At 36.7% G+C, this 144,179-nt stretch overlaps 4 protein-coding genes across 9 annotated transcripts in view; 2 read left to right on the plus strand and 2 right to left on the minus strand.

Annotated features, from left to right (window-relative positions):
- The first annotated feature begins 14,226 nt into the window (after nucleotides 1–14,226).
- ccdc146 (coiled-coil domain containing 146) lies at nucleotides 14,227–71,642 on the plus strand. Its single transcript, XM_041257479.1, has 20 exons — nucleotides 14,227–14,343; nucleotides 18,556–18,717; nucleotides 29,104–29,186; nucleotides 30,026–30,235; nucleotides 38,778–38,835; nucleotides 39,521–39,697; nucleotides 42,778–42,842; nucleotides 43,840–43,848; nucleotides 44,360–44,587; nucleotides 45,406–45,592; nucleotides 49,131–49,226; nucleotides 56,874–57,044; nucleotides 57,850–57,938; nucleotides 59,098–59,262; nucleotides 60,762–60,986; nucleotides 61,346–61,574; nucleotides 67,365–67,493; nucleotides 69,093–69,230; nucleotides 69,632–69,880; nucleotides 71,336–71,642. The coding sequence occupies exons 1-20, from the start codon at nucleotides 14,251–14,253 to the stop codon at nucleotides 71,537–71,539; spliced, it is 2,967 nt and encodes a 988-aa protein (XP_041113413.1). The 5' UTR covers nucleotides 14,227–14,250; the 3' UTR covers nucleotides 71,540–71,642.
- Nucleotides 19,329–24,546, minus strand: fgl2a (fibrinogen-like 2a). Its single transcript, XM_041257482.1, has 2 exons — nucleotides 23,824–24,546; nucleotides 19,329–21,576 (listed from the first exon to the last, which is right to left on the minus strand). Exons 1-2 carry the CDS (start codon nucleotides 24,431–24,433, stop codon nucleotides 20,870–20,872), a joined length of 1,317 nt encoding a protein of 438 aa, XP_041113416.1. The 5' UTR covers nucleotides 24,434–24,546; the 3' UTR covers nucleotides 19,329–20,869.
- A 373-nt stretch (nucleotides 71,643–72,015) lies between the features above and the next one.
- On the minus strand, nucleotides 72,016–102,692 carry LOC121319736 (gamma-secretase activating protein). 3 transcript variants are annotated; one of them, XM_041257480.1, is made up of 32 exons: nucleotides 102,338–102,692; nucleotides 101,826–101,908; nucleotides 101,404–101,460; nucleotides 101,254–101,323; nucleotides 100,839–100,895; nucleotides 100,232–100,320; nucleotides 99,800–99,869; nucleotides 98,638–98,687; nucleotides 97,678–97,782; nucleotides 97,460–97,516; nucleotides 97,219–97,265; nucleotides 96,323–96,408; nucleotides 94,207–94,209; nucleotides 93,849–93,926; nucleotides 92,771–92,848; nucleotides 91,433–91,525; nucleotides 90,683–90,903; nucleotides 89,812–89,881; nucleotides 89,613–89,695; nucleotides 89,141–89,200; nucleotides 88,720–88,854; nucleotides 88,555–88,613; nucleotides 87,960–87,991; nucleotides 86,707–86,768; nucleotides 85,118–85,213; nucleotides 82,482–82,552; nucleotides 82,051–82,145; nucleotides 75,923–76,042; nucleotides 74,285–74,346; nucleotides 74,065–74,169; nucleotides 73,185–73,281; nucleotides 72,016–72,931 (listed from the first exon to the last, which is right to left on the minus strand). In XM_041257480.1, exons 1-32 carry the CDS (start codon nucleotides 102,417–102,419, stop codon nucleotides 72,831–72,833), a joined length of 2,574 nt encoding a protein of 857 aa, XP_041113414.1. In that variant the 5' UTR covers nucleotides 102,420–102,692; the 3' UTR covers nucleotides 72,016–72,830. The 3 variants fall into 3 exon arrangements, 2 of the variants coding, with proteins under 2 accessions (XP_041113414.1, XP_041113415.1); XM_041257481.1 differs by lacking the exon at nucleotides 94,207–94,209; XR_005950746.1 differs by lacking the exons at nucleotides 72,016–72,931; nucleotides 73,185–73,281 and having other exon boundaries at nucleotides 74,133–74,169; nucleotides 74,285–74,965.
- A 22,828-nt stretch (nucleotides 102,693–125,520) lies between these two features.
- LOC121319738 (tyrosine-protein phosphatase non-receptor type 12-like) overlaps nucleotides 125,521–144,179 on the plus strand; it is a 51,239-nt gene continuing 32,580 nt past the window's right edge. For all 4 annotated transcript variants that reach the window (XM_041257483.1, XM_041257484.1, XM_041257485.1 and 1 more), the window contains exon 1: nucleotides 125,521–125,896. In XM_041257483.1, the coding sequence (XP_041113417.1) occupies nucleotides 125,798–125,896 (99 nt within the window). In that variant the 5' untranslated portion in view covers nucleotides 125,521–125,797. The remainder of the gene's footprint in view (nucleotides 125,897–144,179) is intronic.

The raw sequence follows: 144,179 nt of genomic DNA on the forward strand, positions 1-144,179 counted from the left end.
TGTAGTATGTATTGTGTGTAGGGCTTCTGGTTTTCAGTTTAACAGATAAACACTGATTAAAGCACAATACAAAAAAATATAAATCGTTGTATAGCCAATAAACCGTGGAAATGGTGATCTAATTCACGCTGACTTCACCCCTTTCCCAATGGAAAAAAAAAAAACTACGAAAAAAAACGTTCCCATTGCAGTTAGGAAATGTCCCTCCTTCCTGACTTGTATCTAGCATGGTTTTGTTCTGAATATTGGCGACTCCGCAGACAGGGAGAATTGTGCACGCAGGCAAGATTTAAAACGAGATTCCAATTAGAAACTGAGGATTGTTCTTGCTTGCAGGATTTAAAGCTATATTACAGTTACATAGGGACGATTGACAGTACACGCTCGTGGGATTTAAAACAGAATTGCAAATTGTAGCAAAATGTAAACAAATGCCTAGATATACAAAAAACCCAGAAGAATATGTCCATGACCATAAGGATTTAATTGTGGAAGACAGCAAAGGAAAGAAGGTACAAGTGTGCAAGTACTGTCGAGTTACTGTACATGTTGTGAAAGAAAAAAAAACAAACAGAAGCCCTAACTATGTGTTACTAGTTAAAAAAAAAAAAAAAGTACGAGTTTCTGTGTGAAAACTAAAGCATAAACTGACCAGTAACAGTTGTGTGACCATCTTCAGAAAATGTATCATTTCTGGGCTGATATCTACCACAGCTTTGATTGAGGCTGGAACCCTTACTGACATGGCATAGAAAGAACAATACATTGATACAATACAACACATATGATGCAAACAGAATATAAACAAAAAGAAGGATAACAGAACTTAAAACCTGCTGGCTCTGAAACCCAACACTAAAGATTTTCTATGACAGTTCAGTTGAATTTCACCTTGCTGACCATAAAGCTCTGCAGTTCCAAACTGGCTGATGTAAGCATCTATATCCACTTCATTTGTGGAAGCTTTTAGACAACCATCAGACCCATCTGTAAATAAATAAAAAGCATAAATAAATAACTGGTGAAGCAACCTAAACCGATTCCACGTAATGTACTGTTACCTGCTTATTAGAAATGTTTTTTTTTTTTTTTTTTTAACAACGGGTATACATTCATTTTGTGCATGCTTGTAGAATGTTGAAACAAATGCAACACAGACAATGTTCATCCACATATAGTATGTTGTATATTTGACTACATATTTGTTAAACCTAAGCAATTATTTAGTTAAACTAAATGTAGATAAACTTTAGAGACACATGCCAGAGGAGGCTTGTTTAAAGTGAGTCAAATGCAGCTGTGGTAAAATTGGTCCAAAAATCTTGCTTGCACAAGTTTTTGATTTGGTGTTAGAATTTATTTTATTTTTTTTAAAAAACATGCCTGTGGTCTAAGTGTTCAAATGTTAGACTTCCAACAGCCAGAATACTGTGGATCCTTATGGAAAACAAAGGACACATATGCTCTTCTCTGCATGGGAAATATCATGGTTTCATTCCAGTAAACTGCCTCAAGGGGCCGAACATAACTCACAAATATGATCAACTGGGGCAGCAGTAAGACGAGACCATGTGCAGCTTAGACTGCTGAGCTCTTTGACTCCCACTCATTTAATGTGTTAGCTGCCATAGGGTTTAAGGAATAGCAGCTATTAAAGTGCTGAGTCTGCATGTTATTTTGACTTAATTGATCTGTCAGAACATGCAGCTGCATATTTATTTACAGTAGACATTTTTAAAAGTGGTCATTTTAGTTGATGCCTTATAAAATGTAGACTGTTAAATGTAATTGCTATCTAGTGGTCAATGGTGATAATGCATAAATAATATTAATATAATGATGTATACACATTAATTTAATAATACTGAAGATATTTGTTTAGGCAATACTATTGTCTTAAGATCAGCACAATACTTCAGGATAATGCAGGTTGCTACAATAATTCATCACTCCAATGTGTCATGAACTTCATTCTAGTACTTAACTAACAGTTTGTCAATAACTGACCGACAAACATCAATAACCCTGAATTGTGTCACAGTGTTATATATTAGGGCTTCTAATATTCAGTTTTAACCAATAAAAACGGATTAAAAAACCCTGATACACAAAAATGAAATCGGTGTATAGACAATAAACATCAGTGTAAATGGTTACTCAATTCACGTGGACCATTCCTTTCCCATTAAAAAAAAAAAACTACTATGTCCCTCCTTCCTGACTTGTATCTATCACTGATTTGTTCTGAATACTTCAAACCCATCCCAACTACTGAGTGGCAGCACTTTCCTATACTTACAAGATTTCAAACAAGACTACAATTAGTAATGGAGGCTTGTTTGTTGAATTTAAAGATGTATGACAGTTAAGATACGGAGGACTTAAAACAGAATTGCAAATTGTGCCGAAATGTAAAAAAAAAGCCTACAAACAAAAACCCCAGAAGAATGTGCCTGTGACCATAAGGATTTTGTTGTGAAAAACAGCAAAGGAAAGAAGGTACAACTTAAGTGTGCAAGTACTGTCGAGTTATATATATATATATATATATATATATATATATATATATATATATATATATATATATATATATATATATATATATATATATTAATTTAGTCATTGCCAATTATTTTTATTATTTTCTTGTCCAATTATTTTTAGGCTCAGCTCACGGCTACCACCTCTGTGCTGACTCTGGAGGGGTGAAGACGAACACACAGTGTCCTCCGAAGCATGTGCCGTCAGCCGCCTGCTTCTTTACACACTGCAGGCTCACCATGCAGCCACCTCGCCAGAGGACAACGCAGCTCTGGGCAGCTTACAGGCAAGCCCGCAGGCCCGCCCGCAGGCGCCCGGCCAGGCCACAGGGGTCGCTGGTGCGCGGTGAGCCGAGGACACCCTGGCTGACCAAATACCATGAATATCCAGAGCCAAGAGAAAGCTCCAAGTCTCACCAATACCGTTGCCAACAGTTTCTCATACACTCACATCTAGACTTATATCCCTAGTTATTTTTAAAAACAAATAAAATCCAGGTGTTTTTGCTCCACAGAAACCTTAGAAACCGTGACAAACAAACACAGGAACTATATTTATAAGACATGTTTAATCTCTCTGGCACTAATTTCATTTGGGATTCCTGTTATTCTGTGTAACAAGATGACACTGCACAGTTTCAATTTAAACAAAAACAAAACAAACATCACAGACTGCCATTGAAAGCACAGCACAGCAGCCATAAAAGCTGCTTGATCTCAAAACTGTGAAGTTGGGTATTCCCAATGACTCAGCATCAACACCATGGTAACCCATTGCATACCCTCACTCCTCTCCGGATAAAGAAGTGTCTCCTAGCCTCTGTCTATTTCCACTTAATTTACAACTGTGTTTTCTGGTCCTGGTTTCTGTGCTGCACTTAATGTACTGGTTAGGATTAACATTGCCTCATAAGGTAGTTTTTTGTCAGTTTTTCCTACCCTGGAGGATTTTTTTTGCCCCCATAACACTATTTCCCCATGAAATTGTAAAGCTGAGCAGATTTCTGTGGTTGTATTGAAATGAGACCCACTTGGAGTCGTCCCCCCCCCCCCCTTCTTTTCAGTGTGTACTGTACATATATAAGATCCTTTATTTAAAAGCAGTCTCTGTTCAATAGTTTAAATATTCTGCCTCTGGTTCTGGCACACAGACAATAATACCAAAGCTAATTGTTTCCAGTCCCTTTTGCAGACACAGTGTCCAGTGGCGGTTTCTGTTTCAGTTTAAGATTCACCAAATAGTCATTCTGTGGCCTGTTTTAACATCCAGAAATCTTCAAGCCATTTTCTTTAAGTCAAATTATCTATCTTTGCTTCCATGGCCGTTCTGAAGACGTCCACCCTTTAGTGGATCAATAGTGCTGCCTGTTTTTATGTAAAAGGAGGGTCATGCTGCCCTACCTGTCATGCTTGACAAGGTCACATAATAATTGATTTTCATTAGACACATACTCAAGACACAGTTTTGAATGAGCTGACTCACACTGATGTCCCAATTTTCCAGAATGTATTCCTAAAATATATACTGTACACCATGTTTGACTAATTTTGGGGGGCAAAAAACAATAAAAGCCAATTTCTAAGGATTTTGTTCCCTTAGATGAGCCTTTGAATTAGAATAAAATTGTAATTGTGTTTTCATTGTTGACTTAATGCATCAGTGATGGTTATTGTTGGTGTTATAGAAATACTCAACCAGTCTGACCTGTGACTTCTTTCAAAAGAAACAGCCAACTCATCCGTGTCTAAATTTGACAAGGTAGTTTCTATCACACAAGACTTACCGTGTACATTCCCAAGCTCAATTCAACCAGATGTGGAAGAGACAGACGAAAACTTTGCATAAATGTATTTGGCTTTCAGTGGCCTGTGCTCAGTTGAAATGTTCATCCTGGTCCCCTGCAGCTTAGTGATTTGCAGAAGCTTTAAAAATAAATCAGAGTGGAATTGGTAAAGCAGATTGATTCGGTGGGTTTCACCACTAACTTACTTCCTGATTTCTTCATTATTTTCTAAAATGCCCTTCTTTGTTCTCTATGTATTGTCAATGATACATGAGGTGTGGTAACCATGCCAAGCACAGCTATGTTTCAAGTGAATCCTAACATACTGTACTTGTATTTTTTTTAAATCAGACAATGTCACAATAGCTATGTATAGTATTTGAACAAAACAGTAATGGAATGTGAGATCTACAGAGAGAGTCCAGTTCCAAAGTGAAAATGAAATAAGACACAACTGGGGTTACTTGTGTTCCTTTTGACTGCCCGTTTCTATTGATATCAAAATGCTGTTTTTCATGTTCGAGTGCCCAGTACAGTTCAGAACCATTGAGCTGACATTCCAACATTGAGAATAGATGTGAAAATACCCTTCAGTTGGCCAAAACATTAGGTCCTGCATATAGTCTCAGTATTTATTCTCCAAACTTTATTCTAACTGCGATGACTCTTAATTGAACCAAGGATACAGTACAGTACAGTACCCCCCCCCCCCCCCCCAACTGGAAGACTGCCTTCCAACATTTTTCAACGGTAAGACAACTTTCCATTATCTTAACACTGGCAAATCTAGACCTTTTCTGTGTCACTGGAAGAGTTCTGCTGTACATGATAGGGCTACTACGATGAAAACAAAAATCGATTTTTCGATCGATTCCATTCCTCATTATATACATGGATACAAATACTGGAAAATCGATTCAATAATTACATTTTTGTAATGTGCATCGTTAGTAACATTATTTAAGTTTATCAATGAAACTGCACCGAACACCCTGCCTTGCTATTTACAGTATTTCTGACAGACAAGCAGTGGCCATGCCCTTTTGTAATAAAAATTAAAAAATTAAAAAACCCATACAATTGCAGTGCTTCATACAGTTTTAAAAACAGCCTCCTACGACGGTTGTTAACTTTTAAGTCTACTGTGGATTTCCTATGCTCCAGTAAAAACATATTTATAAACAGTCATTTGAAGAAAAAAAGAAAACACCTTTCTGAATTATTTTCTTTGTTATTCACAACCCCTTTACACAGATAATAGCAGTAACATTCCTATGAGGTTCATAGCGATCTCGTGGCAAGCAGGCTTGTATCTCTATAACTAAACTTACCTTTGGGGCATGTAAATAAAGACAGACATGGAATAATACCATACATCATACACAAAAGAGTTATATTTAAGTGTCAAAGTGAACATGATTGGGGAACATATATTCTTACTTAATCTTAACTCTAGATAGTGTTTTTTTTTTTAATTACCATTTTCCTTTTTATCATTAAAAAAGTTTATCAAACAGTCAGAAAACTGAATAGAATGGAAAGGACCCGTGCTCCAGATAGCTGTGTACTGGGTGTTTCATGCATTGAAGAAATATGAATTACATATGTATTTCAATTTAATGTGTAATGAGTTTGCATAGCAATTTTGATGCACAGATAGAGTTTGTATGTTATCAATCTACAGGTAATCAGATTCAGAGGCAGATAGCTTTTATCCATCTAGTTAGTATAATAGACAGCTAGCCTACTTGTGCACCAGCACGAAGCGCCAGCCAACCAAAGAGCCTCTCTACCAAAGAGCCAGGAGTCTAGCTATGGGAGTCTAGCTATGGGAGTCCAGCGAGGAGAGACCTGCGATGAGAGGTTGTTGGAGAAATTCCAAACCTAGCAGTGCTCTGGAAGACGCCAACTATTAGACAGGTCTGTACCCTCACCTCACTACTACTGTACTTATCTGTCTCACCTGTCCTGCTATGACTGTCTCTCACATCCCTGTTACTCTTTCCTCTCACTCCCGTCCTTTGTCCTCTCTCCACTGCTACTCCCCTAACCCCTCTAACCTCATCCCTCTGCCTCTCCCCCCTCCCACTCTCTCCCCTCCCACACTCTCTCCGGTGCCCTCTGGAACTGTCACTTTTCTGCCTTTGCCTCCCACCTCACTCTCAATTTCCTTACTCTCACTGAAACCTGGCTCTCTCCTGATAACACTGTAACTGCTGGCCTGACCTTTCTCTACGTTCTGTCCCATACTTCACGTCTCACTGGACAGGGAGGTGGGAAGGGTCTTCTCTCTCCCTCCTTACTCTTTTGTGTACTCTTTTCAACCTCTTCTCACTCTCTGTTAACACCTTTGAATTTCACGCTGTCCAACTAACCTCTCCCTGTTAACTCCTGCTAGTTGTACTGTACCGTCCCCCTGGACCTCTCACTCACTTTCTCGATGAACTCGACTATCTCCTCTCCTCCCTCCTCTCTCTGTCTACTACAACTGTCCTGTTTCAATATCCATCTCTCCAACCCCACCAACTCTTCCAGATTCCTTCTTCTCCTTCACTAGTTCAACTTCTCTCTTTCCATCCCCTCCTACCCACAAAGCTGGCCGTCAACTGGACCTCACCTTCTCCAGGGCCTGTTGCCCCTCCACCCTCTCTGTCACCCCTCTGATCACTATTTCAACTTTTTTTCTCTGTCCCTACTCAACCTACCCCCACTGTCACCTCCTGCCATAACCTCCGGTCTCTCTCCCCCCCTCTGTCCTTGCCTCCACAGCTCTCTCACCTCCCTCCTATCGACTCCTTCTCACAACTCTCTATAGACTCTGCTACCTCCACCCTCTTTTCCTCCTTCACCTTCTCTCTCGACTCCCTCTGTCCTCTAACCCCCCAACTACCGTCCTGACTCCCTCTTACCCTTGAGTGGGCAGTACACCACCAGCTTTCCTGTCTAACCACACTCTGCTTGACCCTCTCCAATCAGGTTTCCACTCTGCTCAATTCACTGAAAGCGCTCCCCTGTCTGTCACCTACTTGCAAAACTGCCCGTGCTACCTCTGTCTCCTCTGTCCTAATTCTCCTCAAGTTCTCTGCTGCCTTTGACACTGTCGATCACTTTATTCTCCTATCCTCTCTCGCTGACCTGGGAATCTCCAGCACTGCTCTGGCCTGGTTCTCCTCCTACCTCTCCGACCGCACCTACCAGGTAAACTGATGCAGCTCAACCTCCACACCTCAACCTCTCTCAACAGGAGTCCCAAAAGAATCAGTCTATGGTTTCTCATACCATTTCTATGCTGATGATGCTGAGATCTTCCTCTCCTTCCCCCCCTCTGGCCGCACCATCCCCTCCCATATCTCCACCTGTCTGTCTGCTATCTCCTCCTGGATGCAGTCGTATCACCTCAAACTCAACCTCTCTATATCTGGCCACCTTTACTTCCCCTTCTCATCTTCCCCCCAAGTTGCTGGGGGGTAAGACTGAGTTGAGTCTTTGACATGCCAAGTTTGAGTCGAGTCACCTATCTGGCTCGAATAATTGGAGTCGTTAGTTCTGACAGTTCAAGACAGTTTGATTTAATCAGATTCATTTTACAGGAGATTAGCAATATACAAGTAAAAAGAAAAAGAACATTTCAATTAAATACAAAATTGAGATGCACAATAATGTGGTCATGCTTGCCCCACTGATGTTCACCATTAAAGGACCACGGTTTCTGTCTTGTGTTTTGTCTCCATTTCAGTGAATTCACGATTCATTGGCCTATTTATAAGCAAGTTTTGTCATTGGCCATACAGAGGCCCTTTTACCTGTGCTCAGTTGGGTTGGATATACAGTAATGGATACCACAAAACAAAATAATTCATGTAACCATTTATTTACAATTTTACTGATGGCAGCCTGAGCGTTTTTCACCTTTTCTCAATAGCAAAACTCCATGATAGTTTTTATTTCAGATACCTAAACCATATGAAAGGAAATTTTGTGGCATTTAATTTGATATTTGATATAGAAAAAACATAGCAGCTACAAAGGAAAACAGCCCAAGTAATGCAACTGAGGCGAAATCAGAGTTTTACAAACATTGCATACTCGTACATATATAAACTCAACCTAATTTGCTTAATATAAACAGAAAGAAGTGTATATTGAAAGGTTAAGAGTTTAGCATAATAATGCATGTTTCAAAATAACAGTATGTAATTTTTCTTACCAGATAAAAAAGGGTTGTTCACTAATGCGTTTGAAAAAAATAGTGAAAGCATTTCACAAAGAACACAATGCACCATAAGCCCTTTAACTACCTATACTTAGCACAATGAAATCATCAGTGTAGTTAAAATGAGCAAATGCACAGTAATACTAAGAGGTCAATTGTATTTTGAATAACCCTACTAACATAAATACTAAGGTATTGTAGCTGCTGTTTCAGAAACACATTCAGAATACCCCAGCACCGCAAACAAACACTTTTTATTTATTTTTTTACTGGTGTAATAATTGATCTGTCACTCACCCACTATGGCAGAATCCACAGATCATTTCTTAAAAATGCATTGAAAACAATACAGTCCCATCCACAACCTCCCTTCATCTGGCAATGCTGACTGTGCCTACTCCCAAAAGCATGCTGCTGTGGTCTGGTCTGCCCATTTGAATTAATTAAAAAAGCAGAAAGTTTTAAACCAAGCTAACCCTAAACATCTATCCAGGATGCAAACCCTGATGTATTACATTAATCAAACACGTCTAGAGCTGATTAACTCAATTCGGGAATTCTGGAAAACAAAGATGACCGTGCAACAGCTTCATTGATCATCTATAGTGGCTGTAGGTTACGGGAATGTAAAAAAAATAAATTTAACTATTAAAGCTTGAGAGGGTTGTTTGTGTGTTCATTTCTTGTACGGTGCATTATTACTTTAAAGTCTGTGTACAAAACTTTTTTTTTTTTTAAGTTTATAAGCTTGTACATGAGTTCGAATTCGTGGTAGTCTGGATTTTAAAAACAATTTTTGCAAAATATGTTATTTTTTTGACAATTTTTTTTTTCTAAAACATTTTTTTAAAACATTAGTATAACATTATTTCAATATACATTAAACCAGACAACAAACACTAAACCCCTTTTCTACTGCATTTAACTTTAAGCTTATGTAAATAAAAATCTATAGATTGACCCACCAAATAAGTATTGATTGGTAAGAAACAATAAAAAAAGACCAAAAATGATTTCAGTTATTTTAGACAGAGTTTATTTTAGTTTGGCATTTCTCAGTGCTGGCAGGATGCAGACTACTTATTTCTCCCTGTCTGCTCCATAGTTTTTGTGAACTCGACAAGTGCAGGTACTCTTGATTTACCTTCCATGATGCTGACGCTCTTCTCTGTCTCTGTATTGTCACGTGTTCCTCTCACTCATAACAAGGGCTTGTACGCATCAGAAGAAGGGCTGCGGTTATTTCAAAAGAAACTGATTGTGTAATTTATTTTATAAGACTATGACTCAAGTCAAGTGGAGACTTTTGGGCTGGTACTCGAGTCGAGTCTTTTGAGCAGAGGCTCGAGTTGAGTCAAGTCTTTTCTTGCAGGGACTCAAGTCGAGTCATATGATGACAATGACTCGAGTCGAATCACTGATAATCGTGACTTGAGTCGAGTCACTGACTTGAGTCATTGCAACTATGGCCTCCTGACCACAGTTGGAATGTCTGGAGGGATAGCCCAATACACCTTTTCCAGTGCTAGAAAAATGTCTGGTGGTCATGCTGAAAAGGGCAGGCTAATACATATAATTTCCTAAGGATACTAGCATAACTGATGTTGGCTGAGGCTTTTTGCAAACAACTGTTTCATGCAAAGTAACCTCAGCTGTAAGGACTCTCAGCTCCTTCTCAGAAAACCTTTCTTTTCTTTTCCATGCGCCAAGAGGACTTTCCTGCCCTTATTCTGACACCTTTTGTTTTTGTTTGTATTTTCATGCTCCACAAATGCCATACAGCGACTATTGCTCACCGCACTCCTAACAAGAAGTGCAGCCACTAAATATTCCGATGTGCTCATTGAGACCCTCATTATCATAATTACAGATCATTATTTGTGCGTGTTGAGTAACTTGCATTGCTCTTAAGCTTAATAATTGCCTGGCCGCAAAAGCAATTTGAATTTGAAGCTTGCCCCCATTGTGTCTACATTGGAGAGTAAATTATTAAATGACCCAAAACCTTATCTGGAGTGCCAAGAAGGACACAAGGAAATATCATTTTTAACTACAGTATGATTTTAAATCCTTTTGCAACGATTGCTCTCACTATATGAAAGATTCTTCAAAACAAGCCAATATTATATTTTCTTAAAAAGAAATTTCTTAAAAACAAATTGCAGAACTGTATCCTACATCATTACAGTTCAATACTGTACAAAAACGTGAAACAGCTGTTTGGGTGTGAACTTTGCAACAATGGCCCTCCTACATTTAAAATAGATGTGTCCTGGATTATCCCCCAAAAATGATCTTACCTGTACATATAGGGTCACAATAGTTTGTGTCTTAAGATACAAAGTGATATTACCCGTTTTCATTACAGGTCAGACTGAAATTAAAGTTGTTACACTCTTAGGCAGTGCATCAGACTCAATGAAAATAAAACCTTTTGTTTGCCCCAGCAATGCCAAGGTCCCTGGGCCATTTGCCACTACAATGCTTTTGTAGGCCTATTTGCTTCTAATTAAACCAACCATGAATGCACTAATGGTGTCTTACATAAATATATTCTGACTCCCATGTCATACAGTTCCTTTGGTGATTTGACTACAAAGCCAAATTGCAGACAATCCTGCAGGCTAAATTGCTAGTGAAGTCAGGCTCCCTACAGGTTTCAATAAAGCAAAACCATGTTGAACAAGTTAGTGTTGAACAATTATGGCACTAAAACCCTCCCTGGGTGTCTGTCTGCATAACAAAGAGGAAATAAACATTACTTAATAGGAAAGGCTATTAAAGAAAACATTCTACACATGCATAAACCATGCAGCAGTATTTTAACTATTTTAAAAACAAGTAGAAATAAATGAACTATTTCACCCTTAAGTTCCTAAATTAGTTAGTTTAATTTAATAAGGGTGAAATAACTAATTTAGGACTTCACTGGGCTGGGCTGGAATTGATCCCTGGTTTAAATAAACAACTACAGCTCTGCTGGTTGCCTAGATAAAGTTACAGTTATTTAATGCTTTTAAGTAATTACATTTCTTTTATCACAATGCAGGTAAATCAAACCAAATCAAGGTGCATTTTAGTCTTCATGGAGTACCTTTATAGACTGCAGAACGCTATGTCCTCTTTCTGTTAGCACGCTGCTGTTGTCACATTCCAGATCTGAGGGAAAACATAATGAGTTTTTCAGTCTGCTGTGTTTAATTCTGTTGCTTTAAAAACAATTCAATTATTGTGTTCTATCGAAATAGGGGACACATTTTGAAGTTTATATAGAAGGAAATACTGCCCCCTGCTGTTCATAGAATTCATAGAACATAGAAGCAGAAAGAACAACTGGCCATGCCAATGACACAGGTGTCATTATACTCTAGCTCTGTTATGCCAACAAGTAAACAAGCATTAAAGAGCTATGTATAAGAACTGAGCCCATCTCCTTGTAAAAAGCCTTTCTAAAGAAGAATATAGACTTGCCTTTTACCTGTGCTCTAAGTGGAAAAGCTGACACATCCTTTATCTATGAAATAGGGAAAAAACAAGTGGAATGCTCAGCTCTAGCACAGTTTTTCAGAACAATACACAACCATGACCACAGAGGTTACAAACAGGCTTAAAACTCAAGTCTTAAACTGAGAATGCTTTCATCAATCACATGAAACAAGTTGTTCCAGCCATGATTGTAGTGAAGTCTCCTCACATCCCTGAACATAATTTAATACCACTGGAGGACTATGGATGGGCAATTGAGAAGACTGGATCCCTAAAACCCATATTCTTAATTAAAAAAAAACAAAACACCCATGGCCTGACAACTTGGATACTGTTGCCTAAGCCTAACTCTAACCTTCACAACCTATTCTGGAATATAACAGTTTTACATACAGTTTTCGGGATAAATATTATTAGAAATCGCTTTAATTTCGTTAGATTTAGCTGGAAATTGTACAGCATGTGATTGGGACATGAAAGTGAAAATAGTTTTTGTATTGGTTTAATTTAAATATGTTAGAAATGTACTTTAGCTAGGTGTTGTATTGTTATATGATTGGTTAAGATGCTATGTTTGACCTGGTGTCAGAGCATGTTTTAATCTTGCAAACCACCAGGTTTTTGTTTCCAGTTTATTAAAGAAAGGCTTGGGAAGCTGAGAGGGGCTGCAGTATGTTTGACTTCATTATAGAAAATGAAAAACGTAAGTACATATGTCCATATTTTTTTGTATTATTATTTTTCATATAAGCCAAGTATTTTTAGGAAACAATAGCAATGCGGCCACCAGCAAGTGTTCAGGCACAGGACATTAGCAGAATTAACCGAGCCTGTCAGAGCTTCTATTTGGCTTAAAAAAAACCTGTTTGGCAAAACCACCTGGAAATTGCTTACTTATTCCCGGTTCCTTATTCGCGGTGTAGCTGACAAAGCAGCGTGTCCTTTTTTGTGTGTTTGAACTAATTTACACATCTTGCTAAATTAATATATTGCTATTATTTAAAAAATAATCGCTCCTTTAAAAAAAACGAAAATATTAATTACAAATTTGTATCAGCAGCATAGCGGTACCCTATATTACCCGCTTGTTTTGCCCATTTACACCATTTGCAAAGAGGAGACGATAACCTATCTTGGGATATTTAATGAGCAAGGCGTCTAAGGGGGGGGGGTACATGGGGCATCCAAAGATATGAACGCGGGACCTCTCGCACTAGAACATAGCGCCGATACCGCTGTACAAAAGAGCCAGCTCCTTTGCAAGGCGCGTATATCAGGCTTATGTCTTCGGATGTGATTATGTCACTTACAGCCCTACTGCTGCTGCCTCCGTACACGCTGTATGATTCGACAGTCAGTTTTTCATGACCACTTAAGTAACCCCCCACCAGCCTGCAACTGTAAATATTTATAAATATATTAATGGATACACTTTGAAATACAGTTCACCTACTTTTCGCAACTTTGTAACATATTTATTTGAAGTATAAAAGGACAAATAACATACACGATAAAAAAAAAAAAATCTGTTCTCTATGGAATTCTTGTACGTCACCAACTCAGGCAGCTACTCTGAAAGTTGGTAAATGTGGTATTGTTTATCAATATGTTTATTAGCGCTATTATATATGCATTAAACAATACACAATTCCATACCCATTTTCAAAAGATTTAGCGTCTCTGAATCTACAATAACATTGATACTAGTATCTCCCTACATGACAAACTTCCAGTGGGAGCGGCCATTTCGGTTTTGCTGCAGTTCACCGACTCTCAACCCTGGTGAATCAGCTGCTTCAGCGGGGACGCACCGTTGAATTTAACAACAGTTCGCTGATCAACTCCTGGTGAATCTACAACGATCTGGCGAATCCACTTTACATCGGTGCATGCAGCGGTGAATTTAACAACGCACCCTACCATTCTTATCTTTAAGAAGCCGGACTACGTTTACCAGAATGCGCTGTGGCTTGTGAGTGAGTTGAAAAACCAGAACTATCCCAAACTGTCCCGCTGAACACAGAGCCGTGTGGTCACCTTAGTTATAAGTTGTAAAACAAATCATGGCACGAAATGTTGACACAGTCCTTAAATACTGTTTACATGTTTTAATCCACAGTCAAGGAAATAAAATCCAACTTGGGGCTAGCTTTACAAAAAAAAAAAAAAGGGGGACAAATATCGAGTGTCATACTAAGGACTACATTAACCACACTGCGACAATATTATGCGTCCGTTACCAATAGCAACTTCAATATACGGTGAACAGAACTGTTGCTGGTTTTGTGTTAGTCTTGTGACGGAGACGGGAGGTGATAGGGTATTGTGACATTTCATAAATATTTAAAATACTGTTGTTTGTAAAAAATATTATATATATATATATATATATATATATATATATATATATATATATATATATATATATATATATATATATATAATTCATTAGATTTATGTACTGCTTAATTTTTTTTTGATATGGAATAAATACTAAATTGTTAGATAGCTTTTGTGAAGGTGGAATTGAGCCACTGAGAGTATTAAATATAGTGTACTTTCCCAAACAAATCGCACGATTACAATTCCAGAATATATTTCTGTATGTTTATTACAAAAATAAAATGTTACATTTTATATTTATGTTTTGCTAAATAGTTTTGAGAGGATTATTTATAATATAGGACTACAAAAGTACCTCAAAGTATGGTTATTAATGATTCATTTCTGTGTCAGTGCTCGCTTGTGGCTTGTATAAAATGGTTGTTTTTTTTTACTGACGAAGGTAACACAGATTTAACACATATGTATTACAAAAGAGCATATCTAATTTAATACCTGTTTACCAAAAATGTTTGAGTGCATAAAACAAATCTCAAACTATGTGGTGTAAAAAAATAGAAATCAGAATCACGGGGAGGCTGTGATTGTTGGTTGTCATGGGAATGTTTTTACAGCTGGCAACAAAACCTACAAACAGCAGCAAAAGCTGGTTGTTCAGAAGACAACTCCAAAAGCGATATTTTAATAATAACAATATAGCTATTTAGGAGTTTGTTTCACCAGGTTACACTTTTCAGAAGTTTTTCGAGGTAAGGCCTGCAAAGAACATTTTGCGGGTATTTATTTTCTCAGCGTAACACGTCGTTGGTTATTCTTTCATAATTTGCAAGTTTGTTATGCTGTTTATATGCTGTTCATTTGTTGGCGGTTAAATGCGTTCGATAAGTCTCAAACTCTCACATTGCAATTCGTCTTTAGTTCAACTACGATTAGTCAAGTACACACATTGTTCTTATATATATATATATATATATATATATATATTATATATATATATATATATATATATATATATTCTATATATAATTACTGTATAATTATCGAAGCACATTACTGTAGGCTTTATTGATTACCGATATTACTATAATTGCAGTGCATTGTTTTTTGTTTGTTTGTAATGTGTTCGTATTTATAATTCGTCTCAGTTTGCACTGAGGTTCACATCCGTTCTTATAGTTTTATTTGTGTATTCTCTGACATCACGTCGAACTTGCTACAAGTGTTTTACCAGGTACAGCGTTGGCTCTATATGACTGATTCTGTTTTATTCAGTGATTATTGGAAATTTTTGCTACAACATTTACTAATGACCTTTATTTTCCAGAGGGTTCCATTGAGATTACAGTAAAATATACAATTGTAATTTAAAACCCACCAAACAACTAAAAAAACAGCATGTACTCATCGATTATACACTTGAAGTTATGCAAACGAATGCTTTAAAATCCACTTTTTAAAAATGTATTAATAGTTTGAGATTTTATTTATATGTATATAAATATGCAAACATTCAAATATATGTATAAAATAAACTTGCATCCTGGTACCTATCTGATTGCAGATAGACCATTGCAGTGCATTTTAATTTTAACACATTAAGGAAGAAGGAACAGAAACCTTTAATCTATAGCGTTACGGATATTTATTTATTCATTTTTTTAAAGATATCATCAATACAAATCTATCTATAGTAAATTGTGTCAACAATGATCGCCTCCCATTAATCTGTCAGCAACAGTACTATTACCAAGAAGTAGTAACTGTAAAACCTCTTGCATAGGGAATCTAAAATATAGGTATCATGAACATCTTCTTGTTGTAGTTTAGGATGACTTTGTCCATTTGGAAAACAATCGTTGGATTGAGAACTGGAAGTTGGAGCACATCAATGTTGGCAGTTTTAATTGTTACATCCTCTCAAAAAGAAATGTTCAGATTAGTATTAGTAATTATTTTTCTCACCGTAAGATGGCAGCAAATACCAATTTTTCCCTTAACACTGTACTGTAAAATCTACTGTATTGGGAACTTAAAAATTTTATTGGCATGACTCTTCTGCGATGAGACACATATTTTCACAGTAGGTGAGATCATTCTGACCTTGAGTTTATCATAATTTTTTAAACCTAAATTCCAGTGTTACAGATTATATTAAAGTAATATTTGAACAACTGCTTACTTTAGAGCAAGTCATGTTGTTTATATCTTGCATGATGGAAAACCTATCATAAAATGGTAGAAAAAGTTCAATAATATATTTTGTTGGGCACTCTTTACTGTAACAACTTGCAACTTTTAAGTTTAAAAATTCACTTGCAAAAATGCCTAAGATTAAATTGCAAAAAACTTGATTACTGTTCATTACTGGCTCACTGCACCTGGAATAACATGATTATGCATCTAAAATTGCTGCATACAGTACTGTATTGCTATAGCCTAAATAATCAACTGCAATGAGCTTCAGTTAAATTTAGGATCTTTTTTTTTCCAAGCAGAACTGAAGAATGGTCATCTATTGTATTTTTTGTATATAAAAACAAAACAAAACAAAACAAAAAAAACCTTTATTTTAAAGTTGTGAGCTTGCACACGTGAATAAGCCTGGGTGTAGTATAGTTAGTTTTTGTTACATTAAAAACAATGGCAATAACTTTTGGATGATGATAGTGTATAGAATGAATCATTTTCTTCATCTATAATCTGTTACATACCAAATGACCCACCTCAGAAATTTGATGGATTTGCATTAAGGTTATCTCTGTAAAATATAGGTGTCGGTCTAACTACTGTAGAAGTTTAAAAAATGTAATCTACTGCTACAGAAACCCAACCAGATATGCATGAGTTATTTCTGTGTGGCCTTACAGACCTCTGATATGCAGCCCTGTTGTTATCCACTTGCCACAACCTGGGCAGCCAGCTGTTCAGAAATGTAATTGCATGTAACAAGACTTGAAGCACAGTATTTGAAATCATTAGTAATATACCAAGGGACACAAGACTTCCTCCTCAAAGCAAGATCATTAGCCTTTGGCAGTTTATCAACATTAGCAGTCAGAGCTTGCCAGATCCTGAATTATTTCAACAGCATCTGTGTTATCCTGAGTTACTCTCACACTATATCTTTTTTCTTATTATGTTACGTTATTTTATAAGCATAGTTTTGATACAGTGACACCATGTGACAAAGTGACATAGAACAACTCCCAGGCTTGCCAAATGAATTAATTCTGTACTTAATGTACCATATCATAACTGTGCCCTTTAGGAACTTGTTACATTATTAATGTCTCCCTCTGGATTATTCCTCTATATGCTTGGTTTAGCCACCTGTTAGATGTGTAAGATACTGAAGAAAACATTTGCAAAAGAGTTCTTCAACTTCTGTTGAAAAGACTTGTACGGACATTAATTGCTACAACACTTAATTATGTATTGACATAGATCGTTTTTAAGATATTTCTTAAGAATACAATATATAGCTTTATTAAGAATACAATAGATATCTTTCCAAATGGAGCATCTTTCTTCAAATCAGTAAGATAAGATTTTCAGCAACCCGCTGTATAGGATTATATGAGTTTGTGTGTGAAGTTATCATGATTTGGAAACTATTTCTAGCATGCTTGTTGTACTTTTGAATATTAGCAGTGTTCCATGAAGCCTCAGATACTTTGAAAAGTTAAGTTCTCTAATTAGCTATGCTGTCTTAAGACTATGCAGCCATGAGTAATTTCTAATTGAACCTGGCCACCTGCCAGAAGTCAATATTTGTGGTGGTGGTCCACTATGAAAGTCGCTATATAAAATAAAGATTGATTGAGTATTGTCCTTCCAGCCGGTGACCAACTGGGCACTGCTTATATATTCCAGTTAATTAATGTCTCCTTCTTGAAGTCCAAAACTGTTGTTCTTGCAAAAGTGCTGTAGTTTCAGTCTGGAGACCTTTTACACTAAGTTTGCCTTTAAACTTTTCTAAAGCCCGAGACCTCTCATGTGTAATGTACTGCACTAGTGCCACGTGGAGAAATCCACAAAGAATGTCAGCTCTGCTTCACTCCACATTCTCACAAGTTCTTTTGCTTAAACTGTATGGAGCAGAGGAGCAAACAATGTTATAAAGGAAAACAACCCCAGTGTTTAAGTCATTGATTGTATCATTTATAATCTGTTAATTTTTGCATTCTAGAATTCACTGGTCATGAGTACCAATGATGAAAGCTGTCATCACAGTGATGATGAAGAGGAAAGCCAGGAAAAGCCAATTTCTGCACTTGCTCCTCAAGTGAACCTGCAAGAAGAAGTGCCAGCAGATGTCTCTGCAAGCCCTGCATTTCAGTGTCTAGATGAGGTAAAGTAGGGATTTTTTCACACTGTTGTTCAGGTTTAGGGTTATTTAGTGTATTGGATCTGATGTTTGTTGCTACATACATCCACATTCACTTTCCTTTGGTGCCTGTTTCTGAGCTCTGCTCTCTTTTTCTCGAAAAGAACCCATCATATTGCTCTTCTTATCTGTCTCTTATTTTAGTAGCATTCATTTTTTGGTGCACAGGCATCCGCTTGTAAATGTCTTTAACTCAATGAACATGAACTGAGCATATAGCTACTCAATGTTAAGAAAAAACAAGGGAGGCTAGTACATAACTATGCTATAATGTTTATTCTGTCACCTCAAATAACAGTTATAATGTTGTTGATTTTTTTTTATAACAATCAGCAGTATTTGTAGGCAGTATAAAAGCTCTGTACAAAATATAACCATCCACAGCATTTTTTCTAGTATCCAAAATATTCCTCACCTTTACTTATGTACAGTATACCCAACTCTACTCGGTTGAAATTTCGTTTACTTCTACAAAGTATATATATATATATATATATATATATATATATATATATATATATATATATATATATATATATATATATATATATATATATATAAGCATCCATTATAACTTTTTGCCAAATACTGTCCTACAGTATTTTTATGAATCTGTCCAGGTGTTATTTTGTGGGTCAATTAACCTGTTATGACACTCTTCGAGAAACACATTGGGCTCTTAAATGTAATTATGGTGCAGGTATTTTTTTTTATAGCAAATTAAAGGATAATGTAATAACCAAAAAAAAGAATAATTGCAACATAATTTTGCTGAAACTGCCTTATGGCCCAAAAACATCACTTACAGTATCATTATAATAGTTTTTTTATTTGCATGAATTAAGGATCACGGCATCATAATTATGTAATACTAGCCTATCAGGCATACAAAAAGTGGATTTTCATCTATAGTGATTTCCTGTTTGTTGCCAAAGCTTTTCAACCCAAGTAACACATCATATTTAGTACTTTATATATAATGTTATATCTGAGTCCTCCATCTAAAATAAATACTCTACATTTCTTTAATCTTAATTTCAACCCATCATTTTCAAAACATAATTTTAATCAAAAATTTAAACTGCACAATCAAAATAGTAATAAAAGACATGTTTAGCAAAATATATTGTTAGTTAATATCAGCATCATCTAATATACATAATTTTGCACATTTAATTTTTTCTAGAAATATAGTAATACACATGAATATATTGGGCTGTGTTATATAGCAGTGGTCTTTTGCTTTAAAATACTTATTTACATTTTCTGCCCTTTCAATTTTTCTTCCAAATGCAGACTTTGTTTCAAATGTACAATGATATTACACAAACCTGGGCTATTCTTTTTGACTTTCTTAATGACCACTTAATGATCACTGTACAACCTTGCTATCATATATGTAGTCATGGTGTCCTATATATAACCTTAGGTCAGTTTCCTATTTGTTGGTTTTGCTATAAATGTTATATTTATGGCCTGTGTCTGACCTATGCTAATCTAGGAATACATCAAAAAAGCTATTATGGTTTAAAAAAAATAAAATAAAAAAAGATAATTTAATTTACATTAAACCAGCAGGAGTGTAGTTGCTTCATTTTAATCATAATTGAGTTATTATAACTTTTAATGATAATTTTAGATATCTAGTGGGCTTCAAAGCATGCACTTTTGGCCTGTACATCCCTTGTATTTGTTCTCTGAAAGACTGTGGCATTCCAATAGCATTCATCAGCATGCTAATGCTTTCTTAAAATATTTGAAAACTAGTTGATGACTGCAAGCTATTGTAAGTTAATAACAAGATATTATTATTATCTTTATTTATCTTTAAACTGTTTTTCTCATAACCATTAAATTAAAACTTTGCAGATGTTTGAGAAAAATCCAAGTCTAAATGCCAGATAAACAAACAAAAACTTTTGCAATTTTCTTTTCCTAACAGACATTCTTTGTTTCCACAACAGCCTATCAACAAAGCCCAAAACAAAGCTGTTTCTGAACTCTAGTGAAACAAATGTGTATCAAAAAGGGGTATATTGCTAAAGTGTTTATCAAGGAAAGGCATTTTGTGTTGCACTAGTACTCCCTATATTTTGAGCTCTTGAGCGGATTGATTCTATGGTGCATAATTTTTGGGTCGGATCATCATTTTCACAGTTTTGAAAGCTTGTCGGTAGCTAGATGGGTGTTGATTAGACAGACTGTGCCAGGTGCCCCAGAAGATCCCATTCCGAACCCCCTTGTAGTTTTTGTAATAGTATTTTCCATTGAGATTTGAAGACATGCAAGCATCAAACCACCAGCCTGAACTGTAGTAGGCCCCACAGTTCCCTGAAGGGTACATGTCATTGTCCTTGTCTGGGGTGGTGAAGAATTTTTGATCGTGGTTGTAATGCTTATTGAAATGCAAGGCATCTCCAGCCGTACCGGAATAGCCACTCACAGTCAGGCGGTACTTGAGATACTCATTTGAAACATAAAACTCTTCATACTTGGCATACTCCCGTATACCTTCAAAGTCCTCCAGCTCAATTCTGAGGATCATATCTTTGGTTTTGGTCAGCAGGTGAATCTTGTCGTTCCCCAGCCAGAACTCTCCCTTGAAGCTCCCAAAGCCGTTCTTGTACTCTTTCCAGGTGCGGTTGAAGCTAACACTGCCGTTGTGACGATGCTGCAGCACAGTCCACCCTCCTCCATAGGATTCCATGTCACAATAAACTTCAAAGGTGCTATTTCGGGGGTCAGGTGTGACTCTGTAGACGCCGTTCTTCTGCTCTCCCAACAAGAAATAATCAGAGCAATCTCGTGGTGCTATTATTGCAGCTGGGCAAACAGAAATACAAAAAAAAAAGTTTATTATAGTCAATATAGTATAGTTAGACCACTCTAATGAATACCTTTCTCTATTATCTATAGGGTGTGCCTTATTATATAAGAGATATCATCTTGTGCAGTTTGGCTATTCACACCATTTCACACATTTTATCTTATACAATGTATTATACTTATTGTAATTCACCCACATGAAGATTGTACTCGGGAATAGTTTTCAAAAGAAAAATCTTTTTCAGGTTAGATCATGATACTGTCGATGCAGCAGTGTATTTATATTACTATGGTCCCCCTTGCTGAAACATTTTTCTGTGACTATTGGCAGGCATCACAAAGTTAAAATTAGGTCTTTACAAATTTAACCTATGTTATTAGATTAAGTGTACTACTATTGGTAAAGATCCGGTCTATACTATCTACTCCAGTTGTTAACATTTAGGGAATACTTCATTCAGTATTTTAAGTTTCAAAGCATTGATTTATCTAAAAAATGCCCAGAAAAGCTAAGATGCTGCATCAGTATTTGCTTCCAAAGGTGGCTAAGATTATTATCAGACCCAGCTCAAATTACATACAAGTATAAGGTAAGATCTGGAGATCATCTTATGAGCATGGATCGTAGTTTTCCACAAAATAAAAAAAAAATCCTCTGATTAAAGAAAATAAAAATCAGTGTTACTCCGCAGTTAAAATGGAATTGTCGCCCCCTCACAAATTCTAAGAATACACAAACCGTATTATTGAATAACAGCTAACACAGGAAATATTTATTGGCACACTTTTAAACTCTTAAGGAAGTTACAAGCTCACTAGTGCCAACAATCAATACTAAACAAACTTATCATTTTACTTTAAACATTACATATACTTCTGTGTAGTAGCAATAAAACCCAAAAAATAGTATTTATATTAGTTAACACCAAGTTAGTCTTTGTCACCTGGGTGGCTATTGCCAAACTCATTGACCCGATCTTTAGGGGTGATTTCTATCATTTTCGACATCTTTAATGAAACAGTTTGTTCAGTAGCAACAACACACTGGATACTGAGGTAAACAGCAGCTAAGTTTCAACATGAATGATGTTCAAACTTGACCTCTGTACTTCATAAGCAGTTTTATTGAACAAGACTATTTAAGGCAATTTAAAACAAAAATTGCCTGTGTTGGTGATTATATATGATAGTTGTATTGATTTGGTTAATAAACAAATAAAAAAAAAATGCTTATGCCCCACCTCAAGTGTAAAACTAAAACTTCTCTGACACCATAGACAATCCATGATTTCCCGTGTTATTCTGCAGCAAACGGATTCCTAGGATCCCTTCTTATGAGTGATGAATATGCCAGGTGATAGTGAAGGTGCCTGTTCGCTGTACTGTATGTATATGTATATTGTCACAATAACACTAAGATATAAAAACTGATCATCAAACTGAGATTACATTTAATGGGGAGATTCTTAATTGCATTATGATGTTCCACAATTTAACTCTCTTGGGAACCACTTTCCTGATTTATATTAAACTTTGGACATTTGCTGAGTTGTTTTTCTGCATTCTTTGGACAAAATGATTGTGTTTACTGACCTAATAAGTATTATTTACTTTGGTCTCAACATTTCTTTATTGCTATCAAGTAAACTTTTTTTTTATATATAGTTTGTTACTGTTAAAGTACGTTGTTATTAAATCAGACAGATTTGTCATGGATATCTGTATACCAAATACTTGATAAGTTTAATTACTGTGTAATATAAATATATTGCATGTTTCCTGGGTGGCTTCCTTTTTACTACTTCAAAACATTTACCAGTCTGCTATTATCAATTTATTTGAAAAAGAGCATTATCTGGTGTACAGATTATAAGATTATGGTTGAAACTGGATTATATTGAAGCTCCCAAAGCCGTTACTAATAAATAGAATTCATATTCAGTTTTTTTCTGACAAGATATTCCTTCTAAATTTATTTTCTGATGTTTTTGCAATGTCTCAAACTTCAGAAAAACATTTGCTCTCACACTTAAACTCAAATGAGAAATTCCTACACTGTTGCAGCATTAACAAATTAATCAATTTTCCTTACAGACCCTTTGAGACATCAGATACCAACCTGTTATTATATTATCTACTATATATGACTTTATTTTATTTTTTTTTGGTCTAAAAATAATTAACAGGTGATATTTTTATGTTTAGCTCTGAAACATTATTAGAAAAATAAATAAATAAACTTACATGGTTTTGGGGTCTCTACCGCACACTGGCTGGAACACTTGTTGTTTAATTTGTTCACAACCCCTGTTAGATTTTCCACCTTACCATCTACCATAGCCTCCACATTCTTTATGTTCAGGAGGCTCATCTCTTCCATGCGACCCTGCAATGTGATAATCTGGTTCCTTGCGTTCTTTAAACTATTAGACATCTTGTACATTTTGTTTTGCAGCTCATGGATGTTAGGGTCATGCTTTTGCCCATGTCCCCCTGTGCTTGATGTTTCATGTCCTGGCACTTCACCGCTGTCCTTTTGCAGGCTCTCATCGGCTTGCTGCTTGCACTCCAGGCAGGAGCTCTTGAGCTTGTTCACAACTTCTTTAAGATTCTGCAGCTCTTTCATTGTTTTCTCTAGCATTTTAAACTGTTTAGGTAGCTCTATGGTCAGAGGTGGCAAGGTCACCTGGTATGGGCATTCTTCCCCCTCCCCACACTGACCACTGGGTCTGAGTTTAATGGGACAAAATGCATTCCCTTTTGTTTCCTTGTTATGTTGTTCTTGTGAACTTGCAGAGTACTCTGTACTGACTAGCAATGTAGTCTCAAACAGAAACAGCAGGGCAATCTTCATGTTTGCAGATATAGTATCTGATGTAAGGCTTTCTTTCTGGAGAAATGTAAGAGCTGCTCATACTTCTGCAGATATCTCATTAACATCAGGCAGGGAGCAGTCACTGTTTAGGAAAGGGTGGGTGGGAACTTGTTGCGTAAGTGTTTACGAGACAGATATAATACCACAGAAAAAGAGTAGGCAGGACTTGGCTGAATTTCAACATCTGTCATCCAAACTTTTACTCAGTAAAATGCCTGTTTTATAGTAATTGTTCACTTGAGGTAATCACAGAATTTAGTGAGTTCATTCTTTTAAATTACTTTTTAAGCTTAGGTTTTTTTTATTTATTTTTTTAAATAAAAATAGTTGTCTCCAGTTTTTTACTCTGGTTTTTATCTCCAATGTGGTATGCCCAATTATTATCTGTATCCTTGGCTCACTGCTTGCAACCCCACCAACTTGGGAAACAGAGGCTGCCAATCTGTCATTTTTCTTGCTGTGGATCCACAGCAAGGCCACCAGACCTATAGTGCTGGAGGACAACACAGATCTGGAAGCTCCACTGTAGAACCACAGGGGCTGCTGATGCATGGTAAGCTGTGGATTCCCCTGCTGACCTAAGCCTTCCCTACCTGGCAGCGCTCAGCCAATTGTGTGCTGCCCCCTAGGAACTCCCTGTCACAGTTGGCTGTGACATAGCCTGGATTTGAACTTGCGATCCCCAAGCTATAGGGCACATCCATGTAGAGTGCCTTTGCTGGATGTGCCACATGGGAGCTCCCTTTCTGTTTTTTTTTTTTTTTTTAATAGATACATCACAGTATATTAAATACAATATATGAGAATGATCTTTTACCACTCATGTCTTTGAGAACTTAAAGAATTATCTACCTAATAAAAGACAAGGAGAACTCACTCATCCTTGGACTTCTTGCTAAATCTATGGGTTTTTCTGGAAATTGATTTCATGTACTGATACTTATTAAAATTAAGGGGTAGATGTACCAAGGTGGGCCAGTAACAGCACAAACATACCGCAATTTGCATTTTGGTTATGACACTTCGCAAAGTGCACATTTTGTCATATGTACTAAGAAAAAATATGTTAACGGAGAGAACCGCAATATACTAATTTAAATATTATTTGCATCATCTTAGCGAGATCTCTAGCTATTTTCAAATAAAATAGGGGCAGTTGAGTTGTGCCCTAAGGATAACGTCTATACATGCAAGGGTGCAATAATCAAAATAACATTGTTTTTGATAAATGTAAACAATGTCATCTGTACAACGCATTCTGTTCCGTCTTCATTTTACCTATTTTTATACTGTTGTATATATAAAAAATGAAAGCCAGTTTAATCCCATCAGATTTTATAGTGGGGCACCAACCTTCCCCAACAAGCTTTTCATAATCATACAGTAGACCCTCGCTAAACCAGACATAAGGAGGTGTCGGATTTAAAAACAATACAGTAAAACACATACAGCACACACATACATTTACTGTTCTCGATGTATTTTAAATATAAATCATTGCGCTGAAATAACACTAATGTGTTTTGGATATGCTACACATTACACTATGTAAAAATATAAATCTCTACAATAGGCCAATACAGTATACAGTACAGTAATAAAATCAAATGAATACCCAGCACACTTTTTTTTGTACTTTAGCCTACTGATAACACAAAATAAATAAATAAATATTATTTATAAGTTGGTCTAGTAGCCTAGACAATTAACACACAGTAGGTCACTATACAGATGCTCACAATGATCTGGAGGGGTTAGTGGCACCTGTATGCAGTCTATTGCTCCCAACACGCTGGGAAAACCAGAAATGTCATAGAAATTTGTTTTCGAGGCTTGTAAGTACACCCTGACTTTAGTGAAAATGAGGTACTTGGGTGTTTGTCTCAAAAATACATTGAGCACAACTGGCAACACACAAGACAAAGTGGACTGGGAAATGCCAACAACAGTTGTGATTGTTTAAAAACATGCTTTCAAAAGTTCTTAACAAATTGATGCAATTGAAAGTGTTGCAATTGCCTGCAGTTTTAGTACATCTCATTACAATATTTTGATCCCTCATTTGCAGTCTCATCTCCACCCTGTTTTTGCGAATTTCTGCAGGAATGCCCAGAATTACATATTCATTTAATGCTAAAGCGCAAATAAGAACTGCATGTTTTGTACATTTCATTCTGCACTTCTGACTAGTTTGTGTGTGATTTGCAACGACTGTGACAGACGCAAAACTTTAATACATCTACTCCTAAGTGTAAGGAATATACAGACAGGGTTTCCCAGTCTAATTATTGTAGCCAGATATGGGCTTCTTTAGATGTTGCATTGTTTGGGGGGGCTTGTTTTTACATGGCTCCATTATTTGTACGCATATCCAAAAATCCCCCCTGAAACCAATATTCTTGATATAATGTTGTTCCAATCATAACTTTTCTCATGGTCCACTGTCCCTTTCCATAACTTAGAAAGACAAAACCGAAATGTCACCTTCTTGCCCTGCGCCACTGACTGTAGTAACTTTGTGCCAACTGAAGCGAATGGAATTATTAATTGTCGCATATAAATGCTTGTTTTTGAGAGAAACCTGACACTACCCTACACTCATGCTGCACATACAAATAGACAGCCCCGCCTTTAATAATACAACTTTTGTGAAGATCCAACTATTATGATGCTATGAAAAATCTTTGAATCTGCATGTCATTGTTCTGCTTTTCCGTATTGCACAATGCACTCAAGATTGATAAAAAAAAAAAAAAAAAAAAAAAAAAAAAACTGGTTCGGATAGTCAGCCATAAACACTTTTAATAGGAATAAGAACTTTGTAGGATTAATTTGGGGATAACCAGGGATTTATGTTTAATGTAGTTGGGTGTACCTGGAACTGTAAAAGCATGATATAAATTATGAAAAATGCGGCTATTATGGCAGAGAGTAACGTGGAAGTTTACAAACATTTATGCAAAATAAATGTATTTAAAAAATAGTATAAATCGAAAAATATATGTATTGCCTTATACTCAGGAAACAATGTGGTCTGGTGGTTAAAGTCCAGGGCTTGTAACCTGAAGGCCATCAGTTCAAATCCCACCTCTTTGTGCTCCATCCTGTGGATAAGATGTTAAATCAATGTCCTGTTGTAAGTGACTCTGCATATAATGCACAGTTCACAGCCTACCTCTGTAAAGCACTTTGTGATGGTGGTCCACTATGAAAGGTGCTGTATGAAAATAAATAAAGATATTATACATAAGCAACAAAATGCATAGTCACTATCAATTGAAAATATAGTGTCACATCTCACAATGGCCTGTGGTTGAATGACCTATGAATGAGTATACTTCTTTCAAAATTGGAACATCCTACAATATTTTCTGTTTGCCTTCTATCCCATCAAAAAGACTAACCTTAAATAAATTGGTGACAACTTAAATTAATTTATAAAATGCCAAACGTATCATTTTAATTTGTCAGCTGGTTAGAGCTGGCAAAGCATTTGAACATGTCAGTTGCAGCAGTTTAAATGACTGCTAGTTCCAGTCTAACTATGACATCTCCCGGAGACCAAAAGCCAAAAGCTTTGATTTGGCCAGCAGATCAGTCAGTGTCTAGAATAGCTAAATCAAGTTGTATTATGGGGAAGTTTTGAACAGTTATTTTTCTCCAAACTTTGTAAAAGCAATTTGAAACAGCAATAAAGCCAAATGAACCCCAGTTTTTTGTACATTTTGTCCAATGTCTGCACTCCTTCTTTGTGACAGTGGTGGTGTAGTTGTTGGATAAGTTTGTGGTTCCCACAGTGCTTCAAAAGATGATGGGCTCATTTAATGAATATGCTATAGAATTTCCTTGGTAAACAACAATAAAAGGAAACCGCATGCAATGAAACTATTTTCAATTCTAAGGATATTAAAGCAGCATAATTGACTAGCTGTTACTCAACAGAAAATAAATATCATCCTGTTGTTTCTTAGTTAGGTCGGTGAACACGTCAAGCTATTTTGTAACCATTAGCATAACAAATCTTAAACAGATTTAAACTTGTTTGTGGCCATGCACAAAATGCTGCTGTTGTGGGGTTTTTTTCTCCAATAAATGAAGATTGTCCCTCTCTGTGTTTTTTTCTCACATATACTGGAGTTGATGCTGGTCTCTGTTGAACTGTTTCACACAATTTTCCTAACAAGAACAGCTGTACTTTCACAATAGCCACAAACCACTGACATTCACTTCAGATGACCCTGAACTTAAACTTTAAAGGAAGTAAACTTCTGTATCTGGTAAAAGTCACAAGGAGGTAAAAAGAGTAAACAATGTTATATTATATAGTTTGCTTCTAGATTGGTAGATTATATTAACATTAGCTCTGTTGCAGCCTATTCAGTTATCATTTCTGTAAATAAGCTGTACACAAACATTGGATCAAATTATATTTGTGTTTCAGTATATTTTTTAACATTTTAATCTAGGGAACTTAACTTTTTCGTTAAATGTATCTAATGTAGTTTTACATTTGCATAAAGTTATGTGATAAATTTAGGTATTTAACTTGTAATATTGTATATATATATATATATATATATATATATATATATATATATATATATATCAGTAAAATTAATCAAACGAACATATTTGCTTTTAATCTTTAGCTATTTTCCATTGGAAAAATAAGAGGAACCAGAGTTGCTGAGCTGAAAGCCAGTTACACCTTGCTGCATGAGACTTTAAAGAGGTACGTAAGATGCGCTACAATAAATGATGTAGGACTCTGTAAAAGCAATGATATTGATAAGTTATTTTTCCAAAACTACAGTAGAACCTCAGAGTTAGGAACATCTTGAGAATGGAGGTTGTTCGTAAGTCTGAAATGTTTGTAACTGAAAACGGAATTGCCAATGGTTTTATTAAATGTGGACACCTGCTGTCTACACCCTCAATCTGGTGACTAAACAAGGATACAGTACGGTAATACAACACTCATATTGTTTTGGTTCTAAAGTTTTTAAAACAGTACTACAAATTGAAAAAAAGGCTACATTTAAGTTAATATTGAAGTCATAACTAGCAAAAACACAGATTTAAACATCTAGGAAAACCTGGGTTAACGTAGTGCTTGTTTTAAACAAAATGCATTCATGCAGCTCCTTAGGCTTTAAAAAAAAAAAAAAGACTGTGCTTTGTTTAAAACTAAAATGTTTCTAGTAAAATTGCCTGTGCTTGCTTTGAAATCTGCCTCACCTTTCTGGATACATTTGTTGGTACAGTAATTTTGCCTTCTCCATGACCAGCATGCCACTTCTAGGAGCAGCTATGTGGTTACATTTCAGTCATTGTTGAGTGATTGCATACTTCTGGTTGAAAGTGGGGTGTTTGGTAGACTGGTCAATCTAATGTAACTTTGGTGTTCATAACTCTGGGGTTCTACTGTACATTTACTTTGTGACAAAATGACAGAAATAGTCAATAGCTGATTGTTGGACAGAAACTCATTCATTGATAGGAATTAATACTTAATAAGGTTATGGAATTTATGAAATTTCAATACAATACTGTGACCTCTCCAACAAATAGTACACAGCAGTCAGAGATCCGGATGCTGCAGGATGCTAAACACTTTACAGCAGAAATTGAGAGACAGAAACAGGAGTTGGAGCGGGCTGACCACTTTCCTGAAGGATTTGACACTGAAGTCAGTAAGATGAGACAGCAGCTCTTGAAGTTTCAGAATGACCTTAATGAGGCAGAGGAGATCGACTATAACCTGCAGTATAAGCTTGAGAGGTAAGTTGCCTCTTTTGACAATTTACCCGGAGCAGCGAGCAAGTGTCTTTCAGGCCATCCCCACCATCTTAGCATCATGATTCCTCTTCAATGGTACCAATTGTTATAGCAAACAGTATCTTCCTTAAACTGTTGACATCCCAGTTTTTCACTACAGCCGGTTGAGATCATAGTATTCCTGATTCCGCACAGCTGCATATAAAGGCTCCTTTGGGTAGTTTTAGTCATGCTGTTTTTGTGTTATTTTTTTTGTTTCAGTTTCAGTTAAGAGTTTAAATACAGACCACAGCACCACTATCAAGACACACTGTAGCTGACAAGCAGACAAGCGTTTTGATGAGAAGTCTTCGTTTTGTTTTGTGTGGGTTGGTGTTTTGATTTGTTTCAGGGTTGATATTGGCTCTAACGCTGTTGATTTATAGTTTGTGTTAAATAGAGAATAATGCATGGGGTAATGTGTGATATGAGAATTGAATGCCCACCCAAGGGGTGGGATGCTACATAAACGTTAAAGGTGGTTATACACAACCATAACCTCTAAGCATTCCACCATTAAATTCTCGTTTATCACACACTACCTCGTGCAGTATTTCATATAATCTGAGCAATTTTTTTTCCTGCCAAAAAGTTCTGTGTTGTTTATTTATAGGAAATGTCAATCAGATAAGCCCATTGAAAAAATTGCTCACCAGTTATTATTTCAGTATTAATGTCTGATGAGGCAGTCATTAACTGCTAGATACTTGACTATGATTGTATTTTTTTAATTTTTTTTTTTTTTTAAATCGCTGCAGTAAAAATATTGTTCACAAATGTGGATTTGCCCTATATGGTGTCGCAGACGGTTCTGGCATGTCCCTTTTGTGCTCTAAGTTATTAGATCCTTTTGCATGGAAAGCCTTGGTTGCAAGGGTGTGCGGTTTTTTGATGGATCCAGATTCAATTAAAATGTGTTTGCCCACTCATGATGGGAATGAGAATGTAGAGATGGGAGTCCTGCTAACAAGATTTAAGTTTTTGCTGGTATCAGGCTTTTAAAGACTGTCACCCACATGTGTGAGCAGAAACTGACTCACTGAGAGCAGAAACTGACCCAAGGTTGGAGTTGAAGCAGGTTGATCTTTGGAATACAAATTGAAGGTTTGTGAAACTGTAACAAATATTGTAATGACTATAATGTATTTTTAAAGAATGTACAACCAGAACATATTATTATCAGAACTTCTCACTGGCCTTACACAGCAGTTCATTGCACTGAAGGTCAGACTGGCCTGCTGAAAGTTCCAAACCTCCCTTATCAGGCAAAAGCATCTTTTTTAATTCTACTCAGAGCCTCAAAACATTCTGATCCAGCGAGAGCAGAATGGCAGAATCTGTGGAGCACAGTTAATATGCTAGAAGCAATCAAACTAGGTTTGATTATAGTAATAAAAAACAAAAGTATTTAAATAAATAAGAAACCTAATATAATAACATTAAGTAAATGTATGAGCAGTACTAAGTTTTAATATTCAAGGTTGTATTTGCTGCTAAGCAGGTGCCTAATTAAAAATTAGCCTCTTGTATAAACTTTACATATAAAGTGAACCGATTTGTAACCTTGTCCTTACCTGCCTGTAGTAAAGCAGAGTTGAAAATGACTCATTGGTTTTGGCCAGTGTAACTGGGATTTTTTGATGGTCAGCGATTTAAAAGCCAACATCCTCTCTATATGAGCGCTCGCATTAATATTAACAAACAAAATACCTTTCGGATAACAGAAGATAGGGGTTTATATTATATATATACATATAATATATATATATATATATATATATATATATATATATAGTATTTATATATATATATTATATTTAATTAATCTTGGACAGTCATGTTAAGTTAGATATTGGTTTGAAATAATGAGTATTGGAAAATGCTTACGATAGTGTTTCATATTATCAACACTAAAATTGGCAAAAAGCAGTGGTTGTCTTAAAACCTGGTTTAACTGGATTTTGTATGAACAGTGAAGAAGGTCAGATTTAGTTCAGTCACTATAACACGATGGCATTATAATATATTAGTGATTTATTTATATATAAGTAACTGGACATTCCATTAAAAGCTTAAAAGATTTATCAGTGGAGTAAAATAATATGACAATTTCTAGCAGCAACTGTTATACTGAAGCAACTTAATTAGAAATACATCTTATAATATCATTTCAAGTTAAAGTTAAAGAACATATTACAAGTTTATTATAACGGAATAATGGCATTGGCAATATTGCAAACATATTGTTAAGACACATTTGCAATAATGTTCATTTAATTTAATCAATTTAAGAATTGGTTCAGTTTCTCCAACTAAACAAAAAGTATTTTAGACATTACAACATCAATTGAAGTAAAGAATGTACATGTTTAGGTTTTATAAAGGTTTTACTGCAGTAATAAATAGAGGTATTTATTTACAGGAAAACTGTAGAGGTTAAAAGTGAAAGAATTAAATGTTTATCTCAGACACAGTATAATTCTAGAAGGGCATTAGACCTTCAAAAAATAAAGCATAGTCTTTGGCATCTCAAAATAGGATTCAGTGTTGGCTCTTAAAAGTGGGATTTGCCAACCTTGAATGATAACCAACTGAAGGTGCTTTAAGAAAGTCAGGAGTATATATCTCAGTATATTATAAGAAAATAATGAGAGCTAAGTTATAAAAATTAGGATGTAAGCTTTTTTTATTATCTGAAAAGATACGGGTCCAGGCGTCTCTTGAATCGCCCAAAAAATGACTTCATGCAGTGAATTTGGAAAAGTGCTTACAGTGGAGTTTCATATTAATTAAAACACTAGCCTTGGCAAGTAAACAGGGTGTCTGAAACCTGCTTGTGCAGGTGTTTTTTTGAAACAGAGAGAGAGAGAGGTCAGGCTTGGTCCAAGCATGGTACAAGTTAGTATAAGGCTATTGTATTTAACATGTTTATTATAGCCTGTATTTTAAATAAAAATAACTGGACATGCCACTGTATGCTTAGTGGTCTTATTCAAAGGCTTATGATAAACCCCTACACTCTTTGTCAAATACTCTGTTAACATACATTTGTATATGAAGTTAAACTGACCCATTGACAACACACTGAAAAGGTAACATAATGTGCGGCTAAGAGGGCATCTTTTTTTTTGACCCAGGTTAATATAAGTAAATAGATCTGGTGTTACATATTAAAGACATCTCTCATATATACAATAATACTTGTATTGTATTTGGTAGCAAGAACCCTGTGAACTCTAGTTCACCTAATTTTAGGGAAGGAGGGGTGGAAGATAGTGAACCATGAGCTCACATTCAATTAGTCTTAAAAAAAAGTTGACCGGATCCTTCTAGAATGTATCATTACCTCAAAGATAAGAACTATCAAGGCAGATTGATGATCAGATTTAATTGGGACCCCTGATGCATTCAATGGAGGGAAAATCCTATAAAAACCAAGGTAAAACCTCAGTCAAGTATCACGCAACTTTTATAACTACAAGTTGTGTGATCCATGCTCTAGAGATCTCTGAGAAACTGATTGCTGTTTGGGCATTCAATTCTCATATCACACATTACCCCATGCATTATTTTCTGCCTTTTGGAGACAGTTCTTATTTTTCAATGTATCCTATACAACACTTCCATATACTGGAAGGTAAGCATATATTTGAATTGAATATCTCTTTTATATTGATCCATTGCTATAAGGTACAGGATTTATATTTTAGCTTTTGAGAGTGATATATTGAATGTTCTAGAACGTAGCGATGGACACTTAGCTTTTTGCATTTTATAGCCTAAAGGCTAAGCATATGATAACCATTGTATTACTGTATTGAAGTACTAATGCTGTTAAACCTGTAAAGGCACTGGAAACGCCCAGGCTGCCTATTAGCAGGGATCCAAAGTGGTCTGCAACCACTTGGTCAATTTTTAAAGCATTTAATAAACCACAAAGAGCTCTACTACTGCTCTGATTTGTTAAAACTTCAAATTAAATGAGTCTGTGTCATTTTCTTGAACATTAAAAAGTTGTCTGGACGTATAGCACGCCCAGTACATAAACAAAACCACTCACAGGAGTTTAAAACATCTCTGTCCTCCTTAAACGTCTCCCTTGAGTTTAAGAGTGTGCTCGGAGCACATACAAATAAAAAGAGCATGTGAGAAATCTGACAATGAGAACAATAACATGGGGTAATGTCAAAATACTGAGTATAAACAAATATTGGGAAGCAGGTAATTCTTGTAAACCCACAATTATAAATAACAGGTGCTTGTGTAACGCCCAGCTAATAAATACTAGTTCAACTTGGGGGCTTCCTGACACAACACCAAGTGCCGCAAAAGGTTGTTACACTAAGCTGTGTTCACTTAAATGTTGTACTGTATTTTCCTGTTGGGTTGTTGATCAAATGACTTAATAATGTAACTTATGAAAATAAGTTACAATGAGTTAAATGCTTCCTGTTCTTATAAAATGCCTCTTCTGCAAACCTGTTTCAGTACAATAGGCAGAATGCTTATTTAGCAGTAAAACAGAAATAATATTATGTTGAAACTTCCTTTTTATTTCTGGGAAATTCCATTAAAAACTGAAAATTTCTTTTGCTTAGGCACAAGTGTTTGACCTTACTGTACCTGCTTGCAGCCCAGTATTCATACTGCTGTTAACACTGCCACAGACACAGGTGTACATAAAGCACTTTATTTAATATACAATGGGAAAAAGAAGCACTGTATTTAACACCTGGTTATGCTACAATTAGGGCATTTGTATTTTACACCTTGAAGCGGTTTTAAAAAATAAATCGTTTGCTTTTGGACCCACATTGGAAAAAGTAAAGTGCAAAATAATGGGAATAATGGAAAATGTATTACTATAATTCAAATAACGGTTGCTGTGCCACTTTGTATATGTTGTTTTAATACTTCAAGTGCTAGCTGAACATTTTGACTCTGTTGGATTTTTTATTTAATCACAGTTCCATATAATAATAAATACACTCTATAAAGCACAATGCTTATTAATATAAGGAAACACTGCAGTTACATGTGCCAAAATTGAATATAAATATTTCTAAATACATTGAAGCACCATGTTGCAAGACATTTAGCCATTCTCCGTCTTCACCAAGAAAGACTGGGCCGTCTTGATAATCTTGAGATAAGCAGCAGAATTCATATAAACCCTAGTACCTGCAGTGCTGTAATTGGAACATTTTGACTTTACTGTGAAGGTATATAATACTAGCACAAAAAAAGATAAGACGGCATGGTTCAGCTGTAGAAATGTCAATGTTCCTGTATTCAAATTGAACTGTTCAGTTTTTTTAATTCAAATTTTGTCCTACTTGTCAGGATTCTAGCACCATAAAAAGTATTATGAGTTTCATGACCATTTTGAAATGTTGTTTTTTTAAATATATAATAGTAAATGTTTTATTGAGGACATTCATTTACAGAATGTTACTTTGATATTTGTCCTCCCACAGTAGACTGGGAGAGCACATAGTCCTATGAAAAATGGCCATACATATTTTCAACACACAGGACTTGATTCATGTCTCACCCTCAAAAAAAAAAAAAAAAAAAAAAAAAAAAAAAATTTTAGCCTGTAACCAATGAAATCATTTTAATTAAGAACATATACATGACATACCCTACTGATGTTGTAATCCATGACTCTTACATGAAATATTTAAAGTGTTGGAATTTGAAAGTTATTTTTTTTCTTTGAATTGTATAGCCATGTGATAGACAGATGTGCCAGTTGCAAGACTTCCAAGATAGATGTAGTGATGCTTTTTTATTACTAATTTGTATCCTGTTTTAAAATTGAAAAAATACAGTATATACCTAAATAATAGAGCTGCACATGGTATTTAGTGGTCAACCTACAAACAGGCTTGAGTTTTACCTCAAAAGCTATATCCCATTGTAAACTGGCTCTTTTTGAGCTCAATGGGGATTCGGGTTTAAAAACAGAAAATAAACACCCCTCATTCCGCTGCAGTGGTTTAAACCATGTGGGGTTGGATAATTTAAGGAATTGATTGCAGCACCTCTGAGTCCACACCACACTGATTACTTTTCTCACTGTATACCATAAAAATGGACCACTATCACTTCCCGTCTCAATATCACAAACTGTTTCTTCTCCATTACATTGCTCAGGCAAACACAAGTGAATTTTAGTTTGACTACTTAAATACAAAGCTTTTGATTTACTCACCAAATAAGCCACTTATTATTTACACTTCGTAATAAGGAATAACAAAAAATAAAAAAAACCTGGAGAAATTACTGCAGACATCTTGGCCTCTTTTCTGTAATACAATGTCACGGTGTCCATTGTAGAATATAGAGCAGAATATGATAGAAGTAGCATTTCTATATAAAGTTGATCCCAGTATTTTCTCGTATTACCTGTCATATTCCACCGACACCTATACCCCTTTTTCACTGGCACATCCAAGCCATGAGTGCCCCGGCGTCTTCCACTGGATAATGTATTCAGTAATTTATGAAGAACAAAAACAAAGAAAAACACAACCATAACTTCTGGATCCACTGTCAAGCTGAAATCTGCCCCTTCCTCACATTATGTATCTTTAAAACAGACAAAATGACATTTTTATTTTGATATTTGACACAAAATACGAATACATTAGTAATAACACATAGTTAAGTAATCATCTGTTTAATCTATATAGTTTATTCATCACTGAGGTTTGCTGTTAACTTTCAGTATTGCATTTTATACACATACATACATCATTTTCTACACAGCAGAAGGGCTTTTGTCCAAAACGTCTTGAAATATATATTTTAACCAGTTAAATCATTTAAACATTATGTGTACATCCAAAAAAAGGAAATACATGTGTACATTTTTGTACATTGCAGTTATATCTCCTTCATTTATATATACCTCCTTCAAAAAAATTATATATATATATATATATATACATATAATATATATATATATATATATATAGCTCAAAGAGACAGCTGCTCTGTTTTCGATATGTTGTACATATCTTTCCAGGGAAATATATTATATATATATATAAAAGATTCCCTCATTGAAACGATATATATGATATATATATAATATATATACTAATATATGGACGCAATTGGCTCTACCGATTATCATATATATATATATATATATATATATATATATAAATATTAATATATATATGGATATATATATATATATATATATATATATATATATATATTCATATACAGTAGTATTTAGCTGATGCCTTTATCCAACTATATGTAGCTTTCATTACTATATTTACTATGCTAAACCTGTACTTTGCTCTATTGTATAATTCTTGCTTACGTTTTGGTTTACTGAAAATGGCATTAAGCATTTAATAGTATGCTAGCATTATTTGGATTATGTATCAGACTTTTCATACTGCTATTCACAATTCAGTTACTGGGGTGCAATATTTCACTGCTAATAAAGACTATATGGAAAATGTATGGAAAAGGGCAAATTAGTTATACGTTTAGATGATTTTAAATGCGTCTGCCTTTTAATTTTAGTCTCTAAACACATATTTCAAAGTAGTGCAGAATCCAGCAAGGGGCAGAATTCGGTACGACATCACCACTCACAAAAAATATAGCGCCTCTTAATATCATATCATCTAAATGCGACTCAACACGTATGCACTCATAAACATGTCTAGCAAATGTAGCAAAAAAAATGCTGGTAGAATCACGCATGCTTGTGATTTCTGGGTTAAAATCACATCGGAGTCTTATGGCAGCATGAGAGCCCTGCTTGTAAATAAAATTCAGTGTTTTGGTGGTGGGTGGTAGGGATGGGAGCAGCCACATGCTATAAAATGAGAGCGTGAGCGAGAGAGTGAAATAGAGAGAGAGACTCCCCCTGTATTTTTATGTAAAACCTCACTGTGATAGTGACAGACTTGGGTGAGGGATTTTCTGTTTCATTTGTGTTTGCACGACTTGTTTTTGTTTATTCTTTTTATTTTGGTTTGTTGAGCTGTGTTTTTGTCTTTACTTTTGATTTATTAAAATAAACCTGAAGTTCTGAGTCTCTTTTCTGCCTCCTGACTACCTTAGACACCCGGCCACTCTACCACAAGTCTATTTTAACGAGCTAAAGAGTGACGGAGCTAAATGGCACAGCCTTTTAACTGTAAATAAATTATCACACTTGTTTTCCAACATCATTTATTGCAGTAAAAATATGATTGAAATGAATGAAGTTACATAAATTACAATAAATAAACAATTGATTATTGATGATGATTACATGGCACACAATGTGTCAAATGTTTGCCCTAATGCCAAGGTCCTTGGTCATTTTAAATGTTAGAAATGGATGAAGTGCAACTTTTACAAATGTTTATTTTTTTTGTTCACAGCAACAGTACAAAGTTGTCAACTGACATTAATTATATGTGTATAGCAGACTGATTCATATGTATTGAATTGACATACTGTATATTTTTGTTTTTATTAACTTTAGCTTACATGAGGAAAAGAAAATCCTGGAAAGAGAATATGGAAAGATGCCAAAACCAGGTGTAAGTAATTAAATGTATACCTGATGCCTTTCTTACTTTACGGTATAAAGCCAAGTAACTTCTATTCAAGGATTCCTAACAAAGGTTCCCTTTCAAGTACGTAACGTAAACATTACTGAATGGGTATTTACCTCGTAAAGACAGAATATTTTATACCAAAGCTGCTCTTTGAGTCTGTGATGCAGTTGTGAGCCCACACCAGAGAAATCAAAAAGACTGCTGTCACAGATCTCAGCGCCGTTTACATTGTTGCTTATATCTGTATATATTTAGAGTTTTATATGATAATTAAATGAATCACTATAAAAGTTTATTTTATTTTATTTTATTTATAAAGCCTGTTGCTAGTTACGTCCTGCTGCGACTCAATACCCTAATGTTGAGAACGCCTTGCTTTTGTGGTTTAAAAATCCCAGTGATCAGAATGATACATGCAGATTTCAAGCTGCAATGTATGCTTTTTAGAAGTTCACTTACATCCATATTTTACATAACATTTGTAATACTTTTCATTGTTATGTAATTTAAATGTGATTTCAGTGTTACTGTAACTTAATTAAAAACTGAAAGTATGTGTTTGGCTTAGACTCCTGATAATAAGAATGACTGATGATAAACATTTTTTTGCTGGTCCCTTGAAATTCGTATTAACGAGAAAGGACTGTACATGTTTTCCCTATTCTAGGAATTAGAGAAGAAAACTAAGGCTTTAAAAGATAACTGTGAAGAGCTGCGTAAAGAGATTGCTCAAAGGAAACTGGAAATTAAAGCATTGAAAGAAGATATGGAGGTCAAGCAGAGACAAATCCAACGTGAGCAAAAAGAGGTGGATGAGAGAAAAGGTACCCAGGAAGATTTGAAGGTAAATAATACTGTAATATTTCCTAAGAACAGACTTTCAGCAACTGACTATTCAGATCTTCCTGTATTATCCTTTACACTATTATGATTTATGCAGCATAAATGCACCAGAACACAAATATGTGCCAGTGATCTGCACAAAATATTTTCATAGCTAAGAAAAATTGTAGTCAGTGGGCTGTGGAAATCTGCATTCATGCTCAATGATTAAAAATAATAATAATAAAAATTTAAAAAAAATAAATTAAAAGAAAAAAATATATATATACAGATCTTCAACCAAAATCTAATCTTAGATAAAATGGACCATGAGTGAACAAATGACACAAAATTTGGATTCTTAATTCATTTATTTATTAAAGAAAGTTATGCAACACCCAATGCCCCCATGTGAAAAAGTAATCGCCCCCTTAGACTCAATAACTGGTTATGCCACCTTTAGCAGCAATAACTGCAACAAACACCTCATGTAGTTATTGATCAGTCTCTCACAGTGCCGTGGAGGAATAACTGCTCCAAGTCAGTGACATTTTGTTGGTTTTCGAGCATAAACTGCTCATTTCAGGTCTTTCCACAACATCTCAATGGGGTTTAGGTCTGGGCTTTGACTAGGCCATTCCAAAACTTTAAATTTCTTGTTCTTCAACCATTCTGATGTAGACTTGCTTGTTTGTTTTGGATCATTGTCTTACTGCATGACCCAGCTGCGCTTCAGCTTCAGCTCATGGACAGATGGTCTGACATTCTCCTGTAGAATTCTCTGATACAGAACAGAATTCATGGTTCCTTCAATGATGGCAAGTCGTCCAGGTCCTGATGCAGCAAAGCATCCCCAATTCATGACACTAACAGGGCCATATGCCAAAAAGTTCCACTTTTGAGTCATCTGTCCATAGAACATTGTTCCAGAACTCTTGAGGATCATCCAGGTGCTTTTTGGCAAACTTGAGACAAGCATTCATGTTCTTCTTAGTGAGCAGTGGTTTCCGCCTTGTTACTCTGCCATGAATCCCATTTATGCCCAGTGTCTTTCTGATGGTGGAGTCATGAACACTGACCTTAGCCGAGGCAAGAGAGGCCTGCAGATCCCTGGATGTTGGTCTAGGGTTCTTTGTGACTTCCTGGATGATTTTACGCCTTGCTTTTGGAGAGATTTTGGCAGGATGTCCACTCCTGGGAAGATTCAGTACTGTCCCAAACTTTCTCCGTTTGGACAATATGGCCCTGACTGTGGTTTGGTGGAGCCCCAGAGCCTTAGAAATGGCTTTGTAACCATTTCCAGACTGATAGGCATAAAAAACTTTTTTTCCCGGAGGTCTTCAGGAATTTCTTTTGACCGTGGCATGATGTGCCTCTAGAACCTGTGTGCTGACAACTTCACTCTGAAGGGCCAAAGTTAGTCAGATTTATATTGGGCAGGGCTGGCCCAAATCAGGCCTGATTGTTAACCAAAGTGTTCAACCAGCTGACCCTAACTATCCCTTTAATTGGGTTGAGTTAACAAGGGGGGCAATAACTTTTTCACACCTGAAGATTGCATGTTTGATGTCATTTTTTCTCTCATACTCCCTCTATACACTACTACAACCCACAAAAAGATCTGACCAAATTCAATGTGAAAAATGTGCAAAAATGCAGAAAATCAGACGGGGCAAATACTTTTTCACGGCACTGTATATATAATTTTTTTTGATATGATTAAAATAATGTGAATATTTATAAATATTCAGATATTTAGATTTCTGTTTCAAATATTTTTCAGAAATGTTTTACAATGCTGTGATGCATAACACATTTAAGTTTCATAAGAACATCTATTTAGTATTATCACATTAATAAGAACATAAGAAATTCAAGAATGAGAAAAGGCTACTCGGCCCACTTATGTTCGCGTGCTTTGGTGCCATACATATTTACAGTTTCAAAACACATATAACTTGAATCATAACACAATTTAACTACACTTTAAAATGTCATCTGATATGTTCAGTATGATCTATTGTTTTCCACTGTGTGTTTTAAAGACCCTCAAGAATGTTTATGAAATTGCGTAGCAAGCACTTCCCTGGAGTTTTGAGGGAGATTTCACCGAGAGGCCAACTTGTTGTTTACAATATTTACAAGTGTCTTTGACTTTATCTGAGGCATTGTTTGGTATAATGAAATGCAAAGCAGCCTTAGATCTTGGAAATAACATGTTGATAAAATAAGCAATTACTATATAAACTTGAACCGAAAACAGGCAGCTCATATATACCAAGTCCCCTTGATTGACTCAATAGAGATGTTTGAGAAGGTTTTAAAACAAGGAGACTTAGTTTATACAACTTAAAAGTAAACCAATTACCTAGGTGAAGAGACAAGAGCTATACAACAAGGAGTTAAACCATTCTGTTAATATTTGATAATGACTCTGTTAAACCTGATCAAAGGTACATTACTTGTTTGATTATAGGGTTCCAAGGAGATTTACTTAGCTTTGAAAGTGTTATTTGTATAAAATGTAAAAATAATTTTGACCAATGTTAAAATTCTTTCAAATAATTATTTGTTTGGAAACAAAATATTAAAACATTTGATATTTATAAATTAAATCTCATAAATAAATTTATTTGCCTGCAGTCTGGTATAGTCAACGCCCTGTTTTTAACAATCGGCCCACCCCAACTTTTATCTGAAATCAGTTTTCACCATTAATTTAGGGTTTTTAATAGTCATGTGCAAATAATGCCTGAGGGGAAATATCATGGCTCACGTGACTTGAAAAAACTGCCTAGAAGTAGTTGCTCTGTGCACAAACCATTTTGCTTGTAGGGTCCTTTAGGGTTGAGTAAAAGAGTTTAATGTCCTCGGCAATGCTTAAGTACAGTATGTCTAGCCTAGACCTTTACCCTTTACATTAGAACTACTTATTGTTGCAAAGGTTAACTATAGTTCCCCAGTTCCACTGCTTAAGAAGGCTGTTATTTGCAAACAAATCTGTCTTTTTCTGCAGTCTGAAGTTTCTGTTGTTGTAAACATTCTAAAAAATGACTGACTTGATGGAAATGCACCCTTTTTTCATATTTCCTTTACTGCCAGGCTGAACTAGTCCGACTGCAGTTCATTACAGTCCAGCTTGGGAAGGAGATTGAGAGAATAAACCCTGAGCTTGGGAAGGAGATTGACTCTCCAAATAAACCGAAAAGATGTAAGTTGTAAATGAGTCACAAAAAATACCTTATCTTTGTCCAGATGCCATAACATATAACACAACCAGGTAACTACAGACCAGTAAGCCTGACTTCTATTATATGCAAACTTATGGAAACTATAATAAGATCCAAAATGGAAAATTACCTATATGGTAACAGGGTACTGGGAGACAGTCAACATGGTTTTAGGAAAGGGAGATCGTGCCTAACTAACTTGCTTGATTTTTTTGAGGATGCAACATCGATAATGGATAATTGCAAAGCATATGACATGGTTTATTTAGATTTCCAGAAAGCTTTTGACAAAGTCCCGCACAAAAGATTAATTCTCAAACTGAACGCAGTTGGGATTCAAGGAAACACATGTACATGGATTAGGGAGTGGTTAACTTGTAGAAAACAGAAAGTACTGATTAGAGGAAAAACCTCAGAATGGAGTGTGGTAACCAGCGGTGTACCACAGGGATCAGTATTAGGTCCTCTGCTATTCCTAATCTACATTAATGATTTAGATTCTGGTATAGTAAGCAAACTTGTTAAATTTGCAGACGACACAAAAGTAGGAGGAGTGGCAAACACTGTTGCAGCAGCAAAGGTCATTCAAAATGATCTAGACAAGATTCAGAACTGGGCAGATACATGGCAAATGACATTTAATAGAGAAAAGTGTAAGGTACTGCACGCAGGAAATAAAAATGTACATTATAAATATCATATGGGAGATATTGAAATTGGAGAAGGAATCTATGAAAAAGACCTAGGAGTTTTTGTTGACTCAGAAATGTCTTCATCTAGGCAATGTGGGGAAGCTATAAAAAAGGCTAACAAGATGCTCGGATACATTGTGAAAAGTGTTGAATTTAAATCAAGGGAAGTAATGTTAAAACTGTACAATGCACTAGTAAGACCTCATCTTGAATATTGTGTGCAGTTCTGGTCACCTCGCTATAAAAAAGATATTGCTGCTCTAGAAAGAGTGCAAAGAAGAGCGACCAGAATTATTCCGGGCTTAAAAGGCATGTCATATGCAGACAGGCTAAAAGAATTGAATCTGTTCAGTCTTGAACAAAGAAGACTACGTGGCGACCTAATTCAAGCATTCAAAATTCTAAAAGGTATTGACAGTGTCGACCCAAGGGACTTTTTCAGCCTGAAAAAAGAAACAAGGACCAGGGGTCACAAATGGAGTTTAGAAAAAGGGGCATTCAGAACAGAAAATAGGAGACACTTTTTTACACAGAGAATTGTGAGGGTCTGGAATCAACTCCCCAGTAATGTTGTTGAAGCTGACACCCTGGGATCCTTCAAGAAGCTGCTTGATGAGATTCTGGGATCAATAAGCTACTAACAACCAAACGAGCAAGATGGGCCGAATGGCCTCCTCTCGTTTGTAAACTTTCTTATGTTCTTATGTTCTTATATATTTAACTATTGTAAATGTTTTAACTGTTAAAGGCTCTTTTTTTCAGGGATGTGCAAAAAAAGAAAACCGAGCTGGAAGAGCAGATCTCTGAACTAAGTATTGCTCAGAAACAGACTGAGATCAAATGCAGGAAGATAGGGGATGAGAAACAAGAGGTCATGAAGGAGCTGGATGGGAAGAGGGCACTGCTGGAGGAACAAGAGCGTGAGCTGAACAAACTGATGAAAGAACTGGAAACAGGAAAAGAGAATGAAGTACAAGTTATGGGAGAAAGGTGAGTTACAGGTTGCTTGTATTGCAATGCTTTATGCGCAAGGGAATTAGGTTGTATATGTAATTGAATGCAGCATATAAACAGGGCATAACACTTCAATTGTTAGAAAGGTGAACAACAAGGCAAGTTCTAAATTCTGAAGAACTCTCATTGTGAAAAATACATTTTAAAATAAGCAATGAGATGTTTTTATGTATTGATTTAATCAGAGTATGTCAACAGTTGATTCAATACATCTATTATAACTGGCATCTGATGATGGAATTATAGTAGTAGTCTACCTCAAAAGGTTCTGTAAAAAAAAAAAGAAACATTAAAAAAGCTGTAAAATAATAGAACGACTTCTGTTTCAGTAAATGCATTCATGTTGATTTAACATGGTGTATAGCGATGAAAAGGGAAAGGGAAATATTCTCACTACACTTGTAATGATGAAAGTGTACAAGGTACATTTCCAAGTGTACTCAGTACACATCCAGTAAGTTTCCCCAGGAAAGAGGTGAGTATCCTTGTTAGTATCTATAACAGAAATGCCTTTTATAGTGATATGTTTAAGAATTGAATTGCAAATGTTTAATTACATTATTTTATTTTAGCCCACCAACCATATAAGGACACTTCGCCATCTAGCAGTTTAACTTGCTGGCAGTTGTTTTAGTTATATTCATCTTTGGCGAGAGTATATGTTGTTACTGGACATACTGGAATTTAGAGTGATTAAAAAAATCTGTGAAATGTGGTGCAGGCTATAGTCCAGATATTGTACATGTACATTTTGAGTTAAATTGCTTAAGAATAAATATATGCTACCTTTGTAGAGCTATTCTCGATCTGAATTTACGCCACCTTTTGATGGAAAAGAAAACTCTACATGACAGCATGTCTCGGAAGCAGAGGGAGAAAGACAGAGATCTGCGCAATCTGAAGAAAATGGAGTTGCAACTCAAGTTGGCAAATGATGCATTAGCACATATTCAGTCTCTGCATGAGAAAGAAAAATCCCAGGTATGTGCTGATAGCAATTAAAGCAGTAATGGCTCGGTTTAGGTCAGTGGTGGCTCGTGGCCAAAAAAAATGGAGAGGCTGAAAAAAAGCAGAGGGCTTTGGGGTCCAATTAAGTGCCCAGCAATAATAAAATCTTATTGTTGTATTCTGACTAACAACGCTTTTATTATTTGGCAGATGCCTTTATCCAAGGTGACTTACAGGTGTTACAGGGCACTACTGTACAGAGTTACAGTGCAAGATTAATAATTAAATACAGTATAGTTTACAGTAAGTGCAAGTAATACTACTAAAATACAATATGTACTAGGATGAAACAAGTTAGGATTACAACAAGTTATATCCACAATAATATATTAGCAGTGCAATAGTGCAAGGATAGTGCATTAGCTGAGGGTCCAGTAACGTGGTGCTTAGGTCAGGCAAGTCCAGTGAATAGCGGCGGTAGAAGGGGTAGATCAAGAGATCTGCAAGTGCAGTCTAAACAGGTTTTACCCCAGTTCAGCTTTTAAATGTATTTTCTCCACTAGCCAACAGAGAAAAGAAAACAGTAGCCCATCACAGTTTATTCTAATAAATGTGTCTATTACACACTTCCAGCGTATATTTAAAAGTGCACTGTGTACAACATGAATACAGCATTTAGATTTCAAGACCAGGTCATGACATACTTTGCATAGAATATTTTCTAAACCAAGTTGTTAAGGCAGGAGAAAGGCAGACAAATCAAGCACATCTGTCACAAAGATGGCTGCAGTGGGTGACGTCAGACCAGAAACAGGAAATAAACGATAGAGAGAGGTGGAGTTTGGTGGAGCTGAGCGAATAGTTTCGCTCAGCATTTAATAAATGAACAGACAGCCAGAAAATAAACGGTTGTAACAAACACAAAAACACAGGACACGACACATTCGCCAAAACAAGAGACAAACAAAACGGACTAACACTACACAAAACACTGTGAGCAGATATTTTAACTTTACGTTATTATTTTATTATTTATTACTTCCGTCTCCAATCCCGTTCTCCACTCACCGAACACCCAACCTCGAGTGGGTGAAAACATGCAGCTTTTATGCAGCTGTACCAATACTCGATTGCTAATCAATCATTCAATTGGAGTCGTGGTACAACTGCACATGAATTAATAAAGTGCAATTCCCTGTGCTCACATATTATTACGTTTTACTTGCATGTGAAGTGCTGTGCAATCCTCGTGCCTAAATACAAATATACATTTTAAACACTCGTGGTACACAGACCCGTTTATATCCCGTGTACCAGTGACTATACACCAACATTAACACACAACAAAAAATACACACAGGGGCGGGCACTTTGCCACAAAATCCTATCAACTTAATTTGCTGAACTTAATTAAGTGACCAACAAAATAATGATATACATTACAGTCAAAAAAAGAGAGTGAACGAGTTTGCTACGCTGGGCAAAATAAACAAATACTGCTGGGGAAGGGCTAAAATAATACAAATATGACTTCCAACAAACACTAACAGAGAAAAAAACAAAACCAACAACTAGATTTGTTCCCAGAGAAAGGAAGTGGTATCATAATATGAAACTTTGAAAATGTATCTCACTTTCCGAACACTATCAGTGTCAGATGGGCGCACAGTGTCTTTTGGGAATACTAGTAGTCTGGTACACGCTGTAAGGTGTTTCCAAACAACAGAAATGCAGAGGAAAACTACAACACCCGTAATCCACACATATCAACAACAGCCTTCACATTTAACTTTGGTTTAATGGGACTAAACAGTCAAGGGATTTTCCACGCTATCAAGTAGTTTATTTTTTGTCTACCATCCCAGATGTGCTTTTTATTTTTCTATCGTTATGATGGATTCTGGTAAATCTCGTTCCACTTCAAAGCAGTGTTTCAGCAGGGGGCAGGAGGTTTGAGTTGATCCTCCAATTAAAACCAGGGCTCAGATTACAACATCTGCCATTGCTAGTACTGTATATACTGTATATTGTATATACTGTTATAGCAGATAGGAGTTTGTAACTGAGGCTTGTCTCCACTGATGAAAAAAACTCTCTGGACCCCTCCAATTAAAATCTGTGCTCAGATCACCTGTTCTGCTACTGCTAGTACTGTGGTTAATAGCTGACAGGAGTTTATAACAGAGACTTGCCTCCTCTGAGGAGCCAGAACTTCTCTTACTATGGGAATGTTGAAACTAGGGTTTAGGTTAAAATGCTTTTTTTTCCTTGCATTTTAGACAATATTTTTGTTTTTGTTGTATTGAACATTTCACTAAGAAATTTTGAGGAGGCACTGCCTCTCTTGCGTAGTTGTACCTTACAGTTTGTCCCACTCACCTACAGTACATCTTACAAAAGTAGACCTGGGTTGTTTTTGTTTTCGATGTGTACAAGCAAATTATAATTTATATAAAATGCCTTTGTCTTGTATAAAGAAAGTTTCTGTACAAAATCAGGGCAATAGAGACATTTCCCTTGCCTTGTTCTCCTCATGCCACACGTCCTGATGAAATTTATTTCAATTCTATTTCTTAGATTACATTTTTAAGACATGCTGCTTACATTACGCTTTACATAATCTATTTTAGCCAGATTATTGTTTGAAAATGTTCACATACTGAAAGTGTACATGGCAACAAAACAGTCTATAATTTTGCAACTCATCCCTGTCAGAAGTACATGCTGTACTGACGGAAACCACTGTTTTATAAATGTAGTCATATCCTCAGAACTATGGAACATTACAACCTCTTCCCCTGAAGGTGCTCAAGAACAATGTAGTAGAATGAGGAGGATTTTCCTAGAAAAGGATGTGGTGCGTCTTTTTTTTAACTGCACTAGAATTTACGATAACAACTGTATGTGTACAAAAAAAAGGCATATGTTGTACAGTTTTGTCTGTTGTATTTCAAACATTTTTTTAGTGCATGCAGCACAATTGTTTTTTAGTTTTGCAGTTAATCATGCAGTGTTTCCTTTCTACGGAACAGTGATCAACTCAAGCCAAATTTAAAGATAAACGTGTGTTATTTTTGTTTCTTAGCAGCAATACCATGCCATACCAACCAATGTTATTTCCATTACATCCATCGTAACAAAGTTATACCGTGCTTGCTAAATTTAAATAGAAAAGAGTAAAAAAAAAAAAGGTAATTTTACACCTGTATTTAAAATTTCAATTTCAGACTGTATTATATGTTTAGCCTTGGGTGTTTGATAGTTGATTCTGCTAATATTTCTTGGTAGGAGAAGGGCTTTTTTGTGTCTGCGTAAAATGCAGGATAACTATTGAAGTCCATTGATCTATTATAGGGTATAATAGTTGTATGCATCATCACGTAGTACCTTGTGGTTTGCTTTTGACATGTAAAGACCAGATTGTCCCTTAGGTTTGAGCAAGTATAGGCTTTCATAGCAGATGAACACTCTATTAGATAAATGGTTACATATAACTAGATGAAATCAAAATGACTTTAATATATCCATTAAACAAGCAAGTGTGTTTATATGTCTGTTGGGTTGTTTTTAGATGGATGTCTTCCCCAAGGATGATGGTACTCAGTTAGAAAGAAGAAAAGAATTGCAAAAGGAAGTTGAAATGATAAAGCAAAACTTGGCACAACAGGTAAATAAGCCAATTCTCACAGACTCCCACACCAAGCCAAATCTGAATAAAAGAAACATAAAACGATCCTGGAAAAGCCCACAGGTTGATTTTTGTTTAAGTTGCTTTTTGTATTAGGTTTGAGCTCCACATTATATTGTGTGTGTGTATATATATATATATATATATATATGTATATATATATATATATATATATATATATATATGTCTATCTTGATTACCCAATGAAATCGTCAGTCAAATACCTATTTCAACATTTTTTCTAAAGACTGTCATGAAATACTGTAGAGTAGCATTTAGAGTGTTCCTTTTTTCATTAGGCTCTGGAAACATTGCATGTTGACTGATAGTAGAATTATGTGAAATGTACACTGTTGTGCAAAAGTCTTAGACTTTTTGGAGAGGAGATTTATACTACCATAAAATCAACCCATGCCATCTACATAGAATCAACCGTGCCATGTACAGAACGTCATGTCACGTATATTTAAAATAAAAAAAAAATAAAAACATTTAACTTTTTTTTTTTTTTTGGGCAACTTAAGAACATAAGAACATAAGAAAGTTTACAAACGAGAGGAGGCCATTCGGCTCATCTTGCTCGTTTGGTTGTTAGTAGCTTATTGATCCCAGAATCTCATCAAGCAGCTTCTTGAAGGATCCCAGGGTGTCAGCTTCAACAACATTACTGGGGAGTTGATTCCAGACCCTCACAATTCTCTGTGTAAAAAAGTGTCTCCTATTTTCTGTTCTGAATGCCCCTTTTTCTAATCTCCATTTGTGACCCCTGGTCCTTGTTTCTTTTTTCAGGCTGAAAAAGTCCCTTGCGTCGACACTGTCAATACCTTTTAGAATTTTGAATGCTTGAATTAGGTCGCCACGTAGTCTTCTTTGTTCAAGACTGAACAGATTCAATTATTTTAGCCTGTCTGCATATGACATGCCTTTTAAGCCCGGAATAATTCTGGTCGCTCTTCTTTGCACTCTTTCTAGAGCAGCAATATCTTTTTTATAGCGAGGTGACCAGAACTGCACACAATATTCAAGATGAGGTCTTACAAGTGCATTGTACAGTTTTAACATTACTTCCCTTGATTTAAATTCAACACTTTTCACAATGTATCCGAGTATCTTGTTAGCCTTTTTTATAGCTTCCCCACATTGCCTAGATGAAGACATTTCTGAGTCAACAAAAACTCCTAGGTCTTTTTCATAGATTCCTCTCCAATTTCAGTATCTCCCATATGATATTTATAATGTACATTTTTATTTCCTGCATGCAGTACCTTACACTTTTCTCTATTAAATGTCATTTGCTATGTGTCTGCCCAGTTCTGAATCTTGTCTAGATCATTTTGAATGACCTTTGCTGCTGCAACAGTGTTTGCCACTCCTCCTACTTTTGTGTCGTCTGCAAATTTAACAAGTTCGCTTACTATACCAGAATCTAAATCATTAATGTAGATTAGGAATAGCAGAGGACCTAATACTGATCCCTGTGGTACACTACTGGTTACCACACTCCATTCTGAGGTTTTTCCTCTAATCAGTACTTTCTGTTTTCTACATGTTAACCACTCCCTAATCCATGTACATGTGTTTCCTTGAATCCCAACTGCGTTCAGTTTGAGAATTAATCTTTTATGCGGGACTTTGTCAAAAGCTTTCTGGAAATCTAAATAAACCATGTCATATGCTTTGCAATTATCCATTATGATGTTGCATCCTCAAAAAAATCAAGCAAGTTAGTTAGATCTCCCTTTCCTAAAACCATGTTGACTGTCTCCCAGTACCCTGTTACCATATAGGTAATTTTCCATTTTGGATCTTATTATAGTTTCCATAAGTTTGCATATAATAGAAGTCAGGCTGGTCTGCAGTTACCTGGTTCAGTTTTGTTTCCCTTTTTGTGGATCGGTATTACGTTTGCAATTTTCCAGTCTGTCGGTACCACCCCTGTGTCAAGAGACTGCTGCATGATCTTGGTTAGCGGTTTGTAAAAACTTCTTTCATTTCTTTGAGTACTACTGGGAGGATCTCATCCGGCCCAGGGGATTTGTTTATTTTAAGAGGTCCCTTTAACACTTCTGCCTCAGTTATGCTAAAGTGAAAAACTGGATAGGAACTGGATGACATGTGGGGCATGTTGTCAGTATCTTCCTTTGTAAAAACAGTAATCATTTAACATATTTGCTATTTTTTTTTCTTCATCTATGATTTTGCCATTTGTATCTCTTAAACATTTAATCTCCTCTTTGAATGTTCTCTTGCTGTTGTAATATTGGAAAAACATTTTGGAATGGTTTTAGCTCCCTTAGCAATGTTCATTTCTATTTCTCTCTTGGCCTTTCTAACTTCCTTTTTGACTTGCTTTTGCAGTTCTGTGTACTCTTTCTGTGTACTTTCTTTTTGGTCCTTTTTTAATGCTCTGTAAAGTGCCTTTTTTTGCTGAATATTTTTTTTAATTGATCTATTAAACCATTTTGGCAATTTAGTTTTACATTTAGATTTGTCTACTTTAGGGATATAATTGTTTTGCGCCTCTAGTACTACGTTTTTGAAGAACAACCATCCTTCTTCTTCTGTGGGTGTTTTCTCTATTTTACTCCAATCTACTTCTGTTAGTCTCTGTTTCATACCTTCATAGTTTGCTTTTCTAAAATTGTAAACCTTAGCTTTAGTCTTTACTTTTGGGGTTTTAAAAAACACTTTAAAATGAGACCATGTTGTGGTCTGAGTTTGCCAGTGGTTCTCTGACCTCTGTTTTAGTTATTCTATCTTCGTTATTTGAAAAGACTAAATCAAGGCATGCCTCCCCTCTAGTGGGTGCCTTCACAAATTGTGTTAGGAAGCAGTCATTTGTCATTTCCACCATTTCAATTTCATCCTTCGCGCTACCCACCGGGTTTTCCCATTTTATTTGGGGGAAGTTGAAATCCCCCATTAGTATGGCTTCTCCTTTGCTACACACATTTCTAATGTCATTGTATAACAGATTATTGTGCTCACCGTCTGAATCTGGCGGTCTATAGCATGCTCCTATTATTATGCCTTTTGAATTTTTGTCTGTTATTCTGACCCATATTGATTCGGTTTTATTTTCTTTGTCCAGGTTTAACACCTGGGCTTCAAGACTGTTTCTTATGTATAGCGCTACCCCTCCTCCTCTTCTGTCCTGCCTGTCTTTCCTATACAGTGTATACCCACAAATATTATATTCGTCCCCATCACTCTCAGATAACCAAGTTTCTGTAACACCTATCACATCATAGTTACCTGTTAGTGCAGTAGCTTCAAGTTCTAGAATTTTGTTTCTGATACTTCTAGCATTTAGATAAATACATTTAATGGTTGTCTTACCTGAGTTGTTGTTCTTGTTTTGATCCGGTCTCCCTTCTGTTTTTTTGTTGATTTCTCCCCCCTTCCTTTCTAGTTTAAATGCTTCCGAACCTGCTCGAGGATCTTTTCTCCAAGTAGACTAGTTCCCTTGTTATTTAAATGCAGTCCATCCCGTCTATACAGATAGTCCTCGTTGTAGAAAGTGGTCCAATGATCAAGATAGGTGAAGCCTTCCCGTGTGCACCAGGTCTTCAACCATTGGTTTTGATTTATTATTTCCAGCTGTCCATATGGTCCTTTGCAAGGTGCGGGTAGTATACCAGAAAATACCACAGTTTTGGTTTTCTCTTTTAATTTCCTTCCTAGCTCTCTGAATTTGTTTTGCAGGGATTTTGGTCTGTCTCTTCCAATGTTGTTTGTACCGATGTGGACGACTACTACCGGGTCGTCTCCTGTTCGTTCTAGGAGCCTGTCCACGTTTTCAGTGATGTGCTTGACCGAGGCTCCCGGAAGGCAGCACACTGTTGTAGTAAGGGGGTCCAAACTGCGAACTGAACTTGCTGTGTTTCTCAATATGGAGTCCCCAACAATCATGACCTCCCTTATATACACTGAGTGTACAAAACATTAGGAACACCTTCGTAATGTTAAGTTGCACCCCCTTTTGCCCTCAGAACAGCCTCAATTCATTGGGGCATGGACTCTACAAGGTGTTGAAAGCGTTCTACAGGGATGCTGGCCCATGTAGACTCCAATGCGTCCCACAGTTGTGTCAAGTTGGCTGGTAGTGGATCTCTACTCCAAGTAGCTCATTCCATCTCATCCCACAGATGCTCAATTTGATTGAGATCTGGTGGCTGGGCAGGCCACTGCAGTAAGCTGAATTCACTGTCATGTTCGTGGAACCATTCCTGGACAATCCTAGCCTTGTGGCATGGGGCATTATCCTGCTGAAAAAATCCATTAGCAGATGGATACACTGCTGCCATGAAGGGACGCACCTGATTGGCAATGATTTTCAGATATCCTGTGGCATTCAAACGTTACTCCACTTTTATCAAGGGGCCCAATGTGTGCCATTGAAACACACCCCACACCATCACACCACCACCACCAGCCTGCAATGTTGACACGCGGCATGATGGATGCATGTACTCATGTGGTTTTCTCCATACCCTAGTCCTCCCATCAGCGTGAAACAGCAGGAACCGGGATTCATCAGACCAGGCAATGTTTTTCCAATCCTCCAGTGTCCAGTGTTTTCGTTCCTTAGCCCACTGCAACCACAGTTTCTTGTGCTTTGCTGAAAGAAGTGGAACTCTGTTAGGTCGTCGACCCCATTCTTGTCAAGGTACGACAAGTTGTGCATTCTTTTATGGGTGTTTCGGCACCAATGTTGTACTGGATTGTCAGTTGACTAACTGTAGCCCGTCTGTTGCTCTGCACAATTCATGTCAGCCTCCTTTGGCCACTTTCATCAATGAGCCATTTTTGACCACTGGCCTGTCGTTGGCTGGATGTCCTTTGGGTGGTGGACCATCCTTGATACACACGGGAAACTGTTGAGTGTGAAAAACCCAGCAGCGTTGCAGTTCTTGACACACTCAAACCGGCGTGCCTGGCACCTACTGCCATACACCATTCAAAGGCACTTAAATCTTTTGTCTTTCCCATTTACCCTCTAAATGGCACTGTGAGGCGAGAGTGTATTAAATGGAATGTCCAGACAGTAATTTATGTGTACAGAAATAAAATAATTTATTTTTATTATCTATACACAACAAAATGATTAAATAACAAAAGAAAACAAAATGGTGTGAGGGAAGGAGTGCAGGGGTGAAATCCAAAACAGACCGTGAGAACTCGTCTTTAATCGTCTTCGTGGCGAACCATACATAAACAAAAAAAGACAAAAGAAATGTTAGTGTTTTTTAAAAAATCCCGCTGCACCAAACTAGTCTCTCCCTCCACCTGTTACTCCTCCTGTTTTATTTTCGGACCAACCCCGAACACAGTAGTACGTTCCCTTTAGTATGTAATGTCTCGCCTACATACTCGTACTTCCGCCCCTCACCAAGGTGCCGCCCCTCAAAAAGATGACTTTTGCCATGGTCACGAGATCTTGGTAAGGGAAGTCCCGAGTTGGTTTGATGCCATCTACTGTCGGGAGGCTTTGAATCACAGACCACAATCCCTTTGACTCATCACATATCCCATCCCTCAGAGTGGAGCCGAAGGAACACTCGGAAACCTCTAACCCTTCCCTTTTCTTGCCGTTTAAGCGATTGGTTTACTTTTGTGTCAGACCCCTCCCCTTGTCGTCTCAGAGTTCCCTCATATTTTTCCACCCGACGCTCTCTTTTTGTTTTTCTTGGGCGGATTTAAGGGTTAAACAGATCGGATTGCAACGGAAAAATCTCGCCAATTGTTTTCTCCTGTTGCTTTAATTGTCCCCTGGTAGAAACTAAGACCATTTCCCGACCTAAAATACGATAAAAAAACGGCCAGTCTCTTCCCAGGAGAACAGGGTATGGTAAACATTGCGCTACAGCCACTTTAACGTAAGCTGAATAATCACCTACAATAAGTCTAACTTGGTGGGATAAACCCGAGTTTCTCCATGAATACAGGAGATACCCACTTTACCCTGTGGCTCCCAGGCTACCCCATCCAAGAGAGCTTGCCGAATCAATGTTTGTGCACACCCAGAGTCCGCAAATGCGTAAGTACTCTTTCCCCCGACCTGTACTCTTAACTGATAAGGGCCCTCCCGACATTCCCCAGTGTTCCTACCTGTTACTGCTGACCAGGATCTTGTCGCCAGGTCCACCTTCATTACTGGACAATTCCTGGCAATGTGTCCAGGCTCATTACATCGGTAGCACACTTGGTTAGGAGTCATCAACGGAGTTAATCTGTCCTGCGAGTCCGCGACCGGCAGGTTAGGGGGATTCTCTCTCGCCCAGGATGGGGCTAACCTCGACCTCCATGGTCTGAAGGTCTGGTTACCCCCTCTGGGCTTCATTGGTTGGTTGGTCCGAGTTAGTTTAGGGGCAGGAGTGGGGTCTGAGCCGGCGCCTTCGTTCGCGTCTTCGTAGGCCTCCGCCAGGAGGATGGCATCCTCGAGAGTGGTAGGTCGATTCCTCTTAATCCACTCTCGATTCCCTGGCGGTAGTATAGACGCAAACTGTTCTATAACTATTTTCTGCACCAGTTCTTGGGGTGTATGTTCTTCTGGCCGCAGCCACCGGGTGCACTGATCTAAAAGATATTGTCCCGCAACCCGGGGCCCCATCCCCTTGGACAGCTGGTATTCCCGAAAACGGCGCCGGTATGTTTCCTCCGTGATCCCGAGGCGTGAGAGAATGGCTTCTTTTACTTTAACATAGTCCCCTGCATCCATGGCCGTCAGGGCTCAATACGCTGCCTGAGCTTCCCCTGTCAGGCAGGGTGCCAATTTCATGGCCCAGTGTTCCCTAGGCCACTCTGCAGCCTCTGCCACTCTCTCAAAAGTAATCAAGAAAGCCTCGGGATCATCTTCTGAAGCTTTGACTGAGCTGCAAACATCCGGGCAACCGCTCTCTGATGTTGATATTGATAGTTTTTCCACCAGCTGTCCAAAGAACTGGGCGAGCTGTTCCCGGCGCCGTGTCTCTCTCTCCTCTCGCTTCTCCTCCTGCTCTCTAAACATTGCTAAAATTGTAGCTGGATCCATTTTCACTTCTGACACCACGTGTGAGGCGAGAGTGTCTTAAATGGAATGTCCAGACAGTAATTTATGTGTACAGAAATAAAATAATTTATTTTTATTATCTATACACAACAAAATAATTAAATAACAAAAGAAAACAAAATGGTGTGAGGGAAGGAGTGCAGGGGTGAAATCCAAAACAGACCGTGAGAACTCGTCTTTAATCATCACAGGCACACATACACAGTCCATGTCTCAATTGTGTCAAGGCTTAAAAATCCTTCTTTGACCTGTCTCCCCATTCATCTACATTGATTGAAGTGGATTTAACAGGTTACATCAATAAGGGATCATAGCTTTCACCTGGATTCACCTCGTCAGTCTATTTCATGGAAAGAGCAGGCATTCCTATATATATTGTAATTCCTGAATGTGTCTAAGACTCTGTATTGTATATTGGTAATGTGCTTTGTAGGGCCATGAGAGGTAATTTTTACTAAACAACCATAGTTGTTGCTACCCAGAAGCATCAAAACCAATACCGATAAATTAGAAACTAATAAGGATCAAATAACAATGAAGAGATTTACCTTAACCTCTCTATTGCTTTGATCAAGCAATCCCTGACAGAAGTGGAAGCCCGTATGGTGGAGCAGTGCATTGCTGAGGAACACAACCTTGTTGAAGAACTGAATCGTTACCGAGAGGAAGTGATTCAGCTTACCCGCCTGGTCCAAATCAAGGCTGATGAGCGAGAGCAGAAATCAAGGGACTTTGTTAAAGCTGAGGTATTGTCAATGTAAAATACACACATGGCATATAAAATTGCATTAAATATAGAGTAGTTATTAACAATTATGTATTTAAAAGTACCGCTATGCCTTGTGTTTTTAAAATACATGCTTAATGGGACAGTACTTTTTTTGGAAAATAGAGGTATGATCATTTGCAGTCATTTACAAATTAATGTTTGAATAATAATTTCTTCGTAGCTGGCCATTATTGGCACAGTAATTCTGTGTATATACACTGAATAAACCTAAATCTAATGCAACCTAATTCAGCTGAACTATACTCCAATACTGAGTATGTAGTTTGCATACAAGTTAGTGGCACTGCAGGAAGTAGTAATCAGTTTAATATTGCACCATGTGTATTACCCAGGTGAGCTTATATGGGCTGTTTTTAAAACGTCTTATGTTCTTAATTTCTATTTCAATTGAGTTTTTATTCTAAATGGATAAATAAGAGCAATCTCTTTATTTCATACTTCTCCAAAGAAGTATTTTTGACTTTTTTCCTTTTACAGTGATTACTATTTTAGACACATTATTTGTGAAACAATACTAAAGGACACTGTGAACACTTGCTTCCTGCTTTGGCAAATATAAACACAGATATGCAGCTTGTGGGGTCCTCTTGAGCATTAAACAGCAACCTTAACGGTGGCATAAAAACATGTACAGTTTTTAGAAGTACTCATTTCTGATTGTTAGGTACAATTGTAAAACTAAAGTATTTGTAAAGTAACTTAAATGCATGTATTATTAAATGCACACAGTACCCTTTGTCTTTTTGTAATATTTTAAACAGCAAAGAGTCAATCGCACCAAGCAAGAAGTTAAAGCTAAAAGTCTGGTAATACAGGAGCACAAGAAGAAATATCAGGAAATTCAAGCGAGGTACATTTATTTTATTATTACATATTATTATTTACATATTATTTTTTTTTTATTGATTGGTTTTATTCATGAACACCTGAAAACAACCTCCTTTGTGTTGAAATAACTGTACAGTACTCCATGAATGAAATGAGTTTTGTGACAAAGTAGCTGAGCGGATGCAGGTGCAGGGGTGCTGCAGTGTAGTGATGAAACAGAGAGAGAGGTTTAATCCGGTTTTGGAAAAGTGCTGTTTATTTTTCTTTTGTATCCAGGTCTGGTCCTCGGCGACAGCTCCGGAAACGTGTTAGCCGTCAAGTGTGGTGTTACAAACAAGACGATTACACACAGACAAACAAAAAAACAATCCCGATACTGCTTTCTTGGTTTAATGGGGTCTCTCAGTCCTTCTCAGTTTATATTTACAAACCAAATGCGAAGGAACAGATTACGATTCTCCGTCCCCTTTTATGCTGTCACACATTACCCCTTGATAAACGAGTGCAACCGCCTCTCCAATCTGCGGCTGCCATGTCGTTTCCTTTCCGGGTCAATGCGTTATTGCAATGGAGTCTCGCCCCTTTTCTGGCTGGCCGTCTTCCCTTGAACCCTGGGAAAGAACTGTCAGACCAGCCCGTCCAAGGAACTCTGTTCTCGTTGCTTAGCGCCCTCACAGGTCAGGAGGGAGATTTATAACCAAGAATCATTGTATTTCTGTTACAGTGTTAATTAAGTGTTATGACCTCTCAGCGCCACCTAATCACGTTACTTTTTGTTGAGGTCTCTCTTAGTGTTCTAACATCCGTAGTGAATTAGTTATAAATAAATAAAAATGTTTTGACTTTTTGTACAGAAGCAATCTTTTCCAGTAAGTTACAGGCTAGCAATCCCGAATCCCAATTGGCTGAGCCAGCGCTTAACATTCAGTCAAGTTTATAATATAATGGAATTAATTCCACATCATTCCTTTTAAATTATTCCTTTTATATTTACTTTTTTGTCCAGTATTAAGCAGGACTTGTATGTGCTGATAATGGCTGACACATACTGTAGTAATCACTGTTTATGTAAAGGTACTTTTTGCCTTTTTAAAGACCTTCATTTGATTTTTATTTTATTGTATTTGGCTAGATATAGTTTGTTAATTTTATTGGGGTTTTTTTTGTTGTTTTTTTGCCAGACTACATATATTTGCAAATATATATGACATCATAAAGAGTGAGAGGAATAAATGTGTCAACCTCATCCAGACAGCCTCACAGAAAGCAGCAGAAATGAGGGAGAAATCCAAAATCCTGGAGAACGAGATCGACATTCTGATGACCGTTGCCTTTAAAAAAGAAAGGTATTGAATGACATTTTTGAACTGCATAAACTAGATCAACTTTATTATTTTTAAATTGCTGTATGGTATGGAAAGCATAAGACATCATTACCTTTTGGTAAGGTGTAACTGTCCATGCACAAGTTGTCTCTGGCAGCTGTAATTTTATATTAAGTGTAGGAGATGAGTGTTCCTCACTTATTTAGCCTGAAAATACGAGCATTTCTTCAAGTTCCAATGTATATTGTGGGTTGAGAAGACCACCGATATGACCCAGAGCATTTACCGTTATTTTTACAGGTTGTATTCCATGCTAAGGTCACTCAGTAAGTATTTTGTCCATTTCACATCTCACAAGAATATGTTATCTTTGTGTGATTTTTGGGTAGTTAATTTGCTTCATTTTGTTTTCCTAATACAGATAAAGTAATGATTGAACATAGGCTAATTATGATGTATAGGGTTTACTATTATTATGTTATTGCCAGACACAACTATTTGTATTTGTATTTTGCAAAACAAGTGGAAACTAAACCTACTTGACATGTGGTGTACTGCACTTTTGAACTGCCTTTTGATTAATTGATTATGCAAATTCTGTCAGTTGAGTGACATAGACAACACTAGGTAAAGTAGTCTAAAAAACCTGTGGAAATAAAAAGGGCATTGACAGATAATACAGCCTTCTTTATTTAAGAAAATACCCATCATTATTATTATTGTCATCTAGATGTATCTAATTGGCACTGATGTGAAGAGAAATGTAGCAATTAGTGCTTTTTTATTCATTTCAATGTATTTTGGTTTATTGTGGACATTCAAATCATAATACTAAATAACACAAAACAGTGAATTGCTTGTTTTGGTTAAAGCAATGATAACGTACTGCAGGTTTTCAAGTCATTTTATCAAGATTTATTTCAACTTATAATGACTTTGTGAACAGTACCACATGTTACAATTCCGGTGGCAGTCATCCATCTCATAAATTAGTTTTTTATTGTCTATTGTGAAGTAAAACATGAAATCATGGAACAAAATAGTGGGAAAGAAAAAAGGAGTGCCTACATGAGAAGGACATAGAGTTCAAATGCCATTGTTCTGTCCAATGAGAGGGATATTCAAGAAAACAATATCCTAAAAACAAAGGTCACTTTTAGTATCACTGAATTATTTAGTGTTTTAGATGCAGTGTTCAACGTGATTTGCAATGGCAGCTATTTACACTTTTTCTCAGTAAAAAAGAAAAATACATGTATACACATATTACATACATAATCACCCAAGAAAGCCCTCCCTCCCTAAATCTTTGTTTTCTTCTGTAGAATCAACCTGCCATAGCAGCCTGCCAAAGTGTTTTGTGAAACAGGCCCCAGGTTCTTAGCACGTGCACTTGCTAACTAATCATTTTCTGTACTACAACAACTACTGTGTACTGTACAATTTGTGTCCCAAATCTTCCACATTTTAATCCAGTAGAAGCTACCTTTTCAATGGGTTTCATTTTGTTCCACTTGCAGGCTACTCCAGAAATCCAAGATGAAGCATCTCATTAGCCAAACAGTGAGAGATAGCATAAGAAACGACATCTCCAAAGTGAGTGACACACTGTACGATATGAGGGACAAGAGGGAGGAGCAAAAAATGCACATCGGCAAACTTTCCACCATGATCAGCCAGGCCGAGGAAAATATGGTGCAGCTGCGAAAGATGTATGAAACTGCAGTACAAAATCGCAATGACAGGTAAGCCAGTTTCAACTGTCTTTTTGTGATATCACATTTGTTACTTTAAATAAAAAAGTTAAAAGTAAACCTTGAAAAATGCATGCAATGTCTTGGGATCCCCAGTACAATGTACTGGCACCTGAAATAGGAAAATTCATGATTGCTTTGTGGCAAATACTCAAATGTTTTAGAGTGCATAACCTTCTAATGATGCCAATTATTTTAATTGTTTGGTTAAAACAGTATGTATCTTCAAGTAGGAGTAGATTTTGCTTCACAAAATGCCTACCATAATACATTTTTTATCATTGATGTTCTTTAAACCTTTCCTTCAGTCTGAGGCTCCATTTGTCACTCTCTGCCTCGTATTTTTTCAGGGGAGTACAATTAATTGAGAGAGAGGAGGAGGTCTGTATTTTCTTTGAAAAGGTGAACATTCAAGACACCCTGATACAAAATGGAAATCTTGAGGTCCAAGCCATTGAGGAGGAGATTCGCTTTCTGAAATTACTGATTGCTGAAGAGGAGAGGCAGAACGAGCAGATACGTAAAAGCCTGCCACACCGACGAGCCCTTGAAGCAGACTTGGTTGTGCTGCAGATACAGGTGGGAAATATGATTTTATTAGAAAACGATTGAGTGCGAACAGCCAGTCAGCTTTCAGATCTAGCAGTCTTCTATTTTGCATAGATGCCCGCTGGACTGTTTAAGTGCTTGTGAATTCAATTTTAAATCAATCTGCTCATAAATACTGGCTTTTGAACTAATCTGATAACATAAAAAGCTACTTAAACATTGATACTATGAATGTCAATTTTAATTTATTCGGAAACATATCAATACTGGAGTGGGTAAATTTGCCATCCTCACCGACTACAAACAATCAAGAGGGCTTCTGTATAAAGTGTGGTTTGATATACAGCTGCACTTTGCCCGTTGAGACAGAGAAGGTCTGCGAGCGTTGCCCGCTACCGCTTTCAAAGTAAGTACAGCTGAAAATGGCTAGAGATATTCGACAAATCCCCAGTACTAAAACTAATAAAGAAAGACATATCAACGTACAGGAACATCAGCTTCAAAACTTGGAACTGCAAAAAAATGAACTCTGAACAAGACAACAAACTAAATGGTCAGTATCTGTTTTTAAAAACTGAATTTGAAACGGATCGCGCGACACAGTTAAATGAGCGACTTAAGCACTTTTATGCTTCTTTAAGAAATGCCAAAGGAAACCAATACAATGTGCCAAGTTACATCTCAATCAGAGCTGGCATTAATAGGCATATTATAATCCCCTTGCACAGCAGAAATGTTAACATTAAACGCAATGTTGAGTTTACCACGGCAAACAATGTTATTGTAGGGGTGATTAAAAAAACAAATGTGCAGGAATGGAAAAGACAAATCCTAAAAAGATGAATTCATCTCTGAACCTGACCTACAGAAACTTAAAACATCTGGCATTTTACCTACCGATGAACCAAGAGGGCTTCTGTATAAAGCGTGGTTTGATATGCAGCTACACTTTTCCTGTTGAGGCAAAGAAGGCCTGCGAGCGTTGCCTGCTACTGCTTTCAAAGTAAATACAGCCGAAAATGGCTTGAGATATTCGACTCTAACCTACAACGAACACACAAAAAAACACTCTGATGCAACTGAGAGAAATAAAGCTGTGCTTTGAGGTAGCATGTTTGAAAAGCTTGGTGACCCAATGTGTCCAGTACAATCCCTCATTACATACATGTCTAAAATGCCTCAAAACCCACCATGTTTCTATCTTCAGCCAAAACTGTTCTCTCCTGAAAATGCTGCCACACAACCTATTTGGTACACCTGCAAACCACTAGGGAAAAACAAGATTGGCAATTTAATGGCTACCTTGAGCAAAAAAGCAATGCTTAGCAAAAGATACACCAGACACTGTATAAGAGCAACTACTGTTCGGTTACTTTCTGACGCTGGTCTAGAGACAAGGGAAATCATGTCTGTGACAGGACACTGTAATGAAGGCTCAGTTTACAGCTACTGGACAGCAAATCAACAGGAAAGATTCAAAATCAACAGGAAAGTCCACAATTATGTCATCAGCTGGATCCATACAACACCCTGCCTCAAAACGAGTGACACTCCCTGCCAGCTTGAATGACACCCCGCCTCCAACAAGAAGTTTCGAGTCTGACTAAGTATTACACGGACTATTCAACAATTGTACAGTTACTTTATCTGGAAATGTCCAGATAAATTATAGTAAGAAAGAGTAAGACCCCAATAAGTAAATATGTTAGCCAAATAATAAAAATAAAAACCGTTTTCTCTACATGTATGTCGTTTTTCTATTATAATTATTTTAGGTTACCCGGCAAAACATCAGAAGTTCAAGGTAAATATAGGTTTTAAAGTTTGTTTTAAAGAGAAAATAAAGAAATAAATAGTTTTCTAATAGTGATAGAGACCTCTCGATGCGTTCTCTGCTTTGTGGTAGATGACCTTGACTTTCGTTAGCACCCTCACCTACAGCTCGGGATGCACAGCTCCAGTCGCGGTCATCTACCACACGCATTGACGGGTACTATCACTTAATTAATAAAAACCCTAGCTGCTGTCAAGTGTTCTGATTGACTTTATTGAGTTTGTTACAAATTACAGGTTACAAACATACATTCATGACAATTATTTTGTTTAAGATAACATTACAGTGCTGTTGTAGTATAGAGAGGTTATCATCTTTTTCAAATCATAGACATTATAAGCCCTTTATAGCAGACAACTTTTTTCCTATCCTTTTTGATATTTGCACATTGTAGTAATGAGTGTATAACATCTGAGAGCACAGCCACTGTAACAGGAATTACATATTCTATTCTGGCTTCAGAAATACATTATGGGGGCGGTCCTACAGCAAAAAAAATGTAGAATAGAAATTTCTGAAACATGTTGTTTTTGAGATTAGGGTATGCTATAATTCAATAAACTTAAAGAGAATATTGCAGTTTTTTAATCCAAACCTGACCTTTGTAAACATTACATGGACAAACCTGGGTTTTACCTTATTACTGCGGATCTGGATTTTACATACAGAAGGTTCAGAAACCTTAAGACGTACTTTCCTGCTAGCACATCCAACTCTCTAACATCTATGGCCCAAATAAAAATATTGAATGTCTGTACTATCCTCCCTAAACAATAATGTGTTTTTTGTCACCTTATTTTTGGCAGGTTTTGGATACGTCAGTCCATGCAATCATTTCTGCAACATGAACATATACATTAAAGTTACATTTGGTTCAAGTTAAGTCCTGCAATTCTAGTTCTTGTGTGTGTCATATGGAACCCTGATTCCCATATTTTTTAAAGGTGGTTTGCTGCCCAGTTGTTAGAGAGCCATTATTTTTTTGGCGAGCTATCTGATCAGCGATCTGAGCAGTGGTCATTGTTTTATTTAAACCCAGAATGGAAGGAATGAATGATGTATAAAACATTGTGTTGGCAAACGATGGACGATTGAAATAAAATTTATGTAACTTTCTCCAGATGGACTTAAAAATAAACCTAGGCTTCTCTGCTGTAGCTCTCTTGTACCAATATAAAACAATTTAAAACAGTTTTTTATGTAGCATTTTATTTAGAGAAAGATGAATAAATCTGCAAATTAATATTAATACTAACAATTTTTAAATTTATTTTGTAAACTTATGAAACAAATTAACAAAGCAATTCATTCTTAATTATTCTTTCTTTTCTGACATGAAGACAATTAACATGTTGCTTGTCATTTTACTTTTTTCAAAAGTACTGACATTTCCAAGTAATTGACATTTACTTATTGGCTTTTTGTCAAAGTCATGTTTTCCACACAGAGTGTTTTCCTACAAGTTTTCAAACAGAGGTATGTCAGTGCTCCAATGAATTCTGTTCAGCCTTGCTGGAGGAACATATGAGTCTTTGTAATTTAGAGAAGAGCTTATGGGATCTACCATGTATGAAGGCATTAATAGTGTGGACAGAAGATACCAATGTATTCAACTGCAATTCCTAATAACAGATGTGACATTTCAATAGTACATTTTTGTTGTGGGTTACTGCAGTTTCTGACTATTAGACATGATCAGGGGTCCTAGGAATCTGTTTGCTGCAGAATAACACAGAAAAACATGGATTTTCTATGAGAACATGGAAAAATATGGATTTTCTATAACACAGAAAAATATAAATTTTCTATGATTTTGGAGATTTTTTAGTTTTACACTTGGGGAGGAGCAAAAAAACATGCACAGCTTTTTTTGTTTGTTTAATAGTAACCAAATAAATCCACATATAATATACAGTATAAACATTAACACAGGCAACTTTACTTAAACAATTTACGTAAACATACCTGTCTAATAAAACTGCTTCCGGTATTCAAGTTCAGTTTACTTCAGTATTCAGAGCTGTTCAAAGATGCCGAAAACAATAGGAACAACCCTAAAGATTGGGTCAACGGGTTTGGCAAGGGCGAATTTCACGTTGATGGTAATGTGCCTTTTTGTATGTCATGCAGGAAGGCTGTAGATTACACTCATAGGCAGACCATTATACAACACATGCAAAGTGCTAAACAAATTAAGTGCAAGGAAACATAAACAAGAGGAGGCAGAAACAGCAAGGTCATCAAAAACACTGAAACAGACCACTGTGTTTGGATCCTTTCAGCGTCTTACAGCTGCCAAAGAACAGCGTGAAACTGTTGTTTCAGATTCTGTTAAAATGTGTGTAAAAGCCGACATTCCATTGCACAAAGTGGAGGTGGTGCCATTCCAAAGTCAGACCAATTGCAGCTGGAATGCTGCAGCTCTATTTTAACAACAGCCATCCCGATGACGAAGACTAAGTTAAACTAAGATGAAGAATTTTTTTTTTTTTTAACAGGAAGGAATAATATTTGAAGTAAAAAAAAAAAAAAAAAAAAAAAAGTTTGTTTGTTTTATTAATTAATGGCACTGGTAAGCTTGTAACTTGCTTAGAATTTGAAAGTGTAACCATTTTTTATTTTATTTAGTTTTTTACCAGATGCGTTTATGCAAAGCGACTTCCACGTGTTACAATGTAATACAAGGTTACAGTTCAAGAATAATTCAAGTTATAAACTAAAATACAACAGACACAAAAGAAGTGTAGAAAAGAACAAGAACAATAATAAATACTTCCTGCATTAATTGTTACCCAATAGTACTGTTTGTGTCTCTTATAATCTGGCAGGAAAACTCATTTTAGCCCTTTTATTTTACTCACGGAATAACAGATTTCTTTTTTTTTTTTTAATTGGAGAATTTCTTTATTTTTATTGCAGAAAACTAGGATCCCTGTACATGATTAACTCACCCAAATTTAATTTACTTTTTTAAATGGGGAAAACATCCAAAACTGAATCCCATGAAACACTGAAATATTACTGGGTCTATTTCAATTGATTTAAAATACAGCCCTGACATTCTTTTAAAGCCTGAAGTACACTCATATGCTCTGATGAGTTAAGGCCAGCTTTATTTAGATCTGCAGCTGTTCAGATCAATTAAGTAGTGCAATTTTTGATTGGAAAGTAATATATTTAGAACTATATAAGTGAAAGAGCACACATTAATGTATTTTTTAAATTACATAATTATTCCTACTTTAATATTTCCTAGTGTTTTTTGGTTGTTTGCAGCCAAACATCAGCTTGCATCTGCCTTACATCAGTATGACTGAGTGACTTGCAAGTGGTCTGAATAAGAAAATATATGCAACTCTGACTTTTAATGTTGAGATTAATACAGTATTGTTTACTGAAGCTGTTTTTTTTTTTAATGTATTACTCTGGTTTTACACATTAATAGTCACAATATTGTCAAATTTAACTTAAATCAATGGGATTACTAGTATTTTTATATTGTGTTCTCACAAAATCCATGAGTATTTTTCAGATATTTAAACATTGTATCATTTGGAAACAGATCCACCAAAACTGTTGTAGCTGTAAGGAATTATTCACATGCTTAGTTCAAAGAAAAGATAAATCTATATGTACAATAATCATTCTGTTTTAATAAAAAGAGAAAATCTCTTACAGGATGTGATTTGATATGCAGGTGTTTCCATATTTAACTGTCGAAAAATTGCGGAAATCTGCAGTTCTGTATAATCTAATTTTTTTAGATAATCACCTTTTAATCTTTAAAAAAAAAATTTACACAAATAAATAAACACGTTTTAGTGAGTTTGATAGGCATAATGACATGGTATGTGTCCTGTACCTTACAGAAAGCTTACTAAGAAAGGGACAAGATGCAGACATAACCATTACCCTCCGCACCTCTTTAAAAAATTGAGGCTTTATCAGCTGGTTCAAATAAACTTTAACATAGTATTTTCTGTTAGTTCTCACAGTGCCGGGACAGAACATTAGATCTGGAAAAAAAAGTGTCGGATCCTTGCAAAGAGAATCGAATGCGGTTGCTTGAGGGAAAAGATCCATCACACACGGAGCTCATCACAAAGGCAGAAGAGGTAATGCAGATATACTGTGGGCTAAACAGGAAGCTGGGGGCATTTACATAAAATACCTTTGTAGTTTAGTCTTCAGTGGAAAAGCTGAAGTTCCCATGTGTACTTTTTTGTTCCAAGATTATTACAAAAAATATTTTGAAATATAACATGTCCTCTCTCTGGGTGCAACACACATCAAAGTAAGTGTATTAATCCAGTTCTTCTTAAAATCTGTGCTATTAAAATGAAAACAAAGATTTTTAAATTCAGTGCTTACACTAGCAGTACTTGAATGACTGTTGCATGAACATTAAAGCTGTAGTCAGTGTTATGGATGGTAAAAATAGGATCTCTGTTATCATCACATAACCACAATCACAGACCTGCCAACTCTCCCTTATTTGCAGGACTCAGGTTTATTTATTTATTTATTTATTTATTTTTTACACTTCACCCTAACCCGGGACAGATTTTCTCCCTTAATTAGCTCAAAAGACTACTGTTAAACCCCTTTATGTCAGCAAACCTTTATTTTATGTAAAAGTCATGTATGGTCTATGGTTGCTGCAATCCCTGGAGATACTTGCAGGGTTTAAGAACCAAGGGAGCCCAGTGGCAGGCATGTATTCAGTGCAAGCTAACATACTTGGCCATCTACGATGGCTTTGCATGCAACAAGACCTCCCTGTATAAAAATAAAACATATTGATGCAAATGTCAAGCTTTCTGGCATATTCTCTTATAATCAGAAACAACTTACTTCAATTCAGGCCACTAAGATTTCAGTTTACACTTATTTTGAAAACTCAGTGTTGAAAGGTATGCAGTCAGCCATGCTTCTCGTGTTAAATATAGCCATTGCTAGATCTTCAACACTAATTGTGAATAACTTCTACTTGCGAATAACATCTTGACATCATGAGAAATATTATGCCAAGGGGTAACTTGTAGTTGGCCCCATGTCAAAACAAGAGGTCCATAAAGAAAAAATATCTACATCTAATATTTTAATTGAGCCTGTGCTAAACAGGCCAAGAACTGGGAGTCCCATTAAGGTCAGCAAGTGCTTATCCTGCCTAATTTGTAAGTCGTTCCCAGTTGCTTTTACAAAAAAAAAAAGTAGTAAAATGCAATGCATGCTCCCTGTATTACACACACCTGTACAGCTTCTTCACAAGAAAGATTTGTGAAAACTCATGTGGACAAGCTAAACTTTTTTAACAATACACTTAAAATGCTTTTAATTGCTGTATAGTTTGATTCTAAGTATTCTACTAGATTCTATTTGACTTTGTTACATTATTTTTTTAGATGTCTACAGCTGTAGCTGTATAAATGCATATTATGAAAATGCATTAAACAGAGCGAATGACTATTTATCATGTTAAGCCATCATTGATTAAAAAAAGTCTTTCCCTAGTGAAATTAATTGAAGTGTGTATTCTAAACACCAATGACCCTAGATAATATTTGTTAATGAATTGTGAAGTACAAGAATATTTCTATACACATTATATAACAAATCTGATTTTATCAGATTGCAAAATGTGATTTACCAAGACTACCTATTATTCCCTTTTCTGCATATCCCCCCCCCCCCCCTTAATCTGATACTGACAGCTTGAGGTGCGGCTGGGAGAAAAAGAGGAGCTCCTGCTTGAAAAGGACCTGATTTATGAGCAAGTGACAAGGCTTTCTCAACGAGTCCGGACCAAAGCGGAAAATGGCAAACAAGACACACTGGCACTGGCAAAGATTGTAAGGAACACATACAATAATTCAATAAACAAGTATGTCACAATCATTACAATACAGTAATATATTATTATTATTATTATTTATTATCTGCTTATTTAGCAGATGCCTTTGTCCAAGGCAACTGTGACTAAGGTGTGTGAACTATGTATCAACTGCTCACTTACAACAATGTCTCACCAGAAAGACAAAGCACAAGGAGGATAAGTGACTTGCTCAAGGTCACACAATGAGTCAGTGGCTGAGCCTAGATTTGAACCAGGGACCTCCTCGTTACAAGCCTGTTTCTCTAACCAGCCTCCTAATATGATTTGTATCAATGGATTTTATTTTTTCCAAAGTGTGACTCTCTTTCAACATCGAAGCGTACAAATACAGAAAAATAAAACTTTATATTGTTCCAGATGAATGAGCTTCAGAACAAGATTAAAGAGACTACAAGGAAGATGATGGCTCTGGTGTCGGAGCTGTCTATGCAGCAGGCCAGTGCAATGAAGATGCAGCAGCAGGTGCAAGAGAAGGAGCAATTCCTTGAGTCCTGTCACATGAGGCTGGAGCAGGGCCTGCCACCCAGTCCTGAAATGGAGTTGGAGTGGCTCAGGACAGTGAGGGACCAACAGACACGCAATAAAGAGAATGAAGAAAGAGCTAGGGTAAGAAACATTCCTTTTCTCCAAAATCGTTGCAGAGATTCAATATTCATTCACTGGCAAATCTACACCTGTCATGCTTTTACTATTTATTATGCTTGTATGTGCTTTACTGCAATTTGCTGTATTTACATCAGTCCAAGAAAGCTAATGTTTAATCATTTTAATGCATCTTGTTTAAAGTGTTTAAAGGCCATCCAGTGGTTCTCAAACTTTTTTGTTCGCCGACCACCTGAATTTTTTTGTGATCTTGGCAGACCACACAGATAGCTGACTGCAAAAATAAGCACATAAAAAAAAAAAAAAATCACTATAATAACTGTAAACTTCCCTTTCTTTGTTTTAATGTGATGAGTGGGCCTGTTTCTGTGAGCAAAGTTATTTTAAAATTTGAGTTTTAAAAAATGGTTCAAGTTTACTTTTCATTAATACGAATTTGCCGAGAGGAGGGGGTAAAAACCAGAGTGCTTGATTTATGTGAATTAATAATCTGTGAAGTTCCAATACATCCATGAGTAGCATCACAGTCGGAGCTACGACTCTCCAGCTAGTAGTATAGTCTTTAAAACGGAATGTTTGGATGCTGCACGCTGATTGGCTGTTGAGGATTTTTTACCCTGCAGTTAAATAGTACAATGAACGGCGGAACTTATTTTTGTCGAAGCCACAGTTCAATTAATATAGATCAATAAACAACATATTCAACTCACAATACATACACATTGTTGAGAAACTTTCTAAAAATGAGTAACATTCCTTTTGTCACATGTGATCTTTTCAGAGGATTGACAGCTAGAATTGCAAGAAAAAGCACAGAGGCTTCAGTCATTTTAATTAATTACAATAAATGGAAACGTTGAAAACCTACATTTTAATGTACACAACAATTAAAATCTTGTTAATTTAAAAAAACAAAACAAAAAACAATGTTTTTAATGTATCCATTTTATAAGCAGGATAGCACTTCAGGGCTTTTGTTGTGTTGCATTGAACCTAACTACAGCTGTATGTTAATGCAACACAACGCACGCCCTGTTGTGTTATTCCCTTACTTTACAAGCGTCTGTGCTGAGTGCACATGAGCATAATACATGAAAATATTCTCCATATATGCATTTTCTTCCTGCTTCTTAGCAGTTTTTAAGGTCTCAAATTTTGGATTTGCAATGGGATCTATAAAACGATGCTGTCGCTCAGTCAATAATTATGTAACCTTTCCATGGACCACTTGAAGGGAGCCAGCAGACGCACAGATTGAGAACCACTGGTTTAGAGCAATATTTAACATAGAAATGGAGTGCTTGAATGGTCTTGTTTTTAATGTTAAAATATTAAATGCTTCATATACTAATACAAAATGGATTAGCCTTATAGTATGATAGTTCTTTTTCAGCAGCTTTGAAAAATTATGAATGTAACCTTAGATGCATAAAGCATATCTTATTTTTTTTCTTGCAGATCATGGAAGAGGATCAGCAGTACCGATTAGCAAATGGTGTCTACACCACATCTGAGCCCAGGCCCAATGCCTACATCCCACAAGAGGAGGATGCATTGCCTCTAGCCCGTCCATATGGAGCTTTGGCTCCATTCAAACCTACTGAACCTGGAGCGAACATGAGACACATAAGAAAGCCTGTTATCAAACCTATTGAAATTTAATCCTGCTGTTTTTAAATATACCCTAAAGAAAAATGTTTCTGTTAATTTACAATATATGAAAAAGTAAATCATAATGTGCTATTGTAAATTATTAAACTCATACTGAATGGCTATATGAATGGCTCTAAGTAAGTATCAATACCCAAATGTTTCTGTTAGTGTCAACAGACTGTTTCAAGTTTTATTACTAGGTTCTCGTTGTTGCTGTGTGAAGGGTTTGTCACACCACAGATTATTGGCTCAAATATGTAGTTTTGCAACAAAAGAAAATATATTTTATAGGTCACAGTAGGGGAGAGAGGTTCGCAGGAACTATTAATTGGGTCAAAGTGAACCCTTTCTGCTCATTTTGCTATATTCACAGACCTTGTTAGCACTGGACAACATAATGTTACCTTAGGTAAGGTTGCCCAAGTCTGCTAAATCGAGGTCTGGAAAACTAGCCATTTATTCTTTTGAATATTTTACTTAGTAAGAATGAATAAGAACTATGAATCACATACTAGATTTTTAAGTCTTACTGTGTTTGGAAGTCTGGTTTTGCACAAAGTCTAAGCACCCTTTCCCAAGCTTTTTCTTTTTTTTTTTTCCCCACTGTCAGTTAAATTCAGTACACATCCATGTTTATTAACAATATTCACTTTTATTTTTTGCATTCCAATGTCCCAAACAAAAAAATCCCAAAATGTCACACAAATTCCCTTTTATGCCAGTTCCTCATGTTAATTGTGTTATGCTAATAGTAGTTATTCAAATAAATGCAGACTTCAAGAAATACATTGTTATATACATTATACTGACTATACATTATTCATTATCGCATTATTACATACATTATTCGAATACACATATATATTATCACAATGTTTAATTGTACTTAATGTAAAATAACCTGCATACAAAATATTTACTTACATTATAGAACCATGAAACTTTAATAAAGCAGAACTGAAACTAAAAGAAAAATCAGAGAAGTTAAATTAACCACAGTTTCATAACACATCACTGTAAACAGATCAGATCATATCACTTTTCTTAGAAATATTACATATCTGCTTTTCTCTGCAATAAAAAACATCCAGTTTTATTTGACTTCATATAGTAGAATCTGTATGAAGCCACCCTGCATATGAAGAGCTGTATCATTAGTAGCCATACCTACCTGCTGCTTTAAAATAATAACCTGTGACCCAGTGGCTTGTTCCTCAGAAGCTTGTGTTTAAACAAGATGGTTAGCAGCCAGGTCTCTCTCTCAGTAGCACCGCCAAGCAGACATTCAAACAAATCTTGTTTATTTCTCCTCAAAGCCCATTAGAATAAAAGTTTGTTTGAGAGCTATTTCTTCAACAAAATGTGCATCCACGTTCTCTTGCTCTTCAAATGGGTTCAGTGCTGCAGTGAGTGTAAACCAGATGCAGTATGTAAGAAAACCTCCCAGAAAACATGCAAACAAATGGGCACAAAACAGGACAGTGGTGCACCATTTACTGTAAAAAGATTCTTAAAAAAACAAACAGGAGGTCTTTAACAAAAGATTGATTAAAACAACCTACAGTATATTTGGGAGAATTACAGTACATATGATTTTTTGTTAAGTTGATTATTTATCATGGAAATCATTAAACAATCAGCTTAAGTTAAATACCTTGATTTTCCACATCTGAAAGTGTTTTGGCCAAGTAGCTGAGTGGCAAGAACTCTGGCTGTAAAAATGACCTCTCTCTTTCAGTTGAGTAGGAGCTCTGAAAATGAATTAAGGTTAGACATTTTGTTACAGTAGGTTAACTTGGTAATGCCAATGAGTGCATTATTAAAATTCCTATTTCCTTCTCATGTAAGCAGTTTTTTGTATCCACTACTTTTTAAACAGTTCCCTTGGAAGGTAAGTGCATATGACACACCTGTGTTTCCATATCTGCCAAAAATCTAAAACCTATATCTCTATTTGTTTCACAAACTTTAAACAGTGCTGTTATAAAACCCTGGTGAAGTTTGTTGGCTGCCCTTGCTCTGCACCTCGCTTCCTCACAGCCATCTTGTAAGTTTTGCTTCTGGTAATTATACCTCCAATACAAACTGAATGGTACTGCACTGCACGTGTGCTGTTCGGAGTGGGGGTAGAGCAGCTAAAAAGAAAAGGCTGACCGGGTGCCACATCTCATTTTTATTTACAAAATCCTGAAAAACATACATTTGGTATCTCATGCTCTCCTTGCTGGTGCTTTTATCAAATTACTTTGTCACAAGCCTATACTGTACCTCCTATGAGGACACACGGTTAATGAATGCACATTGAGATGGCCTTAATTATTTTAAAGTGAGCTATTACAAATAGAAATAAGGCATAGGCTAAACACTATACAAGGATTAGGAATGGTATTCATTATTGTCCCTTATTAGCCAACAGCTGTAAAACTTGCTACAGTAAAAGGTAACACCAGTCTATGTTCACAATTTCTACAGTTCTTAAAACTAATTGGTTAATTGATCTATAATTATCTATATTTAGTTACTTTTGCAAATACCTGTTTTTTCTCCAGTTTGGCCAATAGATTCTTTACATAGTTCCTGGCTATGCAGGCAGAACTCATAGGGTGATCCCAGAGCTGATAGATCTTCTGTCCCAAAGACTGAAACAATATGTATAAGTATATCATTGCTCCTTGTTGAATAAGCAAACATAACAGAAATATTGTCTCAAATGTTTCTCAAAAGTAAAGCTCTGGTGAAAAGAAATCGACTTACCTCCGGAAGTCTGTTAATAATACTGAACTTCAGCTGTTCATTTGCCTCACTGTTGTCAAGATCTATAAAGAATACAAATGCAATACCTTTGTCAGAAAAATAAAACAGTCTACACTTGCCAATTAGGAAGGAATACTCCTAAATTCCTTTTGGCTCAACTTCTTGAACTTCACAACACTTATCTGAAGAGAACATTAACAAAACAAACACTGTCTTTTTCATTTCAGCAACTGAAACATTACATACGTATGCTTTTGGGATTTGGGAAACATTCCTGGCTATGCAGTATGACCTTTTCAGATTCCACTGACAAACATGAGTCACTACACATTTTCTACATAGTTAATAAGATCATAGATCTTTGACACCCATAGATCGTGGGTGTCAAAGTATGCTTCTGATATCAATGAGAAATAAATACCAATAACTGAGTGTGGAATTACTGGGTAAGTGGCATGAAAAGGAAAGGGAGCCTTTGGAGAATGCAACTACAGGGATATTTTACAGATTGAGCCTTGGTGTGTCACATAAATATGAGTACATGTTACCTATTCCAATTAATTTACATTGTTTCACTTTGTTCTCTGTTACAGTACCATCCGTCTTTTTTTTTTCCCCCCTCTCTCAGTATTAGCCGTCATCCCGTTCATCAAATCGTTGCTGCTCCCTGTCTGGCCTGATCTGAGATATAGATATATATATAGATATACACACACACACACACACATATATAAAACTTGCTTGACAAAGCTGCGGGGCAATTAATTCAATTTAAATAAAACAAGCTGAATGGGCAGTGGAATAAACAAGGTGCACCTTTCATAACTTTACATTCAAAACGCAGACAAAAATTACCAATGCAGTAATCAGTAGCCTAGCCTACTACTGTATAAGCAGTGTCTTTGATATTGAAATCTATGTGAATGCAAGGAGGTGCAAACTGTTGCTTGATCGATCTAAGATTGATATACTGCTGTATGTGTCTATTAAAGTAAAGCATTCCTGCATTAAACAGGTAGTTGTTTAGTATCTGCCGGCTCAGTCTATGTTACATACCAACGGTATGGACTATGATACCGAGCTGTACTCTGGGGAATTATTTTTTCAGCAACAAGCAAGTGTGCTTGGGAAAGTGATTGGAAAAGTTTGGTCCGAAAGAACGATCATGATTGCAGCTTCCCTGTTTATTTTTTAAACATGTCCTAAAACTAGTGATACTGCTATCACAATCGTTCTATTGAATATAATAATTATATAGATGTGGACAGAACCTTGTATGATCCCTGGGTGTTTTCCATTGCTGTAATACCTCGGAAAGCGACCTGCATTTCACTTCAGTGATTGGGTGAGTGAGTGCTGTGCGCAGAGTTAAGGCTTGCTATTTAAAAGCATTACTTTGTGCCTCGCAAAACTGGTTTTGTGCTTGCTGCATAGTTTCGAACATGGCAGGATTCTGAAAATTGGGCTATGCATACATTACATCTGTGCACATTGCAAACTGGATTGTGGAATGCAAAAAGAAGTTCTGAATATAGCACATTTTGTGCATAATGGCCATTTATGACGGGCATAACCCACTGCATATCTGGGCCTAGATCTCTTGGAATGACGATGGAATGGAGAGTTGAAACGCCCTACCTTTCAGCAGTCTTGTCACAAAGGTTTCAGTCAGGTGAAGAACACCATGGTCGATGTACAGCAGAAACGTGTGAATCGGAAGACAGCGGACCCCCAGCACAGTGTGAAGAGAGTGAAACCCTACCATGGAAGGATGTCAAACAGAATTCTTACTTTTCAGCTCGGTTTTAAAAGCCAGCAAAAAAGGCAGATGCTAAAAGAGGGAAATCTAAGAGTCTTAGAAATTAATGATACAGAAACGATAGTTGTGCAGCGTGTTCAGTGAGTCTTGTATTGGGGTTTGACAGGACCAATAATGCCCTTCTACTAAAGCAGTCAATACGTAACTCAATATAAACCGCAATGTAGTTATCCTTTATCCTAGATAAGAGTAAATAGTATCTCTGACAGTTTGTTAAGACTAACCCTAACCTTTTATAATAAAGCATTTAAAACAACACTAAGTTTCTTCAAGTTAAATGTCTTCTATTTCACATATTTTGGACTTGGCCAATAAGTGCACAACAATTACTCTTGGCAAACTCATTTAATGAGTGGGATTCCTTTGTGATTTATGTTTGCTGCAAGTACTGGGTATTGCAGTTATCTAAGCTACAGTTGAAACACAAAAAAAAATATTCTAGAAACAGGTTTGACAGTAAACACACAAAGCACAGACTCCTTGCAATGTATTTGTATATGTCCCTTTGCAAACATAGGAACCACCTTAGACAGGCTTCTCCATGTTACTACGGTTTTATTTCCATCGATTTTCTAAGCAAGGTTTTCCTTTTTAACTTAAACCACAGTGGGTTTATGGCTCCAACATATTGGCCGTTTCTACAGAATGTTTTCAGCTGTCACATTTGATTTGATCCTTAAACACACCATCTATAGAGACATGAAAATAACATCTATTTAAAAAGATTAAAAAAAAAATATATATATATATATATATATATATATATATATATATATATATATATATACATATACACACACACACACACACACTGAGCATCAAAATAAACTTATCACTTATATTTGAGCCTCAAAAGAAGCTTATACAGTGGCTTGCGAAAGTATTGACCCCCCTTGGCATTTTTCCTATTTTGTTGCCTTACAACCTGGAATTAAAATGGATTTTTATTTGGATTCCATGTAATGGACATACACAAAATAGTCCAAATTGGTGAAGTGAAATGAAAAAAATAACTTGTTTTAAAAAATTCTACAAAATAAAGAACGGAAAAGTGGTGCGTGCATATGTATTTACCCCCTTTGCTATTAAGCCTCTTAATAAGATCTGGTGAAACCAATTACCTTCAGAAGTCACATAATTAGTTAAATAAAGTCCACCTGTGTGCAATCTAAGTGTCACATGATCTGTCACATGATCTCAGTACATATACACCTGTTCTGAAAGGCCCCAGAGTCTGCAACACCACTAAGCAAGGGGCACCACCAAGCAAGCGGCACCATGAAGACCAAGGAGCTCTCCAAACAGGTCAGGGAAAAAGTTGTGGAGAAGTACAGATCAGGGTTGGGTTATAAAAAAATATCTGAAACTTTGAACATCCCACGGAGCACCAATAAAGCCATTATTAAAAAATGGAAAGAATATGGCACCACAACAAACCTGGCAAGAGAGGGCCGCCCACCAAAACTCACGGACCAGGCAAGGACGGCATTAATCAGAGAGGCAACAAAGAGACCAAAGATAACCCTGAAGGAGCTGCAAAGCTCCACAGCGGAGATTGGAGTATCTGTCCATAGGACCACTTTAAGCTGTACACTCCACAGAGCTGGGCTTTACGGAAGAGTGGCCAGAAAAAAGCCATTGTTTAAAGAAAAAAATAAGCAAACACGTTTGGTGTTTGCCAAAAGGCATGTGGAAGACTCCCCAAACATATGGAAGAAGGTACTCTGGTCAGATGAGACTAAAATTGAGCTTTTTGGCCATCAAGGAAAACGCTATGTCTGGCGCAAACCCAACACCTCTCATCACCCCGAGAACACCATCCCCACAGTGAAGCATGGTGGTGGCAGCATCATGCTGTGGGGATGTTTTTCATCGGCAGGGACTGGGAAACTGGTCAGAATTGAAGGAATGATGGATGGCACTAAATACAGGGAAATTCTTGAGGGAAACCTGTTTCAGTCTTCCAGAGATTTGAGACTGGGATGGAGGTTCACCTTCCAGCAGGACAATGACCCTAAGCATACTGCTAAAGCAACACTCGAGTGGTTTAGGGAGAAACATTTAAATGTCTTGGAATGGCCTAGTCAAAGCCCAGACCTCAATCCAATTAAGAATCTGTGGTATGACTTAAAGATTGCTGTACACCAGCGGAACCCATCCAACTTGAAGGAGCTGGAGCAGTTTTGCCTTGAAGAATGGGCAAAAATCCCAGTGGCTAGATGTGCCAAGCTTACAGATACATCCCCCAAGAGACTTGCAGCTGTAATTGCTGCAAAAGGTGGCTCTAAAAAGTATTGACTTTGGGGGGGTGAATACTTATGCATGCTCAAGTTTTCTGTTTTTTTTGTCTTGTTTGTTTCACAATAAAAAATATTTTGCATCTTCAAAGTGGTAGGCATGTTGTGTAAATCAAATGACACAAACCCCCAAAAAATCCATTTTAATTCCAGGTTGTAAGGCAACGAAATAGGAAAAATGCCAAGGGGGGTCAATACTTTCGCAAGCCACTGTATATTTGGATAAAATTCACTAAAAATGGCAAACTGTTTTAGAGCAGGTGCGGCGACTTTTTATTGTGCTGATTAACAGCTTACACCACGAAGATGCTGCAAATTGATGTGTCGATCTTGGGCAGGCGCTGTGACTCTTGGTCTCCCAATTAGTGGCCTGTCATTGACAGAATGTGTCTGGTTATACCGTCTCGCCAGGTTTGAAATTGCTGGCTGTGAGCACCCAAGACGGCGAGTCACAGTATGCTGCCCTAGCCCAGCATCCAGCATGCCAATTCCACATTTTTTTTTTTTCTGTGATTTTCTTTATTGCTTTTATTCAAGCTTGCAATTCAACAGCTGAAATCACTCCATATCCAGTGTCCACTGTCTCACTAATTAGGCGATTAAGAGCATATGATTCAGTCATTATCACTGAATATATATATACACACATATATACACACACACACACACAGAACAAAAATATAAACGCAACATGCAACAATTTCAAAGATTTTACTGAGTTACAGTTCATATAAGGAAATCAGTCAAATTAAATAAATTCATTAGCCTCTAATCTATGGATCTCTCTGGGAATACAGTTATGCATCTGTTGGTCACAGATAGCCTTAAAAAAAGGGTAGGGGCATGGATCAGAAAACCAGTCAGTATCTGGTGTGACCACCATTTGCCTCATGCAGCGCGACACATCTCCTTCGCATCGAGTTGATCAGGCTGTTGATTGTGGCCTGTGGAATGTTGTCCCACTCCTCTTCAATGACTGTGCGAAGTTGCTGGATATTGGCAGGAACTGGAACACTCTGTCGTACACGTCGATCCAGAGCATCCCGAACATGCTCAATGGGTGACATGTCTGGTGACTTTGTCCGTAGCTTATGCCTGCCCATACCATAACCCCACCGCCACCATGGGGCACTCTGTTCACAATGTCATCAGCAAACTGCTGCCCACACGACGCCATACACGCTGTCTGCCATCTGCCCGCTACAGTTGAAACCGGGATTCATCCGTGAACAGCATACTTCTCCAGCGTGCCAGTGGCCATCGAAGGTGAGCATTTGCTCACTGAAGTCGGTTACGACACCGAACTGCAGTCAGGTCAAGACCCTGGTGAGGACGACGAGCATGCAAATTAGCTTCCTCGAGACGGTTTCTGACAGTTTGTGCAGCAATTCTTCGGTTGAGCACTACAGTTTCATCAGCTGTCCAGGTGGCTGGTCTCAGACGATCCCGCAGGTGAAGAAGCCGGATGTGGACGTCATGGGCTGGCGTGTTTACATGTGGTCTGCGGTTGTGAGGCTGGTTGGAAGTACTGCCAAATTCTCTAAAATGATGTTGGAGGCAGCTTATGGTAGAGAAATGAACATTCAATTCTCTGGCAAAAGCTCTGGTGGACATTCCTGCAGTCAGCATGCCAATTGCACACTCCCTCAAAACTTGAGACATCTGTGGCATTGTGTTGTGGGACAAAACTGCACATTTTAGAGTGGCCTTTTACTGTCCCCAGCACAAGGTGCACATATGTAATGATCATGCTGTTTAATCAGCTTGTTGATATGCCACACCTGTCAGGTGGATGAATTATCTTGGCAAAGGAGAAATGCTCACGAACAGGGATGCAAACAAATATGTGCAAAAAATTTGAGAGAAATAAGCTTTTCGTGCGTACGGAAAATTTCTGGGATCTTATTTCAGCTCATGAAACATGAGACCAACACTTTACATGTTGCGTTTATATTTTTGTTCAGTGTGTGTTAATATTATATTATATATATATATATATATATATATATATATATATATATATATATATATATATATATATATATATATATATATATATATATATAGTGCTGTGAAAAAGTATTTGCGCCGTCTGATTTTCTGCTTTTTTGACACTGAATGTTATCAGATCTTCAACCAAAATCTAATATTAGACAAAAGGGACCATGAGTGAACAAATAACACAAAATTTGGATTCTTAATTCATTTATTTATTAAAGAAAGTTATGTAACACCCAATGCCCCCATGTGAAAAAGTATTCGCCCCCTTAGATAACTGTTTACGCCACCTTTAGCTGCAATAACTGCAACAAACACCTCCTGTAGTTATTGATCAGTCTCTCATAGTGCCGTGGAGGAATAGTGGCCCATACCTTCATGCATAACTGCTCCAACTCAGTGCATTTTGTTGGTTTTCGAGCATAAACTGCTCATTTCAGGTCCTGCCACAACATCTCAATGGGGTTTAGGTCTGGACTTTGACTAGGCCATTCCGAAACTTTAAATTTCTTGATCTTCAACCATTCTGATGTAGATTTGCTTCTGTGTTTGATCATTGTCTTGCTGCATGACCCAGCTGCACTTCAGCTTGAGCTCATGGACAGATAGCCTGACATTCTCCTGTAGAATTATCTGATACAGAGCAGAATTCATGGTTCCTTCAAAGATGGCAAGTCATCCAGATCTTGATGCAGAAAGCATCCCCAAATCATGACACTACCACCACCATGCTTGACCTTTGGTATGAGGTTCTTACTGTGGAATGCAGTGTTTGGTTTTCACCAGACATAATGGGGCCCATGTTGGCCAAAAAGTTCCACTTTTGACTCATCTGTCCATAGAACATTGTTACAGAACTCTTGAGGATCATTCAGGTGCTTTTTGGCAAACTAGTGAGCAGTGGTTTCCAACTTGCCACTCTGCCATGAATCTTATTTTTGCCCATGAACACTGAACTTAGCTAAGGCAAGAGAGGTCTGCAGATCCCTGGATGTTGATCTAGGGTTCTTTGTGACTTACTGGACAATTTCACACCTTGATCTTGGAGAGATTTTGGCATGATGTCCGCTCTTGGGAAGATTCACTACTGTGCCAAATTGTCTCCATTTGGACAATATGGCTCCAACTGTGGTTTGGTGGAGCCCCAGAGCCTTACAAATGGCTTTGTAACCATTTCCAGACTGATAGGCATCAACAACTTTTTTCAGGACTTCAGGAATTTCTTTTGATCGTGACATGATATGCCTCTAGAATCTGTGTGCTGACAACTTCATTCTGATGGTAAGAAAGTTAGTCAGATTTATATTGGGCAGGGATGGCCCAAATCAGGCCTGATTGTTAACCAAAGTATCCCTTTAATTGGGTTGTGTTAACTAGGAAGGCAATAACTTTTTCCCACCTGAAGATTGCATGTTTGATTACCTTGCACACCAAACAAATGAAAGACTCCCTCTACATACTACTACAACCCATGAAAAGATATGACCAAATTAAATCTGAAAAATGCAGAAAATCAGACCGGGGAAAAATACTTTTTCACGGCACTGTGTCTATATATAGGATTATCTGAGAATTACAATTTTTTTTTTTTCATTGTTCAAAGCCAAAAAAGAAGCAGACACAAACATTACAAAAACTACTGGGTGACTTACCGGGAGGCAGTGGCAAACACAGGCCTTTGGCAGCTTCCAATATCTTGCTCATCACATGGAAGACGGCCCACTCAGCAGAGCTGCCTTGCTGTTTGCTAGGTTTAGCAGAATAAATAAAAACAATACTGCATGAAACTGGACCCTGTAAACTATCTGATGATGTTCTATTATTCTCAGGCCTGCATGCTGGTATTGGCATGTTGGCAATACTTAAGGGGAGTGATTTTTGTTTAAATGTAGTTACAAACTGTCACATGCATACTTAAGAAACACACACACACACACACACACATATAAACACACATGCACATACCTTCATACTTGTTCATAAATATGACCAAGGATTTATCACCAGTAAACGAGTTCTCTAAGGCTTTGTATCATCACAGAAGGTTCAATTCTCACAAGTTCCCTGCACGTAAAGTACTCACAAGCAAAGAACTTGGAAGCTGAGACTATATTTAATCCACATTGTCTCCAGTATCTGCCTGACCAGCTCCAGCTATGAAGGAGAAAAATAAAAAACGTACCAGGTTAACCACAGTACACATTCAATTCATGATTGCATACCGAGATACAGAATGCACACACACTGTACACACTTCTTATACAGTACGACTGTAACTGTGCTACTTCAAGAACCTATTTCTCAAATGTATAGAACATTTAAACCACTGGATGTATAACAGAAATCAATAACAGCAACCCATACTTCATGACCGAGTTCATTTAAGGTTAGTCAGCAATAATTAAAAAATATCAGCACGTTTTTGTTTAATGTTAAAACAACCATGATCATTGTGTAAGTGTAACAACCTACCTGAAAAGCAAAAATATATATATTATATTTTGAATTCTCACTATTAGTAACATAGCTCTGTTGTGTTAATATTAAAACTCTCTCTCTTGATTTCACATAAGAGATTTACAGTCTACAGCTATGACCAAAAGTTTTGCATCACCTAGAATTTTAGGATTGAGAAATAGTTTAAAAAAAAATAAAATAAAAACGATATGAACATAATTTTGATATTTTATTTAACATGATGTAAAGAAACTACAAAATCATATTGCAAGCGTCTACCGGAAACCATAACAGTAGTGCAGTATTTCTAAATGTCACATTTTTCAATTTTTGTCAGTTTTTCAGGCCCAAACTACAAAGCGGCATGTAATTCAACATGCTAACATAACATTATTCAGCAGGTTTCATTCGACCTTATGAAGCAAAATTAGTTCATTCCATAGGGTGATCTAATACTTTTGGCCAGAGCTGTATATCATGTGTAGGTTTAATAGTATGTTAAAGCATACTCTTTTAAAAGTGTAAACATAAATATTTGGCATTCCGTGGATTTAAACCTTTGTTCTGCACAAGAAATAAGAAATACGACTCCATTTTAAAACACCACCCTTGTTATTCCAGGAACTGCTGGTCCCGCTGGGTGAGTCATACAGAGTACAGTCTGTAACACAAATAGTCAACAAGGAACCCGGTAGACTTTATGATGACAATGTTTCCAGGAGATTAATGAGCATGTACTGCACATGTCCTGTTCCTGTGAAGTGGGGAGGTACAGAAGCAGCTTTAACCAAATGTGGCCGAAGTAGTGCTTTGGACAATAACCTCTCCATGTTATGGCTAGTGCACAAGACAAGAATAAGGGGATATTGACTTTTCCTTCCTTCGTCTTACCCCAAGTGTTAATTCTGGCTTTCAACAAGACATTTTCAAATTGGTAGCAATAAATTTTCAAATTGGTAAACATAAAAGTTCAAATCCGTTTTGTCTAGGACCTTGTGTGGTCTTGGCTGCAATGTATCAAGCCACATCTGTTTTTTGCAGCGACCCCAATCAACAAAACCACACACTCTGCAGGTGGGCACCATAGCAACACAGCAACTGCACATGGCTCATGGTCGGGTTTTGAAAACAGCAAATAAAAAAGTACTGTAAACAATGAGATGCACTATTATCTGAAGCAGTGCCAAAGTGGAAAGACAGCATAAAAGACAATAAAAAAGATAGATGATATTCAATTAGAATAACTGATGCTACAGCCCCAATATGTGTCCAGATAAACTTACTTTCATTTCGAAAGAGTGGAAAATGTTTTAACCCCAACGCAGATATTTGCGGTTGACCTATTTGTAGTTCAAGTGCACAAAACTATGCGGTTGTAAGCTCATCCTGTGTGCAAACATATTGACAGGAACAGAGCTCATATCCTGTTGTATCAATATTTCAGAAATTGCACATGAAGTTCCTTTTACTTGAGCTGCCTACGGAAGAAGCACTAATATGGTTAGGATAAAGATGAAAACATTTTTCTAGGAAAGTCCTGATAAGGGTAATCTCTCAAAACATGCAGAGCACCCCCGTACACATGCATGTACCACTGTTTAATCAAGAATACCATCTGAAGCAAGTGCAAAGCCAAAGGCACATTATTTAAGAGAGGAATGAAAGTTTAAAAAAAAAAAAAAAAAAAAAGCTAGCAAGAATCTACTAAGAACAATATTGTAACTGTGCTGTCATGAAACTATAGGCTTTTGCTTGTTTTATACCATAGCATGGTTTAATTCCTCTCAGACAACTTGTCTTTGCACTTCCTTCAATATGAACCGTATGATGGCAGGATACCTACTGCCAGGGGCTAATTTGTAAACAAAAAAGGTACCGGACTCATAGATATGCTTCAAGTTCTCATCTGCTTGAAGGTTTCGTGCCTTATTGTTGGTGTTGGTACTGCAGATGCTCTTGCCTAGAAATGTTTTAACATTATCTACAAGTCTGAAGCAACAGTACCAGTGGCGGGCCCACTAACCAGATTAACAGCAACAAAGACATTGTTGCTAAAGAGTGCTACCATTTTAATATAATACAGTTCATAATATACAAACGCTATAATTCTCACCAGCCAGACAAAAATTTGCTGAATCTGGGATCCAGTGCAATCCGGCACCAATGAACCCCTGCATACTGCTACCCCGCCAATCTTTTACTGACACATCAGAATAAGAGGAGTTTTCAAATGTACAGCAAATTAAAGAAACGGGTACAAACCAGCTTTGCAACATAATTAACAACCAGTGTGTCAATTTTTTTCTTTCCCAGATGACCGACGTGTCTATAAAGGTGCTCTCTCAGCTTGTCCACCATCTAGGAAAAAAAAGATTTCGAAATTTAAAATTTAGATTTAGAATTTTCTAAATGTATTTCTGCTATTCACAATTTTGTTGTTTACATGACTGTTTTTAATTTAGCTAGTATCAGTCTGGAAATGTTTTAGAAATATCCTCCAGAACTTTAAACTTTCAAAATATAGAGTAAATGTCCCCATTATATCTACCAGTTGTCTATCATCAATCCATGGTTGTATTTAACAGCACAGTGGATTATAAATGTATTTCACAATATAGAACTGAATTAAATTAAATTGTATTTTTAAAAATGACAGAAGCTTGTCATATCTATAACTCTCCATTAGTAAATTAAAACCAAAGCTGCCTGAAATGTGGAGGCCAATTTCTTCTTCTTCTTAAGAAGTCCGTTTCAGAAAAATATATATAAACTGCTAAAGTGTCCCATCTCACTCAGCCGCTCAAACTGTGTCTCTATACTCAAAGAGTTTAACACACATAGGTATACTTAACTTGGAAACTGCTTGCAAATGTTACAGTTAAGTTTACAGTGTTAAATGAAGACAATCAGATTTAGTGTTTTGCCACAATATATATAGTTTTAACCTATGATATTGTTTTCTTTCTGCTACCTGTCCTTGCAGATAGTGTGAAGAAAACCCAGAAAGGCACAGAACTGGACAAACCGTGTCTAAAGTGCTGAGAGAGAGATTTTGGTTGTACTGTAATTTTAAAGTGCAGAATAAAATATGAATATATAAAATAGAGAGATGTATAGTGTAATGTTATATATCATTGTGACAGAGATCGAATGACGCTTGGTGTTAGATCTCCTTCCCGACCTGTGAGGGCACTAGAAAGAAGGAACAGAGTAACCTTAAGCAAAAGGCAAGACAATTTATTCCATAGGGTAGGTGGAAGTCAGCCATTTAGGAAGGGGGCTCACTGACCCGGACGGTAGACGGCGTGGCATCTGAGGATTGGAGGAGCGGATGCGCTCGTTAACCTAGGGGTCATGAGCGAGGGTATAAATAGGGGGGCGTAGCTTCAGTGATCTGTTCCTTTGCATATGGTTATACAAACAACATGATGTACTTTTAGCGTGATATAAAAAATCAGTTTACAAACTGGCAATACTGATATATACATATATAGGTTATGAATCTGACATTGGATTATGGTGGATTATTAATGCATATGAAAGCTATTTTAGGTTATTATTAATTAATTAATTAGTAAATAATACTTTTTAGGTCAAATTCTGACCTAATCACAACATTGATTCTGACACCATTTTAACGTTAAGATTGCGACGTTGATACAACTCTGATTCAGACATCAGAAAACTTCCATACACAACCTTATTCTGACCAATATCCAACGTCGGAATCTGATGTCAATACGACGTCACCTCAACCAACTTTGCCCACTGGGTAAGTTTCACTTCAATATTAATCTTCCTTTTTTTCATCAAAACATACCAAAAGACAAAATAAAAATAACTTCACTTACCAAGCCAATGAGCACCCTCTGCTGGTTATCCTCCTCTTGGAAGAGTGGAACCACTCTCTTATCTAGAGGAAACCAGAGGACCATTTACAGCAAATCACATCCCTTCTCATGTTTCATTGTAATGTTTTTAATGCTAGTGGCCTTAAGGATGTCTAAATTCAGATATCTGAAATCGCTGGTAGCCATATGTGCCTTGCTCTAATAACAGAATCGGTAAAGTGTTGGCTTGTAAAGTAGCTAGGTTTGCAGAGATGAATGTGTTCTCTCCTGTTCAAACCGCAATGGGTATCTCAAACCCCTCCCCTGAGGACTAGTGAACTTGAGTACACGTTCAAGAATGTTTGGAGACATACAGCAGCTGGCAATAGCTGTTCCTCAGATGCGCTCACAAGGTTGGCTAAGTTCAAGTTCTTGGGAAATCGTCCAGCATGTCAGGGCTGGGGGGGTGCTGTAATCAGTGTGGTGTAGTGTTGCTCTGCTCTGGGTTAAACATTGCTGTTGATTTGCGATCAAAAGAAACACCTTTCAAACTCCTAATTAGTCAGTTGCAGTGCTGATTTTTAAACATCCCTGTCAATATTATAATAATAATAATAATAATAATAATAATAATAATACATTTATTTTGTATAGCACCTTTCATTACAATTCTCTCAAAGCACTTTACAGGTAAAATAAAAACAATAAACACATATTAAAACAACAACAAACTACAAAAAAGCCAAATTAATAAAAAAAATGTGTCTTTAGACCAGATTTAAAAGCCTCAATAGCCTCACAGTCCTTCCAATGTCTCGGCAAATCTTTCCTGAGGCAAGGGGCCGCAGAACAAAATGCTTGATCGCCCATCGTTCTCAGCCGTGTCCTAGGTACATTAGTTTGGCACTACAGGCAGATGCAAATTGCGCTGGGGCTCACAGTGAAAGCATAGCTATCAAGTAAGCTGGACCCACGCCATGTAAACAATTGAAAGTAAGCAGCAAAATCTTGTAATCAATTCTTTATTTAACTGGTAACCAGTGAAGAGATGCTAAGATTGGCGGTATATGGTTGTGCTTTCTTGTTTTTGTTAGCACCCGTGCAGCACTATTTACTTTTAAAAATCCCCAAAAAACTATTACACCGGTCATTGTAGGCTGGTAAAAGGACTGTACAAGCTGGCTCTAACATACGGTGGATTGAATATCTGCATGAGATGTGCATGTTGATAGTCCATTACACTTACATCTCCAGCATATAAAATAGCAACTCACCCAAGCACCAAGTGTCGACAACTGAAAGAACCCTAAAATAAAATAAAAACATAAATATGTATACAGAATTAAAGTGAAAACAAAGATGTCCTAATTTGACAAGTAACACTATGTAACACAATTTTTGTTCCTGGTAGTAAGTGTTATTTCCAAATTGCTTATGCCTCAAAAGTACAGAAAATGGCTATTATTCCCCACAAACTTTTCTTTTGTGACCAGGACAGTGATATTTCAAAATATCACTATTTCCAATGGGAAAATGGGAAAATGTTTGTCTTTTCGTTCACATAAAGTCAGAAAAAAACAACATATGAATCCAAATTAACATGTATTTATACTAAAGTAATATAAAAATGACTACAGAAGATTTAGAAGTGAGTAGTTTTTCAAGATTTACGATTATACTGTAAATTTACAGTATAATCGTAAATCTCGAAAAACACTTACTACCCAGGAACAAAAAAAAATAATTTGTTACACGGTGTAATCAGCAGATATACAGTACCAAAGTGTCTTGTTGGACTGTTTTAAATGATCATCTGTTTAAGAACATTTTACACCAAAAAAATAAAAGACATATGTCTGGCCCACCTACTTTTTTGTGTTCTCCAGGGCGTGTCTTAATTGAACGGACATTTTCTTTTCCTCATTGTTCTGAAAGCAACAATTAATTTTAACTACAAAAATATTCAACTATTTCAATGCTACTTAACTATCTTTTATTTATTATGCAAGTTGGATTTGCTCAGCTGCCTGTTACCATTTCAGCCAGTAATTTGGTCCACTCCCCGCTGATTAGATTGTTTTTGTATCTTGGATTTGGAACAGCATCGAAATACTTCATAGTTTCCATGTTCCAGTGTAATTCTTCCCAATGTCCTTTGAGATTTCTAGCCTTCAAAAAAAAAAAAAAAAAGAATATTACTAGTATTTAAAATGTATTATGAATGTATTTATTGTTCCAATTTCATTCTGCCACCTGAATTTGCTAGTTCTTATTATAATTAAAATAATAACCAGTAAGTATATACCAGTTTATATTTGTACAGCACTGCATGCGACTGTACTGCATTCAGAAGCACAGCTTGGGAAGTCTCCAAACCAAATCTACTGAGAGTCATTGAAAAACATACAAAAAACAAGTAATGCAAAACTGGAGTAAATCAATCAATTTTAATGACCTTTTCTCTTAAAACAGGCTGTGACAGGAGTTCAGTGGTGCACGTGACACTGGGAATTTCCTGTTAAAAGAAACAAAGGATTCAATTAATATTTGACAAAGTGCTATTATCTATTTCACATGTAAAATTGAGGGAGAATAATACTTGTACAGGGCTTTATACAGACTGTTGTGCAAGCTGACTGAGTTAACCAAGCATTCAGTACCAACATTCAAGGATAGAGGGTGCTACAGCTCCTACTGTAGCTGACTATTAATACTGCATGCAGTCTCTAAAACGGCACGGGTTGTCTTTTGGAATCAGAGAGGACATAAGAGCAGCATTTTCACAGGGACCCACAAACCCTGGCGATGGATGGCATTCTTCAAAGTGATTAGGAGGCAAATTTTTCAACAGCATTTCAAATGGTCCAACTAGCTTTGTAATGACACTGCATATACAAGACTGATACTGTACAGAGGACATGCCTTACCCCTTCCCAGTGAGTCATGGACGTGTAAGGGAGAACTTTATCCAGGCAGAGAGACTGCACATGGATTTTTCCATACAACGAAGCTGCAATCAAAACAGAAGCACTTGATCAATCCCTTGTACATCTATACACACACTACCAGGATCTCAACAATATAGCCACACACAAGATAGAGGTGTAAGGTGCACATGATACTTACCTAATAGGAATTCTTGAATGTGATCAAAATTGCCTAATCTTGTTACATTGTCACACAGCCAGCGTATAATCTATTTAAAAAATAATAATAATAAATGGAACAATCTTTAGGTCACCATACATATCTTCCTTTTTCTGTTCTCATATGTGGGTTCCAGTCTCTTGGATTATCATATAAAATACCATAAAACAATACAGTGTGTCTGTTACGATGCTGGCAGTACATTTGCAAAATTATACCAAAGTTACCTGTGCAGTTTTCTCCACCGTGTAAAAATTAAGAAAAGTGCTCTGTGTCCCAGGCTAGGAAGAACGCCACTAAAGAAAAAGCTACGAGATGTTTATTTCTAGTTTGAAACATTCATATTTTTTTTTATTCCGTTTTGAAAAAAAAATACTTAAGAACAAGTTTAAACTATCCCAGTAATATCTTGCAATGCCTTGTGTGGACAGAATATGCATTTTGTATTGTCTAAATACACTGAATAAAGGGGTGAATATGATCCCTATAATTAAAGTATAAAACAGCAAATGCATGTTAAGTTAAAAAAAAACAACAAAAAAAATCTGTCCGTTATAGCCCAACAACAACATAACCCATGTGCTTTCCCTGACAATACATAGCGTGCTTAGGAACCAGCTGCAATACCGACAGATCCAACTATAACCAGCACATTACCACATAACTGTTTATTTTGTTGAATCCAATTATACATTTCAAAACAAGTATCTGTAAATAAGGAACAGTCCTTCTGTTAATTTGCACAGGAACACTAACTTTCTGAACCTTTAAACTGCAATCATCTGGTATACAGCAATATGTGTTTAATTAATGCAAGACACACAGCAGCAAAGATAACTTGCTTCCTCACCTCCAGTTCTACATCAGCGTCCGATGAAAGATATACGACAGCACAGTGCAGTGCTGCCAAAATGTGGCAGTCCAGCCTGCTCTTGTACAGCAGCTCCAGCAGAGATGACTGGCTTATGCTTGCTTTAAACATCTTCCCAGCCTGAACATCTAACACCATGGCTTCGGACAAGGACAGTATAGTGCTGTTGGGGTTTAACGAATGGATGCTGGCGTCTTCACCTGAAACAGAAAACACTCCTAATTCTCATGCGCTGTACTCGATAAGAAGTAAAACAGCTTATTACCAGTGCTGATCCATTCTTACACCAGCGAGGAGCGGAACCACACTGGAGGTTACACCAGGGGTGAGCTTGGACCCCAAACCAAGGATTTATATCACTCCAACTGAAAGCCTTATTTATATTTCAACAAATTGTGTCCATTTGCACACACCTCTGCACATGCATGAAGTGGATTCTTTAAAAGCTAAAAAGATAAACACATTTCCTCCCAATGGTCTTTAAATGCCTTTATAAGAAATCTCCCAGTTGCCTTAACTTTACAAACAAAACTATTAACAGTAATTCTATGAGATTACAAAATACAGGTGTCCTGTATTAGCCATTAGCTTACAAAATATCTTGGTATCCATGAATAGATAAATCATCTTCTCCATAAAAATATGTACCTTGCATGTTAGTATGTACACTGTCATACTGTACATGATGTTCTATTTTGCCCACCTAGTTAAAGACACTGAGAAACTTACCTGACAGAAAGAGACTGTGGCAAGCTAAATCAGGTTGTCTAGTGTTAATAAAATGCAGATAGTGTCCTGGCAAGCAAACAGCTACATAAAAATCTGCAAATATAAAAAAAAGATACTGTGAAAAACACTAGCAGCACTGGTTTATTTAGCTTTTGAAAACAGAAAATTAAAGATGGATGCATGAGTATTTCACTGTGGTTATACCATATACCTTGACAAATCTGTGAAATAATGAATCATTTATACTGTAATGCTTAGATTATTAATTACACCCCATGTATAATACCCACATTGTCTATAGCCTACACTCGAGTATAAGGCATGAGTGAACAGCCTTGGGTTATAGTCATTGCATCATGTTTACTACCCGAGCAAAATCACAACATAGACAATAGTATATACAATACTATAATCCAAGTATATGGTACACCATACTGGAATGTAATACATAACCTCAAAACAGAAATTAGGCTAAAATGTGTAAGAGTGCATGTTACACTACAATAATGATGTTACATGCAAGTATTTGGGCAAGCTATGAATTCCAGAAATGCTGGTGTCTGATGCTCCAACTGTAGCTCGCTTTAAATAAACTCTCAAAACCCATCTGTTCTCTCTTGCTTTCCTTGCTCCTTAAGCCTGATATCTGTTATTAGCTGCTGTTACTATTTCACGTATTGTTACTATCATGTATTCTGCACTTTCCACTGTATTTATTGTACTATTTCATGTATTCTGCACTTTCCACTGTATTTATTGTACTATTTCATGTATTCTGCACTTTCCATTATATTGTACTATTTCATGTATTATGCTACTATCATGTATTATGCATTTCTCTATTTGAAGCATTATGGATTTTCTTGTATTTACTGCATCTTGTAAAGTGCTTTGTGATGGTGTTCCACTATGAAAGGCACTATATAAAATATTGATTGACTGATGAATCTGTTGAGATACTATAGTGAATGGTTTACCCAGTTCTACAATGTTGAGTCCATTCGTTTCTCAAAACTAGGTCAAGTCCTGCACAGTTGATTGATCCCAGTAAAGTGCTGCTGTTCCCAGAACTGCCTTGAAGATTAAATTAAAAACGGCAAGTACAATGGATTTCAGAAATAATGGGAATACCCAAAGGGAACACCTACATACAAAACTGAACACAGAAGAAATAGCAGCTATTGAAGGAGAGTAAGTGACCCAGAACATGTCAGCTTGGAGAGAGAAACAAAAACACAGTTGCAGCCTGTTGACGGGTAGGTGGCTTTTACTCAGACAAAACTTATTTATTTCACCTATAAAAACATAAAAGAAAATCTCAGTGCTTTCCCAGCTTACCCAGGTTTACATAAAACATCTGGTTCAGAAGAGGGGCACCAGCTCCTTCCAAAGCAACTGTAAATGTTTTACTGTAACCTAGAAGTTAAAAAGATCAAATACTTTAGTTTTTTTTTTTTTTTTTTTTTACAACAGCATGGTAATTTAATTTCTCAACTTCATTCATTAATGTATAGGAGAGCCGATTCCAGGCTTGCTAAACAAGTGACGTCAGTGCAAAAACCCTAAAATACATTAATCAGAGTGGACTGCGTGAACTAGATAAATATCGTACTTTATAGCCCAGCCGACTCAGCTCTCCAAAAAAGTAAAGTAGCTGTATTTGCCGTTTTAAACAAAATCCAACATGGTTTAAAAAAACTCTGCCTTGGACAGCAGCAAGTGTTCCTCCCAGGAATGACTTGGAGCTGATGAAGTTTATCAGTTCTTCCAAGAAATAAATTCAAAATAGAGGACAGTGCCCAGGCAGAGTCCAGATAGAGCCCACCATTGAGTGGCCCTGTATATTAGTTTCTAAACAGTACAGTCCTCGGGAGCTGTCAACATGCAGCTACCAAGGGGAAAAAAAAACGGGATTCACTAATTGCAGATCAACACATGCTATGTAGGCAATCTGTGTCACAACATTTTTTGGATATCATTACTGATAAAGCATGTGAAGACTGAGGTTTCTTTCTGCTTCTATTAGTAATCATCCTTTTTTATCAGCAGTCAAATTTCAACAAAACCACACCGTTGCCAATGCTGCAAAGCATGCAGAAATGTTTATAATATGCAGAAGTTAAGACCAGGTAAATGTACTCTATATACTGTGCAAATTGACTGAAAAATGTCATAATGGTATGTGTTTGGGTGCAATTAAAACAGTATCTGAACTCTAATGATATTAACAAGCTAAGTTTAAAACTGCTCCTTGTTTTGTCACCTCACCATGCATTTTCAGCACTGACATACATCCTCTGGCAAAAGTCTAACTCTCCGACCTCCTACAAGTTTGGCATCTCTGCAATTGTCTACAACCATGTAGTTTGTCTAGATGTAGGACTGTGCACATGTGCATTAAGACAATCACACATACCTCTATGAACAAAAGCAACTGTGTATGAGATTTCCTCAGTGGCACGTACAGGGTGACTGTAACATACACACATGCTTCCTAACAAAATAAAAAAATAATAATAGTTTATTTCATTGCATTTCACCGATTATCAAAATCAACATGTGGGGGGGGTGTCATTTTTTTATTATAAGGATGGAAGTTTAAATTATATTTCAAATCTTTGTAATTGATTACATTTTTTTTCCTCAAAAAATCAATGACATAAAGGCCGAATAAATGATATGCAGAATCAGGCATAAGGGATTACACTATTTCAATTTGAATTACTGTGGCATTTAAAGGCATTTTGACATGATTGTTAATACTTCACACTTACTCTCTGTATGTTTCAAGACCAAATGGAGTAAAGTATAAAAAAAAAAAAGAAAAAAAAGAAACAGTGTGTTACTAAACTAAAACAAAAAACTGGAATGTCAATCAGACTGAAGGGTTTGTAAACATGAGGTGATCTTCTATACAGCAGAAATTTAAACAACATGAGCCCATTATGCCAGCCATCTTAGTTCACAGGTTCACATTTTGTACTATTTGCACGAGTTTTACAAATAACTGGAATTAACCCTGGCTATGGGCTACATTCTTCCAATAAGTATAAGTTGGCCTACTCGTGCAGCTGCCCTTTACAAATGTCATTACATATGGTGCCCTGTTTTCCTGATGAGACTTTAGTTCTAAAACAGAATCAATTAAATATTTCAAGAAAAAGCAAAGAAAAAAAACTTACTGAAGCAAATAAAAACATCCAAAGTAAACTAAATTAAGTAAACAAAAAAGCTTTATGGAGTGTTTTAGGTATTTTGAAACATGTTTATTATGTCACAATCTCTTCCACCAATAATATTTGATTCTGTGTTTATTTGCTTCACAGCCATTAAGTTTGTGGTCAATAAAGCAAATAAGAATAAGTGTTGTTTTTATTGTAAGACCAAGTTTTTGTACAGTAGTTCAAATTAACATCACAGTTAAAATGTAAGGCTGTAGTTAATGCATACCCCATAAGTTAGCATTAAAGTATGTACAGTATTTCTTGAAAATACTCATGACTTCAAGCTAATGTTGCATTTTACTCACCCAAAAGAACTCATAATTTACTGACAATTTTTAATTATACCTTTTGTTTACAGCTCCTAAAAAGTTGCAGAGTTCAAGTTACTTATAAAATGTTACAGATAACTTGAAATCTGCAACTGTTTAAGAGCAGAAAAAAAGTAAAAAGGTTTAATTAAGCAAAGTATGAGTTCAATTAGGGGTTTAGTTAAGTAATTGAGAGCTCAGCTGGAATGAAAACCAGCAGCCACAGGGGGTCCCCAGGACCGGGGTTGGGAACCACTGCTCCTAACTGGATCATATATGAAAAATCCCAAAATGCATTGACAACTTATGAAACTGAACTATTCGTAACCAAAAATTATATAAAATTATTTGAAATCTGAAAAAAATAAAGCATGTGTCATACATTTGCAGCAAAACCAGTTTCATCCTTATTCAACTTAACCTAGGCCCATTTTATAATAATAATAATAATAATAATAATAATATAATTCCAGTACAACTTTCCAGTGTCTCTATTTTTTAACTCTTCTACAATTGTTTTAGAATTTGCAGCTTTACCTGTCAGTCTCTCAGGGAAGGCAGCTGTGCGCTGCAGAATTGTTGTGAAATCCTTTTGGCCATCCGCCACAGTTTCAATAAAATCTTTTGTACATTCTATGAAATAAAGTTTTTGCTCTATTGTATAATAATCTACGGGCCATGATTTCCTTTGTATGAATGTACTAAGAAATGAAGCGTTTACAGGCTATACATGAGATATGTAATTAGCACTTCTGATTTGATTTACACCTTTTATAGTCTACAATACACCTTTGGTCCTATAAAATAATGCATTTGTTTTGTGTGTGAATTAAACAATGAGGACTAATACAAGTTTTGTTTATCCTCTAACAAAGCTTCATTAATTTTTGGAGGTGTTTTAGGAAAACTAGATTATACATGTGAATTTCCTTTAGAAAATAGAAAAATATTCTTCTGCAAGTCCGCCTTAGTAATTTACTTTTGTGCGTAAACACATACCAAAAAATAATATATATACATTTCGATCATGTAACCAAAAACAATACTAACATTGATTAGCTGGAACCAATCACTCAGACTTTGAACATCATGTGCTGAACAAGTAAAGGTCACAAACTCCAGTGTCAAGTTAAAGCCATATACAGGTACAGAGTCTAAAACAACAAATCAAGGACAGCAAGGTAAAACACTGTTCAGACACTCCTTGAAGCCAGTGACTTCCCATTTAGCTCATTTATTTATTTAGGGGAGGGTGGATATTTTCCTAGGGTGAAGGGATACATCTCTCCACTTGATGCCCTTCTTGCAAGACCTCTGCTACAAATGTAATTGTACCTTCCATTCACATAGTGATTTACCTGTTTTACTTGTGAGAACGTGCATGTTCAACCCTTCATCTGCTTTCCCCTCTTCTTGATAATGATCATACCCAAAGTTAACAAGTCTGTAGGAAAGAGACCGTTAATGTTAACATAGTGACATAGTCATCTTTTGCCTTGCTTTACCACAGCCCAAGTCGTAATTAACCATTTGTATACTGCAACAGCAGGGTTAGTCAGTATGTTTTTTTGTGTATTATGCTTTCTACTATACAGACTGATATTTTTGCTGTATTATTTGACAGAATTGTTTTGTCCCCATTGTACACTGGAAACATGTTGTGCTGTTTTTACATGACTACCAATACAATTATTTATTACACGAAAACAAGGAGACAGTTATTTTAAATGTTTTGCAAAATGCCTACTGCAATGGTATGTTGTGCATACTGTGGCACCATTTCACAACATATAAATGTGCATTGATATTATTACTATTAGGGATATAATATTAGAATAACTATAGCTTTGAGTAGCGTAGACTAGTCATTATTTATTTAGCCTATATTTATCCTTTTATTCTCAACTGTGGTGAAGACCACGGGTCTTAAAAATGAACCGCTTCATAAATAATTTCCAAATGTTTATAACAAATATGATTTTTGTAACTTATATAGTTACTGGTCATTTTAGAAAAAAGCCACTCCTAGTGCCGTTCTCCTCCACTGATAAGGTGGCAGTATTTGAATGAGCAGGTCAATCTTGATTCCTTTACTACAGTATTTTGAAATAGTCTGTGTTACTTTTAAGCATTACTTTGATGGCTGGATATTTATTTCCAGAATGTAAACTATGATACTGAATCTTTAATACCAAACACATATTTGTTACATCGTTTTCAGCTCCTTAAGTAACAAAGAAACTAAAATCATTACCTTACTGTGGTAGTCGGGTTTGTAGGTAAAACCAAAGGCAACTCAAGCTGGGTGAGACAAAAAAAATGTATTTTTTTTTATAACAGTACAGTAAAATATGAGCAATAAAAATGACCTTTAATTACACTATAAGGAACATTGATTTGTATTCAATATTATTTGCAGAAACTTTCATGCAGCAGCAGCTGTGCTTATATGAAGATTTCTAATCAAGAGCTGAAAATATCAAACTCAGACTTACCAAGGTCTCAAAATTATGCTCTGGATAAAACTGTATACACTTCAGACAAGGTTGTTTCTATGAAAAAATAAATACATTTTAATACAAAATAATACTGTACAGTCATATGTAAAGCGGTTGCATATTAATTATCTAATACAGATTGAGCTTTTAAAAAAATATATTTTTGAAGCCATATTGTATATAAAAAACAAAGAGCAAAATCATTTTTGTTATACCGTCACAACAAGAACAAACAGCCTCTGAGCCTGTGTATCCCACTGCGCCCAAGCAAAATCCTCTGCTACTCTGTCCTTAGCAAGGCGATCTGCATTTTTAATCACCTTGAAAAGAAAGCAAAATGAACACTTGTTATGCTGCCTTCTCAGCTTAGACAATCCACATGTACAGCAGAGAGTCAATTATCCAAACTAATTGGGACCGATACTGGTTTGCATACTGGATTTGCATGGATAATCAAACAGGTATTAATAAAAATTACTGTACCTTTAATAATGTATAGAATAAAGTTAACACACACACAAGTACTTAGTACACAAGTACCTACTGATGATATACAGCTAGTAACCTATTCTATCACATTAAGCATACAAAATTACAAAGCTTTACAAATCATTAAATTAATGCACTTCAGCAATAACGTGCAATTGAAATGAATACAAGTTCTTAGCTGCTCAATAACATAGACAGGATCACCAGCCCTTACTGATGAAATAGAAGACAAACCAAGAACGAGGCGACTGTGTTAATGTGCTTAACTGCAACAATTCAAAGCACACAATGCCCCATCTAAGGTTTTGGTGGTCTGAATAATTCTGTAACTTTCATTTGCCTTAGTCTGCTGGTCCATTTTTTGGCAGCTAAATCTCGTTGCCATTTTAGCAGCAGAAGCTGTGTGTGTAATACACAACACGTAATTCATAATGTCATTACAGGTGCGTTCGGTTGATTAGACAGTACGGTTGAGCAAAGATCGGATGAATGACTACTCTACTTTGATTTTGTGTGTTTCTAGCTAGATTTTAAATGCATTGTGCATTTTCCTAATACATGTAATCTCACAATATACACTGTATTTTGATTATTTGGTTAGGACAATAAAAATAGTGCAATCCAAACAAATGGCATTCTTTTTTTATATAAACAAAACTGCAATTATAGGTCATATATATTCTTACCACTCTGTATCCTTCCTCTGTGGAAAGGCTTATGTGGAATTGCTCAATATCTGAAAACAATAAGAGAACAAAACAATGCATTTGATTGATATTATGTGAAAAGTGTTAATAAAACAAAGCCAGCATCAACCCGTTTAAGTAAAAAAAAAAAAAAAAAAAAAGTAGTCTTTGCTACAATCTTTACAACATGCTTATCATAAAACAATTAGAGAAAACAAATTGAAAAGTAGTGTATACTGTTACGATCTCCACTTTAGAAAGGTTTACTTTTATTTCCAGTAGTTGTTGACAAGGCCAGACAGGAGGCAGCAAAGGCTGACTTGCGTTTCTGTCATTCTGAGTCAATGTTTTCATGAGGGAATGGATATCTACAGCATCTAGAACGTCACATGTGTTTTTAGTGTTGCCCCACTGTGACGGGGAACTCCCCGTCTATATGAACAAAGCTCCAGCCACAGGGGATAAAAGCCAGGGAAGAGGCCCTGGCTAGGTAGTGTGTTTTTTTCTGTTTGAGAGTGTTCTTTTGTTTGGGAGTTTGTTTTTGTGTTGGAGAGTTTTGTCTTTTAAAAAGAAAGGAGTATCTTGTTTAAAGACCTAGAACCTGACTGTTTATTTTGTAAGTTCATTTTGATTATTTATTTTTGAACCTCTTTTTGTTGGCCCTTGTGCCTGTTTGTTTGACTATTTTTTGTTTAATAAAATAACTTTATTTTTGCCTTTACCCTTTCTCTGAGCCTCAATCCAGCCTGTCGCACCCACAAAGCATGGTCCCCAGTTAACAGCATCTGTGACAAGCTTGTTTTTGCATGTGGTGCTGCTGAGAGTTTTTTTTTTTTTTTTTTTTTTCAATCCAGTATTCTTTTTGGGGATTTTTTCAATAACTGTGATTCTGTATGCAAGCCTCTAATGCGTTCCAGCTACTAACTTATTAAATATCCGCCCCTGTTGTGACAATCAGCGGTCTATTATTCTTTGCATTCCAAAGCAGTGTAAAAAGGCGCAGTGCACTGCACACACAGCTGATAACATTCACGAAACTAGCAGGATCTGTCATTGCAACAGCAGGTGTGTAACATCCCTGTTCAAGCCAATGTTTCCTGCCACTGCCCCAGCACCCACGCCACCTGCTGCATCCACAACACACCACTTAAAATGTACTTACAGCTGTCCTCTGAAATGAGCAACAAATGACTTTCCAGAACAGCAGGGTTTTCTGAATGCGGGTAGAGAAACTGAAAAAGAAACGTATTACTGATGGGGTACATGCCAGTAAGATGTCAATCACAGTGAAGACATGTTTACATCCCAACATCCTCACAAACTTGTGCTAAAAAATGTTTATACCAATTGTAACTGACATGCACACAGATGGGTACCTATAGGTATTTCCACAATATCCGTGTGCACCATAAACATATTATTTCATGTTACATAGGCAACACCAAAATACCCAATATCTATCTGTATAGAATTCACCTAAGCAGCACAGCAATGATCTGTATTTGATTAAACACTACATACACATTTAGGACTGCAGCTTGTTATCAAGCAGTAAAAAGCAGTATAAAATATAACAAACTATTTTTTTTTTTACCTGCACTCTTACTCGACTGTCAACAGCTTTCAATACTTTAGTATTGTTTATGGGATGAATCTCAATGAGGAGTGTTAAGCATTTTGAAACTGCAGAAAATGAAAAATAGACATTGTAAGCAGTGACGATCAATTCCTGTATTATATGAATGCTCTCTGAGGCCTTATGTATGCTTGCAGCAGGATACCCAAGAAACACAAGGAAACCTTGAGAGAGCACTTCTTTAAGCATGTGACTGAGTGATCACGTGATAATGCAATTCCCACAAAAGTTGTTGTGGTTTGAACAGCAGTTACAGTATATGCACAATTTTATTGATTTGTACGCAGAGACTACTTCTATGTGACATACTGTCACAGTTTAAAGGAAACCTATCACACATTGGTTTAAAACCTGACACACTTTTTGTATGGCCTGTTCACAAAGCTTTAACTCAAGAGGTATTTAAATTCTGTCTTTATGAATAAAGTTTGGTTATTCATGAAACTGCTATCTGTAAACACTGTATAGTGATGAAATGGTTAGATCAATGGTATTGGCCCACAATAAGTGTTAGAATTGCATCAGATCAATTCAATCGTTTTAAAACATTAACCAGTTCTCTTACCTGCCCTGAGAGGCTCGTTTATGGTATTCCTCTTTTTGCCCTGTAGGATACTGACAGCTGTATAAATGATCAATCAATCACAGTTAATATAAAATAATCCAATACCATGTTTTTAATGCTTGCTGGTATAGTATATTATTATTTCAGAATAACACACACTGATGTGTCTTATTGCTCAGGTCTGTTAGAGGAAAGTGATGTGAAAATCATTTCCTATACAATGGCACCTTTTCAATTCCAAAGTCCTGACACGGCTTGGATTACCGTTGTACAGTACTTATAAAATGTTCCCAAACGACTGACTTCAAAGCAATCTAAAATGACTACTGAAACTATCCTTTAGTGTCTAACATGAATCCTTTTTACTGGTCTCTACTGAAAAACAGACTACTGTGGTAATAGCAACATGACATACCCAGCAAGGTCCTTTCTTTGTTGACCGAACAGCTTATTACACAAACCTCCTTGTCAAAAGTGAACAGCAGCTTGAAAAAAGAAGAGGAATTAAGCTTGTGTTAACATGTTCACTTTAATCTGTTAATTCTTAAGTGTAGGGAGAGCCTACCTTGTTTTGTTTTGTGAAAGGGTCATAGCCTCCAATAGATGTGGTTTCAGATGTTCCCTGTCAGTGACAATAATACTTACATAAATATTTTCAAGTTTAAATATTTCTGCAAACTTAACAATTATTTCCGCTATGACAGGCAGGTGCCTCCAGATTCTGACCTCAAAAAGATTATTGCGAAGTATGGCCAGATGCGATTCTCCAGATACTGTACGTAAAAATATAGTGTTACATAGAGAGACAGACAGGTCCCTTGATGTAAATCTGTTAGTGCTTCCACCCCTGGTCTTTGCTCCAACCCTGTTCTAAACTGTGCAATTAAACCAAATAAACATGTATTACCAGTTGATTATTTCATTGAGCTTGTAAATTGGAGTGGAATTACCCTACCCAACCCCCCCCCCCCCCCCCCCCCCCCTTACCTTCCATTCATACAGAATATGTCCATCTCTTTCAATGTGAACTATCTGTACTTGTCCTTCAACCTTTGCACTAGCAGAGTATTCTGAAAAGACAAGACATCAGCATTAAAAACTGCAATGTACAACATAGCAAATTAAGTCTTTTGCTTAAACTTGTAAATGTGTATGAAGCGGGCTACCTTACATTTGTTACATTTATTTGAGAAGGTTCTCCAGCCAGTTTACCGAGGTGTGTAAATAACACCTATCTGGCACTGGAAAACTCAACTAGCAGGAGCATGTTATTACTATTTTTAAATCATCAGTTTCCTGTGAATAAACTGTCAAAAATAATTATTTGGACATTATTAAAATGAATCATCTCACCAAATTGGTAAATTATTTTTGAGGAAAATTCTGTCCTGCACTAAATCATCGTGATGGAAGTAGCAGTAAAGGTTGGATACAAATAAAACAAACACATCACGTGATTAAATGAATAAATAAATAAAAATATACACAACAATACTTGCCTGTCCTCTTAGTCGGGTAATCCCTTTCCAAAATCTGAATGACATCGTTCTGAAGATCAAACGTGTTGCGTAAATTCAACATATGGGCACGCCTTTCCTCTCAGTTATTCCGTAGTTAGGAAAGTTGCCTGCCTGTCCACACAAAAAAACGTTGTTCTCCGCCCAAAGTACAGAAGTTCAAGAGTGTTGGTCTTTGTGGAAGGAATATTTGAATGAAGTTTGGCATAAAGCTAATTACAGCGGTTAAACAGTAGGTTTTATTCCTCCCGAAACTGTAATGCATCCCTTTGAAACCCATGCATTTTGCTCATTCGAAACTAAATGTAAACTTTCATTTTGCAGCCCTCAATCTACTTTGTCCAGGACACTCCCCTCCATGATTCTACGGCGTAGTATACTCTGATTGGTTAACCGAGCAATCCTTCACGCATTCAGTGTTTTCCAAACGCTCAGCGTCCGGAACAGCGCCCAGATCACTCACATGATCTCTTTAAACGGAATACTGGAAGCGCAACTAGTAGGACTTGAGAAGTCCATTGAAGCTTAATAAATCATTGCAATATTTAAATATACAAATTCTTGAATTTTAAAAAGGGGATACCTTTTTTCTAAATGGTGTTGTCATAGGGAGGATTATAAGTGAAACTCCTATTAAACAGGAAAATACAAAACTAGCAACATAGAGTTTAAAGAAACTTACAATAAGGTGACCATACGTCCCGCTTTGGTCGGGACAGTCCCTGTAGAACATTTGGAAACATATTTTCTATTGTAATAAGTCTATATTCACTTTCGGGCCACCACAGGTATTCTCTAATAAACGTATGTCTGTGACTAATACAAAATAATTTATGAACTAGTTACTTTCACATTTGTGAAATTCATGTTATAAAAATATTTTAAAAGTTTCAGAACATTTTTTTGTTTCTTTAAGTATACACGTTGTGTTGTTTTAAGCAATAATGAAATACAATAGTTTCAGGTCTCTTGGTGCCAATTTAATTTATATTTAAAATTTATATATATTGATAGTTGAGTACTGTATATGATACAGATAGTTTAAAGCAATTACAAAAAAAGAACCTCTTCCTTGTTTCATTTTACCTTTCTTTACAAAATATGTAAATAAGCTGCCTTAGAGGCATTCTTTTTAATTGACTCCTTATTTTTATTTCTGTGTTAAATGTATATTTTATCCTGCAAAATGTAAGAAGAAAATACAGTATGGATATGGAGTTCTCATATTTAAGATTAATGCTATCTGTTGCATAGGTGTGATGCTCTATAAGCATTTTATAAGTATTTTACTTTATCACAGCTTTTAGATTAATAGAAGAAAAACAAGGATCCAATCAGAAACTGCAATAGAAAAACAGACAGAATAAATACCATGTCATATTAAATGGTAAGAAATTCAATATTTTGAAAAAATGTGATTCTGTGAAGTAACCATTTAATAAATGGAAATATTGAGATATGTGATGTTTTCATGCATGAAGGGCCTGGTTTGCAGATTGGACACTGGAGGATAGCATAGAGATAGAGTGAGATGGAAAGTGGAAATCAAAGAGAGAAGATGCAGTGTCTTAGGCAGAAAAGGGACTAGATTTGCAGCAGTAATCAGCAATAAAACTGAATCTCAGAATTTGATATTAATGAATTGCTGTTGTGTAGTGTAATGACTACCTGTTGTGTAGAAATGACATTATGAAGACAGTAAGATCACATAGTCACAAAACAAGGTTTTGAAAGTAAGAGTCCACTCTGAATATCACCACGAGACTCTGTGTTCACTTTCACTATGATATTAGATCAAACATTGCCAAAGTGAAAATAAAAACCCCAGAGCTTCCCTGTAGCGTGGACATTTTAAGTTATTCAAAATATTTCCACACTGTCCCAGTTTAAGGACCTAAAAATCTGGTCATTTTACCTTAAAAGTGTTATGAAATCACAGACGACAAGACGTTCTGCGCTATAGTGTGCATAGTTTCAAATTTGATAAAAGCTGCATGAACATGTAAGGGTTATTCCACATATTGTAAATGTGTTGTGCAGGTCATGGTAAAATTATTTATAAATTTATTTCCTTATTGGGTGAGCTCCTGAAGACTGGGAAACAGCTTGTCTAAATTGAGTTAAAATATGCATAGAAGTCATTCCTTGTAAATAGTACACCCCTAGCACTGTTAAAGGAGTCATATAACCAAGGTTTTGGGATTTTTTCAACAGGGAACAGCTAATCACAGGTCCACCCTCTCATTAATTCCTTCCTTGTATTTTATATATTGTAACATTATAATTAGACCAATGGCCCACAGAAAGGGTACCGTGAAGCGACAGTTGTCTAACAATCATTACCTTACCTTGCATTCTGATAGTTTACCATGGGAAATGGTCAGTCCTTTGCTGTGAATACCTCTACTGGTGTAGCACAGTAACAAAAAAACAAAAAAAACAAAAAACAAAAAAAATTGGAGTAAATGGGGTTTCCTTTTCAAAACCATTAATTTTTAGCTCTCTGTCACTGACTAAGACCTTGTTCCTTTTACACAAAGAAGATTATCTTTCTAAGATGGTCTAATATGGAAACCTTATATATGGAAATATATATATATATATATATATATATATATATATATATATATATATATATATATATATATTTATATATGTGTATGTGACCACTATATATATGTGTGTGTGTGTGTGTGTGTTATATATATATATATATATATATATATATATATATATATATATATATATATATATATATATATATATATATATATATATATATATATACACACATATACACACACACACACACACATACATATAAAAATATTAACCCCCCCCTCGGACTTTTCCACATTTTATTGTGTTACAACGTGGAATCAAAATGGATTTAACTACAAGCTTTTGCCACTGATCAACACAAAAAAAGTCCATAACGTCAAAGTGAAAAATAAAATATTAATTTGGTAGAGGCACCTCTACCAGCCATGAGTCTATTTGGATAAGTCTCTACCAGCTTTGCACATCTGGACACTGCAATTTTTGCCCATTCTTCTTTGAAAAATTGCTCAAGCTCCGTCAAGTTGAATGGGGGTGCCCTGGGGCTGGCGAGTGGATAGAGGCCCAGAGACAGACTGCAGTTCAAAAAAATAACTATTTTATTATAAATAAACAAAAATAAAGTGCACAAGGGCAAAATAACAGATACTCAAACACAAATAAAGCAAAAACAAAACTCACAAAAATAAAGTTTCCAGGCTGGGCAATGCCTTCACTGGATTTAGAAAATTCAAAAACCACAAAACAAACACCAACCTGCTTCCTCAGCTCCCTCTCCCCAAATGAGAAGCAGAGGCCTCCTTTTATATCAGGTGGCTGGGCGCTGATTGATCGTTAGTCAACCTAATCAACTAATCAACCCCAGCCACCTGAACATAATAAACCCAGGCAGGCAGGGGAAGTTAACCCCATCCCTGCCAATTTAAAAGGGCAGAGCTTTGCTCTGCCACAGGGGGCCTTTGGTGAACAGCAATTTTCAACTCTTTCCACATATTCTCAATTGGATAGAGGTCTGGGATTTGACTGGCCCACTCCAGCACATTGACCTTTGGCTGTATGTTTGGGGTCATAGTCCTGCTGGAAGATAAATCTTCTCCCAAGTCCCAGGTCTCTTGCAGACTTCAGCAGGTTTTCCTCCAGGATTTCTCTGTACTTTGCTGTCCATTTTACCCTCTATCTTCACAAGCTTTCCAGGCCCTGACGCAGAGAAGCATCCCCATAGCATGGAGCTGCCACCACCATGCTTCATGGTAGGGATGGTGTTCTCAGGATGATGTGCGGTGTTAGGCTTGCACCAAACATAACGCTTAGCAATGAGGCCAAAGAGCTCTATTTTGGTCTCATCAGACCATAGAATCTTCTTCCACTTGGTCTCAGAGTCTCCTACATGCCTTCTGGCAAACTCTAGCTGATATTTGATGTGAGTTTTTTTCAACAATGACTTTCTTTTTGCCACTCTCCCATAAAGGCCAGTTTTGTGAAGCAACGAGGCTATTGCTGCCGTATGCACAGTGTCTCCCAGCTGTAACTCCTTTAGAGTTGCCATAGGCCTCTTGGTGGCCTCCCTGACTAGTGCCCTTCTTGCCTGGATACTCAGTCTTTGAGGACGGCCTGTTCTAGACAGATTCACAGTTGTGCCATATTCTCTCCATTTCTTAATAATGGACTTTACTGTGCTCCGGGGGATATTCAATGCCTTGGAAATGTTCTTATATCCTACCCCTGATTGGTGCTTTTGAAGAACCTTTTTCCGGATTTGCTTGGAATGTTCCTTTGTCTTCATGATGTAGTTTTTGTTAGGAAATGTACTAACCAACTGTGGGACCTCCCAGAGACAGGTGTATTTAACCTGAAATCATGTGAAACACCTTAATTGCACACAGTTGGACTCCATTCAACTAATTATGTGACTTCTAAAGACAACTGGTTGCACCAGCGCTTATTTACGTGTATCATAGCAAAGGGGGTGAATACTTATGCAATCAATTATTTTCTGTTTGTATAAAGATAAAATACATCACAGTAGTTCCCCTGGGCATGTTCCATGACTCTTCTACAGCAAAATTTGTATATGCATTTTAACTTTTAATAACATAAGTAAGTTATAGGTTAAAATCCATAATAGTATCTGGTTTTGTTAAATTAATACAGTCTAGGCATCAGAGGGCCACTGCATGAAAATGATGTATTTATTACACTGGATAAGCAATCAATAACAGAATACTTAATAATAAAAAAAATAATAATAATGATGTGCCAAAATGCACAGGTAAAACTTTTATCATTTTTTTGTTTGTTTTTTTGTTAAGTGTCAGATGCAGACAATACCTGTTTTTCGTCTAGAAAACAAATAATAATTTACACTGATCTTTAAAAGGCATCAGTGTTGGAGTGATCCGTTGAAGTAGGTTATCTTCCTTTTTGTCTGCCCCTCTAGGAGAAAACGTGTTAAAGTCTACAGTATCTATAGTTATTATGTTTGAGTTAATATCAACCTCAGTCTACCCTGAGTTTACTGTGTAAACCTTTTCACCACAAGATGGCACCCTCACCAAAAATAACAGTTCTAAAGGTTATAAAAACTGAAGACAGATAAATCATCATTCTCAACTAACTGTTTTAACAATATTCTATCTCCTACTCACAGCAGGTATACAAATATTTTGACATCACTTGAATTTGTCTACAAGATGGCCTGTTTTATTCCTTGCTCTGGGTTAGATGACATTAAACTGTGCAAATGTACACAGAACACTTGGATATTATCAATGTGTTGGTGTGAAACAGTTGGGGGGCTTGGTGGAATAGGTTGAGATGCCTTTCACGTCTCACCAGATGGAATTCTTCCAAGCTCAGCAGTAATCACAAGTTACATTCAAACTCACTGTTGTAAAAGCTCTGTGACTAGCAAGTACTAGTGGCCTGTGACAGGCTGGCTTGTGGGGTGACATCAGACCTGAAAGAAGTACACAAACAAAAAGGTATTGCAGGTCTAAACTGCACTGCTGCGCTACTATTTATTCAAAACATGTAACAAAAATAATAAATAAACTTCTCCAACACAAAACGAAAAGGCACAAGGGCCAAAGTAAAGGTCGCCACAAAATATAGATAAAAAATAAACACAACGAGTACCTCTGTGGACAAATAAGTAGCATTCCTCTCTCTCTCTCTCTCTCTCTCTCTCTCTCTCTCTCTCTCTCTCTCTCTCCAACATACTCCACCCAGACAAAGGATTTCTGCAGGCTGGAGCCCAATTAATCAATAATTGACAATTACCTAATTAAAGCTCCAGCCACATTCTCACAGGAATTTACAGTAACTCTATCCCTGCCGATCCAAGACAAACCACAGCAAAATCATAATAATAGAAACAAAATGTTTTTATTCACTTTGCTTTTTTTCTGCAGAGCTTCCATATCCAGTGCTGTTAACCGTGCTTCTTTCATAAGTCATACATTTATCATAGTGTGTTGTAACTTCTTCTTTCCTGTATAATGTTTTGACAGTCAGTAACGAGCCCAGCTATTGTTCTTATCTTCTTTTTTTTTCCAGCAAGGAGAATGTTAAAACTAGCAAGACAAAAAAGCAAAGCATGTCAATTTTAATGCTGCTTAACAATTACTGATACAGAACAAACCTAGTGTTACTGACATGTTGCATCATTAGATAAGAGATGAGATCCTCTTCTGCTCTTCTGCAGTTAATCAACAAACCCTTAGAAAAGTCAAACCTATGATTTTGTAATTCTTACAGGACATACTGTACTGCAGAAAGGGAAGTAATGGGTTTTACTCTGAATTACTTGACTTCTCTTTAAGCCATTCATTTAGACTAATTATGGAAATAATGAAATTCAGACTCAGCATCTCTGGTTATTCTTCTAACGTATTGGTTGTGGGTTTGTACCCCACTAACCAGAAAGAACACAAGCTGTTACTTTCAGGGTGCAGTGCATTTCTATCATGTCCATCCTCTCCCGGGCAGTCTCTGCAGTGCTTTGACTGACTCGCATTTATATTTTTGTTTTATAATAACAGCCACGATACAGTTCCTGTGGGACTAGTTCCTTGCCCTTGGACGACTGTCACATTTGGAAGACCCTGTAGAGACTCTCTCAAGCTCGAATTACATTTATGTGGAAGTCCAAATCTGAGAAATAAGCTTCACTGGTCTTACTCTTTGCAATGAAATTAGGAATTACAGAATAGGCTTTACTTTCTGCCTTTTGTGTACAGCTATGCATGTCACAGGAAGCCACTTTCATTTTTCATGTGTTTCCGTTTGGTGCTGGCTGCTTAAAATGTGTAAATATGAGACACTGCAGTCTACACTCAGCCAGTAGCGGTTTTGGCCCCGAGGAAGCAAGGGGGCCCCTGTTGTCATGGCTCAGTTACTATAAAAAAAGCTTATATTCACGTCAAGTCTGCACCAGAATGAATGACTTATTAGACATTTTACTGTTCTTTTTATCTATATAAAAATTAGATTGTTGGATTTCTTACAAATTCATTGATACACAGATACTGTATTATGGTATCTCAATGGCTCATTTGTATGCCAAGTTATTCACCAAATCCATTGGATTTCTAAGACCAACTGCTTGAACACTACTGTGTGACTACCAGCACGTATGCAGTGGGGTGGCTTTTTTTATCAAAAGGAGGTGGAAACATACAGCTGGAGAAAATACACTCTGAGGTATGCAGTAAAGTGTGTTTGATCTGGACTGCCCTTATCAAAATGAAATGCACTGCAACAGATTTTTTAATATATTTTCTACCTTCAAATATATTGTAAAATATATAAAATATATTACCGACTTAACATATATTTAATGCTCATCCCAGAATATATAGAAATGAGCTGAAACAAATGTTAAATATATTTTAAATATAACCAATATCAGACAGAAACAGCAGCTTCTTGAAGGATCCCAGGGTGTCATTTCAACAACATTACTGGGGAGTTTGATTCCAGACCCTCACAATTCTCTGTGTAAAAAAGTGTCTCCTATTTTCTGTTCTGAATGCCCCTTTTTCTAAACTCCATTTGTGACCCCTGGTCCTTGTTTCTTTTTTCAGGCTGAAAAAGTCCCTTGGGTCGACACTGTATACCTTATAGAATATGCTTGAATTAGGTCACATATATATATATATTCTTTTATTCATATTACATGCCTTTTAAAATATATATGATATATACATATATTCAAGAATGTCTTACAAATGCATTGTACAGTTTTAACATTACTTCCCTTGATTTAAATTCAACACTTTTCAAATGTGTGTGTGTGTGTGTGTGTGTATATATATATATATATTTATATGTACATATATTTTTTATACTTTAACATTAAGACCATTCAAATTTTGTATTTTAGGACTATATTTTACATATTGTCCAGTCAGACTTAGAGAGCAGCCTTGAAACGGAAAAGGTATAACTTTTACCCCTTTTTACCCCAATCAGACTGTGCTTCTCATTTGATGAGATCATCTCACAAGTGCAGCTGATTCCAAAAACTATTACCATTGATTCCCATTTCTTATATTCCACACTAAACCCTTTTTTTTACTAGATGCTTAGTGTTAATAAGAGACCTGAATGGTCTTGAAATGATGACATAGCCAAACATGTTAATGAGAAATTAAAGAAACTCATGACCTCTAAGCGTAGGCCGGGTCCCTAAACCATAAATTCCAGAGCAGGGAAAGTTGTTAAGACGGATGTCAATACGATTTCATAAATTTTGACCTATCCTTTTGACCTAGCTGGGGTGTGAGGCGGGACCCCGTACACGGGGGTGCTTCTGCGATCTTTGTAAAAACTGGTGAAAAGTAATCAGTTAATATATTTACTATGTACCAATACAATAGGGGAAGCGACTTTGTTTCCTCTACTAAAACGTTTAGACTGCGCGGGAGTGTTTTTTCAAAATGAGATTTGCATTGAATTATGTACCAGTCTTGGCACATATTACTGCATGAATGAATACCTTTAAAAAAATATTGACACAGTTATATATGATGAAGCAAATATAGGTAAAACAAAATGTAACTGTTAAGTCAATTTAACTCTAAATATATGTACATGTATGCAAGATATATTTACAATATACTGAGAATTATATTGCGAACAGCCCTTTATCCATATCTATTTGCCTTAATTCCCTGTCCATGTTCTTCTTGGCTGATAGATTAAAATATGATGAAAACGGGCTGTGTGGTATGGTGGGTAAAGAAAAGGGCTTGTAACCAGGTCCCCAGTTCAAATCCCGGCTCACTCACTGACTGTGTGACTTTGACCAAGTCACCTAACCTAAGTGACTCTGCAGCAGATGCATAGTTCACACACTCTAGTCTTTGTAAGTTGTCTTAGATAAAAGCATCTGCTAAAATAAACAAATAATAAAACAGAAAGTTATCAGCAGCAAGAAGTTAATTTGTATAGAGACACCGAAGACACTGGGACTGCAAGGTTATGGGGAAATGTCTATTGTCTGTTAAATTCCTGTTAATTATTGTTTATTGTTGTTATATCGAGTGTTTTTATTGGGACGTGTTGTGTGTTATTGAGTGTTGTTCCACCAGTTACGGTAGGGGCTACAGGAGTGGGGGAGGGGCTCGCTCTTGCAGTTAGGAGAGACAGAGTGGATGTTTCTACTTGGTGAGCTGTTGAGTGTTGCGTGTTGCGTGTTGCATGTCAGTTGTGGTCTGTGAATAAACAACATTCTACAGCTTAAATCCAGTGTGTCGGTCTCATTCCTTGGTATAACCCGACAATGGTGCTTTTAAAGTGCCCTACTTTGCTACAGTGTGTGTGTGTGTGTGTGTGTGTGTGTGTGTGTGTGTGTGTGTGTGTGTGTGTGTGTGTGTGTGTGTGTGTGTGTGTGTGTGTGTGTATATTTTTTTTTTCACAATATAGTTTCCAGTATATTGTATATCTATAGTATACATGTGCATATATTTAACAATATTGTAATAATATAATATGATAATACATTGAGGTTAATATATTATAAAATATATTTTCATAAGGGTGTGCCTGCTACAGTAGCGTCAGGAGAGAAACTTTTCTTGCCTGAACATGAAATGAATCAAAAACTATTTACTTTCTACACTGTTGCAGGAACGTTTGACTGAACTAGGGCAGATATTGATCGTGCACCAGATTTTGCTGAATTATTGCTGCTAGGAAAGCACGAAAGGTTCATTTCTAGCTGTCTCTGTGAGTGCTGTAGTAAAATGCAGTACATTTAATAGTGTTGTTGTTGCCCTATTTGAAATTCATGGTATTAGGGTAGTGAGGGAAAAACACCGCCACTGCCCTCATCATGCTAGCTTATTAACTATGTTTTTTTTTACCATACTTCTCTTTGCAATGCTTGTACTTTACTAGGCTTTTATTATGTTTTTGTACCACAGCAAGCTTTTAGTAGTTCCAAACCTTTTCTAATAGCACATGCGTAGCCTAACAATACAGGTACTGTTTGTCACCAGATGGCTAATTGAAAAAAATATTAAAGATACCATGGGAAATTGCAAGGTAATCTTTCTGTGCACTGTGCTTTTCTTGTGCTTATACAATGCATTTGCTGTGTTTTTCCACGGTCAGCTCTGTGTTTTCTTTTCTTTTTCTTTTTACAATGCTCTGTATGGAATTTACTGTAGTTGACTGCTTTACCATTCTTTCACTTTGTTTTCACTTTGAGCTGTACTATCGTAACAGCAATGCAAAGGGAATTTAACAGTAAATGTATAACGCATGACATATGAGAAATAGCTGGAGCCTCTGAGGTAAAAGGCTGATTTATTCCTCAAATTATAACCTGGTACATAGGCCTGTAGGTGAGATTGGCTGTGATAAGCCATCCCCATCTCCCTGACTTTTCCTTATTTTTGTCATTACAGCTCATTACAATGCCCTTTTTTATTGAAACCAAGGGGCTGTAAGCTTAAGAACAATGCAAATTACTCAACACACACAAATAATGAGTAACAGTCATGATAATGAGGGTCATAATGAACACCACCTGTGCATCAAGCTATTTAACAGCCGCACTTACAGCGCTGAGGTGAGGTGAGTTAGGAGAGCAATAGGTGCTGTATGAGATTTGTGGAGCACGAAAAACCCAAACAAAAAAATATGTCAGAGGAAGGCCAGCAAAGTCCACTTGGTGCATGGAAATGAAAAATAAAAAGGAGCTGAGGTCACTCAGCATGAAATTGAGTTATTTGGAAAAGCCTCATCCAACATCAGTTATCCTACCAAAGAGGCCATATGGTCCTCTATAGTGGAGCAAGTCAATGCTGTCGGTTTTACCAGGAGGACAGTCAACCAGTTAATGAAAAGGTGAAATTCAGCTATTAGGACTAAGATGACCTGCAGAGTGAAACGATAAGGCCTTACCACCGCATCCTCCGGCTTCCCAAACAAGGTGACCCTGGGTTTGAATATGCAGGGTCTTCTCTGTCTTGTCCTTCTCCTCCAAAGGTTCTCCTGCCTGTCCTTAACAAGAGCCAAGCATCGCCGCATCAAGAAGTGTACCACAGCAACCACCCTGAGGCCAATGACATGTCTCTGAAGGTGTGTAGTTTTATACAGCTCTTAATTACTCACTTCTACAATGGTTTGCACCTTGTCAGAGGAGATGCAAGTTTTTGGAGGGTCAGCAATTGCCCAAGGACCTCGTCCAATTCCATGCTGTTTTTTTTTTCATTTGAATACATTTCAATGTTATTAATGATGGCAAAGTGCTAATTTGATAGCGGGTACAGAACGGCAGATTTTTAGTCCCACTTTACAGGTCTAAACACGTTTGTGCATGCAAAACACAGATTTTGGCTGCAATATGGGTGTTTTGCAGAGGCAAATCACTTTGCATGTATCCTTGAATCAGCCCCCAAGTGAACCAAACAGCCTGTGTTGTGCACATCTTCAATTCTTCAATACCTTACTGTTTTAACACTCTTCTGCTCATGCCTAACACTTATGCAAGATTATGACTTCTGACACTTTTACAAAGCAATTACTCATAAGCAGAGTAATTGGAAAGTGTTGGGGAGAGGGGTGAAGGGGGGGGCGGGTTGTATGTATCTGACAGTATATCAAATACAGTACATTTGCATATTTTTTTTTAGTACAACACATAGCTGGTTTTGACTTTCAAAACAATTTGGATAACCCCTACCTCTAGGAACACAATGCTAGATGGACTCTCTTGTGGTCTACTGCAACGAATTTGTGACGGCTATTTTAATAACAGTTTCTTAAAACATATGGTACTAACAGACATTACGGTTTTACAGTCATCAAATGTCATCTTTTGTTTTCATATTAAAATGAGAAATAAACAAAATGGCAGTGCTTGAAAGTAGGCCTTGTTTTCAAATTTCACAGTTATTTGAACTGTCATTGGTAACAGATAATTCTACATATTTAAACACACTGTCCTATTTCAAGTCTACATGAGAAAATAGTTTCAATTGAAGTATTGGTAACATTTTATATGAATCCCAGAAATAAACAATAGTTGATGTTACATTTAATTTAGTACAGAGGGTTTTTGGTAGGCAAGTTTAACTGCTAGCATAACACAGGAAAGAAAGCTGTTTAAAACCACACCCATAAAATGGTAATGTTGACTGTACAGTACATGCACCTTTAAATAAGTGTATAACATGTTTTTCTAATGTGGCTTGTTGGCAGGGGGTGATGATGACAAGCCTGGCTGCGATACAGTGGTATTTATTTCATGAACATTCTTTTTTTTTCTGGGTTTGTCAGGACTTGTTCCTGAACTCAGCTGCTATGTGCTTTATTTGGGTTCTTGCATAGTTGCGCGTGGGCAGAGAAGGATTTCACATGTCCCAGCACCCTGTCTGCGCATTTTATTTCACATCCAGACAGAAAAATAAATGCCTTTCAGTTATGTCTGAATGTTTTCGCTGTGTTATGCGGAAATGTTTTTGCTGTGTTTTCTGAGTGAAGTTGACTAGAACACATACAATTACAAAAGTATAAATAGTACAAAATATATGTGAATCATGTTACTACAGACTAGTTCTGGGATATATAAAACCTTTCTTCCTCTTTCTTGCCTTTTATTTACATCACAGGACAATGACTATAGTGTACTTGTTTTGTTATGTCATGACTGTGTCTTTCATTGTGTTTATTTCTTGTACTGGTGTTACACAGCTATCAATATGAAATATTTTACTTCCTCTTACAACATTAACAACTAACACTGACTATAAAAAGCTAACATACAGACAATTAGGCATTTTCTTTGAAGACCATTCCCAATGTTGAATTTTCTCTACCAGTCTCGCATGCTATGCATAATTTAGAGTTTGTCTGTGGAATGTATGTAATTTTCGCTCTTGGAATCTACACCTATATCTTTCTCTGTTAATTCTGGCTTGCTGTCCTCTAATGCATATGACCTTTCAGTCTGAGACCCTTTCTTTTTCATTGTTTCCAATTATTCTGGGTGTGTCAAAATTAAGCTGCAAACCCTCATTGGATCACCAGTATTTTTTATTGTCAATATCTCTCCTTCTCTTTCTTCCAAGCCTCCACTTCCTGTGTGGTTCTCAGGATGAACTGTAAATGTCTGTCCTTCACATGTTTTGCTTGCAACCAGCTCCTCTCTTGTATTACTCACACACTGTGACCCTGCTGAGGAACAAAAATAAACCACGGGAAGTAATCTTCTGCCTTGCGTGGAGGAATGCTTGGGTTCCCTTACCACATTTTACAAGAAGCTGTAAAACGTCTTTTGAAAATATTTTCTTTCTTTTTTTTTACTGCATACCTCAGAGTGTATTTTCTCTAGCTGTATGTTTCCACCTCCACTGCATCCATGCCGGTAGTCATACAGTAGTGTTCAAGCAGGTGGTCTTAGAAATCCAATGGCTTTGGTGAATAACTTGGCATACAAATGAGCCATTGAGATACCATAATACAGTATCTGTGTATCAATGAATTTGTAAGAAATCCAACAATCTAATTTATATAGGGATCACATGAATGCTAGAAAGCTATTCAAAATCATATTACTATGCCTCATCATATTTTTATGGGTAGGTTTGTTCTTTTGTATTGTACAAAATTCAACTGTCAATACACTTATTCACCCATGCTAATATCTTCATTGACAAAAGTTGACAAAAGTACTGATTAGAGGAAAAACCTCAGAATGGAGTGTGGTAACCAGCGGTGTACCACAGGGATCAGTATTAGGTCCTCTGCTATTCCTAATCTACATTAATGATTTAGATTCTGGTATAGTAAGCAAACTTGTTAAATTTGCAGACGACACAAAAGTAGGAGGAGTGGCAAACACTGTTGCAGCAGCAAAGGTCATTCAAAATGATCTAGACAAGATTCAGAACTGGGCAGATACATGGCAAATGACATTTAATAGAGAAAAGTGTAAGGTACTGCACGCAGGAAATAAAAATTTACATTATAAATATCATATGGGAGATATTGAAATTGGAGAAGGAATCTATGAAAAAGACCTAGGAGTTTTTGTTGACTCAGAAATGTCTTCATCTAGGCAATGTGGGGAAGCTATAAAAAAGGCTAACAAGATACTCGGATACATTGTGAAAAGTGTTGAATTTAAATCAAGGGAAGTAATGTTAAAACTGTACAATGCACTTGTAAGACCTCATCTTGAATATTGTGTGCAGTTCTGGTCACCTCGCTATAAAAAAGATATTGCTGCTCTAGAAAGAGTGCAAAGAAGAGCGACCAGAATTATTCCGGGCTTAAAAGGCATGTCATATGCAGACAGGCTAAAAGAATTGAATCTGTTCAGTCTTGAACAAAGAAGACTACGTGGCGACCTAATTCAAGCATTCAAAATTCTAAAAGGTATTGACAGTGTCGACCCAAGGGACTTTTTCAGCCTGAAAAAAGAAACAAGGACCAGGGGTCACAAATGGAGTTTAGAAAAAGGGGCATTCAGAACAGAAAATAGGAGACACTTTTTTACACAGAGAATTGTGAGGGTCTGGAATCAACTCCCCAGTAATGTTGTTGAAGCCGACACCCTGGGATCCTTCAAGAAGCTGCTTGATGAGATTTTGGGATCAATAAGCTACTAACAACCAAACGAGCAAGATGGGCCGAATGGCCTCCTCTCGTTTGTAAACTTTCTTATGTTCTTATGTTCTTAAGTTGTAGACAGAAAAATGTATCGCAATAACAGACTATTATTATTATTATTATTACTACTCCTATTTTTCGACCAATTTCAAACACCCAATTTGAATGTCTCCACACCTCTGCAACCCACTTAGTGTTCAGGAGGATACAAGATCAGCTGGAGATGTCCGTTCCTGCTGTCAAGCCAATCGTTTCTTTTGCCTGCAAAACTTAAGCAACGGTTGTTGGCGGTTTGGGTGTCTGACCAGTAGGGGTCACTGAAGTGTGATGAGATGAACTGTCCCCAACCCATTTTCCTTCCCAACCAACAGGAGCACAAGGGCCAATGCAGTGCTCTGAGTGCCCCTACTCAAGAAACAACAGATTCAGAAAGTTAAGCATATTGCTTTTCAATATTTAATTCATAAAGAGAAGAAATGCAAAAATATAAGGAGAACTGCGTTTAGCGATCACTAACATGTTTCCTTATTCATGTCAAGACCTTGCCGATTATGCAACTAAGCCAAAAATAGGAACAATTTATAATCAGATGTTGCATGGTCTCTCTACCCTCTAACATGTTCAGCCTCCCAACCAATTATTAAAACCCATGGCAATAAAAGGCATTCGAAAAAATACATCTAAGAAAATAAAAGGTATTTGAAAAAATACATCTAAAAAAAATCAGTATACTTAGTATGCTGTGCAATATGTGTGTAATCAAAGATACGATGTAGCCATCACTCCTTCAGGAAAAGCGTGTCACAACTATTCAATATGTCACAACTATGATTGTGTAATTGTAAACATCATCAAGACTGTTATGAAAACGTTTCCCCATGTGTTGTTACAGAAATAAATCTTATTGCTACATTTTTTCAATGCCAGTGTAAGACATGTTATGAAACTTGCTGCGTTCCGTCAGCAACATTTTAGAAATTATAACAGCAGTTGTGATGCTATAATAAATCCAGTGAAAATGTCATACTATTTATAAGATATCTATTTTTTTTTTTAAATAGTATTTTCTTTTTTTAAATTTAAATAGCAGTTTCTATTTTTATTTCAAATACATTTTAATAATGGAAAACGATGCAAATATTACTGTTTCGCTTACAGATTCAGTGCTGATGACGTCTGGTGGTCTGTGGTTGCAAAACTTAGTTGTCAGCTAAACTTCTATTATGAGCGGCTTATATGCTTTGGCTTAATACATACAAAAAGCATCTTAGAAATTATTACTCCTTTACTCTGTGTCTCTACCCCTAGTGTTTTCCCCTAGGAGTGATTCATTGTCCACTTATTAACACCCCATATCTTTATATAAATACAATAACAATGTAATTGTAACAGTTGGGTTGCTATAAGTAGGCTGTTGAACATGACTATCTTTTATAATCTGAATACAGAGGCCAGTTTCTACATTTCCAGTAATATTACACCTCTTTTGTTCAATGACAAATATTAAAAACAACAAACACAAAGATTACTAAAGTAATTCTTAAGAAATATTACATATATAATATGTGTATTTATTTGTATGCATGTGAATATGTATGTGTGAATTCACCCACGCAGTACCCAGAGAACATGATATCCTCAATATACAGGGGATTCATTCTGGTGACATTTGGTGGTCTGTGGTTAGCAGCTTAATGGTAGGTTTTACTTGTATTATGACTTGCTTACATAGAGTAGTCTGAGTAAACCTGAATGAAAAGCCTCTCAGAAATTATTACAAAAGTTTTCAGATGTCTGAAACATATATTTATACAGATGTTCATATGCTGGATTAAACGTTTTTATGCAGTAAACAGTTCAAAACCAACAGCTGTCTATAGCAGTTGTATAGGTTCAAGCATTATTAATGCCATCTAAATTGACTCAATATTTTTTTTTATGTTTTTATTGAGATTGTTCACTTCCCTGACAAATTGCAGATTACTCACTTCCTACTGAAATAAACATTTTTTATTCTGTTTTAAAACTGCTGCCCTGTTTTCAGAGGTTCAAATGTGAGTAAACAGGAAACTGCTAGAAAGAAACTCCTAACATTCTTTGACAAACCTTTGATGCTCTATTGTACCCATGACAATGGAGCATTTAACACAGATACGGAAAAGGAATGGGGTTCTCATTGCATCCCTTCATTAAATGGCATGTTGTTTTGTTTAATGTCATGCATAAGAACATAAAAAAGAATGTAAGAACATCAGAAAGTTTATGAAATGAGAGGAGGCCATTCAGTCCATCTAAGCTTGTCAGGTTCCTAGTAGCTGATTGATCTCAGAACGTTGTCAAGTTAGGTCTGAAAAAATTCAAGTATTTCTGTCTCAACAACATTACTAGGCAGCCCATTCCATTCATTCACCACTCTGTGTAAAAAAGTCCATCTCCACTTTTATCACCATCTTTCACCTGTGTCCTCTGGTCCTGGTTTTTGTACTTTAGGTAGTGGTTTGGGTTAACTCCTTTACACCTTTAAAGTCTTCAGTCATGTCCCGTCTGATTCTTCTTTGTTACAAGCTAATAGATTTTTCTTTTATCCTTTCTTTGTAACATAGTCCTTTTTGTCCTCTGATCCATCTTGTTGCTCTAACTTGGGCTCTAGAGGACCACAATGTCCCTTTGGTGTTGTGGGAACTAAAATTGGACACAGTATTCCAAGTGCGGTCTCACCAATGCAATATACAACCTCATCATAACCTCCTTGGATTTGTCCTCTGCAGTAATTTCCTTATTTGATTCCTAATGCACAACTGAATTGCTAACTATGTATTTTCTTTCCTAGAAAAAGCACTTTCCAAACTCACTTAGTTCCCATGAACTCTGGAATCAGCTGAGCCTCCAGGGTCCTGAACCTTGCTAGTTCCTTTAGCACAAGAGGCCAAATACAGTTATGGCTCATCAGCCCCAGATTTACTATTTCTTTTTACTATATACCACATTTATATTTTAATATTTTGGACATCTTTGGGTGAATAACAAATCCTGTAGTTTATTTGAATACTTGTGGTAATCTACAGTGGTGTTCCTATGTACATGTTTTAATCTGTAGAAAGATAAAATTGTCATAGTCAGTGAAATAGCTTTGAAAAAAAAAAAGCTTTATGGTTGGATTCTAGCCGATATAATCATTTCAGTAGGAAGGCACAGGACGGAATCTCATGAGCATCATCACACTAATATATTATTTTGTATGTTGTTCTTTCTAGCTCAGATTTTAACACTGTACAAAAGAGCCAGGCTCATTTGGACAAGCAGTTACAGGTCTAAATATTACTGTATGTGAACTTCCTCCTTTAAACTACAGGGGTCAGTCTTGTACCGACTCACTGCATCTCTTTCCCTAGACTCCACCAGTGACCTACTTTTTCACGGTGACCAAACCTGATTGAGTTATTGAAGGCTAATATGGGGAGCCATTTGCCTGGTTATGAAGATACAATGCATTGGCATTGAACAGGGAGGACAGTTCTAAATGCTTTGGATTTCATGATACTAATACCAAGATGTGTTATTAACATTGACTGGCCAAAAAATATAACATCGTATCCTGCAATCTATGCAGACATAAGTGGTAATGTGTCAAGCCTTTTACTAAAACTATATAAGCTGTGTTAGAGTTGTGTGCAACTTTTCAGCAACAATCATAGGAAAGCAGAAGGATATATGTGCCTTCACAGGGGGGCATGATAGTATGTGTCTGTGTCCATCCAGACAAGTGTTTGCAGAAAACTACCACTGCAAAAGCAACCCCCACCCCCACCCCTGTGTATCTAGCCCATAGGCATGTGCAAAATATTGACAAGCAACAGGCACGCTACTGTGGCTCAAACCTTCAACTCTGGGCAAGACATAAGCATACCAGCAATGGAATGTGTTTTGCAGTGCATGTTGGGAGCATTGATGTGGATGATAAGAAGCTTTCTTTTTGTGATAAAGTCAAGAAATATAAAAATTGAGAATGCTGAATGAATGGCATGTCAGCTTATTGTAAGAGGGGTATATGTTGTGTTTATTAGAATACTTTGTACAGCTTGTGTAGCTATCCTGCTATTCAAGGGGAATGCTTTCCTTTCTCTGCAGTTTTAGAAAACAATGTTTTTTTCAGAAGTAAGTGCTTCTGCATACATTTTCAGATTTGTCACTTTGCTTGTGGCACAGAACATAATCATTTTGTGGTGACTCCCAATGTTGCTGTCTGTAACTAATGTTTAGTGTTAGTGTTTTTGAAAGTGTAAAATGATATGATAAACCACCCTACAAACTGTTGAATACCAGACACTTTGCTCGTTTAATGAGTATTACAGTTTTTGTTCATAATACAGTTTCTGTTTATTTTTACAATGGTTTGCATTGCTCCACACTGACTCTGTCTGGGTAGGAGGGCACCACACACTGGCTTCATATTACTTGCTGCCAGCACCTTAGCTTTTCTAATTACCAGCAGAAATTGGCATCATATTTCTCAGCAGTAATGTGCTAGCTCACAAACTCATCATGTCTAGTTTCCTAGACCTTCTCTACAAAAGTTATCTAGTTCTCTGCAGTATATTATGTTTAAAACTTAGCAACATGTTTGATAAAGGATTGTGAAATCATGAAGAATATATTTTAAAATATATATATATATCATATATACTTCAAATGTAGGTCACTATTCACAAAGTGTTAACTTTATTGTTAATACAGAAAGGCACCTTTGTTGTCAGCTCTCAGAAAAGCCAACAACCATTGAATGGAGGCTGAATTGTCTCTTTTAAGAATTGCAAGTTTAATGCATATCAGTGAAAAAGCTTGTCTGAGCCATAGCTACGATGTACAGTAAGTATACAAAGGTTTTCATTCCCCAGGGCATTTAGTACAGCACTTTTTTGGTCTTTGCTTTGTCATTGTTAATAGCATACTGGTATTGATGCAAATATTTTTAAAAGTTTCAACTTTCAGTCTGTGGTGACAATGCAATAAGGAAGTTCTTGCAGTGTCTGGGTGGAGAGAGAGGTTGTTTTCTGAATTTCAATGCTTACTCTTTAAGGCATACCAGGCCTATAAATGTTCTGCCAAGCTTTTGCCAAAAAAACTTGGCTCTAATATCCCTTTCGTTTAAAACTCAATGGATGTTTTGTTATCATTAATAAGTCTTGTGAAAAAAATAGGGTCAATTTCCTCTTTGGAAACACCAGCTGACTCTTCATTGAGCTGAGGAGGTTTGTGGGCGTTGAGTTTCAATGCGTAAGTTAGGCATACCTCTGATGCTCTGTGAAGGACAAGACAAAATATGAAAGGTTTCTTTTATTGTGACGGATAATATATATATATATATATATATATATATATATATATATATATATATATATATATATATATATATTTGAACACAAAGATTATGCCCTGCACAACAAATCTTTTATCACAGTAACTAAAACATGAATCATTTTTGCATCTTGGATAGGGATGTTTTTAAGAAGTTGTACACAATGGACCTCCTGCTGCACTCACTGTACAAAAATTAACCTAATTTATTTGTTAGTTTAAAATCCTTGAATGCATTGTAGTGGGTGTAACTTAGTGACTGAGTTTGTTTCAGAACTTTCGGTCATGCCTTATTTTATGGGACACTTTTTTAACTCAAATACTATAATACACTTTTATTAGTTTATAATTGGTTACTATATATTAACATTTAACACATACATTTGTAATGTGCCACTAAACTAGTTAATAAACTAAAATAGCGCTGCTTAAAATAATGCATGACCAAACTTTCAGTTATGTAACCACATAAGGATTGTGAAGATTATTTTATATAAATTAAAATATACCATACGTATTATTTTATAAGAGATTTATAATAATAATATTTAAAAGAATTGTTTTAAATCAAATACAACAATAAGAATGTGCCAGTAGGCATGGTTTAAATATGTTGTATCCACCCAGGTTTCAGAGTTGGGTTGTTTGTTTAGGTTTTTTATTTTGTGACGTGCCCAAACATGAGTCTGACATTCTGCCTTGACATGAGCTTCAGTTGCCGCTTAATATCATTAGCGATGAACAAGCTACTCTGAAGCTAATCATTGGCAACAATTACAAGATCACCAAAACAGGATAATTATGCAAAACATTTTTTTCATTTGTACTTGCAATGCGCCTGGAAGAAACATATATGGGTCTTAAAAACAAGAAATGAGCCTGCACGATTATAAACCTTTACCTTTGTATAAGTATGGTTAAAACATGGGAAGCCTCAAGAGCCTTGTGCTTCTTCAGCTTTCAGATTCATCTCTCTCCTGTTTTTACCTACCTTGAGATTGTTCCCTTTAGCCTCCAGAAATACAAGGCCTTTCACAAGAAGGCTGTGGCCATCCCACTTTTCTGGGAGTCACATGACCTTTACCTCCCTCAAGCCACAAAATTCCAATCATTTATTCATGACTGGCAACAGCATTAAACAAGAAAGAATCGTGTAGGCATGAGAAGTTTCTAAAACGACTTTTCCTGATAAATAACAGGAGCTTTTTGAACAGACTCAGTTGTGTTTTATTAGAGTTTTGTAATACTGTTTTAGGTACAGCTTGTCCTAACCCTGCTTTATTATTCATTATATTGTGTTGCAGAAGAGTTGCTTATGTAACCGCATCCCATGATCTTAATAGTTCATTTGGTCTGGAAAGGATCTTACTCTGTAAGTGTGGGTGTAGAATCTTAGTATTCTTACAGTTTGTACTGGACACACTCAGAAACATCTCTAAGCATGTTAAGATCAGAATGATAATAGAATAGTCTTAGTTCATTAATCTTTTTTTTTTTTTTTTTTTTTTTTAATTTTTCCTACCACACTGAAACAGCACCTCATTGTTATGGTTCTGTGCTATCAGGGTTAGCATGGGATAACCCTCCCCCAAAGGGGGATATGAAGCACAAGGAACAGCAGGGTTCCTCTTCTCTCCTGGGATAGCCTTGTCCAATGATAACCAACCTCTTGCCCAAGATTAATGATTTATAAAAAATATTCCTTTAGGGAAACATTATTCTGTGGCCAGTTACAAAAACTTGCTCTTAGAAAATACATACAATCCTTTTATGGTTTTACTGGTTGAGAAAGTGGGTCAACAAATATGAACTGGGCCATCACATTCATATACATCTCTAAAGCAGTCACAGTGTTTTTTCTAGTTTATGCAGTCATCAACTGAGGCTTTGAAGAACTTATATATACTATAATATTAGAAAGCAAATATTGCATACTGTCTATAAAAGCAAGCACCCTCTACAGTAACTGGTAGTCCTGTGATGTGTGCACAAGGAATCATTGTATTAATGTTCACTTTTACTCAGCCTCTTAGAAATGCACAATAACCCCACCTCCCTACTCCCACACATCTTTTCATGCAGTAAATAGCAACTAGTTCATGACAAAGATGAAACTAATTACTTAACTAATGGTGTCTTTAAAGGCAGGCTTACTAAAACAAATTATTCCAGAAATAGACTGATTAAACTGGAAATGTGAGCAGGCATACTTAGCGAAACAAAATACATATATGCAGTAAGTATACAGTAGGTATAGCCTGTATATTTAAATCCCAATGAAAGCAAGTATTAGAAAACCACTAGTTATTTTTTTCTAACACCAGACAAATAACTTGTAAACCAAAACAAAGATTTGGTTTGTTGAAAAGCTCACATATTTGACTGTAGTGTATGCAAATAAACATCTTGTGAAACTCTATATATTTATTGACCCGATGCCACAAACGTTATTATATATACACACACACACACTCACTCTGGCATTACACGGGGTAATTGCATCAGTCTCCATCATGCTGCGGGTTCACGACTATGATTTGTATGATTCTTAATGCTTCTGATTCTTTTCAGTTGTTAAAGTACTCTAGACTATCATATGTTTCATTTTTTTCTCATCCAATGTAATTTAAATCAACACAAACTGGCCTTACCAATATAAATAGCATCACCAGAAGTGGGAGACTATTGTTATTGCCGTGTTGAGTAAGTCTTATTTTTATTTAACCCCGACTATGCTAAAATGATACATTTAATAAAAACAAACAAACAAACAAACAAACAAAAACATTATTGGACTAAATGTACTCAACAAAGCATCCTGTCCCATTTCTCATTTTTCATAAACTCTGACAGCTGTAACATCCAAGTAACAAAAAGACGGCTTTTCCAGCAAAACTACCCTCCATCAGATGGGCACACTCAACAATGCAAACAACAAATAAATTTGCTGACGCTTTTTACAATCAAGCTGATGAGAAAATGAGTTGAAATGGGCTCGTCTACTTAATTGACGGGAACTCGACCCAATCAAGTTTAAGTATAATTTAACTATGATCCAATGAGAGTTGATATTCAGAAAGTGGGCAGGTTGCTTCGGAGCGACTATTGGGGCGGTCCAGCTAGTTACTGTGAGTTGGTTTAGTTGAGAATATTGAGGCATGAAGCGGTGTAGGTTGGGAGTGTGTTCTTTCCTTTTCTTTTTTTAAAGAGAAAACAATATAATAAATTGGACTAATTTTGGCATCCAAGCAACAACTAGCTAAATATGGGACGATGAAGATGTTAAAGTGAAACTGTGGTTTTATTTTTTTTATATATAGTTTGACTTGTTTTTTTTTTAATTTTTTTTCTTTGATTTACTTTGATTTTGTCGTGAAAGCCGTGGCGCTTCATCTTGTCCGAAGGATGGATCAGGTGGAGATTCTGAAGAGGTTCATTCGGCGAGTCCAGGCCATGACTACCGGGGACCAAAAAGGGGAGGATAACTTCGGCAGCGACTTTATGGTGAGGAGGAGGAGGTGGTGGGGCTGTCTTTTGGGGCTGGAATTACAAATGTTAAAAATATAAAGAGCTTGCCATTAGATTAAAATACTACAGAGATTTAAGATCACTACAACAGTTCAAGATCAGTACGATAGTTCGTGTACGAGGGGTTTTGTGTCTGAGTGTGTGTGTTTCGGGAGGAGGTGGGTCAAGGGGGATGCCAGTTCGTGTTCTCTCTCTGACTCCCATCTCTGCTCGGTTCCAGGCTTTTTATGCGGCCTAAACTTGGTCCCACATTTCCATTCGGAATGTAGTTTCGTGAGGTTTACAGCATCTTAACGGGTGATCTGTAAATACCTTTTTTGTTCTAATTTCTGCTTATGCTTTACAAGGTGAAACGATCTTTGGTGTTAAACGCAGTACTTGCATTCTTTCAAATACCATCCAAGTGCTGTATTTGTAGGTAAAATATTGTATCAGACAATCGTTTCATCTGGGGGATTGATGTTCTGCTTTGGAAGGGAGAGGGGTTCAAAGTATCTCGGATTTTACAGTCCCATCACAATTTTAACATTGAATATGCCTTTGATTTTTTTTTTTTAAATTCTCACTTCGTAAACTGCAAGGTTTGCCGATCTGTAACATGTCGGTTTGTGTTTTAATTGTAGCTTTATATCTGTTGCGCGTGATGTCTAGTTTTTTTGTGATTTTTTTTTTTTAATTGATAAATCAGATATTATATCTAATTAGTCCCTGCAACAAATTATTTTCTAATCAAACAAACCTGTTGTACATAAAAAAAAAAAAAAAAAAAAAAAAAAAAAAAACTTTGTTAAATGTTTTTCATTTTTGTACACTGCAGGTGTGGGTGTGTGTGTGTGTATATATAGAGAGAAAATAATTAGTGGGGTAGTGACATCATGTGTTGTAACATAGAGCAATGCAAAAGTTTCTGCACGTCTTAAGGAAAGGCAAATGAGTGATGTTAATGTCATCTGGGATTGTGTTAAAAAATGTTGGGAGTTTGCGGATATTACGCAAGGAACAGGGGCGTTGGATCCACCGTGTGAGCAGGGAAGACGAAAGGAAGTGGGGTTTGGGAAATGAGGCAGTTGTTAGACTTCCCCTGAAATGTATTAAACTTCGCCAAACAATGCAGTTGTTTAAACGAGGCGAGCTATTCATAGCAGGACTGTAATTATGAGCTGATAAATAATTAGTAATTTTTGAAGCACAGTTTTTCTTGTTTTTTAGGACAAATGACATTGATCAAAACCAGTTTGTTATATTGTAGTAAGTTATTGTGTATTGTACGTGATTTTGTTAATGTTCCAGATAGCTTCTCTCTCTCTCTCTCTCTCTCTCTCTCTCTCTCTGGATAGATAGATATACACAAAAATATCTCTCTCTTGGGGATGTAATTGCTGTTTCATAGAAACAACTGGAATATCTGGATGCTTCAGATGTGGCAGTCTGGGAGATTACAGTTCTAATTTTGATATTCCTTAATTTTGGAATATATAGCTAAAGTGTGGTATGTGTATGTTCTTGAATCTGAGAAAAGGTCATTAATGTAAAATCAAATAAATACTCCTGTAGATGCCACTGCCATTATATAGTTTGGTGGTTCTCAGTCCTGGTCCTGGGGGACCACTGCCCTGCTGGTTTTTGTTCCAACCCAGCACTCAATTACTTAATTGAACCCTTAACTGAACTAATAATTTGCCTAATCTGAGCTTTAATTCTTTTAAACAGATGGAGATTTCAACTTGGGTATATAATTGTATAAGGAACTTAAATTCTCCAACTTTTTATGAGCTACACTATTTAAAGTCAAATTAAGTTAATTATTAGTTCAATTAAGTAACTGAGCGCTTGGTTAGAACAAAAACCAACAGGGCAGTGGCCCCCTAGGACCAGGATTGAGAACCACTGGTATAGTTGATATGCTTTTAAACATTTTTATGATGGTCTCTGTGCATATAATTTGAATGCAATCACAGGTAAGTCAGCCCCTTATCATGGTGGGCATGTCATGTCCGATATTAAAATGGTAGGTTTTGGTCATTAATTTTGCACAGCTTTCCAGTTCACATTAAATGCGCTGTATATTCCCAGTTTCTAGATTTGTATAATTGCTTCAACTATTTATTTGCAGTGGATATTGGTACAAAAGAAATAACTACATATTTAACCATTCAGAAGAGATAATGGGAGCAACAGTTGTCATTTTTATACACAGCACTCTTTCTGTTTTCAGTGTTGGACACAGTGCAAGTGGATGTACAGTATACATTTCTTATTCTCCTTCTTTCTTACACATGTACAGTATGCCCAGTAGTCTTTTTCCTTGTGGAAACAGTGTAAACTGAAGTAATGTAAAATGCAATTGAAATACATTCCTGTGTTCCATTCTTTTTACAGTTTGTTGTGGTGATATTTAAAACACAATGCATGTCAATGAAATCTTAGTAAATGGAAATGTAAAGTAAAAATTCAGTACAGTAAATAGTTGCAAGAGCTCAATTGACTTTAAAGCTTTTAAAATATAAAGAGAGCAAATTCCCTTTGTTTTAACATCATTCTGTGTATTTACAGTTTTGATGTGACTCATGGAGTGGTTGTAATCTGAGTGATGGGTTTGCAGTTTGAATATCCTGTATTGATTTGACTTGCATGTTAAACATTACTGTTCTGTATGAGCTTTGTGTATGGAATATACAATAATGCAGTGGTTTTTAACCTTAAAAAGAAAAAAAGCTGTACCCATGTGTCAAAGTTTCAGCTTAAATGTTTCACACTACCGTTTACTTCCCACCTCAGCATAATTGTGTGCCATTTAAAATGTTTACAACATCAAAAACATTAAAGTCACGATTACTATATGGTCAATCACCAAAAACCTCCTTTTGATTTGGATGAAAATGTCCATGCATGTTTTCCTTTGGGAGAAGTGGTTACAGCGTAAATTTTAGACCTGAATGTACCCTTTTATAAAGTGAAAAACAAGAAAACCCAACTGTAATTCAACTAAGGTGTGTCCTTAAAACTGGTACTCTTCCAAAACATATTTATATATTATACTTATCAGTTTAACATTCTTGATATTAAATGTTTGTAACAAAAATTCTTTCAATTTTGCAGTCTATTTGATATTGAAGACAATTTGTTGCATAAATGGCAAGTACTTCCAATGACTTTCTTGGCGTAAAGACATCAAGCATCGTGGAGTGCGCCACACTAAAGGTCGCACCTTAACAAAGAAGCAGATTAAGGGCCACCAGAAGCTGAACTTTGTGTATGGCCAGAAGTTGTTACCCTTGTGTGAAGTAGGGATGGGAATTTTTAAATGTATAAACTCCAAAGAAGGGTTAAACGTTGAATTAAATGCTAGGTGTATAATCGGTCACGGGACAAATTTCATGCACGTTTTAATGTATTCATTTTAGTAATTTATCGTCACATACAGCAGTCAGTTGCGTATCCACCTGCTGTGGTGCCATGCTAGGGGTGGATGTTATTAAAAGGAAGGGCTTTGGCAGTTGCCTCCGAGTAGCTTTTGTAATTGGTGCATCAGAGAGATTGACACTGGGGCGGGTTTTATTCTCTGTTGATCTGGCGCTTCATTGGTGCACTCTGTTTTTCATTTCCACGGTGTAATAGTTAATGACAAGTGTGTTTTTTCTAAAGTTTGTTTATATATATTTTTTTAATAAAATGGCCTCTAAATTAAGTAACGAAGCAAAGCCACGTTTTCGAAGTATTTTGAGGAACCGAGCGAGAGAACCATGGTATTCAAATTGTCAAACAAAATTGCCATACCACAAAAACATGTTCAATGCTTCATCAGTTGAAATGAAAGCATTCAGAAATTACTGTGGATGGAATTAAAAGCAAAGCAAACGTCTGTAATAAACGTAATGCTTCGGCAGATATTTAGCACTTGCATCCCTGTGAATATGTATAACACGATTTTAAAAGGAAGTGTCTGTGTTTGTGACACCGATCCCTGAATAGTAGCGTTATTATAACAATGTATTGGAGTCTGCATTTCATAGATTAACATATGCAGCTGTGTTTTTGTAAAATGTATTATTTGTTTTGTTCTTGGATAAATGTAAAAAAAAAAAAAAAAAAAAAAATATTTTATTACTTTGTGCCACAGGGCCAGCACAGGTACAGCGGTACAAATACAAAGAGACATTTACTAAGGTACAAACGCTTTTGAAAAGACCAAATTCCCATTATAACTACTTTAGATGACTGTACGGATGTGTACGGATGACTCTAACGTTAAATAAACTCCTCAAAAATGTTAATCGAGTGACAGCCCTAATTTCAATATATACTTCGGTGTGTACATTATTTTATTTTTAACTATGTAGTTCAGTCTTTACGATGTTCAAATGTTATTTGCTTATTCAGGGTTTCTTTGCTTAGGAAATACTAATCAAGGCTGTCGGTATACATCATAATGTAATAAATAGTGTGTGTACGTTGACATAATTTAAATGTTTAAACGCTGACATCTGCACTGCGTTTAAACGTTAATAAAAAGCACATCCCTAGTATGAAGTTGCTAGCACATCGTCCTCCTGACCAAGACCAAACATCATTTCCAACACAGTGACCCCAAGGAGTCTAGTTCCAGAGAATCAAGCCCTCCATGCTGTTTAAGACAAACATCCTGAAAGCAACACATTTTTCAAAGCTGAAAAGGAACATGAGATTTCACAAATAAACAAGGCCTTGGAGGAATCTCCACTGAAGAGAAGGAAATTGTCACAAAAGGTAAGAAAGAGAAAGCTGAGGGAGGTTTTCCCACAAACGGAAGTGGAAGACCATGAAACAGTCAAGGAGCAGGCTCCGGCATATCGAGATGATGGCCCAGTTGAAGAGAGAATTTAATTCAAATATCAGTCAGAGTCGGGAAGTTCATATTTTGACAGTTTTCCCAATGTCTTATTCTCTATGGAGGACTGCTGCAGAGTTTGGTGCTATCTACCACATGTCCAGGGCAGCCAAGGCTTTACAGGAAGAGAAGGGATGCCTAACGGATCCAAGTCCAAAAATTGGGTAGAGAACGCTAACAGAGGAGAGTGTTCTACAAGAGGGAAGATGTTCATCTGGAAAGAGATTTTGTTTCTGTTTACAGTTGTCAGGAAGGAGGGAGCACCAACACAAACGGCTTGTTCTCTGCAGTTTTTCAGAGGCCCGTTGTTTCTTCAAATTACAGCATCCTGAAATTAAGATTGGCTTCTCCATATTTGCAGAGCTGAAAACCAAAGGGGTGTGTGTTGGCATTCAGTAGCGGTACACATGCTGTGTGTGTGTCTGCACAACACACCAGAATGTAAAGTTGATTTTGTTCTAAGCTTCCACAATGGAGTGCCACTATAGAAGTGCCTTTGAGTCACTGTCGGCATTGCTTTTCGTAAAAATGTCCTCAACGTTTGTCAGATTTTGGCACGGAAGTAGAGAGGAACTACTTTGCAACATCTCATGGCAAGGGACACTGTGATTGTGTAGGAGGAACCATTAAATGAATGGCAACAAAAGCCAGTTTGCAGCGTCCATACTATGACCAGATCCAGACTCCACACCAATTATGAAAGGATATGTTACTGTTTATGATAGTCACTGGTGGCTTGGGCTGGTGGTGTCTGCTGATCGGAAGAAACAGGAGGCTGAAATTAACTTCCTGCACCCCAGTGGACCAGCATGATCATTGTGTTTCCCACGCCGTTCAGACCAGTTTTATTGTAGACATGGGGGATGTGCTGACATCAGTGGAGCTAACAACTGGAACAGGAAGGACATACACCCTGAGTGACAAAGAGATGGCCAAAGCATCAAAAGCCTTGACAGAGTGGCTACAAAGGAAAAGGGAAACTTAAGCATAGATGAGTGGGGGAAATTGTGTTGCATGCAGAAATATGATGACAGAGACCTGAAAATGCAATATCTACATTTCCACCACTTCTAACAATGTTTTCTTTTCCAGGCACAGTGTTGGATTTGAACAGTGGTAATTACAGCTCCTGGAGAAACGTCAATTAAAATACCAAAACATGCGCTGACAGAAGTACCACTGCTGGGGACAAATTTTAAACGTGCACAATTCAGTATAGATTTTTATATTTAATTCACTTATTTGTTTATTTTAGCCAATTGTGTAAATAGGGCACCTTGGTTAATTTATTAATGAATAGCTGTTACAGCTGCATCAGTTAAGCTTCAGTTTAAGGAGAGGAGAGTATACTCAGTTGCAGATACATATTTTGCAATCAAGTCTGTGCTGTGCCTTAACCAATGGCAGGCACAAAACGAAACTTGCAGGAAATGTAAGGGCCCAGGCTACAATCTGTTAAACTGACAAAAATCCAAGATTACATTATTTGACCTGGGTGAGGTCGAAGGTCACAGATTCACACAACTTTGTATTTCACATCAGTTTTTATATAGTGAATATATAGTTGAAAACCCCTGTATTAATGTTTATAGGGCTCTTAAGAATTTGTGCTGCCCCTTATTTTGTATTTTTGTTGTGAGTTTATGCCTATTCCTCAAGTTGCAGCCCGGATCCATCTGCTGTAGGTAGGACAACTAAAAAGCAGGTCAAAGCAGAAGACGAATGTGTCCTGCTTTCTCGTAGAAAACGTTGCAGTTATTGTATGCAAAGTACTTACATTTGCACTCCTTCAATAATGATCAGAAAGCAGGGTTTAAATTTACAGTCTGCTTGACTAATATACAAATGCTAATATAGTGTCACACACCAGTTAATTACTTGAGAGCTTGGAATGTGTGTGAAATGTCCCAGATGGAATTAGTAAATTGCCACACTGATCCAGGGTTTACTTTTCACATATTCCTGTTAACCCAGATATTTGCAAAAGCTTGTATATTGATTGGGTTGTGCGAAAGAGTCAGATTTAGTGCACATTTGTAGATTGATTTTTTTTTAAATATATCTCTTAAAGGCACCTGTCTTTTGTCTTACGCTTTCATCTTGAGAATCAACATTTTGTGATGAAATGTACATATTTCTCATTCATTTCTCAGAACATGTTTTGGTGTTGCAAAAAAAATGCATTTAAATATTTAGTAATTATTATGCAGTGATTGTTTTTGGACTAGCACACTAGAAAATGTTTTCCTTATGGTTTCTTTCGCTGTGGTTTACTGTGAAATGTGTAATTTATAGGCTACCCTTTTTATAGCTTTTGTTGAACTTCTTTATTTGAATTGGAGTACTGGCACGTGTAATGACAGCAAGCTATGTTTAGTATGTTTTGGTGTCTACTGTATCACCCAGTGCAATACAGCAGTTACTATAAATTTTTATAAATAAATAAAAAGTCAATGAATATAAACAGTCAATATTGAGATTTATTTGCTTCTTCTGAGGCTACTCTGTGGTACCCAAATGGTCACTGCTGATGTCTTGCACACACGATGATGGTGATTTCTCCTATCAATAATTTCAGCAAGGATACCGTATTATGAATTAAGTGACTTTTTTTTTGTGTGGAGCTTTGCACATCTTAAGTATTTCATTGTGTGTTTGTGGCAGGGCAGAAGCCCTGATGCTGTAAATAGCATATGTGTGGGAATGTAAAGTTGGCAGCGATTAAATCTGTCTCTGCCATCAGTCACAGGTGTGGCCATTCTCCAATTAGGTAATTGGGGAGTGGCCATGTGTAAAAAGGTAGCAGTCATTTGTTTGGTAGAGCAGTTTGAAGGTGAGTGTTTGCGTTTGTATTACTTTGTATTATAACTGTTTGTCTTTTGATTTAAAGCTTTTATTTTGGCCCTTGTGCTGTTTGTTTGTTCCAGTCATTTTGCTTCCTTTTTATACATTTGGCCACTCCAGTTGGCATCAATTACCTTATTGGGGAATGGCCACACCTGTGATTGCTGGCAGGGACAAATTTAACCCCATCCCTGCCAACTTTACATTCCCATACACACACTATTTACAGCAGCAGGGCTTTGCCACAATGTGATTGATTGATTGTTATTTTACAGTTTTTGTAAATTCCTCTCCACAAGAGGCCGTACAATGAGAAGTAGAAGTGGATAAATCAATAACATGTAGAAAGTGTTTGACACAGTTACAGCAATGCATAGTTGATCACATCAGAGGAGGGTAAGTGAATGTGACTGATCTCATTGATCATCTGTATTCATATTAGTCCACATATCAACATCGACTAAACCCCCAGAACTAACGGTGATAAGCTCTGTGCTCTCGATTTGTCTGCAGGGTTTGCTGCAACAGATTTAGGCCTTCAGTCCTAAAAGTGATTGCGCTTTGGACTCCGAGCCATTAATTGGAATCAATTCCACTTCATCATGTCGTCTATAACTAAAATACATTACAGATATTGAGACTGAAGGTCACCAGTTACTTGAATTGTAATTTAAATTCTGAGTTCAAAATACCCAAAGTCACAGTGATTGCATAAAGACAATGCTTGGTCCTTATTGGCATTAAATGGTGGTTGTTTGTAGATATTTAGTATACCGTGTGGTTTAAACTTTTTTTCTTTATAATCATGGAATACATAACTATTCAGAGTAAGCACTGCATTGTTAGGGTTGTACAGTAAGATCTGATTTTATAGTTGGTGATATTTGCATTGTCTAGCTAAAAAAACAAATGTGGTGGTGGGGGAACCTTTGCTGTATCATGTACCATATTAAGTCTTATTATTCTGTGATGCATTCTTAGTAAAAAAAAATCTAGTGTCTGACAATGTAACTTTGCTTTCTAATGTAGTTTTTACTTTTTATAGCAAATGGGTCACAACTGTATTCAAGGGAAATGATCCCTGGGCTCTGCAAGGCTAAAAGTACCCTCAGCTTTTATCTGCTGACATGCAGATAGAGATTTAATCCATTAAGTAGCAAATGCTGGTATTCCTGTGACAGAATCATTACTATTTTAAAGAAATGTTCTCGGTCGCAGATGTTGGCAGAAGCCAGGATTCCCATTTCCAGAGGAACCAAATTTAATGTGATTATGGAATGGATCACTGCATCACAATCCCACATCTGCTTTTTTTTCAGAACGATGAAGTTGCTTTGCTCTGAGAGGAACCTTAATTTCCTGCAGCACTGTGCCATTTGTTAGCAACCATGGTAAATGAGAACAAATGCTGGCAACTGCTAATTAGAGGCAAAATACAATGACTGCATTTTAGTGACTTCCAGGACATCATGTCTGGTGTTTTTTTTTTTTTGAGGTATTCTTAGTGTCTGCACCCTAATGGAAACATGTAAAAGTGTAAAATAGCTATTGCACACATTGCTTTGTAGTATGAGTTTAGGGTGTAAACTTTAAAATATTAATTTTAGTAGAAAACTTCAAGTACTTTCCAGTACAGTGGATTCTGTTCCAGTTGCATTTTAAATGCTTTAGCTGTCTTTTTTTGTTTTGTTTATTTATTTAACAGGGTTTTCCCCGAGTAGAAATATGATCTGGGTGTTTCCTCGTACTTTAGCACGTCCCAACAGGACTGGGGTTGAGGGGCTGCAACACCTTTTTTAAAAAAAAAAAAAAAAAAAATGCCACTTTAGGGCATGCTTCTCAGTGAATACTTTTCTGCACAATAAAACATTGAAACGCATGCAAAATGAAATTTGTAAAACATATTTCAAAATCTTTCACATACTGTACACTATTTCAGTTGTCTGTACTGTAACTTTTTTTTGTTTTTTTTTTGGTATAGTACAGACACCTGTAATATGTTCTGTGCTCTTGGCATGGCTGTTTCTCCCAGAACAAAACTTTCCACTCGATGGGGCTGATGTAAGGATAGGTGTAGTGCAAACAATTGCGGCTACCAAATCCAAATTTCCTAGCGGCCAAGCAATTATTTTGCACTGTGCCCTATGTAAGCGTAAGAGCAATGCAAATTACTCAACACGCACAAATAATGAGCTGCAATTATGATAATGAGGGTCGCGATGAACGGCTCCTGTACATTGGGCTATTTAGCGGATGCACTTGCAGCCCAGAGGTGAGGTGAGTTAGGAATACAGAAAGCAGTAGGCTCTGTATGAGATTTGTGGATCATGAAAGTCAAACCTCCCAAAAAAATGTTGCAGCATGTTTGGGATGCTCTGGATTGACGTGTACGACAGCGTGTTCCAGTTCCCGCCAATATCCAGCAACTTGCACAGCCTTTGAAGAGGAGTGGGACAACATTCCACAGGCCACAATCAATAGCCTGATCAACTCTATCCGAAGGAGACGTGTCGCGCTGCATGAGGCAAATGGTGGTCACACCAGATACTGACTGGTTTTTTGATCCACGCTCCTACCCTTTTTAAGGTATCTGTGACCAACAGATGCATATCTGTTTTCACAGTCATGTGAAATCCATAGATCAGGGCCTAATGAATTTATTTCAATTGACTGATTTCATTATATGAATCATAACTCAGTAAAATTGTTGCGTTTTATATTTTTATTCAGTGTAATTTGAGTTCAGTTTGCACTGATGCTTTCTCTGTAATAGTCATCCCCAATAAAGTGTAGCCGTAGCAACCTGCTTGTCAGACATGCAGTTTTGGATTCTTCCACAGATGTTTGTGATCCCCCAGCACGAGATGCATCACAGCGTCGACCTGTTACAAAATGCGGCAAGAGCACTGGACATATTGATAGTCAGCAGAGTTGAGCTTCCATACTAGGGATTCAGTTGACATGCTGGGAACTGTCACTGGTTAGAGCTGCAATTCCCCTGTCTTTATTCTAGTGTTTAATAGTGAAGAATTAGCTATGGTCGTGCGCTTACTGTAGCTCTTTAAATCTTCCTTCAAATTTTGTACCCTCTTGTTTTCTATAACCTTTAATGGCAAAGGGACGTTAGAAAGCTGATCTTGATATTGTGGCTACATGGAGCATATTGTCAATTGGAATCAAAGGTTGAAATACATGTCTTTAGTTGCCTTCCCCCCCTGTGTAAAGTCATTTTTGCAAAAGGGCTGACCGTTTTGATTTTAGCATTGGATTTATTTCCATCAATGTGTAGATGATTTCTTCAGCGTGCTTGGGTGGCATTCTGTGTCTGACAGAAAATCAATTGGTGAAGATGAAGGGGACTATTTTTGTGTTTATATTTAAAACAAAAATAGAGTGTTCAATGACTCTGTTTTCACAAACAGGAATGAATTTCATTGTTATTTGTTTTGTTAATCTCTAGGCACTACGAACCTTTTAAGGTTTGATTTATCAGTTTACCAAATAAGTGTTTACCCTAGACTGGCCTCTTGTTCTGCATGAATGTCCTGCAGTTAAATGGGACAACTTTTTTTCCCCTACCAATTGTCTTCAGATGGCATGCCTTGAAGTCGTTGAATCTGTTAGCTCTGGTAGCCCCGAGACAAGACGAGAGAGACGTTGGAGGTAAATTTCAGTAGAATCCTAAAATTGTCTGCTTCCATTTAAACACTGCATTAACTGTTAAAGCATTTGTTTTGATTACTTTGCAGCCAAGAGAATGTTGTGCAACTTTATTGACCCAAAGACGAGACAGACCTGTGCTCGGCTGGAGTGGATCAAATCCATTTAACTGTATAACCGTTGACCTTGGTAATGGTGTTTCTTGCCTTGTAAAAATGTCTGAAGTCAGCTGCTTTTCATTTCACATGCCCAACACATGTTGTATAATTTTGGCTGCATGTAAACACAGTATTAAAATGAATTTATCTGCCTTCAGATTATTCAGCATTCTGACATACAGTATTAAGAATATATTTGTTAACCATACTGACTATAAGAAAAAGCATATAACACCCAGCATTCCTACCTGATGAGATATTTTTCAGGAAATGCCTGTGGAGGCTATAGAACTGAAGTTAAATGGTGTTTTTGAAGGACATTAAAGCTTCAGCACAGTTAGCCTGAAGTTCAGTCTGCAGGTGTTTCCTGAAGATACAGTATTGTTTTTTAGCGTTTTACACCACCTCATTTCACTGTCTGGTTGAAATACATTTGTATCCCTAAAAATGCTTTATGCTTTACCCAATAGACCACTTTTGCTCTTTATACAGTATTGTGCTTAACAGTCCTTATTGCAGTGGGATATTTTAATGATTAGCAGGCTTTTATTTTTAATTGCAGTAGGTTGTTTGGCTGTTGCTGACTTTATTTTATCTTGTGGAAATTGGAAGTTTCACCACTAGCAAGTCAGAAACATTTGTTCCCCTCATTAACCTGGCGTTGCTAAGATTTAATACCCGGTTACGTTGTTAACATCGCTTATGGTCTGGGCCAAAGGAAACCACAAGCTTTCTGACTGTTTGAGCCATTAAACACAAAACTTCACAAACAAGTGGTTAACCATTCAATATGCAGCAAACCCCTGAAAAATGCCGTGTATATTTCGATTTTGACTGGGATAAGTCCACTGAATATGAAAAATTAACTGATACAAGCTTGCAGAAACCATTGAATATCATTTTATGACAACTGAGGCACATTTGCCCTTATCTGTACTGTACTCCACTATGAATAAAAAAAAAAACTTAGAAATATTTAACAGGGTGTCCAACTCTAGATTTCAAGCAAGTTACTCTATCTGCCGAACTTCAAACCAGCTGCCAAATGGGAAGATGTAGTTCAAATAAATTGGAAACAAAATTCATAAAAAATAAAATAAAATAAAAAAAGCACACTCATGGAGTTTCTCTGTGCAGTGTAAATACTAGTAAGTGTAGGTTTTAGTGTTAATTCTTGTATGTTTTGCCTGAGGCACTTGTATTTATGCTAGTCTGGCAAAAAAATGTTGTCTGAATTGTCATGTCAGGGTCAATGTTACAGTATCTTGACATACTCTAATTTTTAATGGTATTTTATCAGTACTATTTGTAATGAAATGTAAATCTATGTTTTTAATCTTCCAAATTGTTAGAATTCAGTCAACACTAACTACATTGTCAAGTGCAAGTGTACACAAAGGTGTCTGTGGTTTTGAATATCAAATGCAGTTCGATGTTGCAGTAGAGACATGGAAGCAGTTTTAAAAAAATTAAATTGTCAAACTAACTTGTTTTATATTTAATACTGAAATAATAATTTGCCACAAAAATGCTTCAATCTTTTGTATTTTTACGAGCAAATAATTCCACCAAAAAACTACTATGTTATTTCACACGCCTTGACTATACTTTGTTTCTATAGCATCACTTGCTAACCCCCTGATATATAAACCTCCACACTTCTGTAACATGTTTGCTTGTCACTTAATTTATTTTATTTTAATTTTAGTAGTCACCAATTAATTTTGCCCTGTTTTTTCTCAATTTGAAATGTCCAGTTTGTATTTGGGCTCAGCTCACTGTTACCACCCCAGTGCTGACTCTGGAGTGGGGAAGAAGAACACACGTTGTCCTCCGAAGTGTGCGCCGTCAGCCGACCACTTCTTTTCATGCTTCTAACCCAGAGCTACAGTGTCAGGGGACAGTGCAGCTCTGGGAAGGTTACAGGCAAGCCCATGGGCATCCGGCCAGTGTACAGGGGTCGCTGGTGCGTGGTGAGCTGAGGGACACCCTGGCTGACCTAAGCCCCCCCCCCCCCCCCCCCCCCCCTGTAGTTCATCAAACGGTAAAAAGAGGATCTTTAACTACTCTTTTACTATAAGAGATTTTATACCAGTGTTCTCTTTTTATTAATTTTTTATTAAGGTACTGCTTTGACTAGCCGAAAAAAGGCAGTGTTGCTGAATGAAGCATTTCATCAGTATTCTGTTGCGGCAGCAGAATGTGCAGGATTTCTCATGCAGCCAACCTGGGATCCAGCTCCCCGCAGTCTTTAGAACAACTTTATGCACAGAGAAGGGCTTTTGCATATGTTCAGTTCTGAGGGGGAAAAACGTTATTGTGCTGTTCTAACAAAACAAAAATAGCAAACCGGGTCAGGGCGGTGTTGATGGATAGGTTACTTCTGTTGCAGTCTTTAGAAAATGCAAGTTGAAGAGGAATTCACTAATCCAGTTAGTAGTCATACTACGCTTCTTTCAATATTTAGTCTTGTTGTTGTTGCTTTATTCTGTGCATATATCCAAAATACCCAACATTTTACACGTTTTCTGTAACGTGTTAGCCATATTATTTTGGCTTTGAAGTAGCATGGTTTAAAAGAAAATGTGTTTTAGGCTCTGTACAAGCTGGTGTGTGTTGTATGCTTTATCTCACAAAAGGCCCTGATCCATACCCATGTTTTATTCGCTTGTCTTTAGCTTTGTGTTGTATCGTCCTTGGCGATCACACCAATGCAAAATTTACATTTCCAGATGCAAAATAAATCCATTGGATAGAAAAATATTTTTTCTTGCGTTCACGGGACGCACAGAATGGGAAAGGGAAGCAGACATGCATTTTCATGGTAATCTATTACACTGCAGCAAAATGACCGTAAAATACTTGCTTGTTTAAAAAACAAAAACAAAAAAACAACCTGTGTTCTGGTAAGTTGCATCACCATTAAAGTGGATGACTTTTATATATTGCTGTTGCATTTTTTAAAAATTTTAAAGTGTGTACGGGTGGTGTGTCAATTTAGATTGACAGTTTGTTAAACAACAACAAAAGTAAGACATACACATACTTATTGATTTCATAGGTTGATGCACGTGCATGATGACAAGGAATACATTTTATTTATTGATTTCATATTGTTTCTGGTGGTCAACTCTGTCTTAAACACTTTGCTTGATTCCCGAGGGGGGTTCTCTTGGCTGGAGACTACTGTACTACAGTGACCAAATCGGTAGTAATGCAGAAAAACGCAAAAGAAAAATATGTTCTTATAATTCTGAATGGAGATGAAATACCCATGGCTTGTTTATCGAGACTGCAAGATGTACTGTAGTACAAGTGAAAAAGCTGCTGGGCAACAAAATGCATATGTACGCAGAGGTACCTGATTTTTCAAAATCTTCGCTTTTAAGTTAAGACAGACACGGAGATGCTGTCGATGTTATTGGAATGCAGACAAAGATGAAAACACACATAGATGAAGGCAATAAACACTGCTTAGAGTCCGGTCTCATTGTGTGACTATTTTATCTATACACACAGATTGTTTAAACAATGATATGGCTTAGATTTGATTTCCATTTCATGAGAGTAGGTGTTAAAAATTCATGCTAATTTATTGGACTCTTCCTTCTCCAAGGTAAGCACCATCTAAGGTGTAGTTTCTTTTACTGTAAATTAATGTGATCCATCTGCATTTCCTTCCATCTGATGTAGATCTCCTTCTGCCTGGTGTTGATGGCTGAAGTATAATGCAGGCTCCAGGGATCAGCCTATTTTGCCTCCCTGGCACATCAGCACACACAACGGCTGCAATAGTGGCACTGAGATCAAACACAGTGTGGGCTCCCTAGTGCATCAGCATGACAACCATCTGGACTGAGCTGAGTAAGTTATTCAAGTGGGCATCTTCCATCCTTGGTGTTTCGTCGGCTAGCCCACGACACCTTAAGATGGCTCGACAGTGATTCTGGCATCCCAGCATCACCCCACTCAGCTAAGCCAAGCTTACTTACCTTCTGCTGTGCTTCAGATCAACCAGAATCTGTCTCAACCAGAGCCAGTTGCTGCTCCTCTCTACTGCGTCAGACAAGTTCTTCACTATGCGTTGCAACTCTTGATCGCTGAAGTCAATGTCTCTGAGAAACCGGGTTGTGGAGTGTGCCACAAATTCTCGACAACCCATCTCCATTCTGCTTCAGCGGCTAGTTGAGCATACTGCAGTTTCTAAATTTTGTACGCCTCATCCACAGCATCCTACCATGGCACTGTTAACTCTAACAGACCACAAGACAATGTCAGGTCGAAGGTTAGTGGTGGCAATCTCAGGTGGGAAAATAAGCCATTGTCTGACATCTGCCATCATTTTCCAGTCTCTACCAGCTTCCAGTTGTCCTAGACGAGTTTTGGTTTTAATACCTTTTCTTGGAGGTTGGATGGAGGAATGTTTAGAGTTTACATGTTTATGAAAATATACCAAAATACACATCCCTGGAGTTCATTAGCATTTGTGTTAACAACTGTTTTTTTTATTTTTATTTTTTTTATCTGATGGATGGGACACAATTTTGGGCATGTATGTTTCAGGATCACAAGCACAGAAAAGCTAACGCGACCTCTGGTCCTGTTTCCAGTAACATCAGAATCGAGATGTTGATTTTTACCTTTTAGACATAAACCATTTCCTATCAGCTATGTGATGTCACTCATCAGACAGAATGCAGTCATATTTCTGTTGCTCATGCCACAAGCAAATCATTCAGGGGAATATGCCAGTTAGTCTTCATGTTTATCCTATTTAATTAGTACTCCTATTTTTTCGACTTTGCAAAACAAAATGCATGTGGCCTTTTGTTCCTGAGCATATCTACTTCAGTTAGGCTGCAAAAAGCATTTTTGTTTGTTGCATGTGAAGTGACTATTTTATCCGATTGAAAGAAACCCACTGGCACACCTGATTGTAGTGTGGTTGCCTTTAAAGGGAAGTTGCTACAATAAAAAAAAAAAAAAAAAAAAAACATGGCAGCCTAGTTGGATGACATCATCTACATACAAAACTGGCTTAAAAAAAGTTCTCTGAAGCCGCTAGTCCGATTTGAACTGCACATGATCCTAATGTGGTTGTCATTTTTTAACATTGTTCAAGGAAGTTGTGACAATAAAAAACACTGTGGATGAGATCAACTTACAAAACTGGCTAATAACTCCTTGTAGAGTGCAGATAGGGTCATGGTTGCTATGGAACATGTTGATATACATGTATATCAAAAAATGTCATTGACTGTGACTTCTGACCTTTCCTAAAAGTCAAATGTAAAACTGGCTTATAACTCCTGAGAGAGTGCACATAGGGTCATGGTTACTTTGTAAAAAGGGCGTTCTGCATTGTTTGCTGAAGTGTTTGGTAATGTTACTGGTACTGGAAGCTGTAAAGTTGCTGGCAATTCCAGTTGTTGTATTTACTTTATTTTCTCACAATAAATAAATAAATATCCTTTGCCTTTACAAAATATTGTAATTGCCACATAATAACCTTTGGCAACTGTGTTTTAAGCCAGAATTTTAAATATCTGTATATTAAGAGAACAGGTTTTGCATTTGTAGTGAAACTTGGTCTTTGCCAAAAGTTATAAGTGTAAATTATGAGGATGTTTAGAGGAACCCGTCTGTCCATATGAGACAGTTGTATATCAACAATGGATGTGTACTATAGGTTGTGGTGGTATACTTATCTACATTTTTAGATGGGGAAATACTGTATGCCAGTGATCTACCTTCCATTTGCATTGGACCAGTTCCTATTTGAATTAAATTGTGTTATACTTTAAGTGCAATACCATATAATGCACATTGGACATCACAAACATGATATCCAGACTCCAGACCTGGGGACTATCAGTTGTAATTGTGCAACTTGTAGTTAATTGCAATTACAATCTAATTGTAGTTGAACCTTGCAACACCTGCATTGTTGTATTTGTAATTATCATATAATTGATAAATTACAGTTCAATTACACACCTTTCCATGCTTGGTCATTCACAGATCCATGTTTTACATTGAGTGTACATTACGTTCTTACCGTATTTTCAACCATTTTTAAATCTCCCTATTTGTTTGTAAAAAGTATGGTTCTGTATTTGTAGCTGTGATTACTTCTTGGTAGAGTAAACATGTTAGAGTGTAGTTATTTGTTACTTTTTTATTGTAGTTGTAATTGCAATTTCAGCAAACAGTTATGCTGTAATTATAACTGACCCTGTGTGTGCCAGACCCATAACGTAGGCAGCCCAAGACCCCTTTTTTTTTTTTTTTTTTTTTTTTTACAGCTGTACAAAGCTGTGAACTTTTCTCTGACTGAAATACCCTTTCTGCTCCAGAAATGTCTGAGAGCATTTCTGTGTTAAGCAGAGGGGTATATGCAGTGCTACACCTACATAGCAGGATATGACAAGAGTCCCTGTTTTTTAGGGGCCGTAGAGCAGTTATCTTAAATCTCATGCATGCCTCGAGCCAAAAGTGTTTGTTAAAGGTGTTTTGTACAGACATACACGTTGCAGCAATGCACAGCTAATTCACATTCCTCAGCTGGTATGTCTGTACTGCAACAGACGGGGAGAGGGGGGGCGGGGGCTGAGTCACTGAGTTCTGCTGCCTTACCCTCCGCTTCAGGAACTGAAACAATCACCTCCTGTTAAAAGGTGTCCAGCATTTGATTGGAGACTCCTACTGTAGTACTCCTACTACTCCAGTA

This window comes from Polyodon spathula, chromosome 8 (genome assembly GCF_017654505.1).
Source record: "Polyodon spathula isolate WHYD16114869_AA chromosome 8, ASM1765450v1, whole genome shotgun sequence".
In the NCBI taxonomy this organism is placed as follows: Eukaryota; Metazoa; Chordata; class Actinopteri; order Acipenseriformes; family Polyodontidae; genus Polyodon; species Polyodon spathula.

What these genes read in the sequence shown, in the direction of transcription:
- ccdc146 (XM_041257479.1), top strand. Translation starts at nt 14,251, where the DNA reads ATGCGTCCGTTACCAATAGCAACTTCAATATACGGTGAACAGAACTGT. An exon ending in CTGCATGAGACTTTAAAGAG is followed by an intron (nt 29,187 to 30,025) that starts GTACGTAAGATG and finishes TCCAACAAATAG; the next exon opens with TACACAGCAGTCAGAGATCC. An exon ending in ATGAGAAAGAAAAATCCCAG is followed by an intron (nt 45,593 to 49,130) that starts GTATGTGCTGAT and finishes GGTTGTTTTTAG; the next exon opens with ATGGATGTCTTCCCCAAGGA.
- fgl2a (XM_041257482.1), bottom strand. Translation starts at nt 24,433, where the DNA reads ATGAAGATTGCCCTGCTGTTTCTGTTTGAGACTACATTGCTAGTCAGT. An exon ending in GGTAGAGACCCCAAAACCAT is followed by an intron (nt 21,577 to 23,823) that starts GTAAGTTTATTT and finishes CTGTTTGCCCAG; the next exon opens with CTGCAATAATAGCACCACGA.
- LOC121319736 (XM_041257480.1), bottom strand. Translation starts at nt 102,419, where the DNA reads ATGTTGAATTTACGCAACACGTTTGATCTTCAGAACGATGTCATTCAG. An exon ending in AGCATAATTTTGAGACCTTG is followed by an intron (nt 97,266 to 97,459) that starts GTAAGTCTGAGT and finishes TGTCTCACCCAG; the next exon opens with CTTGAGTTGCCTTTGGTTTT. An exon ending in CCAAATTACTGGCTGAAATG is followed by an intron (nt 88,614 to 88,719) that starts GTAACAGGCAGC and finishes TGTTGCTTTCAG; the next exon opens with AACAATGAGGAAAAGAAAAT.